Source organism: Myxocyprinus asiaticus, chromosome 5, assembly GCF_019703515.2.
Source record: "Myxocyprinus asiaticus isolate MX2 ecotype Aquarium Trade chromosome 5, UBuf_Myxa_2, whole genome shotgun sequence".
In the NCBI taxonomy this organism is placed as follows: Eukaryota; Metazoa; Chordata; class Actinopteri; order Cypriniformes; family Catostomidae; genus Myxocyprinus; species Myxocyprinus asiaticus.
In genome coordinates this window covers 49813733-49957911 of record NC_059348.1, presented here as the reverse complement: position 1 = coordinate 49957911, position 144179 = coordinate 49813733, and the positions used below count along the sequence as shown (strand labels likewise).

The 144179-nt window shown below is 38.5% G+C and overlaps 3 protein-coding genes across 4 annotated transcripts; all 3 read left to right on the top strand.

Annotated features, from left to right (window-relative positions):
- Positions 1–14745: 14745 nt before the first annotated feature.
- Positions 14746–25645, top strand: LOC127441222 (uncharacterized). Its single transcript, XM_051698398.1, has 4 exons — positions 14746–15110; positions 18894–19666; positions 19967–24355; positions 25346–25645. Exons 1-4 carry the CDS (start codon positions 14746–14748, stop codon positions 25378–25380), a joined length of 5562 nt encoding a protein of 1853 aa, XP_051554358.1. The 3' UTR covers positions 25381–25645.
- A 21430-nt stretch (positions 25646–47075) lies between these two features.
- svilb (supervillin b) lies at positions 47076–128002 on the top strand. Of its 2 annotated transcripts, none has more exons than XM_051699089.1 (40): positions 47076–47621; positions 78079–78142; positions 82549–82628; positions 82735–82792; positions 83072–83235; positions 83618–84329; positions 86543–88732; positions 89453–89623; positions 89779–89816; positions 89927–89991; positions 90106–90242; positions 91439–91534; positions 93615–93876; positions 94111–94197; positions 96834–97476; positions 100582–101176; positions 102499–102634; positions 104413–104460; positions 105143–105223; positions 107048–107195; positions 107702–107797; positions 107937–108017; positions 108223–108403; positions 110691–110863; positions 110954–111109; positions 111532–111668; positions 111791–111938; positions 112036–112181; positions 112430–112605; positions 114370–114517; positions 114599–114896; positions 116286–116440; positions 116520–116622; positions 120180–120387; positions 120667–120800; positions 121890–122045; positions 122139–122282; positions 122429–122553; positions 123388–123543; positions 127116–128000. In XM_051699089.1, exons 4-40 carry the CDS (start codon positions 82785–82787, stop codon positions 127200–127202), a joined length of 8589 nt encoding a protein of 2862 aa, XP_051555049.1. In that variant the 5' UTR covers positions 47076–47621; positions 78079–78142; positions 82549–82628; positions 82735–82784; the 3' UTR covers positions 127203–128000. The 2 variants fall into 2 exon arrangements, with proteins under 2 accessions (XP_051555049.1, XP_051555048.1); XM_051699088.1 differs by lacking the exon at positions 47076–47621 and adding an exon at positions 73190–73262 and having other exon boundaries at positions 127116–128002.
- Positions 128003–130584: 2582 nt separating this feature from the next.
- LOC127441221 (uncharacterized) lies at positions 130585–138146 on the top strand. Its single transcript, XM_051698396.1, has 3 exons — positions 130585–130639; positions 131272–131640; positions 132072–138146. The coding sequence occupies exons 1-3, from the start codon at positions 130585–130587 to the stop codon at positions 132386–132388; spliced, it is 741 nt and encodes a 246-aa protein (XP_051554356.1). The 3' UTR covers positions 132389–138146.
- The last annotated feature ends 6033 nt before the right edge of the window (positions 138147–144179 follow it).

Genomic DNA, 144179 nt, shown 5'->3' with positions numbered 1-144179 from the left:
TGAACGATCCTTGCTCTTGAAGGACTAGGCTATTTTTGGAGGCTCCATATACAGTATACAGTACTATGACACAATTGCCTCACCTGTTTAACATCTCCTGTTTCACATCACCTTGTTATTTCAACTCGTCAAATTGTTATTAGTCTTAAATTCCCCCTGTCTCAACTTTTTTGGAGCGTGTTGCAATCATCTGATTTGACATTACTGTACATTTTCAAGAAAACAATAAAATTCACAAGGTAAAACATATTATGTGTAGTTGTGGTGCTTTCAATATAGCAAAGGGTGAATATAATTTACAAATCATTCCTTTTTGTTGTTATTAGCATTTTTCATACTGTCCCAACTTTTTCGGAATTGGGGTTGTACTTCGATTTGTTATGACAGCCAGCAACTACGCAAGTTGTGCCTGAAATTTATTTTACCTACAGCTAACACAAATGTTTTTTGTTCTCTGTCTGAATTGTTCATTTTGGTAGTTTTTACATTGTTCCTCGAGACCAGAAACAGAAAACAGGCAATTCTAATCATCATGGCACTGCCCAGTGGTTGCTCAGGAGTTTAGCTGGACACGATCGAGACAATAAATTAATTAAAATGAAAATAAGAGAGATATTAAAGGCGATTAGGCCATTGCATCTTTTCAAATTCCTTACTGAATCGATATAGAAATAAACATCATCCAGTGATTGATCAACTGTTGCAAAATATATGACTGAATTCACAGGACACATTATTATTATTATTATTTGCTCTTGTTTTATTCGATTATGTGTCCATAGCAACAATGCAATAACTCATTGCAGTATAATATTATTGCAGCAGAGTAAGTGCCGTTCACTTTAAAACAACAACAGCAAAACAAAAGTTTTGTAGCTTTTACTCCATATCTTTTAGCTTTGAGGCCATCTATATGCTAGTGTACTCCTAAACATGGACAGAATTAACTTCTTTCACTCGTGTGCATGTACATTTTTGTCCAATGAAATGGCACTACATTGGACTTAACATTTCCAGTTTTAATTTGCATTGTTTTAATAAGGAATAGATTCGTTTTGAAATATGAGAGAATTTTCGATCATATGCTGCTGCTTCTATTTTTTCTGATGGTCTCATTAATGCCAAAAGAGTTAAAAGCAAAGGTGTAGGTAGACAAGATTAATTTCAATTATGTATAGATATTTTTTAATTTAAACACTATGGTCAAACATTTTAATTTTTCTTAGTTTCCTCTAGGACTACTATCACATTGAATGCTATGATTTTGGAACAGTGATCCCCATATCAGCACTTTTTCATCATGTGTTGAAGAAATCAGACAGATCTTGGGCCTTTAACATGGTACATGTTGTATTTGCATACACTAACACTAAATATGCTGAAAATAGGGGAAAACACCGATCTGCACTTTTGACATTTAATGTAGGAAACACATTAGTGGTAACACACGGATGTGTGTTTATGTAGACTTAAGTAGTGTAATTTATGTGTGATGACATATAAAGTCAGTCTAGGCTCTTTTGTGGCATATTATTAATGAAAGCTTTAAATTCGTCATTGTATTCGGAGAATTTAAATTCAATGTTCTAAGTTTAAACATGTAAATTGTGTGTGGAAACGTAAGAATGTATTCAAATGACCTTTTTGAAACAGGCTGAGTTGCAACTGAATTGGCTTCGAGAGTAATTATTAAGGCACTGAGAAAGTTCTGTGTTTTCCCCCAAATGTTCTACTGTGTGCAGTCCTGTTTGTGATTTGTAGCTCTCTTGAATGTCTTTAGCAAATATGAAAAGCACAATCCCTGCGTCCATGCAGGTCTTCTCCCATTGCTTTTGCTGCTGTGGATATTTTTACGATCTCTGTTTTTAAGCTTTACTATTTCCTGTATTATAAGTAATAGTAAAACTATATTCAACCTAATGTCGGGTAAATTTGGATACAGTATACAGTTGAATGTTTGATTGAGTTATTTGGTCTTTTTAAAAGACCTAACTTTCCTTGTAATTGTAAACATCGGTATCCATGTCTTTCTCTGATGTTAAGAGTGGAACGTGGCAGTAGTTTATTGACAGAAGTATAGTATATATACTGTATCTCCTGTATAGTATATATTATTTTCTATTCCAGTATATTATATTTACTACTCAGTCAGCTGTTTAGCAAATTGGATAAATTGAAAAATAAGTATCATAAAAGTCCTTTAACTCTTCAGTTCTCATTCTTGATTTCAATCTAATTTGTTTGATTCTGGCTGCATCTGAATTCCTATACTTCTACTACACTAAAAGCATACGTACTTTGCTTGTGAAGGTGTATGTAGTGAGACTGTACAGCAGTATTGTGACAAACTACTACATCATATACTTACGTCTTGGTAGCACAGACCCCTTTATCCAACCTAGTTTCAAAAGGATGAACGGTATTATTTCAAAATTTTTGCAAGCTAAGATTTACGTGCCGCGTTCTACGTTTCACTTCAGTTTACTGGTGAAATAACAACTAGAGGCGCTACAACAACGGTACATTTTATTCACTTTCACATAAATCATGAAAACAATGACTTATTATGACTTTATAAACACGTATTTTTCGCTCTGTTACTCCCACACTGCTATGTTATGATATCAAAACATTTTTACTCTAACGCATTATTTGAAAAACGATACATTTTAACCCTTGTATTATTCCAACGTGATTAGCTTGTGCGGTAGCTCACTTGATCGAGTGTTGGACTTTGAACTCGGAAGACCAAGAGCCCAGCCAAGCACGCAAGCTGACAGAAGCGACACAAAATTATGTGGTGGTTTCATAAAATTTGATTTTCATGTCGCATTTGCTTTCAGGACACTGTCGGTTAGGTTAAGGTGTTGGTTAAGGGTAAGGATGTCTTTTTTGTTCACCTCTCATTTGCTTTTAGGACACTATTGGTTAGATTTAGGTTAACGTTTTAGGTTAGGGAGGCACATTTTACTCATTGAAACCTCCATCTAACATTCACCTTCAAAACCTCGTTTGATTACAACACCATTTCACTCGCTTTTGGCGCCCCTCGCTGGACATTTCACTGGGAAACTGCAGCGAAACTTGTAATGAAGTACGTAATTTAGTTTTGCAAAAATGTTGGCATGGTCGCATAATTTTCATGAGATCAGGCTGCCTTTATCACATAGTATTTGTATTTTGCATGTAAGTGCTAACATCTAGCTAATTCATTACCTTAAAATGCAAAACATTCATACAAAATGTTTAGGGACATTTTAGTAACTAATTTTAATTTTCAAAAACGTGATGTTTAGCAGTTTTGCACCACGTTTTGCACACAACCAAGTTATTGTAATAAAAATTATCAACAACAAATATATTTATTAAATTGATGGGAAATATGAGTTATATAACCCTCTAATGCATGCATACTTCCACTGGAAATGTATTATTTTTCTGATGCACAATGATTTGGAATGCACTAATTCTAATTGTGCATACTATATGAAATCGATTCTGTGCTTATTGGGATGCAATCTCTTATTGTGTCTTATTGTTTATCTCCGTATAATGGGTTGATTGAATCAACAGTATATTCATATTCACAATCACTTTCTGTGTCTTAGTCATAGGAATCACGGGTACTTCACATGCACCAATATGTCCTCTTCTTAACCCAGTGGGATTATGGGTAAATGTTAAGGTATTGACTTTTCTCTGACCCTTCTGACTCTTTGTCCTCTGTCATTTCTCACATTTCCCTCACTGTACAGCTGAATTCAGTACATTTAGCTTCAGTATTTCACCCTATCGGTTTCTTTTACTGGTATTATATTACACTGCACATTTAAAACCGATTAAAGAAGTGTTTACTTTAAGATGTTCTGTTAATGTGTGAAGCCTCCATACATGGAGGTGTCAGCTCTGCAGAATAGTTTAGTTGACTTGCAACGCCCATAGTGCCACTAGAGGGCAGTGATGATTGTGTGGCTGAGTGCAGTGATCCATCATTTCACTATTCTACTTAGTAACAGACCTACAGATCTGGTTTAAGCTCCAAAGCTCTATAGGGTTGTCTTTGAAAGGCTTAAAACCAGGCCCACACTGAATCTGTGCATGAAGAACTACAGCAGAAAGCTCAGTAGAATTGTGCACTGCAAAAAATCATTTTCTTGAATGTGAGGATTATTGTCTTTTTTTTTCCGGTAAAAATAGGTAAACATCCTTTAAACAAGAAAAATTACTTGAGAAGCAGAATGACATATTATATTTAGTCTTGTTTTCAGAGCAATCTAACAAAATTTAGTGAGGTTTATGCTTCACACACACACAACCAATTTGCTGATGGGGTAAGAAAAATACTTTTTTACCTTTGAATCTATTTTTATTTTTTTTTCTACCCCATTGGCAAATATTTTTTGCCTGTTATAAGCATAATCATTAAAGCATACAAATGTTGTTAGATTTCTCTGAAAACTAGACAAAGTGTCTAATGTCATTTTGCTTCTCAAGTAAATTTATCTAGTTTTAAGAACATTTAGATTTGTTTAATGGAAAACAAGACAAACATACTCTAAGAATAATTTCTGTAGCAAACAATTTATTGTTATTTAATAAGTTCATATATAAGCAGTTTCATAATGGTTATTCATCCTTAGAAAACAACTTGTTAACTATTGCTAACTAATATATTTCATTTGATGCAAACATGTTTATGGGAACATTAAGAAGGGATAAATCCATAATAAATAAAGTAATTGTTTATACGTTTACATATGCAATGAACTGGACATATATTAATGCTTAATGTGTTTAAAACACTTGTGTTTAAGGAACACTTATTAATAAAGCAGTTAATGCTATTAATGCAACTGCTAGCTAAGTATTTTCATGACCAAATTATAAGTGAGAACTATATGTGCCTAATTAAACATGTATTATTGATCAGTTACTCTGAAAAGTTGAGATGGTTCTGTCATGGCAATGGCCAACTTTGTAATACTGCATACTGCTTGTATGTGAACTTATTAAACAAAAATAAATTGTGTGCTAGAGTAAAAATATAAAAGTAACATTATTTGTATGTAGCCTATTTATGTATCAATAACGTTGGAAGAATCATTAATATATGATTAATTAACTATAAACTAATGCTTTACAAATACTATACAAAAGTGTTACCTTCCTTTCGTCTCTTTTTATATCTGTGTAACAACCCCTTTGTGTGTTATTGCTTTATTAAAATACTGGCATACATACAATTAAACTAAGGCTATGTAAAGCCTTGTGTGACAATGTAGTAGCCTTCTTTTTTTGGTTCGATGTTATATGTTAAACTATTAATGTTAATAAAGAAATCTGAGATGTCAACAAAAGATTTAGTCAACAATGTACTGACAAATTGAAAAAAAAAAAATCAACAATCATAAACCTTACTATATTTATATGACAGTTTTAATCTCACAAACACATAATTCATGAGGATTACACGAAACAAACACATTCATATACTGAGTATACTGGTAAACTGAGAGGTTGTGTATCTGATTGGGTGATTCAAGGCAAGTTTGCACACGAACAACACAGAGGCTCTCTCCTCTCTCTCTCTCTCTCTCTCTCTCTCTCTCTGTCCACCTCTTACATCTCAATGGAGTGTCACTGTGGATTGAACTCACACCGTGCTGATCTGGTCAAGAGCACCAGGAATTCTGGGTCAGTGTTTCATGGTGATGAGGTACGTGTGTGTGCATGTGTGTATTTGTGTCTATGTAAATGGGCTGGTCCCTGAGAACATGTTTGTGGTGTAATATGCACAAGGGACATTGCGTGTTTGTGTGTGTTTATGCATTTTTACAGGCACAGGCAGAATGTAAGAAACTGACAGCCTCAGTCACCATACACTTACACTTAAATTGCATGGAAAAAAAGATGCAATGAAGTTGAATGATGACTGAAAGTAGCATTCTGCCTAACATCGCCTTTTGTGATGCACCGAAGAAAGAAAGTCAATACGGGTTTGGACCAAAATGGGGGTGAGAAAATGATGACAGGATTTTTACTTTTGGTTGAACTATCCCTTTGCTTTTTCACACCCTGTCCACACGCTTAATTTGATTTGAGTCCAGAGTGTAAAGCTCTAATGGTTCAGATGGGAATAACACTAAAGTAATGCATAGTTTCGAAAAGCACAGAACTTTAGACAAACTAAAAATATTTTTTTTTCTCTCACTTTTTACAGGTGGCAAGTCAAACTGTGCTTTACAGGCATGGTCAAAACATATTTGCACAAATCTATGTCAAATCTTAGGCCCGTATACTCTCATACAAACAGTCCAAACTATAATGTTCTATGCTGTAAATTATTCACACTGTAACCCTGCTGATCCCTAGATCTGTTTCAGGAAAGTAACATTAAGATCACAGTTCTTTACACTGTAATTTAGGGTCCTTTATAGAACCTGGTATACAAGAGATACCTACATTAAGATACAGATTAATTAACCCCTGAGATCTCAGGGCTATATGCTCTTAAAAACAAAGGTTCCCCATTTTTTCTTTGTAGCACTTTAGATTCAGTTTCTGAATGTGTTTGATTCTTAGTTAAACACTTGCAAAATAGTTTTGTTAACATTAGTAAATGCATTAAGTATCATGAACAAACAATGCACTATATATTTTTAACAGCATTTATTAATCCTGGTAAATTGTAATAAAAAAATAGAATTGTTCATTGTTATGTTAACATACAGTATAACTAATTTTAAAACTGTATTAGAATATGTTGAAATTAACATTAACCAAGATTAATAAGTGCTGTCAAAGTACTGTTCTTGTTAAATAATGGAGTTAAATGGATGCCTTTTTGTGAAGTGTTCCATAAAAATGTAAACCTTAAATGCACCATAAGTCGCTTTGGATAAAAGCGGATGCCAAATGCATGTAAATGTTTAGTAAAAGATTCTCATATTATCAAGAACAATTTTGTGCTGCATGAGTGCTGGATTTTGATAGTGGAGTGGTGGTGGCGTAGTGGGCTAAAGCACAGAACTGGTAATCAGAAGGTTGCTGGTTCAATCCCCACAGCCACCACCACTGTGTCCTTGGGCAAGGCACTTTACTCCAGGTTGCTCCAGGGGGGGTTGTCCCTGTAATAAGTGCACTGTAAGTCGCTTTGGATAAAAGCGTCTGCCAAATGCATATATGTAAATGTTCTCTGGAACACCTGTCCCTCCCTCCATGCAGATGTTTCCTCTGGTACTTCTGCAATGATGATGACAAAGCTGCTTGTTTTTAAACACTGTTAAAAGCTGTTAACAGAACATTATTATTCACAATTAATTTTGTGATTCCAGAAGTTTCAAGAACTATATGTTCTTCAACAAAAAAAGAGTTGTTGAATTAACTTGAGAAATATGATGAGTTTAAATATTGATTTTCCGATAAATTGCGATCTTCATTTGAACAATCCCGGTTTCGATTCTTAAAATCCCAAGATCGATCTTATTCTTTACTACTTTATTTCAGTTTTTGGTTTTGTTAATCATTATGTCTGTTGAATAAATAGCAATAGAGCTGCATAGTTTGGGCCCTGTTGTTAATTGTTGTATGTTCATAAACTTAATATTTTCATACTAAGTTAGAAGGTTCCCTGTATAATTTACAGCATTAGCTGAGAGAGAATTTATTTTATATGAGAGCAAAATGGACATTATATTGTCAATACACCCAAATGAATCACAGTCAAACCAAATCGTTGTGAAATCTGAAACAAATCGAGAGCCTCTGAATCGGAATCATACCAGGAAGTCTGTGATAGATACCCGGCACTAATATGATGTCAGTTTACATGTTGTATACCTTGATTTTGCAGCATTTTTAATTTTATTTAATTTTTTAGAATTTTTTGATTTATTCTAGCAAGTTAGATTATATTTTTGCTTATTCACTTATTTTAAATGATTTTAAGTCATCTTGTTGCCCTCTGTGGAGGGCCCCAGCCCCCTGGTTGAGAACCACAGGGCTATATGTTTCTTTGGAGATTAAAAGGTTCTTGATGTCTCATTATAGGTCCTTCAGATCAGTGTATTAGTTTATGCACAAGTGCTAGATTTCTTCAGAACTAGAGAATAAAAAGTTCTCGGTTGTCTGACATAAGAAGATACTTTAATTTTTAATTTTGGATTTGATCGGTTTCTGTGTTCTTCAATGGAACTGGTTCTAGATTATTAATATTTACTTTGTTCAGAACTACAGCACACTGTTAAAGCAGTATGTTCAGCAAATAACTTTTCTCATCAAACCATTCTTCACTGCATAGAGCTCTTGAGTTTTCTATATGGTCCAGTGATTAAAAAAGTTATTTAAATCACATTAGATTCTTCAGATCAGCTTATTAGTTTATTGGTTCTTTAGAGCTCCAGTGCATAGATTTTCTACAGAACAAAATAAAAAGATGATCATTTAAGGTTCTACGTGGAACCTTTTATTTTTAAGAGTGCATCCAGCCCTGCTCACAGAAGAGACAGACCCTGACATCAGAACGCGCTCGCCACCATGGAAAGCGGCTCTGCATTAGTGCTGGCGCACAGAGCTCCACTAAATGTCAAATCAAGCAGCAATTTCACGCATGTCTGACGTCAACACTTCGATTACGAGAGAGCGAAGGGAAATAAACTTCGCGCACACTTTGGAAGAAACCATTTCGCGTTGTTTTTTTCCCCTCTCCCCGTCAGAGGAGAGCCGTTGTCGTTACCGGCCCGCTGCTGCTGTAGGCATGCTCAGCTGAAACGTCTTGCAGTTGCAGCCGCTCGCAGCCTCTGACGCTGGGCGCAGGCGAACTGCGACGGCCGCGCGCCAAACGAGCACCAGGTAAGCCATCTATATGCATTTGTAATGACATCCGAGCGCGTTGCGCATTTTATCCGCCGAATATATACAAATGCAGCCGGCCTGTGGTTGCATGCATGTTTTTTCCTAAGGAGCGGTATATGAATGTATGTGTGTGTGTGTGTGTGTGTGTGTGTGTGTGTGTGTGTGTGAGTGTGTGTGTGTGTGTGTGCATTACCCCCCCTAAGGCAAGCGCTTCTTGATAAACACACACTCAAGCCATAGACGCATCTGCAAAATCGTCTCATAACTGTTGAGAGACGAATAAACATAATTCCTGTTGCGATTGCTGAGCACCGGGTTCAAGATGCGCGTTTAGGCCATTTATGTTTATATGTTGACATGGGAGGAATATGTAAGGAACTGAAATGGGATTACCCAGTTTGCGCGATGTGGTTTCTCTACCTGCGGCGTTGCGTATGCGTGCGCTATTTGGCACGGGCTGGGTGCATCGCTTGCTGACTTTTAAAGATAATTCTGGGGCGACCTATTTGATGTATACTGTGGCACACACACACACACACACACACACACACACACACTGCAGTATGGGCTTTGCCAGCATAGCACGTTTGTGCTGCTGCTGCAGGTCATATTACGCGCTTGTGCGCACCTTCGCCGCGCTGATGTACAGATCTTAGCTGCGCGCGTGTTTGTGGCGCAGTGGAGATCCTCAGCGAAATTAAATGAGTGAGAGGTGGAAATTGCATTTGAGTTCGGCGTCTTGTACTCATATTAAGACCCCGCTCCCTTAGGGAGGGGTGGGGTGTAATGGTGTATGCGTTTGGGTGTTACTCTGCTTTAACCATTCCACCCTCCACCACACCTCGCTCTCCCCCTCTCTCTCTGTACTAAGTTCTTAATTAATTCTGGCACTGAGGCACACGGATGGAAGTTATTTGGTTGTCACCAAAGTGATGGAAGAGTGATTGAACTGATCACCTGCTTGTGTGCTGAGGAAACTGCCTGCTTTGTACACTCCAGCATTGAGCAGGACCTGTTCCTTAGAGGCAGAATTTGACTACTGTATGTATGTGTGTGTTTGTGTCCAGATGAAGACTGTATTGCTTTTATAGCTTGGGAGACTTAATAGAAATCTCGGTAACATGTACCTTTCAGCATTGTCTTTGATGTTTCTCCTATAATAAATCAAGAATAGACACAAATAAGGCAATTGTTTAGTATACAAATAAAGCCTAGCTTAGATAATTTGGCATTTTAATTAATTAGATGAGAAATATTTGAGTTCATAACAAAGTCTTTAATTTTTGGCTGCAGACCTCAGTGTTTGGGCAAACCTGAGCACAGATTGCGTTGTTGAGATCTCTTTTGAAACTCTAGATGCGACATGTGAGATTATTAGTGTTATTTCTTCAAGGAAAAAAAATCTGAGGAGGAGGAGACTTGAGCAAAAGTCTCAAATTGCGCTCTATTTAATCTCATTGCTTAGTAGGAGAAACAACTGCAGTCTTATAGGTGTGGATCCCGTACAGAAATCTGATACATGGCAATATATGCAAAACACATATATGTTCATATATGGTTTTCACCAATATAAAAACTCACACACTTGTACATACATGCAACATATAATTCAAATTACTACAAACCCAGCAATTTTTAAATATGTAACATAATTTTTCCGAAGTAGTGGAATTTGAATATGAACATTTATGCTTGAATATATAAACTATAATTGTATATATGTATACTGTATGTTAATATATGGCCAAATATCAGATTTCTGTGGGAGATTTTGGAAAAAGAGTCCAGGCTTCTGTTGCTATGATGCCAAATAAACCCATCTATTTAGTTAAGTGTTTATGCATACAGTATACTTGTACATTTAATGCAAAGATATCATTCATATATTTAAAATGTATATTATTGTATGTCTAGATTTAATGCAAAGACATTAACAATGAGACAATGAGAACAAGTCGTTTTTGCATCACACACAACTGTAAGATTTAATCATAGTAGCCTCGAAAGACATAACTTAAAAAGTTGTTTTAATGATCAATGTTATATTAAGGTTTAACTAAGAATAATCATCTATTTATATGAATCTATAGTTGACACTTATTAGTAGTGAGCAAATTGATATATTAGGCTGACACAAGAGTTCAGAGTGAGGGGATTATAGCCCTAATTTGATTAATTTTGTCAGATCAGTGTTTTGTGAAGTCCCCCTCTGGGATACAGTCAGTGGTTGTAATTATGAACCTCCATTCCACCGGTGATGCTGTGACACTCTCACATTCAATCAACATGAGGCAGCAACGCCCCTTTTTCTACCCAGCAACACAGATGTGCTATCATTGACAGCAGCTGTCTTGGTCAAATCACACTTTGACTATTGCTGTATTCCCTGAACTTTACCACTGTGTACAGAACACAACTCAGTGGTCTGATGCAGTCACCCAGCGATGGTACCTCCATCCGTTTTCGTATTGTTAAGGATGCAGTTTTGGAGGGAGGTGCCAGGCTTTAACTGTGTCATAGGCAGTTAGAGTGCCGGAGCTGTGTACCAGTCAGCATTTTATAGGTTTATCATTTTATTAAGCCTAATTTTAGTCTGGACTGGAGTTTTGGTAACTGCTGATTGTAGTTTTAGTTGCTGCTGATTCAGAGAAACATGATTGGCTGCTCACAGTGATGATGTCATAGTCATACCCCACCAATCACAGTTATAGCTGGCATGGGAGATGTACCTCACTGTAATTTCGACACCATATTTGACAAATTTATGTTGGTTATTAAAGCATCTGGGGTTTTAATGGTAGCACAATATGATAATCAACACACTAAGAGGTTTTTTGAAGCATCAGCAAACTGTCAAGTAATGCATATTTTATGTGTTGTTTTGTCCTGGAAGTTTTTTAGTATGATTGGACAGTATAAAATATAATTACTGGCTATATCCTGCACCCTACAACACAAGGTGCAAGTACAGACAAACATATGCACATATTTTGAGCAGAGGTCATCCAGAGGTCAGGTGCGTGTGTGCTGTTGACAACTAAATGTGCAGAGATATTAAGCAGGCTCCTGCCTAGTTAGAATAGGATCTAGCCAAAGCCTCAAGCGTAGCTGGCGGTATTGCTTCAGCCCGACTGAATGCCACTCATCAAATCGGGCTGAGCATTACTCATGAAAACAAGACAGTTTTTAGGCAGAAAGAGACACACACACACACACACACACACACACACACACACACACACACACACACACACAAACGTTCACATACAGAGCTCCTACAGAGTATGAGTCAAGGTCATTGCTTCTGTTTTCCTTTCAGCATTGTCAAGTTAAGGTCATGGATGGGATCAAAGGTTATTGCTAGGATAGATTCAGCACCAAGGTGTGGTTCAGGTATTTTAAATCACCATGGAAACACAGACAGTGTTGCTGTCTTAACAAGGTAGATGCATGGAGAGTTTGATTATTTACTGAGCAACTATTCAAACATCACTTAACAATCAGTGTTTTCTGAGCGAGATGGCGCATCTCTTGTGTGTATATGATCTTTAAACTTTACTATTGCTCGTGAAATGTGCATATTAGCAGAGGAACATTTTCCCTTATGCACTATGCACTTGTTTTCCTTTTTGTCAGAGCTGAAATCAAAATCAATGCTATTTATTTATTTACTTAGTTTGCATGGTTTATCAGTGCACGTTATTAAAAAAAAGTTGTCTTCATAAACTTGTGTAGTGAAATGTGTGATTTTATAAGTGTTTATTAAAGGAATATTCCACTTCAATACAATCTAAGCACAATCAACAGGGTTTGAATTTAACTTTTTATCTCACCGGCCACAGTGGCTAGTAGTGTTCCAAGGTCACTAGCCACTCAGCATTTTCACTAGCCCAAATCCCCCGCCCCATAAAAACTGATAACTGGTAACTGGAGACTGTAACTGCATGCATTGGTATGGACATTTTATTCAAACGAGAATTAAATTAGTTCAGCAGGACACAGCCTAATGGTTTAAGTCACCTTTAGAATATCTAAAGGCAAGCATGGCCAGTAAGAACAGGGGTAGGATAAAACAGTAGTTTGTCAATAATTTGTCCATAATTTACGGAAGTTTAAACCCCTTCATTCTGAAATGTTCTTGCCTATATGAAACTTTACCATTGTTCTACCATTGCTTAACAGTTCATTTTGAATGATAAGGCCATTATCACAAGTAAGACCATGGATGGCTCCTCATTACTGTGATTATAGGAATTATTTTCTTAAAAAACAAACAAAAAAAAAACTATAGTATTTGTTATGAAAAAAAGTTAAAGTAACTAAACACCTTTAAATGTTAAACTACAACTTTCACAGCTGTAATAAAAGTAAAGTCTAATAGATTCACTCAGATTTATTATGAAAATATACCAGTTTCAAGTGTTACTAAAGTAAAAAACAAACAAAAACATTTCTTTTTTTTTTTTTTAAACTGATGTATATTTGTCTCCCCTTTAACTTGACAGTGCTGTTTATAATGTAGGGGCTGTCTAACAGTTTAAGAAGTTTGACTTCCTCCATATAGCACTTTATATTTTAATGTTCTCTGTAGAATTTGAATAGGTCACTTAAGTTTAATGGTCTCCGCCGGCCGATCACGCAATCACACAAGTTTCGTTCTGTGTTGTCCTAGAGCTCTGGCGATCTTATCTCTGGAGCATGCTTCATTCGGCCAGCATAGATGCGCATGTAAGTTATGAAAGGTATATTAGTGCTTATAAAGCGCAGAACGCAAGTTGAATACAATTAAATTTGCTTCGGCAGCGGCCCATGTTGCCCGACATCCACAAAATTTTAAGAACGTTTGAGAAGCACGACTAATCTTGCCGCAAAGTCTAAAATCAGTACCTACATTTGTAGTTTGGGGACTCCACCAGCAGATAATGTTAAGAGCAATCAATCACTTTTAAGTGTCAGTAGATCAATATTATTATTATTAATAATAATAATAATACATTTATTTTGTATAGTATCTTTTCCAAGCTCAAGGATGTTGTACAGATATTAAACATAAGACATTAAACAAAAACATTTAACAAAGGCACATTAAAAAGCTGCTAGTCAGTCACATTTATTTATAAAACATATTTAAAATAACTATTGACCAAAGGGCTGTACAATTATGCTAATTAAAAATAAAGAAGTTTAACTGCTTTAATTTATGAGTAGCTTGTAGCTTGAGAAGCTGTAGTTTAAAACTGACGAAATAATTACTCGAACACTTCGCTTTTTCCCAGTGGTCAGACAAAAAAATTGCCCCGCCCCAAACTCCTGCTGTTGGATGAGCCAGTGTTGCTATGTTCGGAATTCTCAAACAAACAGAGCAATAGTTTGATAGCACCACAGAGATGTTGACTTTTCGGGTCAATCAACTATAAGAAAATTTTTTATTTATAGTTGTCTCTGCGTTTAAGATGCAAAAAGTATATTAACAAAAAAAAAAAAAACTTACATTACCTTTAAACTGCAACTTTGAGATTGCACTTGAACAGTTTGTGCATTGGTTGTATAATACGCTGACAGGGTGTGGCCACAGTGCTATAGATCTGCAGAATAAATACTGTATGTAGGTTTAAACATTCATGCCACAACCAAGAAGATGGTTAGGACTCTGCAGAGCAGATGGTTATTTTTTAGAGTGTAATGTTCTCGTTCTCTCTCTCTCTCTCTCTCTCTCTCTCTCTCATTCTCCAGTGATGGCCTTTGCTGAGCAGCTGTGTTCCTGCCTGCTGCACCAGCACTGCCCATAGGCCACACACACACACACACACACACACACACACACACACACTATCACACTTACACACGCCTTTGGGCTCCCTTTCCAACTCTGTCCATAGACACACACACATCATGTACAGTGTGGAGGACCTGCTGATCTCTCATGGATACAAACTGCCCAGAAGTGGCCCTGCCACCTCCTCTTCCTCTGCGCCTTATGACAATCGAAACAACGAATGTCGCCGTGACAACGTAGAGAACCGGCCTCCTGGTGGTGGTGGAGGTGCTCTGAATGGATTTGGGACAATGGAGGGGGGAGCGGACGGAAGAACGGAAGCAGGCACAGGGGTGTACAGACCGGCACCGGTGAAGGCCTACCCCGAAAACAACAACAACATTAACGAGGGCCATGACAGAATTCAGAGGAGGTTGGAGGTTCCTGTTGCGTTCCTTGGTGACCTGCAGCCTCTGGGAGACTCTCTTGCTACAGACAGTGGGTAAGTGTTTGTTTGAAACATTGGCCCCCAAAAATATTTAGACACTTAAGGCAAACTTGTAAATGTATATAACAAAATATCGAAGTGGCATTTATTTTTAAAGAAATAGGTGAGACCGGGCCTCGTTGTCACACTTTTTCAGATGACAATTATACTGTGATTATTTCTCAGGGTTGGTTTATTCACCATTTTTGGCAAGGCATAAAGGTACAGTTCATTAAACACACGTTGACCTTTTGTGATAATAGTGGGGCATGTTGCCACACTAAATAGGGTATGTTTTCACATTGGAACCTGTCGTTAGACCAGTGGTTGTAAGTTTAATGTGAACATTGAGGGGTAACGGGGGAATGTGTCCCCCCAATCACAACCACCAATACCAAATCTACACCTCTCTATAAATCTACACCTCTCTATAAATCTACACCTGTATTAAACAGCCAATTATACCGTAGGGTTTTCAGCTAAATTAAAGAGTAAAATAACTGAGGCACAAAACTATTCATGAAATCTGGGATGGCATGAGGGTGAGTAAATGATTACTAAATAAATGATAAAAATGAAAATTTACGGGGGCCTGGGTAGCTCAGTGGTAAAAATACGCTGGCTACCACCCCTGGAGTTCGCTAGCTCGCTAGTTCAAATCCCAGGGTGTGCTGAGTGGCTCCAGCCAGGTCTCCTAAGCAACCAAATTGGCCCGGTTGCTAGGGAGGGTAGAGTCACATGAGGTAAACTCCTCGTGGTCGCTATAATGTGGGGCGTTCTCGGTGGGGCACGTGTTGAGTTGAGCGTGGTTGCCGCGGTGGATGGCGTGAAGCCTCCACATGCACTATGTCTCCGTGGTAATGTGCTCAACAAGCCACGTGATAAGATGCACGGGTTGACAGTCTCAGATGCGGAGGCAACTGGGATTCATCCTCCACCACCCAGATTGAGGCGAATCACTACGCGACCATGAGGACTTAAAAGCAAGGGAATTGGGCATTCCAAATTGGGAGAAAAAGGGGAAAAATAAAAAATAAATAAATAAAAACAATGAAAATTTACTTTGGGGTGAACTACCCCTTTAATTAATCTTTTTTATGCTTTTGGTGCAATAGCAACGCCACCTTGTCAATAGAAAAGAGGACTATGTCTTCAGTAAAGCATTTTATTTTTGTATGTCTCATTTGTCATTATTAATTTGTATTATGTTTATATTGTCATTATATCTTCTATTACCATCCTGCTTTCTAGATATTGACATTGCCACCAGCCACTGAAAACTCTGATTGCTATCGTTGATGTTTATAATTGTGTATAATCATCCGAAGCGCAACATCACAATTTGCCAAAGTTTTAAGAAAAAGATTTCTTTCAGGCTTTCAGTACAGCTTTTAATTTAGTTAAAAATTACTTAATACAAAAATTGGGGCAAGATATATCAAAGGGCTCATCACCCCTGCACCTTTTGTAAATAGGCAGTTGCTTTTATTTTACATACATCAATGAATCAAGAACTTAATTAATGCTAGTCAGTGGCAGTTTGTTTTAGCCAGATATCATCAATTTAGAGAGTATTTAATTGGACAGAAATTTGAATACGCACCTGAATGCAGAATGAGTTATGAATATTTTAGATCAGTTTTCCTTGAAGAGAGAGTCTGTAAATTTTAAATAAGGTTTTTTTTTTTTGTCAACTTTTAAGTGTAGTACAATAGCTCACTGATTCATGTGATAAGGGACAAAACAGGTTTAAAATATTAGTTTTTATATTTGTAGACAAAGATCACCACTAACAAACCATGTAAGGGAACAGGTTTTTTTTTTTTTTTTAATTTAATGTTTTTTTCTGAAAATTGATATTTATTCACTTCATAATGTACATCTTACTGTAAACTCCATCAGACACACTAAAAGCATGCTATTTGTATTTTATCCATGCAACAAGAGTGTTAAGTCTTCATTTATCTAATAATACTGTTCAGTAAAAGAGTTAAGTGTAAAAATACGTTCTATACTTTTTTTTTTCTCTCTCTCTGTTTTCGCACTATTCTGAAAATTCTGAAGGAGCTGACTAAGTTGAATATTTTTCCATCTTAACCATGTGTTGTAAAAGCCGTTTTGTTTTTTTCCTTGGTTAAAGCTGCCTCTGTAACCTAAACTAAAATGCCAAAACTATTCCACAATTCTTAACAGAAAATATCACAATGGGAGGACGGAGTTGACAAGTTGAAGCTGTGACCACAGAGACTTCAACATTGTTTAAAATATAATAAAATTTAAACTTACCAGATCATGTGTGCTACTGATGCATCCACCATGAGCAGGAAGTGGGAAAGGGGTCCTCAGAGTCATAGCTGACCATGACATTGTCTGATTTATTCAGGATCATAAAAAATCGTTTAGTTGATGTAAAGTTAGGACACAACATTGATAGGCAATTGTTTATGGAAAATATAATTTAAAGTTTTCTTTCTGTATTGTTTGATTTCTTACATATCCCTACCTTTCATTTGATATTTATTTTTATGAATTTGTTGCATTTTTAAACACTTTGTTTAACAGTTTATCATCGTGACCTCTTGCTGAGGACAGTTTACATTAAGTGTAAACTTTACATAAGCATGGAGCAGCATTTAAAAAAATTCTAATCAAATTATTTAAAAATATAAGTTATAAATGCCCTGAGTATACACATTTCCTTTATATTTAACATTTTCAGTATTTTTATTATTATGAATTTCTTGATTTTTAAAAAAAGAGGACTTTTATATATAGGACATGTTTTGTCCCTTGTCTCAAGAATCAGTGAGCTTATAGATGGCTTCAAAGCTAACAGACATGGACAAAAAGCAACAAATATCTCATTTTGATTTAAACAACTTTCTATTAGGAAAACCTGACTGGTTGATCTGGCTCTTAGTTTGTCCAACACACTTATTATGACAGACTTCCTCTTTCTTGCATATTGTAGCCAAATCTATTCCACTGTGTACGTGCTATTCAAAATCCAGACTCTTTGGCAACATCAGTGTAGTGTAGCCTGAAAGGGATTGGCCATGTGAATGTAATCACATCTATAGCTTCCCCGAGGTGTGTTTTGTATGTACACAATGTGGCAGTGAATACACATGTGAGTGTACAGAACACAAACCTTTTCCCATCAACAAACATTATGGTAAAACCATAATTTTGCCAAGTTCTCACAACCTTTGGTCAGCAGAAAAAAACAACAACAACATTTTTATAAAGTCAAGGATATTATTTGCAGTTATGGTTTTAAAATGATGGCTATTTTACTACCCAAAATGCTTGAACTATTTAGCTCGTTGTCAACAATCTACTATATGACAACATTGGCAACCCACATTGTCCCACATGGCCAAATCCATCTCCTAGCCATCACTAGTCAGAAGTATGTGGTATAAGGGGGAGTGACATTCTTATTATTGAACACAGTGAGTAAGAGGAAGATAGGTCATCAGTATGTTTCTCCGTATTCCCAGCAAGTGTCCCAGAATTTAAAGTTCAAATTTGTATATCTGCAAAAAGTACATTTTGTCCTCAAAGCAAATAGACATGGACTGAAAGCTACAAAACTCTAATTAAAAATTTTTAAAGTTACAATTTAAGGTCAGTGTTTTTTGACAGCTGAAACAGTACCACTTTAATTTTTGCAATATCTGCATTTTAGGAAACACTGGGAAAGTACAACTGGAAATTGAGGTCTTGGTAACAAATTACAGTTTTTGAAAATTCAACAAATGGTTTTATTAATGATCTCTATTTATCTGTTGCTAGGTTCTATGATGCTCCCAGCCTGACGTTCTCTGAGCATGCAGATGAGCGAGATCTTTCATTCTGGAGAAGGAGGGGACAGGACTTTAGTGCTTTATTAGACTATGCTGATCCCAGGGAGCTCAGATTGTCTGGAGGATTGTGGCGAGGCCCAGTGCTAGCTGTTGAGGAGCTGAGGGCAGAGAGGCCACTGGCACGGTGGGAGGAAGCACCATGGATACGGGAACCAATAGACTCAGGCCCAGAGACTCTACGTGTGATAGGGGAGAGGAAATGCCAGAGCCTGGGCACAGAGGAGTGGCGCCCTGCAGTGGGCTTGGGCCGGCAGCTGTCAGATGGAGAGGCTGAACATTGGTCTCAGGAGCAGCAACACCGTCTGCGGCCAGCAGAGGGCAACATTTCTGCCACAGTACGCGCCAAGTCCCAGTCACTCCCTCGAGTCCTTTCCCCTGAGGATCCACACTATGGAAAACTGCCTCAAAGTGGTGCCCCAAGTCAGCCACCCTCGCTAAGAAGCAACAGCTCAGCTCCATATGGTCGATACCACAGTGATTGGCCAGCAGGGGAGCGATGGAGTGGTCAGACACATAGTCACGGTCCTGTTGCAATTGTACCAAAGCCAAGGTTCAGCCGCCCCATCAAACCTCCGTCTTATGAGACTCACCAGCAAAACAGGGGGAGCTGGGAAACTCTGTCCTCTGAACCAGTGTCGAAACCCAGAGACCGCTCAGTGTGCTTCTCTCAGAATTTTGAACCAGTCAGAGACAGGTCTGGCTGTTACTCTCAGAGTGCTGAGCCTCTACGAGATCGATCCATTTGTTTTTCGCAGAGTGCAGAACCAATGAGAGACCGCTTGATGAGCCACTCGCAAAGTGCTGAACCACTAAGAGACAGATTTATCAGTCATTCACAAAGTGCAGAATTACTGCGGGACCGTTTTTTCACCCACTCACATAGTGCCGACCTGTTAAGGGACCGATCACTTTGTTACTCTCAGAGCTCAGAACTGCTTCGAGACAGGTCAATTTGTTACTCCCAAAGTGCAGAGCTTCTTAGACCAGAAGCATACAGGGCAGATCTGTTTTACCATGAACTGACTGGCATGGAGCCCCCTGGTTACATCCCACCCCCCTCCTACAGGAGATTCCTGCCACCCAGGAGTGGGCAGAACTACCGTGCAGACTCTGCACTTGTACGATGGAAGCGTGAGCCTGTAAGTGCAGAGATGGGTCAGTGGTTTTCCAGGACTTCAGGATTGTCATGGTCAGAACGGCGTGAGGACAGAAACATGGCCGTAGTTCCGAGAAGGCCTGTGCATCCAGGGCCTATCCTACCAAGCCGTCCAGCACTCCTGCAGTATGTCCCATTTGATGACCCACGTGTCAGGCACGTCTCAGGGGGGCCCTGTGGAAACTCACTCACAGACGCAGACAAGATTCGACACGTAAACAAAGAGCTTCCCTGCGCTGCAACTTTAGGACAATCCACACATGATAGTGCCTTCCTCTCTTCACAGGGACAGAGTCTTAGCACGGACACTAACAAACCTGCTCTCACTGAACAGGAGAACACTAACCACTGGCAGAAGGGGATGAGCAAAGGCAGTGACACTGTAGCACCTGATCAGAGCTGTGCCAAGTACCCCACAGCCTTTCAGACCAGACCCCTACAACCAATCATTAAAACAGACCAGCAGACTAGAGTAGACAGAATCCCTGACCAAGTCAAAGTTGAGAGATTAACAGAGCAGGTGAAAGTGGAGAGAGGTACTGAACAGATAAGAACAGACCAAGTCAAAGTAACAGAACAAGTCAAACCAGATCGAGTTACAGAACCAATCAAATTGGACAAGCCTACTGATCAAGTAAAGCCAGACAGGTTTACAGACAAACAAATAAAGGTGGAAAGATTAACTGATCAGATACAAGTGGACAGAATCCCAGATCAAATCAAGGCTGATAGATATAATGACAAACAAATTAAGCTTGAAATCAAGGCAGAGAAAATAGCTGAAAAGCCCATAAAAGCAGACAGAATTTCAGACAAGCAAAGTAAAGCTGAAAGACTTATAGAAAAGCACTTAAAGATTGATAGAATTCTAGAAAAGCAGCTCAAAGCTGATAAAATGTTAGAAAAACAGAGTAAATCTGAGAAATTTACTGACAAGTTCAGTAAGGCTGACAAGCAGACAAAAGCTGACAGCAGCACAGACCAAATGAAAGCCGAGAAGATCACTGACAAGTCTGGAAAAGCTGACAAATCCATTGATAAAGGTTCCTCAGAGAGTGTTTCAACTGTAAAGACAGAACCAGTGCAGGAACCTGAGAAAAAGAGTGTGAAAAAGAAACTCAGTGAAACTATCTTCTGCCTTGTGTCTGTGCCACTTTCACAGTCCAGTGCAAAATCTAGAGATCAAAATAACAATGAAGAAAAAGAACCAGACTCTCCCCCAATTCCGCCTCCACCACCACCAAGCTCCTCTAGCGAGAACAGCAACACACTTAGCTCTCTGCCAAACCAAAGCCTCAAAAGCACATCCACCACCTCCACTGATTTGGAGCTACAAGCACTCACGCTTGGCAGTGGGTCTAGTAGCATTGCCACAAGGAGAGCTCATCGAAGAAGGAGCTCACGCTCCAGAATCATTAAGCCGAATCCACACGATGAGCTCCGACGATATTCTGGAGCTTGGCCAGGAGACCAGTACCGTGATCAGGAGACCCAAACAAGCCCTGAGCCCACAAAGAGCAATGCAATTCAAGGTCCTGCCAACACAGAAGCACAAGATGCTCCTGCTGCCCCAGAGGTAGCAGCTCCTTCTGAGAGTACAACAGTGGCTCCAGCAGCTGCTCCAGGGGACCTTGGGGCTGCAACAGTTCCATCGGCTCCATCTGCCCCATCAGCTGCATCAGTTCCTCCAACTCCAGCAGCTCCAGCGGCTCCAGGAGCTCCTGACCCCAGCACCCCTTACGGGTATCCCATGAAGGGCCAGAAAAGCCTAAAACTATCCAGCAACAGCGCTTTTTCACGGACAGGTACCTTCTCCAAGAGCACAGGTTCTCACAGGCCTCCGTTACATCCCCCACCACACCCTCCACCCCCACCTCCAACCCAGCCTCCATCTCAACCTCCACCACCCCCACCAACACAGCCCCAACCTCAGTCCCCACCCTCAGATATGACCGAAGAAGCAAACTTAGCCACAGGCCCAAACCCAGAGGCCTTTGGTCAGGTCTTGCTGAAGCCGGTGAGCCGACGACCTTGGGATGCCATTGAAGAACTTGAGACCATCAATAAGGAGGTGCAAGACCAAGCAGGTAAACGTCCTAGTGTGGACCAGTGCATTGAGGATCTTAATGAGGCTTACAAAGATATCATGGAGCTCAGCACTGCCAGCAATAACCTCCCTAACCTTCCCAACCGTTCCTCCATACAAATCCCTGACCGTATCAAATCAAGGCTATCTTCAGATCCACTTGTAATTCCTGCATCCGCTCTTCGGCCCAGCTTGGTGCCTGGAAGTGATCCAGAATACCGGGAGGTGAAGAGTGCCTTTTCCCGACCATCAACTGGGAAGAGTGTGAGCTTCAGCAAACAGCTGAGAGAGGAGATTTGTCCTGCTCCTCCCCCTCCAGAAGCAGGTTTCAGAGACTACAAAACAGTCATGTCCCAGATAACACAACGTAAAGCTTGCAGATCAGTTAAACTGGATGTCCCACCCCCCAAAGAGACCCAAAGAGATGAAAATTTGACTGCACAAACCTCCTCCACCTCTTCAATGTCAGCTGAGGTCCCATGGGCAGACAGACAGCCCATGCAAGATGCCTCCACACTAACCAGCCCCCCAGATTATGAGCACATCTGTCAAACTCTCCAAATGGCCCGTGAATCTGGGGCTGTCAGTCGAGCTTCTATCAAATCCAAACCAGGAAGTGCCATGAGCGTCGAAACACCTCAGCATGTGCCCGTAACTGGTAGACCTCCTATAGATTCAGAGCAGCCATGTTGTTCATCAGCATTAGAGGTGAGACAGGACCCAATCTCCTTATTCAGGGAGGAAAGAAGCTCAGGCTTTAGAAGGGTAACCAGCCACACAAACAGATTTCTTAGTAATAGGGGTGTGCTTTGTAGCCTTGCAACTGGCAAGCCTGGTGGAGACAAAGAAGGTTTAGAGGCTAACCCTGAGGTACCTGCTGACTGGCAGATGCAGCTATCATTAGCTGAGAAGCATATTGCTACTCTGATTACAGGAGAGGGTTCAGCAGACAACCATGAGTCAATAAAAGTTATGGCTGATACAGGTATTCCTGGCAGCGGGTCAGTTGAGAATGAAACAAACAAAATTGTAGGCACTAATGATGATCCGGCCACTGCTGAGCAGAAACACTCAGCAGCAACAGATAAAGAAACAGGGCAAACAGAGGCACCTGAAAGCCAGCAACCTAAAGAGAGAGAGGAAGTAAGAGAAGAAGACACTTCTAAGGAAGAGACACAAACAGAGAAAGAGAAATGTGAGCATGAAGACCTAGTGACTGAAGAAACAGAGCAAGAGAGTAATAAAACCACAGGGACAAAAATAGAACCAAATGTGATTTTGAGGGCAAATAAGGCTGCGATTTGGACTCATTCAGGTTTAGATCCAGAGCTACGACCAGAATTTCCACCAGAGCACCTTCCTCTATCTGTACTACCTTACCCCAATCGTAGATTGTCTCTGGGGTTGGATTGGGAGAAAGGTGGGTGGGAAGGGGAAAGTTTGGGTCATGGTGGATTTTGGTCCAGAGAGAGGCGGTCTCTTGATGCTGAAAGATGGGGTGTTGGTGGGGAGAGGTGGGGTTTAGACAATGATAGACAGGAAGGAGGTGGTGAAAAACGGGGTCTGGGGGGTTGGCGTGGGTGCGGGATAGACAGACAAGGTGCAGATGATTCTGACTGGGAGTTAGATGGTAATAGCCAGGACACTGGTGACAAAGGGGAGGTTTTGGATACAAAACAGAAAACATCCCAACAGGGTCTCAGTGAAGATCATAGCAGTCCAGCCTCTAGCACTGAAAAAGCGAAGCATAAAGAAGATGCTGCAAATGAAGTCATTGGTAAGGAACAGAGTCAAATTCCAGATGATGGTCAGGGTTTAGGGGTTGAGAGACGGAGCCGTGGACTTTCTCAAAGAATAGAGGCACTTTTTACAGCCCCACCTGGGCATGGTTCAGAGGAGAGACTTGCTCGCATGAGGGAGGTGGACACTGTCTCACGAATGAGACGCCTAAGCCTCCGTAGCTCAGACTCATGGGATGGACTGCAGGGGTTTGGGAGGTGGGGAGAGTTTGGGAGGGAGGAAGAATGCCCCCTTCCTGTCCCACAGGAACTTTCAGAGATCACAAAAGAAGCTGATAAACAGTGCGGCGCCCTTCCTGCAATCAACAGTGAACCTAAAGAAACAAAGGATGACCAGGCAACCCAAAAAGGTAAGAAATTTTACAACAACATTTGTGGATAGGGGATTGCATTTGATAACAACATTTGTGCAGTACAGCATTTAAGAAAGTCCCACTTTAGCTTATTCCTTAGCTTTAAAATTAAATGTGCAGTTCAGATTAACATGCAGTTTAGCTTTCATGCTAATATAAATGCTAAATACATGAAGTGCCTTTAAAAAGTATTCAGGCCACAATTTGCTCACTTGCTGAACTGAACTCTAACGGACATTATAGGATTGCATTTGTAATAGGGCTCCCCAAATAGTATCACACAGGCCAAATTCGACCCATAAATCATTTTTATTTTGCTCTCCAACTGAATCTAAGTTTCAGTGCTTTGAAATGTTTAAAATATCACAGAGAACAAAGTGTGGAACATTTTGTTATATTGATAGTTCTTGTAACTATCTATCAATGTCCATTGCAAAGTTTCGAGTGTATTTACCATTGATAGCTTAGATCTTGAAAATGTCAGCACAGTGCAACAAATAATCTGAGTTTCTTTGGAAACTTAAAACTGAAACCTAAACAAAAATTGACCATAGTAATGGATTTGAACCCCTACCCAACAAGAAACAAGTACATAATTTAAAGTCTAAAGAAGTATAATGAAATTTCCTCGGTCACAGAAAACTTAGACTAGACTAGACTAATTTTAAGACCCTAAACTGTAAAAGTGCAATCCACTGGTCCAAAGATTTTTTTTTAAGATGGGTCCAAAGATAATTTTGATATTGGAGTGTTTGCTGATCAAGAGTTTATGCTGTATAGCCACCAGAGGGTGTCCTGCTCCAAAGTTCCGTTCACAAGCCTCAATCAATCATTGCATCTCATTCAAATGTTTATGTATTTTTTCACAAAATTAATATTTTCAGGGTAAAATTACAATTTTACAATGCAGTTTTGTGCTCTTATTTTAATTAATGGACAAACTGTCTGATATTTTATGTCATATTTCTGGTCTGTTTGCATTGTCAGAGTCACAGGAGCCCAGCCAGGTGGAGAGGTCATAGCTGAACCCTAGAGGTTATCCAACTAAGGACCAGCCTCCAGCACTGTGTCCTGGCTGTCAGCTAAATGCCTTCATCCTCATATGCTATTCAAACATCCTCAGACATGACACACATACAAAATACAACAATCAGCCACAACATTAAAACCACCTGCATAATACTGTGTAGGTCCCCCTTGTGCCGCCAATACAGCGCCAACCCACATCGCAATCCTTCCGCAGAACTGCCCCTCACTGGATGTTTTTTGTTTTTGGCATCATTCTGAGTAAATTCTAGAGCCTGTTGTGTGTGAAAGTCCAAGGAGATCAGCAGTTACAGAAATACTCAAACCAGCCCGTCTGGCACCAACAATCATCCATGCGATTACCTAATCAGCCAATCATGTGGCAGCAGTAAAGTGCATAAAATCATGCAGATACGGGTCAGGAGCTTCACTTAATGTTCACATCAGCCATCAGAATGGGGAAAAAAATTTATCTCAGTGATTTGGACCATGGCATGATTGTTGGTGCCAGATGGGCTGGTTTGAGTATTTCTGTAACTGCTGACCTCCTGGGATTTTCACGCACAACAATCTTGGTGCTAAAAACAAAACATTCAATGTGCGGCAGTTCTGTGGATGTAAATGCCTTGTCGAAAAGAGAGGTCAGCAGAGAATGGCCAGACTGGTTCGAACTGACAAAGTCTACGGTAAATCAGATAACGGCGGTGAGAAGAATAGCATCTCAGAATGCTATTCTGAGATGCGGGTTGGCGCTGTTTTGGCAGCACGAGGGGTAGGTAGCAGGTGGTTTTAATGTTGTGGCTGATCGTATATATATATATATATATATATATATATATATATATATATATATATATACCCATACAAAGTTTGACACTAATTCGCTGACATGCTAAAACTGGCAAAACACAGGTACTTTTCATTCTCACACATCTGGGTGCATAAATATACATTCATTAACACACAAAAACATAAATTGACACACAAACACTCAAAGTCATCGCCATGTATGCAGACACTCACATGTATTCAGAACATATTTAAAGGAATAGTTCACCAAAAATATAAATTCTGTTATTGTTTACTCTCCCTAATGTTGCTCCAAACACAATTCTGTGGAATAAAAGAATAAACTTTTTTTTTTTATTATTATTTTGTTATGGGTTTTTGTTATACTTTATAATGAAAGTGAGTGATGACTCTTGGCTGTCAAGCTCAAAGGACCAAAAAACTCCATAAAACTACAAGTGATCATATTTTTGTCCTTTTTGGAGCTTGACAGCCTCGAGTCACCATTCACTTTCAATATATGGCAAAAAGCCATGTGAGGATTTTTCCTTTTGTGTGCATGGGGAAAAAATAAAGTCATATATGTTTGGAGCGACATTAGGGTGAGTAAAAATTCTGAGCAGAATAAAACATTTTGGGTGAACTATTTGTTTAAACACCTCGCCAGTCTAAGACATCTGAAATGGCCTTCTACTCCGACAAGAGCATTGTGTATCAACACCACTCCACGCCCACTCAGTTCCAGCTCTGCTGGCTTTCTAAGTGTTGCTGTTCCACTGCCAGAAGGAGGCAAGTTTCCAACAATGCCCCGTCCCCCTTCATATGTTACAGTGCTCATGATGCCCTGTTTTTTTACCCCATCATTTATCACCCCTTTCCCCACCAATTTCCACAAAAAGTTGGTTTATCGAACATTCTCTTGTGCATTACTCAACAACAATGAAACAGCCTGTTGTTGTGTGACCAAGTGACATTAAAAAACAACTTGTCACTGTCTTTTATAAAAACTATTGACTGTTTGAAAAGTATGACAATGACAGAACAAGCGATGGAGTTTAAAACCAGCTACAATCTCTGATACTGTCCTTGCACACAACCTATCATCTGCACAACCGCTTCCTCGCATCTTTACATGTTCTTTCTTTCCTCAATCTATTTTTTCGAGGTCCTCAGTCTTTCATTAACCCTTCATTAACCATTACACTAACCTCACATACATTGCACTAATTTTTCCATCGTCTAGACAGTGTTATCTCAGCACACCAATGTTTGGGAATACCTAGCAATTTGGCTATTATCCTAATTTATCCACAGGAATTAACAACATCCTGTCTCTCTTTATTCAACATACTGTGCTACACTTCTTAATTACAATGATCATGAGTGATTAACTCTGTCCTTTAAACTGTAACCATAATAAATCCTTATCTATTGATTTTGAAAAACAAACTTCACCATAACAACATAGCCACTTCATTGTCGGTTCTGCACTAACATCTGTTTGTAAAGTAGGGCTCTTGCTAACTAAACCTCAATGCTGTTGTAATGACTTTAAAGACCCCATGAAATCAAAATTGTGGCTTTTAGTTCATGTCTGTTAGCTTTGAGCCCCTCTGTATTAAACTTCTAAAGTCTGATTCATACTGCCCCCTCCCCCCCCCCCCCAAAAAAAAAAAAACGGCAACAAACACCAACATTTCGAACATTCAATATTATGGGTTCAGTACAAGTAAAGATCAGTCGTCAGCATTTGTGGCATAATGTTGATAACAAAAAATTATTTCAACTTGTCCCTCCTTTTCTTTAAAAAAAAGTCTGTTAGTTTGTGGTGGTGGCGTAGTGAGTAAAAGCACATAATAGGTAATCAGAAGGTTGCTGGTTCGATCCCCACAGCCACCACCATTGTGTCCTTGAGCAAGGCACTTAACTCCAGGTTGCTCCAGGGGGATTGTCCCTGTAATAAGTGCACTGTAAGTCGCTTTGGATAAAAGCGTCTGCCAAATGCATAAATGTAAATGTAGTTTCAAAAGTATAGCCACAAGACATAAACAATATGTGTGTTTAAATGATTAGAGTGTGATAAAATGCTTACTAACCTTTTCTGTGTAGTTATGTCCAATTTTACAACTTTGTTGCAATGACGACATAAACTCTAAAACCCAACATTGACTGTAAAAACAACAGTTAAACAACTTTACAGATCAAATAATTCAAAAGTTTAACAGAAAAATTGAATAAAACAGAAATGCTTTAATAAAATTATAAGCTTCACATTTCTATCTTTAAACCCTCCAAAAATTGGCCCCATTCACTTCCAGTGTGATTGAACTTAAATTGACTGAATTTGTGAATTACGCTCATCAAGCCATTTCATGGGGTCTTTAAGCTAACCAAGTGTCCTAACCAGGCATTGGTTAGAACACACTTTAACAACCTTTCCTATGCACAAACAGTATCCAAACCCATCTGATCCACCCCTCTAATATTCATCAAATGTAACCTCTAACATTCATCAGTCAACCAAGAAACCAATCCAAGGAGGCATGCTGACTCACTTTTGTCTTAACTTCTCCCCAGTCCGTCATTATCCCCCTCCCCAAGCCTTTCCTCTGTCAGTATCATGGAACTCTCTTGTTTATTGGAACACGTGGTCCGCTTGTGGAGTGCTTTTAAGGGGTGTTGTCACCCCTCTGTCTAATATGATTCTGACTGAGCAGACATGAATGTTTTGTAAACGCTTTTTAACTTTTGGTATATATATTTTTTTTTTACTTTACCAAATCCAGTGTGGCAGACTTAAACTTACTGTTCAATTATTTGAATTTTTTATTTGTTTCCATGTTTATGTGTCACCTGAGATGTTCTTGTCCAAATCAGGAGTTGGTTGGAGGAGACGCTCAATGGCTCTGAACTGTTTTCATTTTCCAATGAATCGATCAAAGAAATCGTATCATTCTTGCTTTGAGCCCATAGTGCCCTATTACCAGAACTTTTCAGCACACTGTAAACGTATATGTCGCTGAGTGTAGAGAGCTTTGTACAGTATCAACTAAAATCAAATGTATTGCAGGTCAAACAGAGACCTGGGTGGGGTGAGCGTTTCAGTATTTGATGTATCAACTTTAAAAGCACCTTGTTAAAATATTTTTATCGTGATTGGATTCAAAGAGAATTTTTAGCTATCGAGTGGCCTTTTTGAAACACCAGTAATGATAAGCCTAAGGAGTTACTTTGAAACATCACCAAAATGTTTATATCTCAAGTGTCAAAATGTGCATCATGTTTTGAATGTTTGTCTGATATATCAAATACCTTAATGTTGTGTGACCCAGGTTTCACCCACGTGTGATTCTGAATTAGGGGACTTTTTTCAGGCGAAGTAGTCTAATGAAAACAGGGTCCATATGAGAACACAATGACACATGTTAGCTACTGTAATGTTTTGTGTCTACAGTATACCCTAAACCCCCAGGTAACTTTGGGAAGCAATAAATGCTTGTTTCAATGAAAAAGCTAAATGTGTACAGATCATTTTAATGGTTAAATGTAGATGGTTGCGAAGTAGAGGGCAGCTCTAGATATGTAATGATTTGGATTAGTTTAGAGGAAAGATAACCTATGGTAAAGTGTGATATGTATGGAACAATTTTGCTATTTTTAAGAAAAACAAAACTTAACAATTGTCAGAGAGAGATGTCAGACTTTATGACATCATAATGTACGAATGCTTGAGCAAGATTGTCCAACACAAAAGCTCATTGGCTGTAGAAAATCTGGGAACCAGGATGTACTCGTGTTAAAGTGTCATCTGTCCAAATGTCACTCATAGAAAAAGCGTTTAAAGTGAAATGTGTGTGAGTGTGTATGCGCGTGTGTGCGCGTGTGTGTTTGCCTGCTTTTTCCCTGTCATAGTGTCATCCATGTGATAAAAAAAAAGGCATTTCACTGAATACTTATTTTTGTTATCATTGAAATTGTTAACCAGTCTGCATATGTATAAAATAAAAGTATATTTTAAATATTTTAAAAGATATTTTGTATTTAACCATAATCATTAATTTCTTTGCTCTTGGATCAAGTTGGCAGTATTCTTATGTTGCTGTATAAAATGATAAGAAAATTATATCATTTTCTAGTGCTTAAAGAGGGGGGAGGGGTGAAAGTTGGGGCAAATTTAATCGAAAAGCGAGAATATTTGTAGAGACCTGCAGTATGGCCCATTTTGGCTCTTGGACCTTGAAATTTTAGGGGCAATCATTCTGCACATTGGACTTGAATTACAGGATTATGCTTTTTAAGTTTGTAGTAAAGGCTGCAGTAAAGTGAAAATGGCCCACAGTCGATATTTGACGCTTTGTATAGCTGTAATGTTTCATTCAGTTTACATCAATAACCAATCTGACATTTAGTGGATCCATTAACAGCTGCCTAGAAACTTACGGTTCCTTACGACAAAGTGCATACAACAACGAAATTGCAACATTAGAAGAGACTTTGTTATCTTGATTACGTTCAAAGCTAAATGTGGCCTTATTTTATTTGAGCATTTGTACGTCTTCCATTCAGAATCATGTACTGTTATCATCATGAGCTCGTACCAACGTTTTTCTATAAAGAAATGAAAAATAATTCAATAAATAAACAGACTTTAGACGACAAAGCCAAATATTTCTTTCTTCTGTGCAAATATGATAAGCTAAAGTTTGGACTGAAAGGACGATGTGTAGCACACTGACAGGATCTGATCCCTCTTTCACTGAAAAGGCCATTACTGTTATGATTTCAAGCTGTTTTCATGACCTATGTAGCATTTTTGCCATTGTAGCATTCAGTTGAATGTGAACAGAATTTTTCTGTTTTTATTTTCATTTGTAACGTAATGATAGTCGTAATGATAACACTGTCTGTATTTTGAAACATAAGCTGTTTGTTGCATTTTCATGCCAAGAGTGTCATCAGTTACGTTTTTAATGCTTATTTTTTTAATCATCTAACATTTCTGGAAATCATGGTTGGCATTTGCATACATAATTTTTTTGGTTCCATATTTGTAAATGTTTTAGGCATTTGAAATGTAAATATGTGACATAAGGATGAAAAAAAAAACATTTGAATTTAATAAACATTTTTTACAATTTAATGCTGTGCTTATATATCTGCATGATATATTTGAAGTTGCTTAACCCTTTTTGTTGAAGTTCATAGGCCAAATATCAAAAGCAAAAAATTATTAACATATTTATTAATAATTCATATATTTATTTATAAATGTATATATTTTAAGATATAGGCTATAACTAATTTTTACTAACGCATGTAATCTATTATATTTCTGTTTAAACAAAAATATATTCCCTTTTAGCAGTAAATAGTTTCATGGGTTAAAATATTCTGTAGACATAATTCATGATTTAAATATGACATTTTTCATTTTAAAAAGATGAATATTTGTCTTTTCTCTACCCTTAATTTGCTCATTTAGAGAAAGAGCAGAATAATTTTTGAATAGAATGCTGAATTTTTTTTTTACTGTAATGTCTACAAAACAATAACACAAGGTATCTATTAAAATAAACCCGTTTTTGAAGGTGTTATGCAGTTAAACTTGACATAAATCAGACAAATTATTTCTGTGTATTTGCAAAACATGTTGAAATTGATTTTATGGAAGTCATAGATTTAGACGGACACATTTCTGACTTTTATTTACTCTTAGAATATCTGAATATTTCAGAGAATGCATACTTTGTACAAGATTAATACAGTATATTAATGATGCTAATGCTATTTTTGATCCTTATCCAATCTGAGATTAAGTGTCTTGCTCAATGCCAATATGGTGATAGAAATAAATTTACCTAAGTTTGATTTGTTTATTACTCTTCCTGAGCAGGTCACTCCATGATCCACTTAGAAGAATGCTTCAGTTTAAAAAGTCTGTATTCTCCCTGGAAATGAGCAAAAGGCATAGAACTTTGCTACCTCCAGAGTGTGTTAATGGTTTTAAAAGTGCAATCCATACATATAGCCCATAAATATCGAGTGCGTGCATGTGTGTGTGAAAATAATGTGAGAAAGAAATGAATGTCCTCCTAATGTAGAGCATGCTGGGAGGATTTTAGATTTCATTCATAAAATGCTCTACTGGCCTGATGCATAGATGAAATGTTGTGCCAAATTTATGATCCATTGATAATGAGTTTTGCCAACATTTGGATCCAACTGGCAGCTTAGTGTGGCAGTCTGGCTAGAGAAAAGTGTTAAAATCACAAACAGATACACAAACACATACTCTCTCACTTTCTCCAGACTCTGTTCTCTAACAAATGGAACAGGGCTATTTAAATAGACAATCGGCAACTTGAACTCTGTGTCATGGTACCTTCAACCTACACCTCCTAAGGCTTGACACAAGAAAATCTAAATTGAAATAAACATGCAAAACAAGTACAAAGATATTCAAAAACAATACAAGGTAAAACAGATTGGACTCTTTTACCTGCAGTAGTTGTTCACAAGCTAAAAAATTACTGAACTTGAATACATTTGTAGCTAGCTATGCTGCCTAACGATGCATTTGTTACAGGTTTTGTTTCTATAGATTGTTTGTAAAAATCCACTTCATCCACATTCAGTTGGTTCTCTGTGTTCTAATGTCTCCTGTTACTGTTGTACAGTGTGGGAAACAGCTCCAAATGATTTAATGCCTGCGGGAGCTGTTTGAATGTTTCTGAGTGAATCGCAAACCAATTCAGACTGTTTTCCCAAACCGTTTGAGCAATTAATTGAAAAGTTTCGAATCAAAAGAGTGATTCATTCCCAAATTGGACATCGGCAGTTCTGATTCTTAAAGGAATACTTAACTCAAAAATGAAAATTCTCTCATCATTTACTCCCTCTCATACCATCTCAGATGTGTCTGACTTTCTTTTTTCTGCTGAACACAAACAAAGATTTTTAGAAGAATATCTGGTAACACTTTACAATAAGGTTCCATTCGTTAACATTAGTTTATGCATTAGGTATCTTGAACAATTAACAATATGTTTTTGACAGCATTTATATAATATATATATATATATATATATATATATATATATATATATATATATATATATATATATATATATATATGTTGGTAAATAAAAATACCTCCTTTTTCTTTATAAATCTTGACAACAGCAGCCTCCTTGGCAATCATGATTTCAAGCTCGATTACACTTCCTAGCGCCATCTAGTGCTCTGTACATGCGTTAAGCACTACGAAGTGTAATCGAGCTTGAAATCATGAACCTGCCTATAGGCTCCAATAGTGATATGTACAGTGAAAAAGTTTCGGTCAGTGAAAATTTTGGTCTGTTCTCATGCAAAATGAACTGTGTCACTTCAAAAGACATTGATTGTATGAGTTGTATGGAGTACTTTTTTGCCTTTAAGTGCATTTTGGAGCTTCAAAGTTTTGGTCACCATTATCTTGCATTGTATTGACCTACAGAGCTGAGATATTCTTCAAAAAATCTTCATTTGTGTTTTACCGATGAAAGAAAATAGTACACATCTGGGATGGCATGAGGGTGAGTAAATGGTGAGAATTTTTATTTTTGGGTAAACTATTCCTTTAACAGGTAGCCAGTCAGCTACCTGTCTTTTTAAAATAGCAACTTACTTAGTAATATTAAGTCCCTCTTCAGTTCTTCTAAACACTGAGCAGTGCATTCTCGAGTTGATTGACAGGGTATCTCTCTATCTAAAAGCTGATTGGCTCTTTTACCTGTGAGGCAGGACTTCTTTTTCAATATCTGTTAGCCGTTGGGCATTCCAGTTGAAAGACATTGACGAACTGAAGGAACGACACGCAGTTCCTCATCTCCTTCAGCCGGTCAGCAGATCATTCATGAACGAGATGACTGATTCATTTAATTTGTTCGTGAGCGACATGACCGACTAGATCAGTGGAGGTTGTATTCATTCAGTGGGTCAAACCAATGATATGCTGCCTGCTCTTGAATGCTATTGGCTCGCGCTATAGTCAGTCTTTCAAAGCAACACAAGTTGAATTTGCATGTCTCAAATGTACGATGACACTTTAAAAACAGACCACAAATGGTAGGTGTTATTTTCCCTATATTTTGTCAAATGCTGGGCTTAATTTTTACCAAGACAGAGAAAAAGTTCAAGAAAAGCCTAAATATCTTACACTGTTCATCGAAACACTACATTTCCATCTGCAATTAATGTTGTTTTTACTGTAAGTATTCATATTTTTTGTGCATATCTATAAACTTGTCTTAAAGGGATAGTTCACCCAAAAATGAAAATTCAGTCATTGTTTACTCACCCCCATGTTGTCATAACCCCATTTGACTTTCTTTCTTTTACTTAACACAAAGGGAGAAAGTGTATACAATTTTGTGCTCAGTGATGTCATGCAATGGCAGTTTATGGTGACCACCTTTTCAAGCTTCAAAAGAATGCAAAAGTATAAATAAGAAGTCTAATCAATTATTCCATGAGACTCATGATTTTTCTGAAAGCTCATGATAAGGTTTGGTAAGAAACAGAACAAAATATAATTAATTATTTGGTGAAACTGTTGAACAATCGACACCCGTTGCGATCATGAGACTGCACAAGATCAGTAGGGCGTTCAAGCGAAAACTGGTACCGCCACAGCAATACTAAAAACAGAACACAACACAACTGCACACAAACCAGAGAAAATAACTTACTAAACATGTCTGAGTTTGTAGTCAGAGAACAGATGCATTTCTATGCCCAGCCTTATTTGTTTATTTGTAATTGTTCGAAGTGTAATAATAGGGTAAGATATAACCTTTTCTCTTGACCATAGATGGCACTAAATCTCAAAGCAATACCTTTATTGAATGTCTATGCTCTTCTTAATCTTGATATTTTATCAGAATATCAACATTTGTGAGATTTATTCCATCCAAAAAGTTTTGAGGTTAAATTATCTAATTTTTTGTCATTGGAAAATAGTGATCTGTGACACTCTATTATGTTGGATATTAGAAGTTTTTGTCTATTTGTTAATGGGGGATCTGTGGACACAGTAAAGTATTTAGATTTTTGGAGTAAAAAATATTGTTTTTATTTTGAGATGACAAGGTAAAGTTAGACTCTTGGGGTAAGATGTCCCAGGTACGGTATAAAGTGTTACCCATTTTACTGTTAATTAAAAGAACGGTTAATCAAACCTATTACTTTGAATAGAATAGCACGTTTTAGTAGTGAACTGTAAACCATGCCAGCAAGAAACTTACTCTGACATACATTTTGTAAGTTCAAATGAGACTATGATTACAACGGACCATAAATTGTTATTATTATTTATTTATGTAATGGAACATATCATTTTCTTACACCTTTTATATAAGTGTAAATATATGACTTTTTGAGTCTGGGTGTGTTCATGTAGTCTTTCTATCATGCTGTTTTTAGAACCAAGTTATTTTACCACAACTTTTTGCATCATTTATGTCGAAAAATAGATAAAATGCCAATCGCGGGCATTTTAATGGTGTTGTTCTGTCATTGGTTCGTTGCCGGAAATCTCGATCGACGTGTTAATCAGGGCAATATGCCACCAAACATTTGCATCCCGCAGGAGCAGGACTGACCTTCCTTCGGTCTGGCAGAATGGATGAAACATCTGCTGTATGCTCATTATAAGGAAAGCAATCCAAACACACAAGCTAGCAGTTTTCTAACATTCAATGCGCACGTAAAGGTAAGAACACCTGCCGTTAAGACACTGCTATTTCTACTATTCATGTATCGCTACTTTGACTATCAATTGAAACATTGATTTTATTATATCGCATTTTCTTTTTATTATTTAAATATTATATGCTGGCTGTTTGCGTCGGCATCGAATGTAATTCTGAATTTCTTCAAGTTCCTAAATGTAGGCAACCGATAAGGGGCTTCATCGTGTTAAAAGTTTAAAGTGAATAATAATGGAAGACCAAACCCAGGGTCTGAGGATATCTGTGAGATTTTTATAAACTTGAGGAGTGAAAATGATCAGTCAAACCAGCTTAATTAATATGTGCAGGTGCATCTCAATAAATTAGAATGTCGTGGAAAAGTTCATTTATTTCAGTAATTCAACTCAAATTGTGAAACTCGTGTATTAAATAAATTCAATGCACACAGACTGAAGTAGTTTAAGTCTTTGGTTCTTTTAATTGTGATGATTTTGGCTCACATTTAACAAAAACCCACCAATTCACTATCTCAAAAAATTAGAATATGGTGACATGCCAATCAGCTAATCAACTCAAAACACCTGCAAAGGTTTCCTGAGCCTTCAAAATGGTCTCTCAGTTTGGTTCACTAGGCTACACAATCATGGGGAAGACTGCTGATCTGACAGTTGTCCAGAAGACAATCACTGACACCCTTCACAAGGAGGGTAAGCCACAAACATTCATTGCCAAAGAAGCTGGCTGTTCACAGAGTGCTGTATCCAAGCATGTTAACAGAAAGTTGAGTGGAAGGAAAAAGTGTGGAAGAAAAAGATGCACAACCAACCAAGAGAACCGCAGCCTTATGATTGTCAAGCAAAATCGATTTGGGTGAACTTCACAAGGAATGGACTGAGGCTGGGGTCAAGGCATCAAGAGCCACCACACACAGACATGTCAAGGAATTTGGCTACAGTTGTCGTATTCCTCTTGTTAAGCCACTCCTGAACCACAGACAACGTCAGAGGCGTCTTACCTGGGCTAAGGAGAAGATGATCTGGACTGTTGCCCAGTGGTCCAAAGTCTTCTTTTCAGATGAGAGCAAGTTTTGTATTTCATTTGGAAACCAAGGTCCTAGAGTCTGGAGGAAGGGTGGAGAAGCTCATAGCCCAAGTTGCTTGAAGTCCAGTGTTAAGTTTCCACAGTCTGTGATGATTTGGGGTGCAATGTCATCTGCTGGTGTTGGCCCATTGTGTTTTTTGAAAACCAAAGTCACTGCACCCGTTTACCAAGAAATTTTGGAGCACTTTATGCTTCCTTCTGCTGACCAGCTTTTTAAAGATGCTGATTTCATTTTACAGCAGGATTTGGCACCTGCCCACACTGCCAAAAGCACCAAAAGTTGGTTAAATGACCATGGTGTTGGTGTGCTTGACTGGCCAGCAAACTCACCAGACCTGAACCCCATAGAGAATCTATGGGGTATTGTCAAGAGGAAAATGAGAAACAAGAGACCAAAAAATGCAGATGAGCTGAAGGCCACTGTCAAAGAAACCTGGGCTTCCATACCACCACAGCAGTGCCACAAACTGATCACCTCCATGCCACGCCGAATTGAGGCAGTAATTAACGCAAAAGGAGCCCCTACCAAGTATTGAGTACATATACAGTAAATGAACATACTTTCCAGAAGGCCAACAATTCACTAAAAATGTTTTTTTTTATTGGTCTTATGATGTATTCTAATTTTTTGAGATAGTGAATTGGTGGGTTTTTGTTAAATGTGAGCCAAAATCATCACAATTAAAAGAACCAAGGACTTAAACTACTTCAGTCTGTGTGCACTGAATTTATTTAATACACGAGTTTCACAATTTTAACTGAATTACTGAAATAAATGAACTTTTCCACGGCATTCTAATTTATTGAGATGCACCTGTAGGTTTGATTAGGTTATGCTCTTCTACGGTAGAGTAGAAGTCTAAAGCCCCGTTCACACTAACTACGTTTCCATCCAGTTTTTTTTTTTTGCGACAAAGTGTAGCGCATCAAAACGTTTACCAATATAGCTGATGGAAACGCAAATTATCGCTAAAATTTCACAAGTGTCGACATAATAGTTTTCCGTTTAACTCTAGCGCATAAACTGTTCATACTTCAAATGCAGTGTTGCCAACTAGTTTCAATGGAAAATAGTTGAAGCCTGCTCAAAGTCGTTAGATGACGTCATACGCTAATTAGCATATTCGTGACGTCATCGCGTCTCATTTGCATTTTACATAGTTTCCGCCCTTTACATGTGTTTGCTTCTCTGTGCTTACCGTACATACTGTAATACCCTATTAATTCCCTGTATCTATCAATCACTCAGAGAGGAAGTTAGAAGCGACAGAAACTTTCTTATCTTTTCTCTCACACAGCGCTCAGCCATAACAAACCACTGTGCATAATTTACAAAAATGCATTATTTTATTCTACGGAATGTAGATAAGGGTTGTCCAATAAGTCGCTAGATTTGTCGCTAGGCGCTTTTTTTGGATAAAAGTCGCTAAGTTTGCAACACTGTTCAGATGTCACGAAAAACTGGTTTAAACGCAAAAATAGTCACGTGACTTGAATTTACACCAATCGTTAGCCTGTGTTAATCATGTTGACAAGGTATACATCCTTGAAAGCCAGTTTATTGTACGTGAAGCATTACTCGCACTGTTATGGATTGGTCTTAACGGCATATCTGCACAGATCCGATGATGCAAACATATCTGCATCATGACACTTCCAGGAGTGCCAACACAAATATCTTGTATCATGCACCTGTCATCGATAAGTGCATGGAGAACAAATGAATGGCCAGTCTTTGTGATTAATTTAATCGACATCCGTTTATTTATTAAAGTTGCTTCTCCACACCATTCAAAATAATACAGCAGTCATGGAATTAGCCCACAATACAAAAAACATTAAAAATAAATACACAATACTAGGAGAAAAGCTTCAGTGTGTTTTTTTTTTTAAACACTAACATATAGCCCAATTCTATAAAATTATTGTTTAGCTGACTTTTGAAAAAATGCCAGCAAAATTCCCTGTATTAAATTAAATAAATTACCAAATGAAAAAAGCATTACATTAAAAACAATAAATTACCAAACGAAAAATTTTGTTAGGTCTATATAATTGCCTTTTCTTTACACAAACTTAAATTAGCCTTAATTTATAAATTACCCTGTTCTGTAGATGGAAAAAAGTCGGCTGAATGACATTCTCAGAATGTTCTACACATTTTTTTTTCAAGACTAGATAAAACTATTTGTCCAATGCTGAGTTCACTGTCAGAAAACGAGCTTTTGCAAATTTTAAAACGTTTAAATATTTTAAATCTAACCCTCTTTACCACAGATCACATTTGCTGGACTTCTTCAGAAAATATAAATTGCATTATGATGCTAAAATTAATTTTAGATGACAATCAAATTCAGTTGGTCGTTAAAAGTTGCGGGACATAATGCAGTAATGGCAATGTGTTTTTCCATCATAATTATCATGTTTCCAGAATGTAACCTCTCAAAGCCTATAACACAAATTTTTTTTAGGTAAACTGTTGACTCCAGAACTCAAAAAATGGTTGAGACAAAAACCGATCTGTGAAAATATTCACAAATCATCAAGGGGTAGAGCAGTAAGACGCAATCAGATACGACCAAATGTGATTGTGAAAGTTTCCACAAATCAGGCTCTATCTAAAACAAGTACATTTGAATTAACCCAGACTTTGAGTTTGCTGGAAATGTGACAGAAGAGTGAAAAGTTAAGAGCGCTTATTTGTCACCGTCCCGACTCATGGACTTAAAAAAGGTTGACAGGAAAACAAACTGCTGTGAAAAAATTCACAAATCAGACTGGTCAAGATGAGTGGTTTCAGTCTTGTAGGTGTTCAACTTTTGGAGCTATTTGCATTAGAAAACGAAGAGTCGTAAAATTTAAACGACCGATTGCAGAGCAGAGGATGATGTCATCTGAATTTACAAATCATGAAGAATAACATGCAACATTATTTACTTGTCTACGACAGCACATAGCGGGTTTATAGCCAATCAAAGTCTGAATTTCAAACCGCAAACTATCTTTACCGTGGTATTCTGGACGGGAAAGTGTTATAAACTGCGTCAACACTCAATGTATTATATCAACACAAAGATCGATCTTTCAATGTATCATTCAGTCTCACTCAGATTACTAACACGGTTTTCCACATATCATTGTTTTGTTATATACATGTAAGTGGTTACAGAAACATGATATTGAACAGTGTAATCGATGACAACAACTCCTCCGTCTTTCCTGTACTCATCTCCATTATCTCACAGGAGATAGATAACGTGAGCTTCACTGTCCTTTCTCATTGGCTGTCGCTGCACGATATCGCTCTGAATTTGCATCGAGTTTAACTTTTCTCAACTTTGTCTCGTCTCTTGACGCGCCCACATCCTGTCGCCAGGGGTTGCTGTCACTCGTGTTGCCGGAAGTCGCCAGCTCTCATTGAAAACGAATGGTCTCCTGTCGCTTGCAGCGACAAAATCGCTGATAGTGTGAACAGGGCTTAACTATAGGTGAGAGCGGGGCACAAACTAACACTTTTTGGTTTTCTTAAGTTTATGTAAATGTACTTGGTTCAAAGTATTTTCTTTATTCATTTTTTTTTTATTTTTTTTTTTACTCATATCTGGTACAAATATGCGGTCTTGTTTCATGAATACAGCATATACTTTTTTGTCATCTACCTGGAAAGAAGGTGGGGCATTTTGTAACAGGAGTATACCTTTTTCATATGCAAATAATTTTATGGTGTCATGTTGATACAGCACTTTTCATCAGTTTCTTAGTGTCTTCAATAAGAAAGGTACATATTAGGTAAACTGACCTGTGAAAGACAACATCATGTACCTTTTGTTTGTGGTGATTAATTCTATAAACACAGTGTGTTTGGTAACACAGACCATTTAAACAGCAACCGTTTGTACCATAGCGCACAAATCTTTATTTGCTTTAAGTTCCTTAAGATTTTAGACACAAGTGCTATTTAAGTATGCGTTGCTTTTCAGTTCAAACAAAGCAGCACTTACAGTACTACTTGTAAAAGACCTTTAATATATAAAGTAATCTTGTAACATAAGCGCATTAGAAAAACAGACATCTTGTGAGAGTACGGGGTGTACTTGTGAAGGCCAAATTTTTGAAAATCTCCTCACAAATAGTGACACGTGTCAAAAACAGACTTGAGGACATTTATTTAAAATCAAGTTGTCGTCATTCTTTGAAAGGCTTATAAATCAAAGTAGGTATAGCTGCAACCCAGAGATCTCCAACTGGGGGGGTGGAAACCCCAAAAGAGGGCGACACTTCCACAGGCGGTTAGGATGGGGATAGGATTAGGTTAGGGGCTCTGTATATCTTTGCTGATGGTTTGGAGCTCCTGCCCCTTTTTGGAGCTCAACCTGCAGCTATATCCAAATCATATTTTGCTACAAATCTAATAATGTCAACAGGTTTCTGTTAGGTCAAAAGGAACAGTTCACCCAAAAATGGAAATTCTCTCATCATTGACTCGCCCTCATGCAATTCAAAGATTTTTAGAAGACTATTTAAGCTCTTTAGGTCCATTCAATGGAAGTGAATGGTGACCAAAAAGTTGAAGCTCCAAAAAAGCACATAGGCATCATAAAAGTATTCCACAGGGCTCCAGTGGTTTAATCCATGTCTTCTGAAGCCATCCAATCACTTTTAGGTAAGAAAAGTCCAAAATACAACTTCTTTTTTACTATAAATCTTGACATCAGCAGTCTCCTCGGCAATCATGATTTCAAGCTCGATTACACTTCCTAGTGCCGTTTAGCACTCAGCGCATGCGTATAATTGAGCTTGAAATCATGATCATGCCTAGAGACTGCGATGATGAGAATTACAGTGAAAAAAAGTTATTTTGGTCTGTTCTCACCCAAAACTGATTGGATCTCTTCAGATTAATCCACTGGAGTCTCATGGATTACTTTTGTGCTACCTTTATGTGCTTTTTTGGAGCTACAAAATCTTGTTCACCATTCACTTGCATTGTATGGACCTAAAAAGCTGAAATATTCTCCTAAAGTTTTGTTTGTGTTCTGCAGAAAAAAGAAAGTCATACACATCTGGAATGGCATGAGGGTGAGTAAATGAGAGAATTTTCATTTTTGGGTGAACTATCCCTTTAAGTTTAGGGTATAGTAAATATTGCTGTATTATGAAAACTACCATGTCTTTGAGAGGTCCTCATTAATACCATCTAAGGTTTGTGTTTTTGTTTGTATTGTTGCTTCCTCTGTTCATGAAAGCGGCTGAAGTTTAAGATTCACGAATGAGCCCAGTATGTGGCTTGTTTGCAATGGTACTGAAGACTATAGGAACACTAATCAGCTTTCCTCTGCCTGATCCCATGCTGCATGTGTGGGCATGGATAAAACTCATGAAGTCTAACACAAAACCCCATGACTGAGACCTGGTACAGTGAATTGGATAACAGTGTCTCAGTTTACACTCCATGACCGTGGTCCACTTGTTGCAGGGTGGCACATTCTGCATGTAAAGCATTACTGTTTTAACATCTAACAGCAGGGTAGCAGCAGCCTTATGGCCAATTGATGCAATTTCCACCAAGCAAATAATGATATTGTTTTGCAGTGCATTTTTTGACTTTCATATATGGGGAGCTGTTTTAATGGTATTTTTCTCTGTATTCTGTTGCTTTCTATCAATGTACCGTGGACATTTTGAGCAAATGTTTACCTGTAAGATATGAGAATTCATTGTATTATTTTTTTGAAAGTGTGAGTGGTGCAAAAGTTGCCACCATGATCCCAGGGTTGGTTGAAGGTTGCCAGAATGTTGCTACTTGGTTGCAAAAGGTATTTTGTGTAGTTGCAAAGATGTTGATAAATGGTTGCTAGGTTATTAGGGGTGTTTGAGTATTTGTATTTGCCCGTGTCAGAAGAGCCCACCAAAGTCCCACCCAAAATAATATTCTGGTTCATAGATATGGTTCAGGTCCCGCTTTTGTGTAAGTCTAAAGGGTTTTTGCCCATTGAATCATCTGTCTATAAGCAGTATTACTTTATTATAAGGACAACAAACATTAATCAACATTTCTGTAAATGTGCTAGTATTAGCCGTCTGGCTATTTTTCAACTGCAGTCCTTTGGCAAGATATTATGAGAACAACTAAAGTGATCAAATTTACATACAGAGACAAAACGCCTTAAAAGACAGCAACAGCAATGAACAAGAGTTGTAAAGACAGAAACAGAAGCCATGCAAAAAAGCAGAAAAAACATTAGTACAATAATACAGCAACAACAAAACCATTTCTGCACATACAGTCATGCAAACAATATGAACACAATCAAGCATTTTTGTTACAAACTGAAATGCGGTGCAGCAATAAACAATAGTTATAACAACACGGAGTTATAGGACACAATTATAAATGAACATAGCAGATTATTTACAAAATATTAAGTTATTCCATACTTATCCAAGCCAAGGAAGACCAGCCCTCCTGGCAATGGGCAAAGTACATGGGAAAAGTTTGCAGCAGATAACACTGTTAACGATCATATTAAAATGAGCAATGTACTATATCGATTAAAAATGTTCACATGTCTGACTGTTCAAAAGCCAGGCATTGAGACGTCGAGTGAAGGTATGGCAAGAAGTACAGTTTCTTATTTCAGTTGGTAGGATGTTCCACAATTCAGATGCTTTTACAGAAAAGTACGATTGACTGAAGGAACTGAACCTGAGAGGGATTACACAATCACAACTGAGATTTGTCCTCCGCCACCCGGAGTCACTACGCCACCATGAGGACTTAGAGAGCGCATTGGGATTGGGCATTCCAAATTGGGGAGGGAAAAAAAAAAAAAATGCAAATATCTGGGTTCCAGTGAGGCACTTACAATGGAAGTGAATGAGGGCCAATTTTTTTTTAAAGTTAAAATACTCACTTTTTCAAAAGTATAGCCACAAGACAAACTGTGTGTTATCATGATTTTAATGTGATAAAATCACTTACTAACATTTTATGTGTAAAGTTATAGCCAATTTTACTGTCTACTAACTAATGTCAACTAAACCTATAATTCTAAAATGACTGTTAAAATGACAATTTAAATTACAGCTAACACTTCTGCCTTTTAAACCCTCAAAAAAAGGAGAGATGAGTTGAAACAAATTTGTGGTATTGCCACAAATGCTGTCTATTGAACTTGAATTGAATCTGGAATATTACTTTAAGAAATATATATATATATATATATTGACCCCTCTCCAAACATAGTGCTTATGGTTGTGACCATAAAGCTCTATTTTGGTCTCATCACTCCAAATTACAGTGTGCCAGAAGCTGTGAGGCGTGTCAAGGTGTTGTCGGGCATACTGTAACCGGGCTTTTTTGTGGCATTGGTGAAGTAGAGGCTTCTTTCTGGCAACTCGACCATGCAGCTCATTTTTGTTCAAGTATCGTCGTATTGTGCTCCCTGAAACAACCACACCGTCTTTTTCCAGAGCAGCCTGTATTTCTCCTGAGGTTACCTGTGGGTTTTTCTTTGTATCCCGAACAATTCCTCTGGCAGTTGTGGCTAAAATCTTTTTTGGTTTATCTGACCTTGGCTTGGTATCAAGAGATCCCCAAATTTTCCACTTCTTAATAAGTGATTGAACAGTACTGACTGGCATTTTCAAGGCTTTGGATATCTTTTTATATCCTTTTCAATCTTTATAAATTTCCATTACCTTATTACGCAGGTCTTTTGACAGTTCTTTTCTGCTCCCCATGGCTCAGTATCTAGCCTGCTCAGTGCATCCACGTGAGATCTAACAAACTCATTGACTATTTATACACAGGCACTAATTGCAATTTAAAAAGCCACAGGTGTGGGAAATTAACCTTTAATTGGCATTTAAACCTGTGTGTGTCACCTTGTGTGTCTGTAACAAGGCCAAACATTCAAGGGTATGTTAACTTTTGATCAGGGCCATTTGGGTGATTTCTGTTACCATTATGATTTAAAAAAGAGCCAAACAACTATGTGATAATAAATGGCTTCATATGGTCACTATCCTTAAAAGACTTTATTTTTTTTATTTATTTTTTTTTGCATGATCAGTCATATTTTCAAAATCAATGCCAAAATTCCACAATTTCTGCCAGGGTATGCAAACTTTTGAGCACAACTGTGTGTATATATACAGGTGCATCTCAATAAATTAGAATGTCATGGAAAAGTTCATTTATTTCAGTAATTCAACTCAAATTGTGAAACTCGTGTATTAAATAATTCAATGCACACAGACTGAAGTAGTTTAAGTTTTTGGTTCTTTTAATTGTGATGATTTTGCTCACATTTAACAAAAACCCACCAATTCACTATCTCATAAATTTAGAATACATCATAAGACCAATAAAAAAAACATTTTTAGTGAATTGTTGGCCTTCTGGAAAGTATGTTCATTTACTGTATATGTACTCAATACATGGTAGGGGCTCCTTTTGCTTTAATTACTGCCTCAATTTGACGTGGCATGGAGGTGATCAGTTTGTGGCACTGCTGAGGTGGTATGGAAGCCCAGGTTTCTTTGACAGTGGCCTTCAGCTCATCTGCATTTTTTGGTCTCTTGTTTCTCATTTTCCTCTTGACAATACCCCATAGATTCTCTGTGGGGTTCAGGTCTGGTGAGTTTGCTGGCCAGTCAAGCACACCAACACCATGGTCATTTAACCAACTTTTGGTGCTTTTGGCAGTGTGGGCAGGTGCCAAATCCTGCTGGAAAATGAAATCAGCATCTTTAAAAAGCTGGTCAGCAGAAGGAAGCATGAAGTGCTCCAAAATTTCTTGGTAAACGGGTGCAGTGACTTTGGTTTTCAAAAAACACAATGGACCAACACCAGCAGATGACATTGCACCCCAAATCTTCACAGACTGTGGAAACTTAACACTGGACTTCAAGCAACTTGGGCTATGAGCTTCTCCACCCTTCCTCCAGACTCTAGGACCTTGGTTTCCAAATGAAATACAAAACTTGCTCTCATCTGAAAAGAGGACTTTGGACCACTGGGCAACAGTCCAGTTTTTCTTCTCCTTAGCCCAGGTAAGATGCCTCTGATGTTGTCTGTGGTTCAGGAGTGGCTTAACAAGAGGAATATGACAACTGTAGCCAAATTCCTTGACATGTCTGTGTGTGGTGGCAAATTCTTGAATCGATTTTGCTTGACAATCCTCATAAGGTTGCGGTTCTCTCGGTTGGTTGTGCATCTTTTTCTTCCACACTTTTTCCTTCCACTCAACTTTCTGTTAACATGCTTGGATATAGCACTCTGTGAACAGCCAGCTTCTTTGGCAATGAATGTTTGTGGCTTACCCTCCTTGTGAAGGGTGTCAGTGATTGTCTTCTGGACAACTGTCAGATCAGCAGTCTTCCCCATGATTGTGTAGCCTAGTGAACCAAACTGAGAGACCATTCTGAAGGCTCAGGAAACCTTTGCAGGTGTTTTGAGTTGATTAGCTGATTGGCATGTCACCATATTCTAATTTTTTGAGATAGTGAATTGGTGGGTTTTTGTTAAATGTGAGCAAAATCATCACAATTAAAAGAACCAAAGACTTAAACTACTTCAGTCTGTGTGCATTGAATTTATTTAATACACGAGTTTCACAATTTGAGTTGAATTACTGAAATAAATGAACTTTTCCACGACATTCTAATTTATTGAGATGCACCTGTGTATATATATATATATATATATATATATGCATGTATGTTCTCTAGTTTTATTCACAAATGCTTGTGTACACTAATTGTCTCCTGTGCAGTCTTTATTAACTCTGTGTGAATTCTCTTTGTGCTTTCTACTCATTCTATATGTATACAATTTAGAGAGATTGTTAATCCAACAGCTGATTCAGTCTCAGGGTCTCATTACCCCTCTCTCTCTCTCTCTCAGGCTATTTATGGCAGATTCCCCTCTAGCACTCAGTTCTCAGGCCATACATGGAGTCCACTGGGTGATGTTACCTCTGTGTGTGCGAGCCAAGCATGTGCGTTGGTATGACTCGCAGTAGACTGACCTGTCACTCTGGAGTTGTCAACTGAACAGGAAATTCAGAATATTGCCGCCTGTGGATTTTCACTGACAGGCAGAAACTTTCCACATAACCTGCAGGGCTCCTTGGAATATTTTTCAGAATTGGACATCCTTGGAATTTTCTAATTTCTTCACCTGCATCGCATTTTGTGTAATTGGCTGCTGTATCGCGTATATTTTTATTTTATTTTTGTCTTTCCTCCCTTCCAAATTATTCTTTCCCCTCCTCTGCCCCTTTTCCCCTCCTTTTCCCTCCCCCTTTTACCCTCATCCTGCCAATCATCAACAGCATTATTTGTTTATATCGTAGGCATATTTATTCGTCTAAGTCTTCAATTCATATGGATCAGCATCCCTTCATTTATAGGGTGGAGTATGATGGACATCTGTTATCTCTTCACCCCTCACCTTTCACAAGCTGACTTGGACTGTTTTGCACAAAATTCTCTTGGTTCTGCTATTAAATTTGAGTTGCTCTTGAAATAGTTGGGCTTGGAATCTACACTGTAAAGAAACCCGGGAAAGTTCATCTAAACCCTCTCTGAGGCAATACAAAGAAGTTACAGTAAGTACCATTTCCGTCTTACCCCTTTTCTGTTTCTCTGCCCACGTCTGTGTGTGGCGGCAGCGTAAGCTCTTGGGCTGAGCCGGCTTTGTTTAGCCCCATGATATCGTAATCCTCTCCTGTGACACTAACCCACCCTGATCTGCTCCCTGCTGGACAATGAACAGGTTGGATAGTGTGTGACAGTGTTTGCTCTCTGGCTGTGTACCGTGCGTCCTCTTACAACTCAGCTCAGGGACAGTTTGACAATGTTCTATATGACTGTTAAATGTAATGTTGCTAATATTGCGGCATATTCTCTTACAAAGTAACCTTCAAAGTTTGGTATGGTTGGTGTTATTTGGTACAAATGTAGTGTCATGTTAAATTTTGCACTGGAGTTGGTGGCAGAGGAACCATCGGGGATAGTTACTGCAGTATCGAGGAACTTCTGGTAAAGGTAAAGCTATTTATTAGGCATGCAAGCAACACTATTATTAAGGATGCAACCAAAAATTCAAGATTGGGGGTACCAAGTTTAAAAGCTTAAGAATAGAGCATTGATAAACCCTAATCAACAATTTTTTTGTCAAATATTATGGGTTGTCTATTGTTACTGCCCTAACTATTATTAATGCTCATACCAAGGGATTCGAACAAATCCATAACTCGAAGTATTAAACTATTGTGCGTAACTCGTCTTGCGTCATTGTGCTGTGAACATGAATGATACTGTACCTAAAATTATTAAAAAAAACTTTTTTTTGAGAAGTGTGCTATAACCTCTCTAAGCGTTCAGACTTAGCATTTTGGCCTGGCAGGCAATTAAACATGTATTAAATGTGACATTTCTTGGGACCTGAATGTTTTGAAGGTGGGCTTTTTTGGCTTGGGCACTTAAGCAACTACCTAGCAATCCTCCAGTACACCCTAGCAACCACCCAGACCACCGTAGCAACGTCCCGGCAATGTTGAGTTCTGCACGGGCAAGCACCTCTCTCATTTCCTTTAGTGAATGCATTCATTCATCATAACCAAAGGTTGAAGTTGAATAGAAATTTTACTTGACACTGACACCTTGTCTTGATACATTGAGATCTTTGCTGTGTTATTTTGCTCTTAAAATGAATGTTAGGACTTGCTGTGACTTCAAGTCGTCTGATCTCATCAAGAATCTGTTGTTCACGGCAGGGTTGTAACTGGAGTGTGTCTGAGATCCGTGCCAGCGTTTGGCAGTATGTCTAAGCTTGGCAACCCCTTGTGTTATGTTTGCAATGTATGAAGGAGCATGCAACCACATCAAGAAAATCATCTGCTCCTGTGGTTGCTCAAATGATCACTCACAAGCTGTAGTAATTTGAATTTTACTTTGTCCCTGCTGAAATATACAGCTCAGTTGAACTTAAGATGGTTTGCTGGTCTTTCCTGGTGGCAGATTTTAGCTGGTCAGGCTATAAGACCAGCTGTCCTACCAGCTAAGACCAGCATATTTTTTTCTTCTTTTTTTCTGCAGGGACACCAAGTAAAATTCACATTGCTACAGCATGTTAGTTTTGTCTGTGTGTGTTTTTGACAAAAGCATGACAAAAGTATTTTAAATATGTTGCCGTTTGAGGTCAGACATTCAATTCTGACATTTATTTTTCAAAATTGATGTCTATTATAGACCCTAATAGATGTAGATGTGGCAGTGCACAGATTTCCTCTCTCTGAAATGGTTTGGACTCGGATCCACCAATCCACCAATTCTTGATCTGTGATTCATATCACATGCTACTGTCCCTAACGGATGAAGATTGGTCTAGCAGACCTCAGTCCTAAATATGAGATGGGCTAGAACTCCATAACCTCCATGGCTGAAACCTTACCCTGCCCTGAAGATGACCTACCATCCAGAGCCAATGTGCTTGGGCAATGTGCTTGCATGACATTGCAAAACGGCATTATCCATTTAAAGGGGCATTCAGTAGTGCTCTAGCTAGCGTTAGCGTTGCTCTTCTTTGTGTACTTTAAGTACCGATACGACAGTGGTATTAGACGCTGTACTGCCATGTATCGATGTGGATCAGCTCGTCTCGGCTGCCCCTGCCATCTTTGGAATATCATCAGGGTTGGGGTGTAACAGAATACATGTTTAAAATACAAAATAAGTAACTGTATTCCACTACAGTTACAATTTAAATCATTGGACAGCTATTACCTTTTATTAGAGAACTGCTTAGCGTAAAATAAACCTCAATTATCTAGCGATACAGAATGTCATGGTAAAGGAAAGTTTATAATTGTTTTTGATGATCAAATTTAGCATGTCCATGAATATTGTATTGACGAACTTTTGTTTCCAAGCAACCAGAGTCATGGTTTACACGAAATCCACAACAATCGCTGTGCCAAGATACTAAACAAATGAAGACGTATGCTGTTCATAGATGGGCAACCCTTACTATAGCTGTGATAACAAAGAAAATAAAATTACACGTGGCTTTCCGGTTAGGTTTGTAAACACAGCTGAAAACTGTCTATTACTAACATACTTTGACTGCACACATAATTTTAAAAATTTCGAGGGAAACTTGTATGAGTTTCCTGTAAATTCCACTGATGCTAAACAATTAATAATTCCTTACCTGTCCAACAAAAAAGCAAAATTGGCATCACTACTGTCATCAAATCTTTCCACCTGTTGTATGCCATACCGATGTTTACTCTAGTTTTTTGCCTTTGCCGATCTTTCTGTCTTCAGACCTTTTTCGCTTTTTTGGCAGTACAGCTACTGAATCTCCTGTTGTCTCCGCTGCTAAAGCACGATAATAAATATGTTCCATTGTGTTTTTTTAGCTCTTCGCGTCACCAAACAACATTGCACTAAGCATAGACACGCGTATCTACATTGGCGGAAGCCAATGAGCGCAAGGATTCTCTTCTTCGACGTTTAGTGAAAAACGTGTGATTTCAACATGGCGAAACACACAGAAGGGGTTGTCCTACAGACACCGTACACCAACTCCTACCCCTAACACTACTTTATAAAAATTAACCATGGTTTTACTACAGTAACCATAGTATCACCATGGTATTTTTCTAGTAAAATCATAGTAACCACAAAATTAAACATGGTTACTATTAACTACTATTAACAACATGTTACTGTTGTAACACCATGGTTAGTACATCAGAACTATATAGTTTCCACCAAAACACATGGTTACTACAATATTACTACAGTAAAACCATGGTTAATTTTATCCGGATCAAAAACTCCTCAACTCCCCGACCTTCACTTTGACCATCACTGTGAGGATTCTCTTTTATTTATTGATTGATTAAGTAGTATTATCGGAAATATTAAGAGTAGAGACATGGGAAAAAGTATGTCACGGGGTGGGAATCAAACCCAGATCTCCAGCATGATAACACATATGCATACCGTCATCACACCCAGAGCTACTACAGCTGCACATGGAAGCAGTTTGTCATAAAATCCTGTTTCCACCAGACTATTGGAGCGCAAATAGTCACTTCGTTATCTTATCTCTTAATCCACAAAATGTCTAACGCGTTAACCAGTTTAATGTCTCTGCCCCATCGTGAAAAATTCAAATATGCCCGCCTTCATTTGATCAGCAGTTCTGTCAAATAAATCTGTCGTGGCTGTCTTGAGTTTGGTCAGAGCAGTGGTGGGTGGAGTTACTGTAAATAGCCTCTGCCAACAAGATGGGCTATTTGCACATGGTTTGAAGCTAGTTTTTGAAGCTAGGTTTTATTTATTATTTATTTTATTTATTTTTTATTGACAAAAACAATTGTTAAAATCTTGAACCAAGAATTGGACAGAATGCATAATTTTAGTTCACATTTATATAAAGTAGTGATGTCCCAATACATGTACAAGTACGATACTTCATTTTTGGTGCTCGCCCCCCTTGGGGATCCAGGGTAGAATAGGATCGTAAGAGGTGACAAATGGGGTGACTTCTTTGCCATAAGTTGCAACCCGTGACTGTGGAGAAAGAGGTCCTGGCACTTGAGGAATGTGGGTTGCTGCTGCTCCTTCAGGTCCAACACAGTGCTTTGGGTCTGACTTCACATAGACGGGAAGTTGGAAGGACCCGGTCCAATCAAGCGGCTAGTCAAGACTTGCCCTAAAGGGCATTGGCTGAGAGTCAATCGAGGAATATGAACTTTGTTCCTTTTGCTCGAGTATATTACCCCCGTATCCTTGGTGCATATCCGGAGGATACCCGCAGCTCTGTGCATCCCCTTGTTGGACTCTGAGGTGGGTGGGGAGCGGGAGTAATGAAACAAAATAACACAAACATGGCTAACCAAAAAAACCCTAAACGACTAAAGTTGGAACAGAATGTGGATGATGACTCTGATACTTGTTGCATGTTCTCCCAAAAAAGTGCAAATTGGCAGAAATGCATTATTTTAGAATCTGTACTACCTGACATGTCTCTGACTAAGCTGTCCCCTTTTGCAATACAAAAAGTTATCGCGGGTATAGTAGGGACAGTTAAAGATGTGAAAAAACTACGGTCTGGACAAATACTGGTGGAATGTTCCAAAAACATTCACGCAGATAATCTAATGCATGCTAATACGCTGGCCAATGTTCCAATAAAAGCCTTGTATCATCCATTTCTAAACCGCAGTAAAGGAGTTATCCGTACCAGAGAGCTACAAGATCTGGATGAGGCTGACATTGACTCAACAAGGTGTAACAAATCTTAAAAGAATATTGATAAAAAAGAACTAGATGATTAAAACAGGAACTTACATAATGACATTCAACAAACCACAACCACCAGAAAGGATCCAATTAGGATATCTGAGTGTACCTGTCAACATCATTCCAAACCCCCTAAGATGTTTTAATTGTCAAAAATTTGGCCACGGCTCTGCAGGATGTAAAAACAAGTCCGTATGCTGTAACTGTGGAGAGGAAGGGCATGAATCAGGCTGTACAAGACCAGCAAAATGCAGCAACTGCGCAGCTGATCACTCAGCCTCATCAAAATCTGTCAAGTTTGGATCAAAGAGAAGGAAATCCAGAGAGTAAAATGTATGGTGAGAGTGAGCTACGTTGAAGCATGCGGAGTGGTTGAGGAGTCATAAGATATAAGGACATCTTATGCCTCTATGGTAAAACCAATCACGAATACTGCTGAATGCCAGACACACTTGACCCGGGTGAATAATGACAAACCACAATACATAAACAAAAATTCTATCTCAGCTAAAAAGAAGACTCAAAGCACCCAAAGCCAAATTACATTAAGTCAGACCCAAGTCACTGAAGAACAAAGTCTGTCAGCTGAACACAACCAATCTTCAATAGGGAAAAAGACACAAAGTAGTATAAGAACACAATTACCAAAAGTTAATCAAGGAAAAAGATGTCAAAAGACTGAAATTTCAAAGGATATTGAAATGAAAGAGAACTTCTCGTAGCCATAGCTTATCTCCTAAATGCAGAAGTAAAGGGCATGTACCGGTTTGTGCACTTAAGAATGAATAATCACATTATTCAGTGGAACTACTGTTGTTAATCCCATTGACCAATGAAAGATCTTTCACGAGTTAACTTTTGAGTGTATGCATGACCAGACTGTTTACACAAGATGCCGAATTGGTAATTCCAGACTTACTCATGTTTTTATTGAAAGGGGAAGTGCCACTAACATGTGATTTTTGTCAGACACCGCTGTCTATAAAACACATTTTACTGGAATGTCCTAATTTTAGTGCCACTAGACAACGTTTTTACGTTTTTTTTTTTTTTTTGTTTAGTGGATGTTTTCAAAAATGTTTCACCAGGGAAAAGTTACAATTTATCAAATATTGAAATGAAAGATATAATGTTCATTGTGTATATTACTGTATTATATATTGTGTATAGATACTTTTAAAACCACCTTGATCTTGCCATGAAAATAGCCAGTGATGCTGACATGGCAATAAAAATAAATAAATAACTAAATACACTTTTGGTGCTCGCCGATACCGGGTCCGATACCTGTTGTTTTTTTTTTTCTCTAAACTCCATATTAACAGTTTATTTCAGTTTTATCATCAAAATGGTGTTTAAATAAATTCATTGACTTTAATCAAATTAAAATATAAAAATTTTCAACAAAATGTTGTATTATAATTGGGTTTTTTTTGGGGGGGGGGGGGGATTTTTTTTCCCCCTTTTTCTCCCAATTTGGAATGCCCAATTCCCAATGCGCTCTAAGTCCTCGTGGTCGTATAGTGATTCGCCTCAGTCCGGGTGGTGGAGGACGAATCCCAGTTGCCTCCGCGTCTGAGACAGTCAACCCGCGCATCTTATCACGTGGCTTGTTGAGCGCGTTGCCACGGAGACATAGCGCGTGTGGAGGCTTCACGCCATCCACCGCGGCAACCACACTCAATTCACCATGCGCCCCACCGAGAACAAACCACATTATAGCGACCGCTAGGAGGTTACCCCATGTGACTCTACCCTCCCTAGCAACCGGGCCAAATTGGTTGCTTAGGAGACATGGCTGGAGTCACTCAGCACGCCCTGGGATTCGAACTAGCGAACTCCAGGGGTGGTAGCCAGCGTATTTTACCACTGAGCTACCCAGGCCCCCTGTATTATTTTTTTGTTAAATGAAGTGCTTATATACAGAACCTCACAGCACAATCCAAATCAAAAATACGACATTGGAGTTATGTTTGTCAAATAAAGTGCTGCATGACAGAGCATCACAGATGTTAGATACTGCTGAAGTATAATACAATTACTACTGATTTATTACTATTTTTGGTAGTAGTAGTATTACAGTGAATATTACATAACAGTAATGATATATTTCTGTCATACTTTTTTCCTATAAATTTCCTTTCAATTTTGACAGAGCTTTTATTTTGAAGTGTTTGTGTTTTGAACAAGGAGCTCTGACGTTATGAAGACAGCTTGCCAGTCTGGAAAAGCTGGTTGCTATGTGACTCAAAGTGATTATTGAACCACAAAAGTTCAGTTATAAAATATGCATTCCTCTTATACAGCAGAAAACAACTCGTTTCAGAACTCGCTTTTGGTGCCAAAAGCCAAAAAATGGAGCCCATACATGCCCATTCACCCAACAGCACTTACTGCTTTGGCCACTGGGGGCAGTGTTTTGCATTTCGGTAAGTACAGACCGATTTTTAAGATCAGTCTGTTTGATGAAGGGTTTAAATGTAGCTTAGTTGCATAATTGTATGGAATGCAGATCTGCGTTGGACTGCATCTGCACAGTCACCTGGAGTTATGAAGCTTGAAGCGAAAGTCAGATGGCACTAAGCAGCCCATTTACATAGCCCCTTTGTATTCTGTATGTGTGTGTGGGTCCTGGGGCCAGACTGTGATATTGCAGCTGTTGAGTTAGCTACACCTGCCTCCTTTGTCAAAATAAACCATGAGATGTTCTATTCACACTTAACCCCATTGAGTTCCTCTTCCTTTAACCAAACTGTACACATGGCTTCAAACATGTCTTATTTATTCAGGCCGTTCATCTATTCAAAACTGCATAGTCCATTTCATTTTTAAATATGTAGGACCATTAGTTCTACCATCGTTTAATATTAAGAGCTCTATATTCTAGGGCTGCCCCCGACCAAAAATTTTCCTAGTCGACTAGTAGTTGTTAAAGCCTTTAGTCGACTAGTTGTCGCATGCTTATGATATTAATTTATTACTTATATATTGGGGGGCATCAGATAATGGTTTGAGTTCAAGGGTTGAGAAAGAATGTTATAAGTAACATTAACACTGTTCTACATTACAGAGAAATACTAAACCATAATAATGAGCCTTTAAAATATACATTTTACAGGCGCACACACGAAGCAAGCTGCAGCGACACAGGCAAAAGCAGTAATGATTCTGAATGTCGGAAAAACCAGCAACGCAGATAATTCACAAAAGAACATACGTTTATATTTCTATTCTTCTAATTCAATGCATACAGCCCATTTACACAATCAACTTCTTATGAATGTGCTGTCTTTGTTTATATTACTGGTGCTTGATAAGGAATGGACTATATAGGATGCAGACGGTGCAATAACTGGAGTAAAACCTCAAAATTCAATTGCACTTGACGCAGCTCATTCGCGCTTTGCGCACGCAATTTTGCCAAATCCAATTACGCCTAGACTTGGTGCATGCTTGCACGAAAATACCAAATGGGCATGGCCCATTGACTTTACACTTTGGACTTATGGCATAGTGCTGCGTTTAGCACTGCCGCTCTTAAAATAGGGCCCTCAGTATTAATCTCTGTATGGTAAACCAACCTCTAGTAACTGAGGTCGTACAGAACGATACAGAAACACACCTGACTCTTACTTGATGAGATTTATCTGCAAGGTATTTTCATCTGGCTGTTCTCACAGTGTAGTCTGCAGTTTAGCAGTAATTTAAACAAACAGTCTGCCAGTGAACTCTTGTGTCCTAATAAAGGCAGAAGATGGAGAGCAGGGCAACTAGGGAATGTTTTCTGAATGAACCTCTCCTCAATACTTTGCTGGGACTGCAGGTTAAATGTAAGAAATGTATTGGGGAGATATTCCAAGAGTGATTTGAAAATTCCTTCTGTCAACCCAACATCACATATTTCCATAAAGTGATGTCTTTGTCTGAAACAAATTCACCCAAAAATTATGATCATTAATAATTGAATTGATGCTTGGACACGGATCAGAAGCTATTTATTTTATTTATTTTTTTACCACTAGCCTGATATTGTGACTGCTGTGGTTTCCTTAAAATTAAACTTAAAATTGAATGAAACGTGCAAAAGAGCTGTAGTCACAATCTGTGTTAGTCACTTTTGGTCAGTGTCATAGTGTTTGTTTTGGGTTGCCATGGGAATGGATGAGTTATGTCTGAGAAGTTACAGTGAACACAATCAAAGCAAGATGATTGAAGACTTTACACTTAGAGAGATATTATGGAACTAGAATATGTAGACCTAGGCATGTGATATGGACCAGTGCAGTTCCCAGAAGAAAAAAATAATCCTCATTTTATTTTTAATTGTTTCTTTTAAGAATAAACTTTTAGTAGGCTACTGAACAGATAATTTGGTCATTTAGATTTTTGATATTGAAATCTGACTTTTTTTTTTTGGGGGGGGGGGGATTTTCCCCCTTTTTCTCCCAATTTGGAATGCCCAATTCCCAATGCGCTCTAAGTCCTCGTGGTGGCGTAGTGATTCGCCTCAGTCCGGGTGGCGGAGGACGAATCCCAGTTGCCTCCGCGTCTAAGACAGTCAACCCGCGCATCTTATCACGTGGCTTGTTGAGCGCGTTGCCACGGAGACATAGCGCGTGTGGAGGCTTCACGCCATCCACCGCGGCAACCACACTCAATTCACCATGCGCCCCACCGAGAACAAACCACATTATAGCGACCACGAGGAGGTTACCCCATGTGACTCTACCCTCCCTAGCAACCAGGCCAATTTGGTTGCTTAGGAGACCTGGCTGGAGTCACTCAGCACGCCCTGGGATTCGAACTAGCGAACTCCAGGGGTGGTAGCCAGCATATTTTACCACTGAGCTACCCAGGCCCCCGAAATCTGACTTTTGATTGCAGCCTTTGGTGTCTTTGCAAATCTGAACACACATATTTTCTGAAGGTGGTCGCACACCGGGCGAGAAGTGCCACGCAGTGTCACGGCTAGGACACGGCACAGGTGTCAAACACGTGGCACGTCGATGTGGTTCAGGTGGCAGACAGTACACACTAGAATGCTAGAGTAAATAGTCTGTCATTTGATAATGATTTGGGTCGAATTTAATGGAAAACATATGAGTTTCGCACCATGGCGTGGCAGGAATTTGAGCAGCCTCCGGAGTTGTAGCTGGGCTACCTGCATTGAAAGCAGTTGTTTTGAATTTTAGAACACGTCATGTCATCTGACAGATGCGTCCGGTGTGCGACACCCTTGAAACTCTACATTAGATATGTGAACTCACTGGGGTTTTATTTGCAATAGAAACATAAGACATGAGCGTAAGCCTACCTTTCATTTGAAAAGTGTATTTTTCATGCCCATGGTTTGTGTTTGCTTATGGATCCAAGTGGTCTTCCGTAGCCAAGCATATAACAATTTGCATTACACACCTGATTTCTTTTTTGGGACATGACACTACCTTTTAGGACAGTATTTTAGCATCAGTGCCATTACACCAGGTATGACATGGTTGGTGTCTCTATACTCCAATTCACACTTGCTGTTGTTGCATACTTGCACAGCACACAGCTTTATTGCAGTGATCTGAAGGCTTAATGCTAATAAATGTCAACCAAACAGAAGTGTGTGTATGTATGTGTGTGTGTGTGTATATGTACATGTTGTTTAGTAATCTCTAGCTTAGATCGGCGCATTTAGCCTGAACTTTGTTGTTTTAGTGTGATGCCTGTTCTAATGGAGAAACTTCCCACAATGCTTTGATATGGCCCACTGCTCCGCTTTGTCTCATGTAAACAAGATTGTAGCTTGGCAACAGCACTGAGAGTTCCTCAGTCGTCCTAATGTATGAAACCAATCACTAATTTGAATCCTGCATTCATTGTGATGTCATAGACAATACTGTACAGATGCTGGCCATCATTAAGAGTATAATAAATATATATATTTTAGCGAATGTTAACATGTGTTTTACATACATCATTTCTGTAATAATTGGGTGTTTCTTCACCTTCGAGAAATTTTAGCATCATGCATTTCTAGGAAAGTCTTAAATAATTTCACACAATAATTTTTTTTGTCTACTACATCAACAGTGTGCATATGTGCATCGCATGAGATTTATTTAATATGTTCTGAAAAACTCCCACAACAGAATCCAGAATTCTGTGGTGGAAATGACGCTGATGGAAATTAGATTTTTTACTTAATTAAATAGCAACCTCGTTTGTCTTGCTAAGGCAACATTTAGCTAACATGTATCCTAAATACAGTTGGATAATATTTATACATTTTGTACTCTGCTCATAAGTGAAATGTAACTTTTTCTTTTAAACATCATTTGTCTCCTATTTTATCTTACGCATGCTCTTCACTGACGCTTTTGTCGATCACTAACTTAAAAAAAAGAAAAAAAAATATATATATATAGATAGATATTTATTATGGACAAAAGTGTTTGGTGTGGTGGAATGATGCCACAACTGTGGTACAGTCGTACTTTTTGAAAAGTTGATAGAAATCATTTTCATGCTGTAAATATTCAAATGGTTTGTTTTTCACTCTTTGTTTAGATTATTGTAGTTTTAAACATTAGTAATTTATTTTTTTATGATGGATTTTCATTGAAATCTGTTTTAATAAAAATCTATCCCTGGGAAATGAAAGTGCCTACAGTTGAACAAATATAATTAGCTAGGTTTTATTCTTTGAATCTATTACTTTGTTTTATTGTCTTGGCTTTGACAACTGTATTGTTTACAGTCAGAATTTGTGAATTGAGGAGTTAATTATTAGATCCAGTCTTCTTGTCATTTAGGCATACTGTAGTATTCAACATGATCACACAGGAAGTCGGCATGTTGTTTCCAAGAGTTCCAGTAACCTGCGATATGATGCATTATGCAGATTCACTGACAAGCGGCATCTCCCATCAGACATTTTTGCATCTGCTCAGATGTGTTGACCTTCCCTTGTTGCGCGACCTGAAGTGTGTTGTATCAGTAGTGTGGGAGATCTGGGTTCAGATTCTGCGTTCAAACCATGAAGTAATAATCATGTTTTAAAAATATGATTGCACACTATCAGCCACAGGTGTTGTACGATGAGTTCGGCTGAAATTATTATTTAACCGGATAAGCATGCACTCCCATTAAATATGTATTTTTGAAAAGATTTATATGTAATCAGAGACAATATTATTTTAGAAAGTACCATTTTAATTAAAAATATTTTAAACGGGAAGTAATCAGTGACTGTAAGCAGCAGATGTATCTAACATAATTCCGTATTTTCAATAAGCAGAATTATTAGGTAATATTTCCATTTGGTGTCACCATTGCCCTGTTCTGGGCTGATTTTTAGTCCCAGTGCATCTCTGGATCTTTTTCCACTTAAGAACAGTACTTCTAGCTAAATTTTCAAGGAAAGGAACTGTTTTGCATATGTCTTTAAATGACTAACTTTTAAAAAGAAAAACTTTAAATCTTTTCTTGATTCAGGCTTAGTTTGAAGAATCGTGAACCGAATTGTGAGATGTGAATCAGTACACCCCTAGTATGTGTATCAAATCAAAAATCAAATCACTTTGTCACACAGCCATATACACAAGTGCAATGGTGTGTGAAATTCTTGGGTGCAGTTCCGATCAACACAGCAGTCGTGACAGTGATGAGACATATACCAATTACAATAACATCAAATTAACACAGCACAATTTAAACGTCTGATATACACATAATTACACTCAACAATATACAAATAATAACATACACTGTACAGTATACAATACGCACTATATAGATGCACATTTCAATAAAAATTACAAAAATATATATATTAAAAAAAAGTGTGTGTGTGTGTGTGTGTGTGTATATATATATATATATATATATAGAATGTACAGTATTGTACTCTATTGACATTCAGGCTGTCGGTTGATAGTCAGTTGTTAAGAGAGAATATAATAATATAATTTATGACAGTCCGGTGTGAGATATAAGAGTATGGGTAATAAAGTGCAGTGCTGATGTATTTTGATCGTGGGAAATCAAGAGTTCAGAAGTCTGATTGCTTGGGGGAAGAAGCTATCATGGAGTCGGCTGGTGCGGGTCCTGATGCTGCGATACCACCTACCTGATGGTAGCAGTGAGAACAGCCCATGGCTCGGGTGGCTGGAGTCTCTGATGATCCTCCGAGCTTTTTTCACACACCGCCTTGTATATATTTCCTGGAGGGAGGGAAGCTCACCTCCGATGATGTGTCTGGCAGTTCGCACCACCCTTTGCAGTGCTTTGCGGTTGTGGGCGGTGCTATTGCCGTACCAGGCGGAGATGCAGCCAGTCAGGATGCTCTCCACAGTGCAGGTGTAGAACCGTGTGAGGATGTGGCGGTTCATTCCAAACTTCCTCAGCCGTCTCAGGAAGAAGAGGCGCTGGTAGAAGAGGTATGTTTATGTGACCTAATATAACCTGACTGAGACGCAGTCTTAGAATAGACTGGAGGCATAACTCCTTTCCTTACTAGAAGCTTCAAGTATAGATATTTTTGTTTGTGCCTTTTTGTGGTGGCTCTGGTTATGTGGTTTATTTTTCTCAAGTTTACATTCGAAAGAACAATGCATTCAGGGCATGTAAAATATACACATCCCCTGGTTACATGGGGAAACTGTATGTTGTTAGTCTCTATATGGCACAGTGATGTTCATCAAGTGGTCCTTGATGGACATCCTTGTAGGTTCTCAAATAACATTCATATAAATGAACCATACAAATTTTAGGGATAAAGGGAAATGGTTAGGCTCAAGGCTTGAATTATACATTTGAACAACCTTAAGTTTGCCTCTGCCTCTGATTTTAAATGTGTTAATAGATATGGAAAAGTTTGGGTACATGTCCTAGTGTAACAACATGAACTCATGCAGATTTGTTTATTTGTATCCTAGAATGAGAGAAAGCAGATGATGGAAATGTAGTGGTGTGACTTCCAGGTGTGAAATAAATATGATAGATGAGTGAAAAAGGGAGTGAGGAGTGTGGTAATATAGAGAGCACATGCAGAGCAGAACCAGATAAACAGAATATAGCCACACCCCTTTGCCGTTCTCTCAGCCAATCAGCATACACATTGCCTTATTAAGGGCAGCAGTGGTTGAGTGGGCCAGTAAGATGAGGATGCACATTTGCACGTGCCTGTGGCGCTATTACAACCCTCTACTATGGCTTGGGTTTTCTTAAACATGCTTATTTTTCAGAAACGGTTCTCCTCAGGCCTCTAAAATTCTTTGATTTTGCTTAAAGTTTGAATTCTTTCAATGGTTTTACTTTGTTTTACTTCATTAATTATATTTGTATTGGTAGTACCTCTTTTCCCAACAGATATTTTTCTGAATTACATGCCATCTGTGTGCATGACATTCTCATATGAAAGGGATAATATACATTTTAACTGGTCATTATTGCAAAATAAATCCTGACAGCACAATCAAGATCTTGTATCACCCTGGATCTTGTTTATTGTACTGTAATTCGAGGCGGAATGTACTGCACATATCCCACTTGTTACACAACTTACCAAATAAATGAAGTGTGCATCAAATATTGATTTGAAATTATTTTCTTTTGTGAAAACAGAGACTATAAAGTGATACAAGGGACATGAATCTATTGGCAAATCAGAAGTAATTCCATAAAGCATTGTAATAAGTGCTTTTTTCTTGCATCTTTTTCTGGTAACCAACTTGTATTCATTATTTTATCATTTGTTTTATTATTTTTCTTCCCTGAAAAAGACAGCTGTTGCACAAACCAGTGGTTTTGTTCATTCATATGTCCACTTTGAATTGTGTCACCACATGGCTGCAGTTCTGATTTTCATTGCATCTATTTACAGACTAACAGCTTTCAACTAACAACTTTATTAACAGACTGACAAGACATTTTGAATAATATTTTATTGAGGTGTCTGTAACAATTCTCTCATTTTGTATCTGTCACAGGGCCCTTGGCTGTCAATGCGCCCTCTAGTGCACACCTTATGACATGCACAACTTGTTGTGATACTTTCACATCAAGACTTACGGTGAATGTCAGGGTAAGGCTTTAAGGCTAGTGTTAGGGGCTTTTCCCATTCTTATCAACCTATCATTTCCCTCTAATTTTAGGGTTGTGGTTGGGGTTAGGGATAGGATCGCAGACAGCAGTTAAAAAACAATGCTAAATGCAAGTAATAAAATGCAGCAAACTGTCCATCGTGTTACTGTATTGTTTAGTCATTCTTAGCCCAATTAAATTGTTAGGGATATGAATAGGGTCGTGGAGAGCAGGGAAAAAAACAATGCTGACTGCAAATAATATAATGCAACGACCAGTATCATGATGCATACTTGGTGTAGCAAAATATATATGCTTATCAACTTTTTTTAAAAGGACAGAGAAAAACGCTTTCCATCATTTGTTGTTTACATCAAAGGCTGTGAATCCAATCAAATTTAAAGTCTTGGTACCTGGACAAGTTGGGTGACATGCCTTCATCCCTGAAATCTATGAACAGTCTTTGCAAGGTAAAAGAAAATATGACCAAGACAATATTAAACAGGGTTCAGGTACATACCACTCCAGTTGTTCAGTGCCTTTACAAAATGTTCCCATTTTTTCTAATTTCCTATTAACATTTCAAAATTCCTATTCTTTCTATGTCATGTTAATAATTTTGCTTATTGTTGGGCCTGGTAATATATAGTCACCAACCACTTTATAAGGTGCACCTGTACACCTTATTCATGAAATGATCTAATCAGCCAATTGTGTGGCAGCATTGCAATGCATAAAATCATGCAGATATGGGTCAGGAGCTTCAGATAATGTTCACCTCAACCATCAGAATGGGGAAAATTGTGATCTCAGTGATTTCAACCGTGGCATGATTTTTGGTGCTAGATGGGCTGGTTTGAGTATCACTGTAACTGCTGATCTCCTGGGATTTTCACGCACAACAGTCTCCAGAGTTTACTCAGAATGATGCCAAAAACTAAAAACATCATCCAGTGAGCGGCAGTTCTGCAGACGGAAATGCCTTGTTGATGAGAGAGTTAAGCGGAGAATGGCCAGATTGGTTCGAGCTGACAGAAAGGCTACATTGACTCAGATAACCACTCTGTACAATTGTAGTGAGCAGAATAGCATCCCAGAATGCACAACACATCAAACCTTGAGGCGGATGGGCTGCAAAAGTAGACCACATTGGGTTCCACTTCTGTCAGCCAAGAACAGAAAACTGAGGCTGCAGTGGGCCCTACCATTTGTGTACCTCAGAAGAAATCGAGATTAATCAGACCAGGCTATATTTTTCCAGTCTTTAACTGTCCAGTTTTGGTGAGCCTGTGCCCACTGCAGCCTCAGATTTCTGTTCATTGCTGACAGAAATGGAACCCAACATGTTCTTCTGCTGTTGCAACCCATCCGTCCCAAGGTTTGACATGTTGTGCATTCTGAGATGCTTTTCTGCTCCGTACAATTGTAGTGAGGATTATCTGAGTTTCCATAGCTTTTCTGTCAGGTTGAACCAGTCTGGCCATTCTCCGGTGGCCTCTCTCGTCAACAAGGCGTTTCCATCCGCAGAACTGCCGCTCAGTGGATGTTTTTTTGTTTTTAGCACCATTCAGAGTTAACTTTAGAGACTGTTGTATGTGAAAATCCCAGGAGATCAGCATTTACAGAAATACTAAAATCATGCCACGGTCAATCACTGAGATCAAATTTTTTCCCCATTCTGATGGTTGATGTGAACATTAACTGAGGCTCCTTACCTGTATCTGCTTGATTTTATGCACTGCTGCAACACGATTGGCTGATTAGATAATCACATGAATAAGTAGGTGTACAGATGATCCTAATAAAGTGGTCAGTGAGTTTCCACTTAATTTTAAGGAGAATTTTGTTCACTTTTGTATGCTAAACAGTTTAAATACTGTACTATGTTGGCTCGCCACTTGATGTCATGTGTAAAATCTGGATTCTGAAGCAAAACAAGCTGAGATCTACAGATCTTGCAACATGATCAAATGGGAAATCAACAGTATCCTAGGATCAACCACATTGTGCCGACTCTCTGAGAAGCACAATCTCAAATCTGACATTTTTGCATCGGCTCCAGCATGTTTACTTTCCCTTGTGGTGCGACCGGAAGCGCGTTGCGTCAGCAGCGTAGGAGACCCGGGTTGGGATCTTGCGTTGAAACCAGGAAGTAATCACCTTTGCATTAGGGATGGGAATTTTGGCCATTTTGTCTACTCGAGTACTCTGACTAATTACTCGATTACTCGTCGAGAATTCGAGAGGCAATGACATGTACATAACTGTATATATAATAACATGTCTGACAAACATATTTGGTTGCTGCATTGCGTCTTGTTGTTCCAGTGTGTCCTCTATTCATTGTTATAGGCTGTTATAAAATAATCTGTCTCAAAATTTACAAAAGATCAATATAATGCATCATATTTTGTCATTATGTGAAGATTCGCTGCCCAACTCAATGAAAGAGTGCACAACGCGCGTCAGTCTGTTCTTCCTTCAGGTTACCATAGTAATCTTAGTAAGCGCACTAGTTTTTTTTTTTTTTTAGTGACTGTCTGAACTGTCTATTTTCAAATGGTTGGCTTAACAGGAGACGCCATAACCATTGCGTTTTTAATATACGTGTTGTTGAAGTTCAGTTTTGAAGATGCTGCATTCTGTTCCATTTAGCTGTGCTCTGTCTAGCTGTTTGAAACACTCCTGCTGTATATGCATCGAGTCCACTGCCACATGCCTGGTGTGACTGTATGTGTGTGTCCCCAAGTGTTCACAAATAGAACATTGATAAGAACCAATGTTAGCTTTTTAATCCTTTTAAATGAACAATCATCAAAGATAACCATCAATTATCAAATTCAATAAAATCTTAACTATTATCAAAAGATAGTTATTTATTATTAAAATCAATAGAACATAGATTAGAATGAACACTAGCTTATTGATCCTTCAAATCAAGAATCATCAAAGATAATTATCAATTATCAAAATCAATAGATTATTACGTTTTAAGGATTAATATCACCGGGGCACCACCCTGGAATCGGGGACTAAAAACCAGACAGTATAGCAGTCTTACTATAGGATTGTTCTCTCGATGTCCGGACAACATCGACATTCAAAAGAAAACAAAAGGCTTGAATCAGAGCACTGACATCCCCTGCCAGCCATTGACACAGGTGCATTCAAAGCAATACCAAAACACTTCTCTTTAAAGTATAACAAAGTTTATTGATGCAGTAATATCAATTAATAATCAATACAATGCAGTCAATAAACTTCTGACTTCCAACTACAAACTAAACAATGATATGATTAGATATGGTAACAGATAAGCCTATAATACATGAGAGGAGTGTGTGTGTGTGTGTGTGTGAGAATAGGTGTATGTGTAAGGAGTTGCGCGCACAAAATGGCGGATGTGACTCTCGTGGAGAGTATGTCACGTGAGGTTTCTGGCCAGAGAATATGGCCGTGAATGTGGGCGGAGAGAGACTGGTTAATGGCGTCTGCCCGTTTAGCATGTGTCTCCGCTTGTACGATAATTTAGGGACAAAGCTGAGCTTTATTGCCAAGTTACCTATTCGCCAAATGTGTGTGAGGGTCACGTGTGTGTGCGGTTAGTACGAGAGAGAGAACAGAGTGACTGCACCAAAGCCGGTTTCTGCGATCATGGGAGAGAAGCAACTGTTAGTTTATCACTCAGAGAAGCGGTGAATGGCGTAATCCGTCCACTACGGTCTTTGGTTCTTTAATGGATAAACTCAGTGTGCCGGTCTCACCCGCGATGGCGGATATGCACAAACAATCCAATGTGGTTGAACAACAACACAGCAAATCTCATTCATGGTAACAGTACGTTACAGCGGTCTCGGTGGTCCGTAAACTGTACAAGCAATAACCTTTATACACAAGAATAACACACTATAATAATCTATCTCTGCCCAGACGTAAACCTCTTACTTGAATCACGTGAGGACGAGGGTAGAATGTGTGTTCATCCGTCGTTTGACTCTGACTCGGTTGATGACGGGAGGCCGTTTCCTCGCTCTGTCGGTGGGCGGTACGGCAGCTGATTCTCTGTGGGTCGGAGGAGAAAACAGCGAAGTCGACTCGGTTGAAGAAAGAGAAATCTTCACTTCTACAGGCAAAAGAATTGAAGACGCGGATTGTTCGGCGGTCTCCTTCAGATCCGTTAGCATGCTCGGTGGAACACGGAGAAATCTTAACTCATCCAGCGAGATGGAGATCGTATGGCTAAAGTTTCAGATACGTACGTTACCTCCTTGGGCAACGAGACTACACCTGGGAGCAGCAGAGTTGCATCTAGACACGGCACATACTGTCGCTGGGAGCAACGCCCAGAAAGATCTCCGAGGTTTTTATCCTCCTGATGACAACATAGTTGAGGGACGCGTTCTGTCATGCGCCTCATTCAATAGGAGTTGAGAGTTCGATCCTTCAGAATTTCACACACAGGTGTAAAGTAAGCAATGCTTCATGGGATCTGTAGTCTGTTTTGGACTGATTTTGGCATGGTTGTTATCAGGCTGTATGTAGGCCTCAGTCAGGCTTTATGACTTTTATGTAGGCCTGCCTTTGTCTCATATCTGAGTACATGAGGCCCAACATTGTATATATGTTTGGTTGCTATGAGACGTCTCTGACAATCAATGTACTCAAAATCACAGCGTGATCAATCTCAAAATTAAAAATAAGCTCCCTCTGACACGTTTGTGTTTAGTTGTCAGGTAATTGAATTTTGAATTAAGTGAAAAGTCACATCATGCTTGATCACCATCGATCATCGTTTTCATGATCTATCATTGCTGCCACGTTTGAGTACTCGTGCCCATCCCTAGTTTGCATAAAAAATGACTATTGCGATTCAGAGGTTGCATTCCAGGAGTTTGGGTTGGGGGGAACATTTTATGAAATAAGTATTCCTATTCTCTGTATTACATCCTGTACTGCTGCTGAAAACAACTCGCTTCACAACTCTTTTGGTGGCCCTCTGTGGACATTACACCCAGAATATGAAGCTCACACGTGCCCATACACCCAACAACGCTTACCATTTGGCCACTGGGGGCAGAGTTTCAAATTTCAGTATGCACTAACCGATTTAGGCTAAAAAAAAAAAAAGTCAACCTAATGTTTCCAATGTAATACAGCAATCCCTGGTGTGCATACTTACCGACTAAAAGATGTTAAAGGCAAGTCAGTCCTAATTAAAGACTTTCATCTTTGCATCACCAAGTATTTGTGACTCCTGGATTGTTGATGTGTGTGTGTGTGTGTGTGTGTGGTTGTGTTCGTGTCATGAGTCCAGGAATCCACTGTGCTCCTGCAATCCACTTTTATCATCCAGGCTAATTTCTGCCTGTAATCAGATTACTGCCTGTGAGCTGCCTTAGCGCCCCTCTCTCTCTCTGTCTCTGTCTGTCTCTCTCTCTCTCTCTCTGTCTCTGTGTCTCTCTCTCTCTCTCCCACCCTCCCTTCTCCTGGTGTGTTTGCTTTAGTTCACCAGTTTTGCCTCTGTGCGTTTACATCACATTGAGTTATTTCGTGGCGGTCCCTCTCTCTCTCTCTCTCTCTCTCTCTTGCTCTTTCTCTTCCTGTCCTGATCACAGGCTCAGACAATCTGTCTTTTTCTTTCCTCTGTTTCCTCCATTTCCTTTTTATTCCAACATGTTTCGTAACCAATGGATAACTAACTATCTCAACCATGTCACGCAGTGTAGTCAAGGTAAGCGTGGAACTCTCTGTGCTGGGTTACTGTTACCGGACAGCTAAATTGATTGATTGAGGGGCAAATTGTTGATTGTATTGATGGGTAAAAATGGTCTCCGGGGAGAATGAGTGATTGATTAGGTAGTTACCGTAACGATACAGACTGGACAGTTATTTGATTTAAGGCTGGATGGCTTTTATTTTTTTTATTTGGTAACTATTTATTTTTTAAATGGTTGCACTGTTGTTAAGTGTGTTAACATGCCTGATTTTATCTTTAAAGATTACTTTTGTAATATAGAAGGGATCTTCTGATTAATTGATCAGATTAAGACTGAATCCTCATGATGCGCTAAAGGTAGTTTAGTAGTGATGGACAGATGCAGTACATGTAATCAGCAGATTTTTGGCCATTTTGAGATGAACAATTAATTGTCCAAAAACCATGTCCACATAGGAAATAAACAGAAGTGTGAAATTTAGAGAGTGTATTTTCCTTTTTCTAATAAATGTGAGTAAACCGTAAATATTGTGTAAAATGCGTCTCATATGCTAGGGCTGGGTGATATGACATTAAATACTGTGTAGCGGTAGAAATGTTAATTGGTAGAGATTTTGGTATTCCATATGGAGATAAACCATTTACTTTATGACATATTTTTGTAGGTAATGGATTGCTTTATATTATTTACACTTGAAACATGAAGTAATATGAAAATACAGAAAGGGACATGTTCCTATCAAGTCCAAATGAAGTAGAAAGTAGTTTACTTGTTTATGGCTGCCAAACAATGTCACAACTTTCTGCGTTAATATAGAATGAGTGGTCTCTAAATTATTTTGTAAAATCCTAATACAGTAATCCAAGCAACTGGAAAAAATCATGGAAAATTCATGAAAATTCATTGGTCAAAATGTGTGTGAACCCTGTTGGTTTGCATCCATAAAGTTCGATGTAAAAAAAGAATATTATATATGAGACAAATATGAGATATGTATCAGCATATTCTCCAATGTTGGAAGTTTCTTCGAAACTGTAGCTTCCCATTCAAGCTGTTTAAAAAAGAAAATATTGTTAAATATTTAACAATTAGATTAGATTATTTAATTAGGGTGACATTAAACAAATGTATACTAAAATATTAGGTAATAAACCTAGAAAACAACTGATTTTATATTTTGAACAGTCGAAATGTAGTCAAAAACAGCAGCAATTAGCTAAATGTTTCTCTTCAAAGAAGGCAAGCTGTGCAGGGCTCAATTGAATCAGTGAATATTGACACATGTAGTGTTTTGCGACGCTGCACTGCTACTCATTGGAAAATGTAGTTTGTTGCTGGAAGCAAAACAAGCTGAGATCTACAGATCTTGCAACATGATCAAATGGGAAATCAACAGTATCCTAGGATCAACCACATTGTGCCGACTCTCTGAGAAGCACAATCTCAAATCTGACATTTTTGCATCGGCTCCAGCATGTTTACTTTCCCTTGTGGTGCGACCGGAAGCGCGTTGCGTCAGCAGCGTAGGAGACCCGGGTTGGGATCTTGCGTTGAAACCAGGAAGTAATCACCTTTGCATTAGGGATGGGAATTTTGGCCATTTTGTCTACTCGAGTACTCTGACTAATTACTCGATTACTCGTCGAGAATTCGAGAGGCAATGACATGTACATAACTGTATATATAATAACATGTCTGACAAACATATTTGGTTGCTGCATTGCGTCTTGTTGTTCCAGTGTGTCCTCTATTCATTGTTATAGGCTGTTATAAAATAATCTGTCTCAAAATTTACAAAAGATCAATATAATGCATCATATTTTGTCATTATGTGAAGATTCGCTGCCCAACTCAATGAAAGAGTGCACAACGCGCGTCAGTCTGTTCTTCCTTCAGGTTACCATAGTAATCTTAGTAAGCGCACTAGTTTTTTTTTTTTTTTAGTGACTGTCTGAACTGTCTATTTTCAAATGGTTGGCTTAACAGGAGACGCCATAACCATTGCGTTTTTAATATACGTGTTGTTGAAGTTCAGTTTTGAAGATGCTGCATTCTGTTCCATTTAGCTGTGCTCTGTCTAGCTGTTTGAAACACTCCTGCTGTATATGCATCGAGTCCACTGCCACATGCCTGGTGTGACTGTATGTGTGTGTCCCCAAGTGTTCACAAATAGAACATTGATAAGAACCAATGTTAGCTTTTTAATCCTTTTAAATGAACAATCATCAAAGATAACCATCAATTATCAAATTCAATAAAATCTTAACTATTATCAAAAGATAGTTATTTATTATTAAAATCAATAGAACATAGATTAGAATGAACACTAGCTTATTGATCCTTCAAATCAAGAATCATCAAAGATAATTATCAATTATCAAAATCAATAGATTATTACGTTTTAAGGATTAATATCACCGGGGCACCACCCTGGAATCGGGGACTAAAAACCAGACAGTATAGCAGTCTTACTATAGGATTGTTCTCTCGATGTCCGGACAACATCGACATTCAAAAGAAAACAAAAGGCTTGAATCAGAGCACTGACATCCCCTGCCAGCCATTGACACAGGTGCATTCAAAGCAATACCAAAACACTTCTCTTTAAAGTATAACAAAGTTTATTGATGCAGTAATATCAATTAATAATCAATACAATGCAGTCAATAAACTTCTGACTTCCAACTACAAACTAAACAATGATATGATTAGATATGGTAACAGATAAGCCTATAATACATGAGAGGAGTGTGTGTGTGTGTGTGTGTGAGAATAGGTGTATGTGTAAGGAGTTGCGCGCACAAAATGGCGGATGTGACTCTCGTGGAGAGTATGTCACGTGAGGTTTCTGGCCAGAGAATATGGCCGTGAATGTGGGCGGAGAGAGACTGGTTAATGGCGTCTGCCCGTTTAGCATGTGTCTCCGCTTGTACGATAATTTAGGGACAAAGCTGAGCTTTATTGCCAAGTTACCTATTCGCCAAATGTGTGTGAGGGTCACGTGTGTGTGCGGTTAGTACGAGAGAGAGAACAGAGTGACTGCACCAAAGCCGGTTTCTGCGATCATGGGAGAGAAGCAACTGTTAGTTTATCACTCAGAGAAGCGGTGAATGGCGTAATCCGTCCACTACGGTCTTTGGTTCTTTAATGGATAAACTCAGTGTGCCGGTCTCACCCGCGATGGCGGATATGCACAAACAATCCAATGTGGTTGAACAACAACACAGCAAATCTCATTCATGGTAACAGTACGTTACAGCGGTCTCGGTGGTCCGTAAACTGTACAAGCAATAACCTTTATACACAAGAATAACACACTATAATAATCTATCTCTGCCCAGACGTAAACCTCTTACTTGAATCACGTGAGGACGAGGGTAGAATGTGTGTTCATCCGTCGTTTGACTCTGACTCGGTTGATGACGGGAGGCCGTTTCCTCGCTCTGTCGGTGGGCGGTACGGCAGCTGATTCTCTGTGGGTCGGAGGAGAAAACAGCGAAGTCGACTCGGTTGAAGAAAGAGAAATCTTCACTTCTACAGGCAAAAGAATTGAAGACGCGGATTGTTCGGCGGTCTCCTTCAGATCCGTTAGCATGCTCGGTGGAACACGGAGAAATCTTAACTCATCCAGCGAGATGGAGATCGTATGGCTAAAGTTTCAGATACGTACGTTACCTCCTTGGGCAACGAGACTACACCTGGGAGCAGCAGAGTTGCATCTAGACACGGCACATACTGTCGCTGGGAGCAACGCCCAGAAAGATCTCCGAGGTTTTTATCCTCCTGATGACAACATAGTTGAGGGACGCGTTCTGTCATGCGCCTCATTCAATAGGAGTTGAGAGTTCGATCCTTCAGAATTTCACACACAGGTGTAAAGTAAGCAATGCTTCATGGGATCTGTAGTCTGTTTTGGACTGATTTTGGCATGGTTGTTATCAGGCTGTATGTAGGCCTCAGTCAGGCTTTATGACTTTTATGTAGGCCTGCCTTTGTCTCATATCTGAGTACATGAGGCCCAACATTGTATATATGTTTGGTTGCTATGAGACGTCTCTGACAATCAATGTACTCAAAATCACAGCGTGATCAATCTCAAAATTAAAAATAAGCTCCCTCTGACACGTTTGTGTTTAGTTGTCAGGTAATTGAATTTTGAATTAAGTGAAAAGTCACATCATGCTTGATCACCATCGATCATCGTTTTCATGATCTATCATTGCTGCCACGTTTGAGTACTCGTGCCCATCCCTAGTTTGCATAAAAAATGACTATTGCGATTCAGAGGTTGCATTCCAGGAGTTTGGGTTGGGGGGAACATTTTATGAAATAAGTATTCCTATTCTCTGTATTACATCCTGTACTGCTGCTGAAAACAACTCGCTTCACAACTCTTTTGGTGGCCCTCTGTGGACATTACACCCAGAATATGAAGCTCACACGTGCCCATACACCCAACAACGCTTACCATTTGGCCACTGGGGGCAGAGTTTCAAATTTCAGTATGCACTAACCGATTTAGGCTAAAAAAAAAAAAAGTCAACCTAATGTTTCCAATGTAATACAGCAATCCCTGGTGTGCATACTTACCGACTAAAAGATGTTAAAGGCAAGTCAGTCCTAATTAAAGACTTTCATCTTTGCATCACCAAGTATTTGTGACTCCTGGATTGTTGATGTGTGTGTGTGTGTGTGTGTGTGGTTGTGTTCGTGTCATGAGTCCAGGAATCCACTGTGCTCCTGCAATCCACTTTTATCATCCAGGCTAATTTCTGCCTGTAATCAGATTACTGCCTGTGAGCTGCCTTAGCGCCCCTCTCTCTCTCTGTCTCTGTCTGTCTCTCTCTCTCTCTCTCTGTCTCTGTGTCTCTCTCTCTCTCTCCCACCCTCCCTTCTCCTGGTGTGTTTGCTTTAGTTCACCAGTTTTGCCTCTGTGCGTTTACATCACATTGAGTTATTTCGTGGCGGTCCCTCTCTCTCTCTCTCTCTCTCTCTCTTGCTCTTTCTCTTCCTGTCCTGATCACAGGCTCAGACAATCTGTCTTTTTCTTTCCTCTGTTTCCTCCATTTCCTTTTTATTCCAACATGTTTCGTAACCAATGGATAACTAACTATCTCAACCATGTCACGCAGTGTAGTCAAGGTAAGCGTGGAACTCTCTGTGCTGGGTTACTGTTACCGGACAGCTAAATTGATTGATTGAGGGGCAAATTGTTGATTGTATTGATGGGTAAAAATGGTCTCCGGGGAGAATGAGTGATTGATTAGGTAGTTACCGTAACGATACAGACTGGACAGTTATTTGATTTAAGGCTGGATGGCTTTTATTTTTTTTATTTGGTAACTATTTATTTTTTAAATGGTTGCACTGTTGTTAAGTGTGTTAACATGCCTGATTTTATCTTTAAAGATTACTTTTGTAATATAGAAGGGATCTTCTGATTAATTGATCAGATTAAGACTGAATCCTCATGATGCGCTAAAGGTAGTTTAGTAGTGATGGACAGATGCAGTACATGTAATCAGCAGATTTTTGGCCATTTTGAGATGAACAATTAATTGTCCAAAAACCATGTCCACATAGGAAATAAACAGAAGTGTGAAATTTAGAGAGTGTATTTTCCTTTTTCTAATAAATGTGAGTAAACCGTAAATATTGTGTAAAATGCGTCTCATATGCTAGGGCTGGGTGATATGACATTAAATACTGTGTAGCGGTAGAAATGTTAATTGGTAGAGATTTTGGTATTCCATATGGAGATAAACCATTTACTTTATGACATATTTTTGTAGGTAATGGATTGCTTTATATTATTTACACTTGAAACATGAAGTAATATGAAAATACAGAAAGGGACATGTTCCTATCAAGTCCAAATGAAGTAGAAAGTAGTTTACTTGTTTATGGCTGCCAAACAATGTCACAACTTTCTGCGTTAATATAGAATGAGTGGTCTCTAAATTATTTTGTAAAATCCTAATACAGTAATCCAAGCAACTGGAAAAAATCATGGAAAATTCATGAAAATTCATTGGTCAAAATGTGTGTGAACCCTGTTGGTTTGCATCCATAAAGTTCGATGTAAAAAAAGAATATTATATATGAGACAAATATGAGATATGTATCAGCATATTCTCCAATGTTGGAAGTTTCTTCGAAACTGTAGCTTCCCATTCAAGCTGTTTAAAAAAGAAAATATTGTTAAATATTTAACAATTAGATTAGATTATTTAATTAGGGTGACATTAAACAAATGTATACTAAAATATTAGGTAATAAACCTAGAAAACAACTGATTTTATATTTTGAACAGTCGAAATGTAGTCAAAAACAGCAGCAATTAGCTAAATGTTTCTCTTCAAAGAAGGCAAGCTGTGCAGGGCTCAATTGAATCAGTGAATATTGACACATGTAGTGTTTTGCGACGCTGCACTGCTACTCATTGGAAAATGTAGTTTGTTGCTGGAAAAGCTACACTATTGTGAACTTTGTCACGCTACTGAAAAATGTAATTAAGTTTGTAACGTTGCTACTTTAGGTACAGTAGTTTCTCCCCAAATTTGCTACCCTCTAGATATCAGTACCGAAATCAGCCATTGAAGAAAAAACATTCTTCTTCCAGGTCTTGTTAAAGTCGAACAGGAAAAAGCAATTTGCGTCTCTGTCTGTCTAAGGTATTTTGAGAGTGTGCTTAATGTTTTGACCTAGCTAAGCCTGATCGCTTGTTTTCAGTTGCCACATTTTGACATTGCTTACTGGCTCAATGTTGCATCTCGATCGTAAATGCGGCTGTCATACTGTATATACCTAAACATATACTTTACTCATCTCCCTCTGTTGCTCATGAAAGAACCCCAGCTCTGCATGTCAAAGCTGTGTTAATATGCTGATGGCAGCAAGTGATAATTACTGTTGTGCTGTCTACACATTAGATTATCTGATCCTTCACACAAAATTTGTTCATGTAGTTAAGTGGTTTACTGGAAGTCTGGCTTTCTCCGCTGTAAACTACATGCATTTAAGAGGGAGGGTGCATCTTTGAGTAGGATCTATTTTTTGCCTTGATCTTCCATCTTGTATTTTTGGAAAACCCTGGCTCTTTTCGTCCTCCTCGCCGCTAATTTGTCACTGTCAGCATCTTGGAGTGATTCTCTGGCAACCCTGTATCGGAAACTCATCCGCCAGACTTCATTTAAGCTAATTAGGATGTCTTCACACCCACCTTTACTTTGTTGTTCTAAGTTTGAGTGATCCCTCCCCGCTCCAGGTTAACCATTTGGGGGGCTAATGTTATCAGACAACCCCATGATGAAGGATGTAAAACAGTAGCTCGAGCTGTATGTGGCAGGGTAAAAACAATTTACGATGGGTTTCAAATAATCAAAACACAGTCAAGTTGGAATGTTCTAGAATTTTTGGCTGAAATAACTAAAACCCTAATCTACACCAGACGAATCTGTTGACGCAATGTTACGTGAAGAGATGCAGTGGCTTGAGGCTGTCTACACAAATCGTTTGCATTGTGAACATTCTAAATTACACGCAGACAGCACGGACCAATCAGCTGTGAGCTGGAGTAGACTTCATCAGTGGTTAAATTGGTAAATAATGTGCATCATACTTTATATTCAATGGAACTCCACTGGTGTTAACATTTACTTATTATAGAATTATTATTGTAATGCTATTGTTGCTAAAACTGTGTACTTGTGATTAGAAATTTTTTTTTTTTTAAATTAGTAGACTAGAGACCAGGAACATCACGAGCTGGCTTTAATGCACAGTCAGAAGTTATTTAAATAGGTAACAAATACAAATTCATGGCAAAAAGACTTGCATGTATGATATTAAGTAAAATAATTATATTTCAGATGGACAGGATAATAAAACAGCTGGAAAAGGTCTGCAGCGCATCAGTAACAGAACGTGGCATCCGTTTACAGATGCTTCCAGTGTAGACAGCGTAAACACTGAAAAATATACTTTTGACTTGACCTGACGCTCACGTCCATTGTAGACAGGGTGTAAGGCCACGTCCACACCAGCAGGTTTCTGTTTTAACTTTAAGCTATTTTTACACATCTTGTGTGCACTGAAAATGAACTTTTTTTGAAAGCTTTTTCCATTACTTTGGAAAACAATGATGTTAGGAAACTGGAAACGGTTTATATACAGAAAAGGATTAGTGTACTTGTATGTTTATGTTTCAAAACATGTGCTATTTTTATGCCTCTCATCCACACTAGAATGTTTTCTTCCACCAAAAATGGAGACTTTCAAAAAAACACTATTACCACATTCTTTGGGAAACAATGGCATCAAGGCACTGAAACCAAAAACACTATTAGGTACACCTGTACACCTACTTATTCATGTGAATATCTAATCAGCCAATTGTGTGGCAGCAGTGTAATGCATAAAATTATACAGATACGGGTCAGGAGCTTCAGTTAATGTTCACATCAACCATCAGAATGGGGATAAAAATGTATCTGTGATTTTGACCGTGGCATGATTGTTGGTGCCAGATGGGCTGGTTTGAGTATTTCTGTAACTGCTGATCTCCTGGGATTTTCACGCACAACAGTCTCTAGAGTTTACTCAGAATGGTGCCAAAAACAAAAAACATCATTGAGCAGCAGTTCTGCAGACGGAAATGCCTTGTTGATGAGAGAGGTCAACAGAGAATGCCTAGACTGGTTCAAGCTGACAGAAAGCCTACGGTAACTCAGATAACTGCTCTGTACAATTGTAGTGAGCAGAATAGCATCTCCAGAATGCACAACATGTCAAACCTTTGGGTGGATGGGCTACAACAGCAGAAGACCACGTTGGGTTCCACTTCTGTCAGCCAAGAACAGAAAACTGAGGCTGTAGTTTCACAGGCTCACCAAAACTGAGCAGAACATTATCTGAAGTTCCTGACCCATATCTGCATGATTTTATGCATTGCACTGCTGCCACACGATTGGCTGATTAGATAATCATATGAATGAATCTCGATTTCTGCTGAGGTACACAGATGGTAGGCCCACTGCAACCTCAGCTTTCTGTTCTTGGCTGACAGAAGTGGAAGCTGACGTGGTCTTCTGCTGCTGTAGCCCATCTGCCTCGAGGCTCGATGTGTTGTGCATTCTGGGATGCTATTCTGCTCACTACAATTGTACAGGGGTTATCTGAGTTACCATAGCCTTTCTGTTAGCTCGAACCAGTCCGACCATTCTCTGTTGACCTCTCTCATCAACAAGGCCTTTCCATCTGCAGAACTGCTGCGCTCTGGATATTTTTTGTTTTTGGCACCTTTCTGAGAAAACTGTAGAGACTGTTGTGCGTGAAAATCCCTGGAGATTAACAGTTACAGAAATATTCAAACCAGCCTGTCTTGCACCATAAATCATGCCATGGTCGAAATCAATGAGATCAAATTTTTTTTCCCAATTCTGATGGTTGAGGTGAACATTACTGAAGCTTCTGACCCATATTTGCATGATTTTATGCATTATACTGCTGCCACACGATTGGCTGAATAGATAATCGCATGAATAAGTAGGTTTACAGGTTCCTAAAAATGCTCAAGTGTAGTTTTCAAGTGAAAACGGATTAGTGTGGATGTGGCCTAAGATTCTGGAGAAATGTGCCATTTAATTTTGCATCTGTGTAATATAAATTTTTATATTTCCTTAAAAAAAAAAAATATTGGGTTGCTTAAATGTCAGTTTATTGAATTCATTTCTCAGTGTGAATAAATCTGGTGTGCTCCATATTTTATTTAGGTCTGAAGAGTCCTTCAGAAAGAATTAAGCAGCGCCCCTTTGTGTAACACCCAGTAATGTCTTGTGAAAATGCTCACCCTTTCAAACCCAGTTAATATTTATCCAAAACATAATATCAGACATTTATGTATGAGTTTTACCAGCAAGTGCACACTGTTAAGTGACTGTCTTGTTTCTTTTTGCAGGATTTGTCGGTGAAGCTTCTGTTAAGATCTGCAGCCCTGTACTGCTTAAGAAAAGAGCAGTAAGGTCAGAATTCATGCATCTCACCAATTTAATGGACATTTTCGCATCTGTATGGTGACCAAGATTTTGCCAATTATAAATGTCAATCAGATTTTAAGGTTATGTTTAGGGTTAAAAGAGTATTCTGGGTTCATTACAAGTTAAGTTCAATCGACAGCATTTGTGGCATAATACTGATTACCACCTAAATGAATTTGGACTTTTCCCTCCTTTTCTTTAAAACAAGCAAAAATCAAGGTGACAGTGTGGCACTTACAATGGAAGTGACCTCGATTTTAGCTTTTTTTTTTTTTTTTTTTATATAAAGAAAAGGAGAGAGTTGAAAATCATTTTTGTGGTAATCAACATTATGCCACAAACGCTGTCGATTGAGCTTAACTACTCAACTTGTACTGAACCCTGGAATATTCCTTTAATGTTAGTGTTAGGGACTTGTATACACATTACTTACCAACTTATCTTTTCCCACTAATTTTAGTGGTAGGTAAAGGAACTAATGTTATTCCAGTAATAATAATAGATGTCTAGGAACACGTCTGTCTTTGCAAAATCACAGTGATCTTAAATCGGATTTCCTTCATGCTCTTTAACATTTAACTCTGAATGGATTAATCCAAAATCTGTTCAGAGATGTCTGCAGGAACTCTGTGACTCTTACCAATCAGGTTATACACAAGACATTATTCAGATCTTTGTGTTCTTGCTAGACCACTCTACCTCCATATTTACAGATGTCTAGATTTATATCATACTTTTACATATTTACTTACTACAAATTTAAGGGATTATGCTGCTGATGTTTTATGGACAGCTTGTCTTATAACTTGCTAAGACTGTAGTTACAGAAATGAAAGTAACTTGGAAATGAAAACGTTACACTGTGAGTTAGCTTCGTTTTGTTTTCCTTGAGTTAAGTGGATATTTTTGGTCTTTTATCAAATTGTGATTGAAGAATCAGTATATTGTCCTGACCAGTCAAAAGGAATACTTTGTCTTTCACAATAGCTGAACACACTACACTGTTATCATCTCTGAACCAGAGTGTGTGTGGGTGTATGTGTGTGTGTGATCTTTTGTTGATTCAAATGGTTAAACTGTTAAAGGAGGTGAATGCTTTTGAAATGGAGCCATGATCTAAAAATGCCTTAAATGTGCCCAGAAGCATCCAGTAATCACTAATCAAAGTGACTAATCCTGTAACACAATTTTGAACATCCATGATGTTTTCCCATATCTAAGAAATATTTAAGATTCTACACTATTTCTAGAGCACTAACAAATGTTAACTTGAGTACAAAAGTTCAGATTTCCTTGATTTCGATTGAAGCCCACAAGATTCTTTTTGGAACATTCTCAAATTATGCAAATGTTTTGCTTAAACTAAAATGGTAATGCTAACAATATAATTGATAATGAACATTTTGTATAAAAATGAGCAAATAACAGAACAATGGAAATAAGCATTGAATTAGAAAAATAGCATTTTCTTTTTTTTAGCTGATTTTGGACCCCACTGTATAAAAATGTAATTGTTCAATTGTTCAATTTAATCTTCATTATGGGGCATTGTTTCTGAACTATTTACATTCACCCCTAAAGGTTAATGCAAATTAAAAGTAATCCTTTTGATGCTCTGATTCTCCTTCTGCCACCCTACTTGCATGAGAACATTGTGCATAGTTCATGTGTAGCGATGGCTCTGCTGTAAACAGAGTAATTGGAGTGTGCTGTTTGGTCTGGCAAGGCTGGTACCATGGTGAAGGGGAACTTTAGATGTATAAATACCTTAGCAGCTAATCTATTCCTGTGGTCAGATTCAAGAGAACGTTCAAGATCCTCTATACTAATTCAGCTTAAAATGTCACATGAGAACAAGTTGGTAGGGATGGCCACATGCTCACAGCCTACCAGTGATTAAATCTGGAGTATTTGGAGGCACTCGAGCAAAATCCTTTTTCTTTTTTTTTGTTTTATGGTGTGTAGATATTAGATGTTGGAAAAGTCCACAAAATGCAAACATAATGGGTCTGGTTGGGGCCGTGACCTAGTAGTTAGTGCGCTTGCTGAGATTTCGCCAAGTCGGACATGTTCCTGGATCAACATCCTTTTTCATCATGGAATAACTTTCCAATCAACCATTTAGAGTTAAGGGTTCGGGTTTAGTTTAGGGTTGGGGTGAGTTGCCTGAAAAGCATTTTATAATTTCCCTCTTATTCTTATTTTTGATTCATTTTAGAGTTTTGGGTGTGTGTGTGTGTGGGAGTGTTTAACGTTATGGTTATGGATAGCAGTAGGATTGTAGTTGCGTTTTGATTGTAATACTAGCTTGCTACTACTGAATACTGTGCAGTATACACTGTATACTGCCTATTATTTTTTTTTTATTATCCATTTTAAATCCATTTTAATTTTGGATTTAAAAATTTGGGATAGAGGCATGTTTACCACTGTTACATCACCTTTTCTTTTAATTACAATTTGATCGTTTGGGAACTGAGGAGACTAATTGTTGCAGTGTTGCAAGTGGAATTTTTGCCCATTCTTGCTTGATACACCATACATTTTCAATAGGAGACAGAACTGGACTGCAGGCAGGTCAGTCAAGCACACGCACTCTGTGTCTACGAAGCCACGCTGTTGTAGCATGTGCAGAATGAGGCCTGGCATTGTCTTGCTGAAATAACCATGGACTTCCCGGGAAAAGACGTCATCTTGATGGCAACATGTCTCTCCAAAATCCCAATATACGCCTCCGCGTCTACAGTACCTTCACACATATGCAAGTCACCCATGCTGTGGGCACTGATGCACCCCTATACCATGACAGATATTGGCTTTTTCACCTTTCACTGATAAAAATCTGGATGGTCCCTTTCGTCTTTGGTATGGAAAACTCAACATCCGTTTTTCCTTAAAACAAGCTGAAACGTGGACTCATCTGATCATAGCACACATTTCCACTGTCTTTCAGACCATCTGAGATGAGCTCGGGCCCTGAGAACTTGGTGGCGTTTCTGCGTAGAATTGATATGGCTTTCTCCTTGCATAATAGTTTCAAGTTGCATTTCTTGATGCAGCGGCAGACTGTGTTAAGTGACAACGGTTTTCCGAAGTACTCCCAAGGCCATGCGGCTATATTTAACACCGTAGAATGACGGTTTCTCATGCAATGCCATCTGAGGGCTCGAAGGTCACGCACATTCAACAGTGGTTTCCAGCCTTGCCCTACACGAACTGAGATTTCTCCGGATTCCCTAAATCTTTTCACAATATTATGTACGGTAGATGGTGAAACACCTAAATTCTTTGCAATCATGCATTGAGAAATAATTTAACTGTTTGACAATTCTCTCTCAAAGTTTGGCACAAAGTGGTGAGCCACGACCCATCTTTGGTTGCAAAGACTAAGCCTTTGGTGGATGCTCCTTTTTATACCCAATCATGATACCCTCACTTGTTACCATTTCACCTGCTTATTGTGGAATGTTTCAAAACTTGTCACTCTTATTTTGCCCCGTCCCAACTTTTTTTGAGCGTGCTGCAAGCATCAAATTCAAAATGTGTTTATATTTACAAAATACAATTAAGTTGGTCAGTGAAAACATTGAAATCTTTTCTTTGTATGTTTGTAAGAGAATTAACAAATCACAGATTCTTGTTTTTATTGCATTTTACAAAATGTCCCAACTTTTCTGGAAATGGGGTTTGTATATAAATAGAGTCTGTATTCGCTGCACCTGCATGCTTCAAAGTACAGACGCCGCATTGTACTGCAAGCATGCTGCACGCCTGATATAGTGTTTCCAGCGGTTTCAGAGCAGTTCACAATCATTGAACTACTGTTGATGAATTACTGCTCATATTTGTTGTATGAAAATGTTTGCTTTACAGTGTTTATATAGTAATATAGATGATTGTAAGAATGCATATTTGATTTTCCTTATCTGTTTGTGTGAGCAGCTGGGAGAACAGACATTTCAAAATAAGAGTCCCTGATGTAGTTTGAGCTTGTTTATACTGTAGTTAAAAGTCCAGCAATATGCAACAAATATTAATTTTTTTTCTAGTTACTATTGTAATTCATTGGGATTTTCTCTTGTTGCCTCTGTGTCTGTGCTCATCACTGTAAGGAATGACAGGAATGTAGGAACACATCCTCCTTGGCAAAAATGTGGTCTCCATTTCCCGGTCCAGTTCCCCTGTCTTTTTTCTTATATTCTCTCCACTATATTCTCTTGTCTTCTCTCCACTATTGTTTGAATAAAAGTGCCAAAAAGACCAACAATTAAAATTTTAACGTGAAACTGTCATACAGTTCTCATGGAAAGATGATTAGCATATTCGGCAAAGCTCTATTGAAACATTATAATTGTTTTCCATATCATGAACTCTTTGTCTCTGGCTTACAGCTTTGGTGCTGATGACCGGACTTCACTGGTCAGGAGTACTACAGATATTGATGCAAATATCTTTGCTGTGCTACCCAAAGGTGAGAAATTATATTAATGCACATCTCTTATAAACGTACATTTTTTGAAAGTTCCCCACAGTTCCAAAAGGTATTGCTTTTCACTGAAATACTTCTGCCTTTTTAGTTTCAGAACTAAGGAAGCAATTTGAAATCACAACCGTAAGTGATCCAATAATGAACAGGTACGTTTTATCCTCCAATGGTAGTCTATGTTTTGCAAAATGATGGACTGCTTTTTAAACATCATATTGTCAGTTGTGGAGAATGTTAATTTTAAAAGTAAATTCTTGCGCTTCACCGAATAAAATTATTATGGGCTTGCAGGTGTTTTCAGTTACTATTTTAAAATATCTCAGTTATGGTTTAAATTCAACTGTTGCTTGCTACATTTTATCCTTACTTGCAGAAAGTAATCTGATTATGTTCTGTATATAATGATAAAATGGGTTTTTGTCATGCAGGAAAAAGAGGATAGCACAAAGACTGGAGGGGATTGAGACCGATGTTCCAGCAGCTCTTTCTACAAATGTGCACCACACAGCCGGTCTCGTGACCAATCGGCTGCTGGAGGAGGACACTCCACGCTACACACGAGCCTCAGATCCTAGTGATCCAGGCATTGTGGGTAAGAAAAAGGGCCATGCTAATCCAATCATATATTGTTATTAATTGAATTCTATATGGCATAGATGTATCAGGGGAGCTGCTGAATTCTTCCCGAAGGACTCTATAGACCCAAATAAAATATGGAGCACACCATATTTAATACGAATTCAATAAACTGACATTTAAGCAACCCAGTAATTTTTTTATTAAGGAAATATACAAATGTATATTACACAGATGCTAAATTAAATGGCACATTTTTCCAGAAAAAAAAGTTGCCTACAGTTCAATTAATCAAGGAGCTTACTTATAGATGTTGTTGTACTGGTAATTATTCACTTGACCTTTAATAATATTTGGCTAAATTCACTCCTATTTCCTCTATTTGTGTCACACTTCAGTGCGGCGCTACAGTCATGATGAGAGAGAAGCTCCAGAGCTGCAATCCAGAACTCTGACTCGCCCGTATCCGCAGCTGGCCATCCATCCTGACCCAGTCGTCCCTACCCCAGCAGGGTCTGATGCTGCTAACCTGAGCTCCAAGGCCGAGCGGATCGCGCGTTACAAAGCCGAACGCCGACGCCAGTTATCAGAACGCTACGGAATCCTCCTCGACCAAGAAGTGGATGTGGATTACGCCCCACGCTACACTCGTGCACGAAGAGAGTCTGACCTGTCGGACAAAGGGGCTCCTCCTGACAGGGAACGTGGAGAGAGCAGGACAAGGGGCGGGACTTTGCAAGAGCAAGATGAGGGGCGGGGCCGAAGCAGCAGCAGGTCTAAAGGAATCGGGCGGGTTTCCATTCCTGCTGACCCCGCCCCCGATCCTGCCTCTCCTCCATCAGGCTTTGATGCCAAACAAGAGAGAGAGAGGGCTTTGAACTTCGAAAATTATAGGCAAGCACCTGACCGAAGTACCAAGCCACGCCCACAGGAAGCTCCGGTTCCCATGGTGACAACACCTACCCAACCAATGAGGGGTGTAGCTGTTGTCACAGTGCCAAGTTCTCCAAGGACAGCTCGCCGAGCATCGTTACCATCGACTCGTTATGGCATCTCTCCTGGTGACCTGTTCATCGAGCAGCAAGCACAAACCATCCTCAACAGACAGGGGTAAGAATTGTGCAGAGTTCTACATATTCCAACTGCTCATAATTGAGCTGCTCTTAACACCAGTGTTTTCTGTTACTTGGCCAGTCTACTTTTCATGTGTGAGAGGGCCCTGATTTAATTTTTTATTATGAAGTGATATAATTATATTAAAGGCTTTAGCTTTGTTCCAAAATCTAGTGAGCTTCATCACTGTTTACAGTGAGGCAGCTACTTTCTAAGGCAGCATCTTAACTGAAATGGAACCTCATTAATGACCACTTTGGAACTTTCTTTATAGGTAGCAACTCCATATGCCACACTAAAAGTGCTCCTCATCTGAAGTGCTCAGGAGACTCGACTTAAAATTGATTCCAATATAACTTATTAAAATGTTGCATAAAAATACATAGAACACATACATATTAAGTTACATAGTTTGATGGAAATATGCTATAAAGCAAGTGATTACAACAGGGTTAACAATTGCCATCATCTGTCTATACCAGTAAACTGGTGGACCTTCAAACAATGCTTCAGTTTTTTGTCTTAGTTAGATAATGCTGAAGCTCTTAAGTATACTCCAGGTTAAAATGCTGTATAGAGCAGATTTTGTGTTTAGTCAGGTTCACATTCATGCCAGAGAGCCAGAGCACTGGGGTGAAATATGTAGAACTGATTCCCGAGCATCAGCAAGAATTTCACACTGGCCATTTGGTGAAGCCCTGCTGAAAGATGCTACATTGCCCCCTAGCTTTAATGGTCTTCACAGTAAAAGGAAAGAAACATCAATATTTACAGTCTTATGTGTGTGATTAGTTGATTTTGTAGCATTCTTATTTATGTCAGCATTCAATGAAAACAGCTTTAAGGTTTATTGACTACAGGTTTGTGAATGTCATTGTGACGATTAACTTAAAGATATGGCTTTTTGTTTCATGTGCTTTCACGTGACCCATCACACGAAATCATGCAGTATGCCTGCAAAGACCCCTGCAACATAGTACAGGAACACATGTGCAGTCAGAAAATGTTATATAACTCTATTTAACTCTGATACTAAAGATCCAATCTGATGAGATCATCACTTTTTAAAATGACACTTCTTAGATGGTAATGATGCCATAAACTAATTGTGGAGTGGAACCTCATACGAAACTAAAAACTTGAGTGAAAGTGTCAAAAAACCCAACCAATCCTCTCAAAGGTCTCTGGAATCTCTTTCAGAATTGGTGAAACCATGATTGTGTTGTGTTAAAGTAGTAGCAAATATCATGGTTATCTTGCTGTGGTAACCTGGGGTCTGAGCCTCTGTGTTCTTTAGCTTGGCAGCTCTCTCTCAGAGTGAGTGGTCCCTCAGGTGTGACATGGACAGTGAAACACACTCACAAATCAACTGGCCATCCAGGTATCAGAGTGGGAGTTTAACCCTTTAAATTCCTTCTGTAGAACAGCTAACTCCATTTTCCAACATTCATACTTACAAATGTAGAACAATTTCATTTTACATCATTAGTTTTTAACCTTTTTATGTTTTCAATCACCATACACAACACTATGGCAAACAATTCCCTCCTTAATCCTCCCCATCCACTGTAGTTTTGGTACCTATTGACCTTTGCCCCTACCAAATATATGACCAGCTCCTAACAATCGTCTTCAATTTTACCCCTAATAAAATAATAGGTGGACCTCATTTCTGTCTCACTGTTTGCTGAAAACTTACCAGAGAATGGTAATATATAACCATTTATATTGATCCTTGTGTTATTTCTAAAACATTATTTAAAATTCTATTTAGAAATCACAAACGACTGTAAAAGTCATGAAAATGTGTTGGTATAAAGGTGTGGGAACCCTGTGAAATGGTGGAGAGTAATTGGATTTCTTTTGACAGTAACTGGATCTTGCATTACAATTGTTAAAGTTTTGCTATTCAATTATGTGGCTTCATCAATGTGATGCACTTATCCAAGTGGCTTTATCAGTCTTTCCATGAATGGCCAAACGTCTTCAATGAATAAAAATAAATTTGAATTACTTTTGGGGACATTCTACATGTACTATTGTAAGATGAAGAGGTGGACCTTATCCTTGAACTGTGTGGTACAGTGAAGCAAAATTATTGATCTAGAGAGTTCTTGAGAATTTTGATTACAATTGATTTCTTTCAGAATGAATGTAGGTAATTTTGAACTGGATGAATGTTAATTCTTTTCTTTCCTCCCTTCATGAAGAATACGAGTAAGAGAAAGACAGGCAAGGGAGGACAGCTCGGGAAGGGGTTCAGACTCTGGGTCAGATACACCCTTAATCAGACGGCACCCAAAAGTTACCCCACCATATTTGGCTCCACGACCTCAATCTGCAAACCAGCCTCAAACACGGAGCACAGAACACCTGATACAACAGAGCCAAGGTGCAGAGACCCGTCAACAAAGAGCGCACAGTGTGGAACGACCACTATTCCAGCGCACTCACAGTATAGATTCGCCTGCTTGCCAGTATGTACTCCAAAGTGAAACAGCAAACCATCAACGTGCCCAAAGTGCAGAGCCCCCAAGCTTCGAACAAAGCCCTGGTGTACACCCTAGCACCATGGGTCATCAGCCAAGGTTTGGGCGAATCCAGCAGTCCTTACCAAGGCAATGTAATCAAGATGCTCAACAACCATCACAAACACATAGACCTTCTCAGCAACCACACCCAGCATACAAAGACCTCCAGTGGCCACTGCCTGATTGCAGAGATGCCCCACCAGCTGGGCAAAAATATCATGCCATCCTTCAACAAATGCCCTTGGAACGGGACACTCGCCAACAAGCTCAAGTGCACACATATTCTCAGAAGCCTCTACATGAGCGCACCTTGCATGCACATCCATCACGTGGACAAACACAACACTATGGTCCGGTGTGTGGTCACAGCGAACCTTTGGAATTTGGTCCAGTCCAGACACTACCTCCAGCCCATGGACATATTGCCCACTCAGGTCCTTCTCACGGGTCTAGCTATCTACCTCCTCCTGGACCTCAGCTTGGCATGCCTGAGATGCTGGATCCAAAAGGAAACTTGGGATCAACATGTGTTGCCAGAGAAGATGCAGAGACTAGATGGAGGGAAAGCTCTGATCACATTCAGCCCATACAGAGAGAGGGTCAATCGGTATCTACGGCAGATCCTGCATCAGAAAGGTTACTTAGAAGCAGAAAGGCTGTTCTACCCTCAGAAATCCGCCGTAGGGAGAAGAGTTTGGACGATCCCATGCGTGGACATAAAGATGAAGGTTTGAAAAGTCGGGGAATTGGAAGGATTCGCCAGTTGGATGAGGTGGAGGGGAGAGGTAGACGCAAGTTGTTCCAGATGGAAGAAAGACATGGTAATGATGGAAGAGGACCCACTCAAATGGAGGAGGGAAAAAAGGCAAGTGAAAAGGTTGGTCTACAAAAAGACAGACAAGGGCATGATGATTGGAGAACCAGTCAATCTGAGGAAAGAGTGGCAGAAGACCTCACAAAAAGCATTTGGACATGTGAAGGTGTAGGACGTGGTGTAAGAAAGATTGGTCAAACAGAAGAAAAAAAGCAGATAGGTGGTAATAAAAAGGAGGAATGGCAAGGTAATTGGAGCACTAACCAGTTAGAGGGGGTAAAAAGAGAAGGTGACAGAATGATTGAGGAATTCAGAGAAGGAGAATGGCAAGTTGATAGCAGAACTACACAGTCAGTTAAACCTCAAGTGCAAGGTGATAAGAAAATCAGCCAGGAGGTAGGGGAGAAAGAAGACCAAATATTTCTGCAAAGAGAAGTGGTAGAAGGACGTGGAAGACGACGTCAGATAAATCCGTCAGAGGATGGAGAAAAGCATGTCAGACCAAGAAGGATAAGCCAGTCAGAAGATGATTTTGAGGGACGTAGGGTACCTAAAATTGGCCAGTGTGAGGGATGGGAAGTGCAAGGAGTGCATCAACTTGGCCAATCAGCTGACCAGTTTGAGGGATGTGAGAAAGGACACCACCAATTGAATCCAAACCTACCTGAAGAAATGGACACCATTCCCCCAAAGGTGGAACTAACCAATGAACAGCATTCTTCACACCATAGGATTGGTGAAGTAGGAGGGTATTTGCAGAGAGGCTCCTCCCTCCCACAAGCTCAACATAGAGTGAGCATTGATGCAGGTGATCTCAAACCAAAGGTTCGAATTCGCTCGATGTCAGATATTGGAGTGAATCGGCGTTCTGCTGCATTGCGAAATCTGGAGCGTGCTGCCAGTCGAGAGGCTGCCATGGTGATGGGGGTGGGGCTTCATATCAAGGACGCAGTTGGTGTAGCCAATGGTGAATTGGGCACCTTGGACACAAGAGTTTCTGTGGCAAAGCTGAGACATTCCTACCTGGAGAATGCTTCAGGACACAAGCCAGAGCTGTACGTGGACTGGCATGTCATTATGCAAGCTTTTGATTTCAGATGTTGATTAAAACCACTAACTTTAAAGCAACAACCTTTTACATTTGGAGGTAGTGTTCTGCTTTTATTTTAATAAAATGCAATGAATTTATTGTGTGCTGCTGTAAACTTATAGGTGAAATCAATCATTTCTGAAGCTTTGCCACTCAGCATCCAAGCAGCTGAGTCTAAGTGGAGGAAAATTGTAGTTCATCTACTAATTGCTTTTCACTTAGATTACTTGATCCAAAGTCTTTGTTGGCTTTTCCTTTAACCACATGGCATAAGGGTGAGATTTTTACTTTGTGAATAAAAACAAGGTAGAGAAAAGGGCACAATGTTTTGATAACTGTAATGGTAACTAACTATGCACGACTAGTGTCTGGGTGACAAATTGTTTGATCTTAATCTTGCCTTAATGGTCTGTTGTGAATTAATTTGACTCTGTCTTCACCAAATGCATGATTATAATTGCTAAATAAAATCTTGGTTGTGTGATTGTTGATTTGTGCATCGTCGAGTACTCTGAAATGTGGTGTTACATTAATTCCCTTGTGGCAAACAACACAATGGGACGTTTTTGAGGAACCTAGAGTGACTATCTAGACTAATTTTTCGGCAGATTTTCTTTCGAATGGAGTTGTCTAAACTTCAAACAAGTTCGCTAAAACAAGTCAATTATTTTTCTTGCTAACAAAGGGAGTCTAAAGAAGACCTGGATACCATTGAGACTGATCCAGTGGGAAGCAGTGACTGTGAGAGAGGGACACGTCGACACAGGCGTTACATTTCCCCTGGTGATGACAGGAAGTCCTCCGAGAGGTTTAGAACCCAGCCGATCACATCTGCTGAAAGATTGGAGTCTGATAGGTATAGAGTAACAGGAAGTTATGTTTCACTTAAAGAACCTATATATTGCCTAGAAATGTTTATAAATAATCATTTTTAAATCCCATTTTCTTACACTAGTAAATGTAATATTTAATTAAACTTAATTTTTTATTTTTTTTTATTTTTTACTTTAGATCCCACCGTAGTCCAGAGCTTGCAGAACATGTAGAATGTGAGTCTGAATTAATATACTGTTGACATAACTAATTATAGCACTCTTGCTCCAATACTTTACAACAGAACAACAAAAAAAAAATGGTTTTACCCTTTTTCTTTCTGTAGTGGATGAAGAAAAAATGGATGAACGAGCCAAGTTAAGCGTGGCAGCCAAGAGGTCTCTTTTCAGGGTATCAAAGGCTTTTCACATCACTAGGCATTGTCTAAGTAACAGTGCCTTTGTATGCATAGCCAATATTTCTTTGTGATCTTCTGCTTTGGTCTCATTTGTTCTTGTCTTGTAGGAGATGGAAAGGACTTCAGAGGGAGGTGTACCCAAACCTCGGTCACGTAATGCTGCAGTTGAGCGAAGACTTAGACGAGCACAAGATCGATCCCGAACACAGCCAGTCACACCAGAGGAAGTGGTTATTGCTACTACGTATGTCACATCCTTCTTGAATAATTTAGTGTTTATATCATTAAAATCACTGATTAAGTGATGTGAACACTTTCTCCCGTTAAGTTTTTTTTTAATCTCTTATAACTTTTTCATAGATATATCATTCACAGTAGATTTTGATGTAATTGCAGTTTCAAGTTTTGGAGTTGCTGTGTTTCTTTACGTTGTGTTTTCATCTGAAAACTCCTTAGGTACATATTCAAAAACAATCGCCTCTAAGATAGCGAATACAGATCTGACTGCTACAGGTCATTATTGGGGGTATTTACACTTGTTTACTTCATGCATTTTTACTAATTGGATTGCTATCTGATTAAATAATCACATTCCATGTACACTTCACTCCAAACGGATATAAATCCGATCTTCAATTCCCACGCTATTTGCAATAAAACAGAGTTAACTTCTGTGATTATGCTAATACCGGGCAGTAAATTTGAAAGATGTGATTTATTATTTGATTCTTGTGTGTGCGTGCTGTGTGTTTTTCCATTTGGGGCTTGTTGTAGGTAAGATATGTCCAAGCTGCGATCATTGTCAGTTTTTAGTTTGTTTCTTTAGTGATCTGCATCAGATAAATTAAGAAAAATGTTCTGCCTTTCCTACAGTGTGCATCTGTTTCTTAATTTGGTATTATTTATTACATGACGCTGGTCTATGCAAAAACTCTGTTGCAGCTGTTATGTTTCCCATTTTTGCACCTCCGGAGGTGGTTTGAGTGATTTGCATTTATACCTTTCTCGAATCCGTCTTGGAGGGCATTTACACACGAATCGGATAGCTATCTGATCAGAAAAAAATGCATGAAGTGACAGTGTAAAAAAAAACAACAAAAAAAAAACATTGTGTCTGAAGAGGCACTAAACCAATAACTGTATAGGCCTAGAATAAAGTAATATTAAATAAATGAAATGTCAGATTAAAAAATAGAAATGGTAAAAAAAAAAAAAAAAGATGGTAACATTTTTGCCCTCGCATTGTAAATATCTTGAACATTTTGGCACTTTTCGTCGCATTTTTTCCCCCCAAGCCCTGGTTAATTTCAGACCTGCTCCTATGTTAATGCTCTGAAATATTTTCACTTTGACTCCACTGATGTTTTAGTGATTTCTGTTCACTCCTCTTTCACTGATTCTTTTTCACTCTTACTCCTTTTGTTTTCTCCTCCTTAAAAGTTCCCCTGCTCCCCCTTCCCAAGTCATCACTGTTAAAACAACTGCCCCCAGAATCCCCAGCCCTGCCATAGTCAGCACGTCCATGACTAGTTTCAGGTATCATGTGAATGCCTCATTTTATTTAGCATGTGTGGACATGAGAATTTATGGCTTGTTGTCCCATTAGAGATTGCATTTTTTTTCATCATAGTGGTTGCAAGTTTTTTTGGGAATGATTCCCTGTGCCCTCTGCTGGTGGACAATCAGTTTACACCCTGTTGTAAATTGTAGCTGGAGTTTGAAAACAGAACATATAACATGCAATATGCAACAACTGCCTGGTATCATATGTATGATTTTATGGATATGTGTACATATGTGGGGTTATACGGTTCTGTTATTTTGAAATGTGAAGAAGTGTGTGGAAGAGTATATTAATGTGTGTGTGTGTGTGTGCATGTGCAGATGTTTTGGGTGTCTACATCAGCGCGTGATCACCCAGACTAGCTGTAAATAGTCACATGCTAAGCAGCAAAACACATTCTCCGTTCTACTTGAGCATGCAAATGTCAAACGGCAACAATTTTACGAGACTGACAGAGAGAGTGTAAGAATAACTTGTACTGAAGCAAAAAAGGCAAAGAGAGAGAATATAAATCAAAGAGTGAATGAATAATGGAGGAATACACACATGAGCAAGGTTTTCAAAGTGGCTTAAATGATACACCATTTTTTCTTTTTTTTTTCTTTTTTTTTTAACTGGGAGAATGTAGACTTAACTAGGGTGAAACTTACATGATCTGATTAAAACAACAGATTCCATCTACTTATAACAAAGTTATGTTCACCCATCTCATGGCTGAAAATGCTCAGTGCTTTTCCTTACATGGTATAAGATACAGTAAGTTTTGTTTGCAGTCAGACTTTGTCTCAGCTAAAAGGAAAAGTTCACCCAAAAATTATAATTCTTTCATCATTTACTCACCCGTATGTCGTCTCAAATTCGTATGACTTCTGTGCAACGCAAACTAAGATATTTTAATGGAGATATAATGTATGTCCACACAATGCAAGTGAATCAACACCAAATTTTTAAGCTCCAAAAAAGACATAAAGGCAGCATAAAAGCAATCCATACGACTCTAGTGGTTTAATCCATGTCTTCTGAAGCGAACCAATTGGTTTTGGGTGAGAACAGACCAAATTATTATTCCTTTTTCACTGCAGGTCTTGCCATTGCAGTTTCTAGGCACAATCAAAATTTTAAGCTCGATTACACTTCTTAGCGCTTGATGCATGTGCAGAGCAGTAGATGGTGCAAGGAAGTGTAATCGAGCTTGAAATCATGATCGCCAAGGAGACTGCTGATGTCAAGATTAATAAGAAAAAAGGAGTTTTATTTTGGTCTGTTCTCACCCAAAATCAATTTGATCCCTTCTGTCATACGAGTTTGAGATGGCATAAGGGTGAGTGAATGATGATAGAATTATAATTTTTGGGTGAACTACTCCTTTAAAATCTACTCCACATCGTAGCTTATTTTGGCCAAGGACTGCCCATTTAGACAGGAAGTGCTTGTCTGACTGACATTTTAAAATGACCAACCACTTAGTTTTTTTTACACAACATTTTAGGGCAGGTAAATCTGAGACCACAATAGTAGACCAGCATGAAGCAAAGGAATAATGATGGAACAGTTTTTGGGAATGAAGACAGCGTCACATGAGTTATTGTAAAATTTGTGTAGACTTTGTGGTCAGAATTTTAGTCCGTCCAAAAGTAAAAAGTGCAGATTATTTGACACCTTTTTACATGATGCTAACTGCCTCAAAACCTTGAAATATCAAGGATTTGCTGCCATGAACCTCACAAACTTTGCCACCTTCAGCAGCTAATTCTTTCTTGGAAGTGCTCATCCTCACAGCCTGATACCTTGTCAACATTGTAAACATGACTTTGTTTTCCAATATACTGATAAAACCATGTGCACCCTGACTCTCTGAAATTGTGTAAAACCAGCCAATTATATTGGTGCTGCTGTATTTTGGAAAGCACTTACCATTTTTATGCATTATGCATCAGCCTGTGAACGGTTCAAGGATGTGCCATCCAAGGGTGAGAATGATTCCAGTCTGGTCTTCAAAACGCTATGTAAAATTTTTTTGGGGGAATAAACTTCCTATAATTCTCCTCCCAGTTTGCAGGCATCCTCAGTACATGACTCAGCCCACCATGAGCAGGAGAAAGAGGCTCCTCCAAAGGAGACGGTTCCAGGAGAAGGGGCGGGGCCTGAGGAACCTGACCTATCAACGCTAAGCCTGGCTGAGAAGATGGCACTGTTTAATTGCTTGTCGCAGCCCACTGGCCAATCAGCAAATGGACCACATTCTGACACTCGCCAACGTAGGGCCAACGCTCGTTTTCAGACCCAACCTATCACCCAGGGCGAGGTTGAGCAGGTGAGGTCTCCCTCATTTTTGGGTTTCTACTTGTAAGACTGCAACTTTTTTTTGTACACTTTAAAGGTTAAAACCCGTGCCATTTCGCACGGACTTGGCTAAAAGATATAATTAAGAAAAAAAAAATGTCTGTCAGAAGTTTTGGATTGGTCTTGCATTCTAAATCATTCAGTTGAAGTGATCCACATATCCCTATACTCTCTTGAAAGTGAAGAGACATTGTGCTATTCACAGGAACTTACAAAAGATGTAGATGCGTCCAGTCACACAGATCAACCCCTTGTGACTAATGATTCTGTTGGTCCCTCTCAGAATGAGCACGTAAGACTTTCTGGACTGAGGCTTTTGATTGTCTTATTAGGAAGAGCCTTGCTTTGACAGTAGCTACTGATTAGTTAATTGCAAAGGCTTCAGCAATAGTGCATACCTTGATATTTGATACTTGATATTTGCAGCTTCTCGGTTGCATTAAAACTGCTTTGATTTTAATTTAAGAGATTAGCCTGTTTAATCTCTTGTCCTTTTAAATTAATTTCACTGTGCTGGTGTTAAATTATTAAAGGGGTCATATAAGAGAATACTTTTTTCTTTATTTTTTAAGTAAGAATTCATTGTCCTTTTAAAAACCTACTTTTTCAGAACTCGAATTTCCTCCATAGTTCAAAATCTATTTACTGAAACCAAGTTGAAAAAAACGGATAGTTTCGAATGTCCGCATATTTATGATGTCAATTAGGTGATTGGATCCACCCACATTTACACATCAACAACATCTATTCATTGTTCAGACACTTGGCCCACCCACTTACAGTTAGGTAATGAGTAGGGTGACCATACGTCCTCTTTTTCCCGGACATGTCCTCTTTTTCGGCCCTTAAAGCGTCCGGCCGGGATTTCTAAATTTGCGAAAATGTCCGGGATTCGGCTTTAGTTGCATTATGATGTGCATCTGGTCTAATACTTCATTGTGTGTGCGTGCATATTTGCTTTGCTTTAATCCCTCTTTGTAAGTCCCGCCTTCTTGCACACCAATTGGTCGATTTATAAGAGGCTTGCAGCAACTATTGGCCAAATTCCTGCCTGTCAATCTCTCCGTGAACGCACGAAGCTCTGTTGTGTTCGGCATCAAACAGTTGCTTGACAGTAGCAGCAAATGACAACTGAGTGGAAACAATGCCCAAATGAAAGTGCAGATTTACAGAAGATTTGCACAAAAATTCAGATGCTTTCGTCCAGGTCGAGATCCGTGGGAAGCAGAATGTATGACATGTAAAGCTGGCACTTATGTGTCAGTTGCTAATAAAAGTGCAAGTGATTTTAGAAGCACACATTAGCACTGCGAAGCAAAAGGTGAAAGTTCATCAGGTAAATTAATGGACTACTTTTTGTGACCAGGTACAATTATCACATTGCTTCATTTTCCATGGCCATTCAAAATAATAGTAATAGTAAATGAAGGTACACTCATGGCATCAAATATTTGATTTTAGTACATGGACATTCAAAAGAATGTTGGAAATGTGTATTTATATATATTTATGATATGCTAATAGTGTCTTTTTCACTGTATTAAAGTTTGCATTCATAGTAACACTCTTTTGAACCCTATTATTGCCTATACAAATGCAACCATGTCTTTAAAGGCACAGCAGCAAAAACTGCCTGTTTAAAGGGACAGTTCACCCAAAAATGAGAATTCTCTCATTTACTCATGCCATCCCAGATGTGAATGACTTTCTTTCTTCTGCAGAGCACAAACAAAGAATTTTAGAAGAATATTTCTGCTCTTTAGGTCCATACAATGCAAGTGAATGGTGACCAGAAGCTCCAAAAAGCACAAAAAGGCAGCATAAAAGTAATCCATACAACTCAATTGGTTTAATCCATATCTTCAGAAGCAATATGATAGATGTGGGTGAGAAACAGATCAGTATTTAAGTCCTTTTTTTTACTTTAAATTCTTCTCCCTGCCCAGTAGGTAGCGATATGCACGTAGAATGCGAAATGCCAAAAGCAAAAGAAGAATGTGAAAGTGGAGATTTATAGTAAAAAAGGACTTAAATATTGATCTGTTTCTCACCCACACCTGTCATATGGCTTCTGAAGACATGGATTTAACCCATGGAGTCTTATGGATCACTTTTATGTGCTATTTGGATCTTTGAAGTTCTGGCCAATGTTCACTTGCTTTGAATGGACCTACAGAACTGAGATCAAAAAAATCTTTGCTTGTGTTCTGAAGAAAGAAAGTCATACAGCTGTCAAAAAGGTCTTCATTCAGAGAATGCAACTTCCACAACGGGCAGTTAGGCAAAGAAATGTGTGATGCAGCAGTTTCCTTCAGGATCAAAGCTTTTTCGGGCAACATTAAGTGGTGTAGTTCCAAAAATTTACTGTGATAAAGACTAAACTTTTGTTTCATTAGGAAATTAGCAGAACTAAATTAACCGGTTATAACCAGCATTTAAAAATAACGTTGTCACTCTGGAACTATTGAAAATCACTTTGTTCCCATTTTCAGTTACATTCTGCAAAAAATTTGGTTGAACCATTTTTAGTCCCTGCTATCAATAAAAGTGGACCTCATGGAAAAAAATAAATAATAAAAAAATATGATATGACCCCTTTAATGTCTTGGTTTATTTAAGAGATAAATCTGTTTAATCTCTTATCCTTTTAAATGCATTTCATTACGCTTGTGTTAAATTTCTGAATGGCAAATTTATATTTTCTTTCATATAAAACGTCTGGTGTTTTGCATGACTGTGTGTCTGAGGGGGTTACTGATGAGGTTTAGTATGCCAAGCACATACAATTTATGCAAGCTCATTCCCTATGCTTAGTTCTGTATACTGTATGACCTTTGACCTCTTTGGCGCCTGTAAATGTGAGCACAGACTAAAAAGACATCGAGAAATAATAAATGGTCTTTCTTTATTTCTCTCTTTCTTTCTCAGCTGCAGAATGGAAGTGTAAAGTTGGAGCCTCTCCCTGCATCACTGGTCCGTTCCATTGCCGTGGTCACCGCCCAGGCCTCTGTTGCCGCGGTGACAAGCGCTTCATCAATGACCGCAGATGTTCGCATGGGGATGTCCACAGCACCCTCTTACACTCCGCCATCCATTCAGAGCTCACCCAATCAGACGGGCATCGCTCAGATTCCCGCTTATGAGAGAGGGGTTCGATACTTCAGTCTTACAGAGAGTGGGGAAAACCCCACCCCTAATATTCAGTCCCCGCTCCCCACAGAACAGATCAGCCAATCACCTTACAGGAAGGGTGGGGCTGCACAGGTTTCAGCCAGTGGGCAGAGACAAGAGGAGTATGGGCGGAGGGGAAGACTCGGTTGTATTGGGAGAGAGGAGAGAGAGACAGAGCTCCCTCACGCTCCTAATGCGACCTCCCCACAACACACACATGCGCTCAGACACACACCCCCTCATGGCAGGGGAGAAGCAGAGCTGAGTAGCCCACTAGAGAGGGAGAGAGATAGACAACGAGAGAACGAAAAAGAGAGTACGCCCGTCTCACAAGTGGGCTGTTTGTCACCAGACGCACATCAGACAACAAGAGGAAGCAATACGAGACCCAACGTCTCAGGTAAGGGATAAATGAAGATTATTAAGAAAAAGAAAAAAGTCCTTGAAGCTCACAGGACGGGGTTAAAATGGGGTGTAGGGTGAAAACCTCTCAGCTGTGTCTATTGTCTCTGCTATATTACACACAATCACAGGCACGTACGCACACTCGCACTGCGCCCCATGTTACATTTGGCTGCATGTCCGTGCGGTACGTCGGCCTCTGATTGGGTTAACCAGGTCAGATTGAGTTGCAGCCTACATGCTGCTCAAGTCGAATGTGATTAGCATAATTTATCATACATCAGGCGCGCAGCTCTCTTTGTCTGAGCCGCGTAAAACTAATGATGCCGAAATGAATCGCGCAGAAGGCAAAGTGAAGAGGCACTCTATTCCATGGCTTTTGTTTGTAACCGCCAAAGCTGTAACTATACATCCTTATGGAAACGAGAGGCATGTGTGTATGAGCGAAAGACAGAGATAGGAATTGCGGTAAGGATTTTGTAGTATAGAGGGAAATGAATGAATAAGAGACATGGTAGTTGGAGGTGTATGCAACACTTACACACTCTCACTGACTCAGACATGTTGTCATTTTATAGGAAAGACACTATAGGGGAATTGTTATTAGGTTAATTTACACCTTTGCCACATGTTAAAGGACAGCCATTACGGCAGAATGCGACATTGCTTTCTCAGGATATAAAGGATGTTTTAATCCATTCCACATGGCTGGTATCTCTGTGAAAGGACAGTTTATTAGATTGGGGTCTCGAAATGTGTGTCAAGTATTGATTGAACCCTTTGATAAATGTGTCTGCTTCAATTGTGTATGTCTGTATGCTGATGTGTGTTGCAGTTTCTGGGTTTCGATGTATTACGTTTTAGCTATTTCTTTTACATTGAAACTGATGGTTGTGTGAATATTTGTATTAATTGTACATAACCGGCTGATAATATAATTGGATTGCACCTGATTTAATTAATGCTGATAATGGGGTGAATCTCATGAAAACTGTCAAGACATGCCCATGTAATATTTCACCCCAAAATCAAAAGATGTTTTTTTTTTTTTTTTTTTTAAAACCCATAAAACAACTGAAGCATTTTTCTTTTAAGGACAGTTATGATTTTTGCCACTGTGACATTAATATGACTAAGCACCCACCCCCACCCCCCCCCCCAAAAAAAATTGTAATGCATACTGTAATGCGTACATCGTTTTTTTGTATTTCTTATTTTCTTGATGATTCACATTAGATTTTCACTACTGCAATACAGTATTTTTTTTAACATCGTGTTTATATCATGTAATATACAGTTAATGTTTATATCAGCATAAAGGTGTTGACAGTACAGCATTGTTACAGAACAAAGGCAATACAACAAATACTAACATTTTAATATTTGCTTTTTCACATTACAGAAGGAGCGTTATGATAATGTTACAATGGAAAACATTTTTATGGTCCTAAAAATAAGCTTATTTTCCTTATTCTTAAAGGAAAAGTTCACCAAAACATTATAATTTTCTCATAATTTTCATACAGTCATGCCATCTCAAACTCGTATGACTTTCTTTATTCTGCGGAATACAAATGAAGATACAGTATTTTAAAAGGATGTAAGATACAGTTTTGTCCATACAACGTAATTCAAAGAGGTCCAGAATGTTCAAGCTCCAAACTTTCAAGCTGGGAATTCAATTGCTTTGGGTGAGTGAAACACCAAAATTGAAGTCCTTATTCACTATAAATCATGTCTCCTTGGTGCAATTATAAGAGAAGCTTGTTTACGCTACAACGCGCTTGACTCATTCACAGAACTCTGTAAACGCGACAATGTTTCAAGATTTATAGAGTAAGGACTTAAATTTTGGTCTCTTTCTCACCCAAAGCGATCGTGTCGCTTCAGAAGACATGGATTAAACCATTCGAGCTGTATGAATTCCTTTTATGCTGCTTTTATGTCCTTTTTGGAGCTTAAAGATTTTGGACCCCATTGACTTACATTTGTATAAACAAAAACACATTATACATCCTTCAGAATATATTTAGCCGCTTTTCCACCATTGGGCCGAACAATTCTCGTTGCAAAACCGTGCCAGTCCGGGCCAGTTGGCGTGTTAACGGTTTATTTTTCCACTGTGGCGCGGTGAAATTAGGAGAATGTATGTAACAGCTCTATCTGTTGGTGACTGCGTGAGAGGTAAACATTGGAGCAAGTGTGCTACGGAGGATGATTGCATGTTCAAGTTTTTAGGACAGCTTTTTTCCCTGGTTTGATTCTGCTAATACACAGGAAAGACACGACCCATGTCGCAATTAGGAAAGTAAAGAGATAAAGATGAGAGGTTTACCATCATTTGCTAAGGGCTTCTGTATACCACCGGACACGAACACACAAAGCTAAAAGTTCCCAAACTAGCTAAAAAGGATATTAATAAAATATTATATTAGTATTACATGAAAATAGTATATGAGAAAATATTGATTTATTTTAAGTTTCAGTGAGCTAGTAATCTACTTCCCTGATGATGAAGGGGTGTAGAAAATTAAATCTAGTTAAACCATCATAAAATCATGAAGATACAGTAAACATACACTATTTTTTATTAACTTCACCCAAATATTAGCAAATTTAGTATGCTGAAAGCGCTTTAAGTTACCTTGGCATTGGAAAATTCGTGAGTCACCACTAAAGCCATTCCACCAGCAAGGTCAAGTACAGTTAGCTAACGGTGCCAATAATTCCGGTCCGAGAATGGTTTATAATTGTGCCATGCCTGACAGTGCTCAAGAGGAAGTGCTAATGTAAACATTATATCCGTACCATGCTTGGAGCCGTTCAGCCCGATGGTGGAAAAGTAGCTTTTGTTTGTGTTTAGCAGAATAAAGAAAATCATACAAGTTTGAGACAGCATAAGGTTGAGTAAATTATAATGAATAATACATTTTTGGGGATGAACTATCGCTTTAATATAATGCATTTTCTTTTTGGGGCTAAATATGACCTGGACATGTATTTGATGGGTGAGATTCACACTGTGTGTGTGTGTGTGTGTGTGTGTGTGTGTGTGTGTGTGTGTGTGTGTGTACTTACACTGGATTTTTTTGTGTTTCCTCAGATGTCCCTGATCCCAGTGTTCTTGCGAGGGCGGTGATCACTCCTGCGGTGTCCTCACAAAGTTCTACACACTCTTCACACACACTCCCTTACCTCCAGCAAACGCAGTCGCACACACCTCCACAACCTCAATCGAAACCAAATCAACACCATCAAATCTACAACCAGACTTCCACGACAACACACACACGACCTCAGACAGTACCGTACAGTCAGGCCACACCACCACAGACCCAGGCAAAACCACAAACACACATCGTATCCAACCCTCAGCCTCAACCCTACATAGACTCTCAGGCTCCTCCACTTCCAGCTCAGGTGTACACTGAACCCCAGCAGCAGGCACAACCCCAAGTACCTCCACAGACGCAGCCGAAACCACAGTCCTTCTTTCCGCCCCAGTCACATGCTTGCATTCCCCCGCAACCCAAGATACCCCCACAAACCCAGCCAAAACCTCAGTGCTTCATACCACCCCAAACCCAAGAGGAGATCTTGGGAAAATACAGCCCGTCTGGACCCGTTATCTCCAAAGACCAAAAACCAGATATCCACGAAGACCCCGAGACCATGTCGTCCATGTCCATCAAAGAGAGGTGTGTGCTTACTGCTTTTATCTTGTCTTTTGTACTTCGGCTATGGACATACAGATGTTAATACAACTTGTAATAGAATTAAAAAATGAAGACAGTCAATGCAATAGAAAGTGGTCATCTAATTTGGGCTTATCGATAAATACCAATCAAATGCTAAAAACAATTATTTGCATAAGAGCCCCATTAGCAGACAACAACAGTAGGCTTCTGAAGTAAAAATCATATCCAAAATCTCCATAGAGAAAATGATTTTAGTGACAATGTACCTTTCAAGGTGACCCACCGTGAACTCTGAGGTTAAGCAATTGTGTATGCTTCTGTAGAAGTATGTGTGATTTCATCTTTATTTAAAAGAAAGAAAAAAATCTTGTTGCAGCACTCCCAATGAAGTACTACACTACCCACAATTCTAAAGCGAGCTCCACCAATCAGAAGTTGCTTTTACCAAAGAAATTATAGTAGAGCTATTCAGTTTGTAGTCCTGAAATCTGGAATATAATAAGCATTTTCAAGCCACAGATAACCTCTGGAATATTGAATAGGTTTTTAGAATAGTGATGTCAATGATGAAGTCATTTGTCAAGAACATAAACTCTTTATGTGCTTTACAAATGTAGTGTACTTAACTGGTTAAGTTCATACTGTATGTGGCAACTTGTTAGCAACTTTCACATTCAAGTAATGTGAACAACAGACCTTATTTTACTCATATATCATAAGCTGCTGTTCTGAAAACCCATGGGATATTGCAGAGGGAACATTAGGTTTAGTGCATGAAAACCGATATCTATGGCATGTTAAAAGCACATTCTTTTCATATTAGCATATTGCGCTGTAAGAAACAATGACAAATGTGTTTGAGCTGGCTGACGGCTTGAGATGTTGCAGGCTGACTGGAGCTGTTCTCCTTCAGTCTTATCTGATAAATGAATGTGGGTCATCGCTGCTCTCTGCGAGCGCTGAAAACACGGGCAGCACTATTTTAAAACTCCCAGCCTTCCTCTGCAGGGCAAGATGAAATGAGGAGAGAGAGAAAACAAAGCGTGATGATGGAATATAAGATTGCTGAAAGCTGTATGGTGAAGAAAAAGAGTGATCATGCCAGTCTTGCCCTTCATTTTGTATGTTGTAGTATTTATGGTAGAAATGGCATAAAGAGCGGCATGTTTATCTTCAGAAAGCAGAGCACATTTTATTTAATTTTCAGTTGTTTTTTTATTTTATATTTTGGTTCAGTCATTGATCAACTTTAGATTTTTGCATTACCGATGTTGGTTTTCTGGTCATGACAGAGTGAGGTGTTTGTAACATTTCTTTCTCAGGTTGGCTATGTTGAAGAAGAGTGGAGAGGAAGATTGGAAAAACAGGATAAACAAGAAACAGGAAGTTATACAGGATGTGGTGTCAGCAAGCGAGAAGAGTAGTCAAATATTGGAGGAGCAAGGCTTTAAGAAAAAGGTAAGAGTCTGCCGTCTTGCAACATCAAATCTGGAAATTGTCAAGACCGTATAGAGAGCAACAGTCTGGTCCTGGAAATTAAAATCCTGTTCATTATTTTCCATACGGGAATTGATTATTAGCGAGAACTTATTGTTAGTTCCTGGTAAAGTACTGCACTACCCATGATCCTGATGGGGAAAATCCGCCAGAGAACCGCAGCAAACAAACCGCAACAAAAGAGCTCTGCAGAGACTGCCCACTTCCATGACACACTGTGAATGAAACAATCGAGACTTCTTACACTCTCCAACTACTTGTGTATATATCTGAGTATTTTGCAATATACTTTATATTGATTCTATACTTAGTCAACAACTTTAAATCAATAGTTTTACATTTTTCCATCGTTTTAGTTAGACTACGTCATTCGCAATGCTTCATGGAATTGTAGTTCGTTCCCTCATTAAAGACGAAAGAAGTACAGTCTTTTACCTTTTGTCTTTTTGTCCAGTTTTCAAATACTTGTCCTAAAATCAAAGTTTGTAATGTAGTGATTTACCTCGGAGCTGGTTGGTTTGGTTCGTGAGTGACTTGGAACTCTTTTATGAAGTACTTTATGAAATCCCTATGGAAAATAATTAATGTGAAAAATACTTCAGAAAAAGTGGGAGGGCACTATTGCGCTCTTTACAATGGTCTAAGCTGGGGCATAGCAGTCATTATAAATGAGGCACATTTGTCCCCACCACATTTTACTTTAGTTCCCTCTAATTTTTGGTACATAACCAATGCTTTTCAAAGATCCATGCCTTAATGTGAATTGTAACAGATACGTTTACTGTTTTAGTCAAAGCTGTGAATTGAATGCCTAGACCTTTTACAGTGTGATGAGTGTCAAACAGTGTTGTTGTTTTTTTTATTTTCTATATTTTTTATTTTTTTCTCAAGTCATCTCACAGCGTGTTGTGTTAAAATGTGCAACGTGAAGAAGTTACACTGTCTTCATCCTCTCAGACCCGGAGCAATTTTCAGTGTACATTGGGGGCATATTGTAACCCCTGTGGGTTCTTGCGTTGTGACAATAATCCTGAAGTCTCCCTCTCTTTTTCTGTGGAACGAATACATTTCACCAAGGTTAAAGAAATATTCCAGGTTATTGGAATGATATTGATCACCACAGACTTGTGCCTTCCTGTTCATTTATGCAGTACATATTGAGGGACAAGTTGAAATTATTGTCTGTTACTCAAAAGCATTCCACAGAAGTGGTCCATAGAAATTAAATTATTATAATGATGATGATGATGATCCTATGAGTGGTTTCAGTTTGTCTTAAAGGGATAGTTCACCGAAAAATGAAAATTCTCTCAATTTACTCACCCTTGTGCCATCCCAGATGTGTATGGCTTTCTTTCTTCTGCTGAACACAAATGACGATTTTTAGAAGAATATCTCAGCTCTGTAGGTCCATACAATGAAAGTGAATGGTGACCAGAACTTTGAATCTGCAAATCTCACAAAGTCAGCGTAAAAGCGTTGGAAATTCCAAATTCTGGTCACCATTCCACCTGCATTGTACTGTATGGATCTTCAAAGCAGAGATATTCTTCTAAAAATCTTAATTTGTGTTCTGCAGAAGAATGTCATGAATGTAAGTGATAAGAGAATTGTACTTTTGGATGAACTATCCCTTTTAAGATTAAATCTTGCACACCAAAACACCACTTTCATGTAGCTGTTTCTACGTAGCTGTAGCTCGCTCTCTTACACACAAATGCATCTACTGTGTGTTTTAGGAAGAGCAGACCATTATCAGTGAGTTCGCATCATCTGAGCAGCTATGGGTAAGGTCTAACTTCAGTGGCTATATTCCGCTTTTTACTAAGCCCTGATAGTCAGTCGGCTTAATGTTTTTGTCTTTAGCTGCAAACAGATTGGCTGAGCTGCTAGCGTAAACTGCAATTTTATTGGCTGTTTCTTAAACTACTGGATTTATGACTTGGGTGCTACTGCTTTCCCTATCTTTTTTCTCTACTCAGAATGAAAGCTTATGTTAAAAATGTACTTTTTCTTATATTAAGAGGGATTTACACAATTTTTAGACCTTTCAGTTGGTTGTGGTAAATTAATATTTGTCTCTCTTTGCACCTTGGTTGCTGAGAAATATTTATGAAAAGGTGATGCAATAAATACACTTGGCCTATGATTTTGAAACTGTCTTATTATGGAAATTGTTGCTGTTTTTTGATTTCCTTGCACCTAAAGTAAAATGTGTGACCTGATAAACAGATTTTAAGATCTGCATGGTTTTGCTGGTTCTCCAAGCTGAAATGCTGGATGGACTCTGCTGCTTTGTGCCCTTCCCAAGCTTTCTTGTCCATGCATTTTCCTTCATCTCACACATAATTTTCCTATCTGTTTGCTCTTCCATTATGTCTGTCCTTATCGATGCCCTGTAATCTTTGTCTTTTACTCTTTCATTCACCCCTGTTTTCTGTCCACTTCCTGCATCCTACATCTCTGCAGGAGCCTGTCTTTTCCTCTACCTACTCTCCTCCACCTCTCCCATCTACCCCAAAATGCCAATATGTAGAACATCAAAGCCAGGTAAGAGAGAGTGTGTGCATTTTGGTACCATTTCTGTCAACATAATTGTCTGGAAGGTCTGAATGTTGTCAATAATGAACATCTAATGTATCTATTCATCAATAGGTCCTTCCACCATTTCACCAGATGATCTGTGTGTTTTTGAACAGGTCTCTTTGTGAAGTTTCTGTTTGAGAGAGCCTGAGATCCTGTTTTTCAAAATTCAGATAATTTAAACTGTTACTCTCATCCTAAACAGTCTTACACAAAGTAAATAGTGAAAGTGAAAGGTTGTTTAATTTAGTTTATAAAGAAATGTAATTATTCTCTTTGTCCAAAATAAAATAATTGGCATGATTAATCTTTTTTTTTTTTTTTTTTTTATGTAAATGATTGGTGAATATACCTTTTGGTCTCTTATGGAATCAGGCAGCACAGCTAAAATGAACACAGATTTGTCAGGGAATGCTTATTCATTAAACAACTGTGGGCGGCATAAATGCGTAAATCACATTTATATGGAAATACGTGGTGCTTTTTAGTAAAGATTACTGCCTGTTTTTTTAGCTTTGGCTTTTAAAGTTCAATGAATGTGTTCGACAGACAGATTTCAATGTTCATGTAAAGCAGTGGCGGCCCATGCATTTTAAGTCTAGGACTTCAGTGCGATTCATGCCATTAAGAAAACACTGTTTCACAATGAATAAGACATCCTATGCCTATGGACATCATACATTACATCGCAGCCTAGTAATAATACCAATTGACATTTTAAAAACACATCCATGCACGAAAGCCAAAACCAAGGAGGTCTAATACCAGGGAAAAGCTATCTAATAATATTTGTGATTTTTAAATGTTGCTTGCAATACATTTTGTTTCATAAGGGTCCACGGTTACTTTTCAAAACTTGAAATGACACTGAATGCTCCAGCCAGCCTAATTTACACTTAGAAAACTCCTGATGTTGCTATAACAATGCAAAAAGCACTTACCAATATACTTGAAGTGAAAATCAGCCCTCCTTTTCTGTTTCTAAGAATCTGTTCCTGTTTTTATAAGGATCTCTTTCTCAATGGTGATAGCGGCAGTGATGACAGCAGTCTCGTTAGCTATAGATCTCGCACTCTTCGCTTTCAAATTAGTACATCAATTAAAGCGTGATTGCGTCACTCAAGGCCAGCTTGAAGGCCTCAACTGGGACACATCCTAAAGACCACACCTACCAAGAACAAATAAATCAATCTGACTGGCTGATGAATCTGACAATCGGACTATAGATGCCTGTTCACTGCACTGTTGAGGGATTCTGTAGAAATTCTGAAGGCCTAACGGGGTGGAGCTCAGACTCATGCGCTTCTTCGGCTAAAGGGCTCGGCTTCAGGCATGCGATTTGTGAAACGCTTCACTTGTAAGCTTCAAGGAATAAATTCTGATGGGATGAACTTTTGTTTTTTTGCTTTTCGTTTGTAGATGAATTAGGAGTGGAAAGCGATTGAAAATACATAGGTCAATTAGAATGAAAGGATGAAAAAATATTTATTTATTAGGCATGTTAGGCAGGCAGAGAAGGCTTTGCTGGCCTTGAGAATTTGACACTGATGTCAAATGGATATGCATGTACTGTATTTAGTTGTATTCAAATGTTGTTGTTTTTTTAAGGATACAGTATCAACCTGGTTGTACAATTCTGTGACGACTTAATGAATTGGTCCATTCTGTTAGTTGTAATCATTGGTCCTTGTAGTAAATTCAAGGTTTAGTTTTATGTACAGGATTAAGACTTAAATGGGTTTTATTTTTAACGTTTTATACCCATTTTTATTTTATTTTTGGTCCAATCAGAAACTTGGAGAAGAGGAGGAGGGGCAGATGTCCATTGAAGAGAGGAAGCAGATGATCTCGACTCGAGAGCAGGCGTGGCAAAGCACAGGAAAGGGTGTGGCCAATGACTCTACCCAGTATACAGTGGCTGCCAGGATGGTGAAAAAAGGTTCATTTAATCGACTCATTAATTTTCATTCATGTTTTGACTAATATTACATAAGACTGCAATACATAGGCCATGAGACTTTTATGTTGATTTGTTTGCTGCTTTCGAATCTGTCCTCTCCTCGCTCCAAATATTTGTATCTTGGATTACTGGACCCAGACTTGCTTTTTGTTTGAACATGCGCATATATAACTGAAAATTCTATTACAGTGGATATTCTGAATAAGGTGTTACGTGACATAGATTTTGAATTAATATAGGCATATTCCAGCTTTCTTATTTGGATTTCTAGAAAGCAGAATTTTGGTTTTGTGTTAATTCAGTCAGGTCAACACCTTTATGTGACGCATTCTTAATTGGAATATGACAAAATTCCAATTACATGGGAATATTCTTGTGCATGTACTGTAAATAATTAATATTAATGTTTTATATATTTTATGTCCTTTCATTCCATTTCTTCCTTTCTGTCGGCCTATCTCCCTGTCTGTTTTTCTGTGTATCAGGTCTGGCTGCTTCCTCTGCAGTCATCAGCCCAATTCTTTCACCAGTCTCTGCCAAACTCAAGAGCAGTGTGCCAGCTATCTCCAAACCACATGAAGGTAAGGAAGACACACACACATGCTGCAAAAAAAGACCTGTTCGCCAGTGTGCAAATACATTTTCCTCCTTGGAAATTCACAAAGTTTTGTAAGTGTGATTTGAAGCATAATAACTGGGGCAAAACCTGATGTGCTACAGAAATTGAGGCCAGAGCAGAAATGGAGTCTGATAAGAAGCTGGAAAAGCTAGAGACGTTTTTGGGCCGTCTGAACAGTAAAGGTGAGATTGATATAAGGTCTGCTCAGTTTATCTGTGGACTTTTTATGGGAGGATGTTATGTATCCAATATAGAGGTGAGAGTGGAGTAAATAGCATCATTTGGTGTTAAAACCTTTGAAAAGGAGCTTTGTTTTGAGTGCTTTTTATTTGGCGTCACAACATCTGTTAATGCTGTCACATTTTCATTGTTCTTTCTATCTCTCAGTATCAAGTTTGCAGGAGACGACTTTGACGGTGACTGAGAAGGCCGTAAAGGAAGTGATGCGACTGGATGATGAGATCTTCTCAAAGTTTTACCGTCACATGACTGATAGTCCACGCAGCATGAGCAGCAGAATGCATCTGGATGAAGACTTTGATGCCATCTTTGGAAAACAAACGCCTAAGTAAGATTAAAAAATATATCTAGAAAAAGCCTATGGGATCAAAATCCTGTCAAAAGTACTGCAGTCACGTTTTACAAAAAATAAGTGCAGATAAAAATAATAAGCGCAAAAATAAATAAAAAGTGTAAATCAAAATAATTAGCGCAGATCAAAAAATAACAAGCATGAATCAAAAATATATAAACGCATTTAAAATATGCTGCAAAAAAAAAAAAAAAAATTCAAGCAGAATTGCAAACAAAATCATGTTTCCTTGGATATATTACTGTTTTTTGTGCTCTCTGACAATTTTGCTCATATTTTGTAAGCTTACGCTGTATTTTTCTTTGCTTTTGTTTCCAAGTTCTGCACTTGGTTTTCCAAACCTTGTGAGTAGAGTTTCATGTAAATCAGGGGGTGTTTTGTGTCCCTATTGGTCCACTAGTTCTTGATTGACAGCTCCTCCTCTAGCCAATCATTCGAAGAGGGGAGGTGACGTCACTCCAATGCACTCCGACGGTTGCTGCTCATATTATTTGCGGTTGATAGATACGCTGCTTGTGTCTGTTTTGAGTATTTTCTGCCAGCTCTAGGAAACAATGTGTTGTCCGAGTAGGCCATTGTCATCGTCCGTTAACACATGTATCGAGTCAGATGAATTTATTTAGCAAAGTCTTTAGTTTAGGCATTATTTAAGACTTCCTTGTATGTAGGTTATTGGCGGCATATCTAAAAAAAAGAAAAAAAAAAAAAACATTGGTGTGGATGTTTGCATGTTTTTACTAGCTGTACCAATGTAGTTGCGAGTTCAGAACCCAACTTGATCTGCTTTTCCATTAAATAAAATCCAGATCCCGACACCAAGGCCTATTACAATACTGATGAATATAGAAATGCTTACGTATAATTGGATTTTTTTTAAATTATTATTATATGAAAAATCTAAAAGGTCTGCATTATTGCTGACACCTAAATGCACACTTTGGAGTTGATTTGTATGCCTGTAAGTCATTTGCTTCAAATGTTACTGAAGTTGTATACTCTATGCTATGGAAATGTTTGTAAATGTTTTGGATATGTATGCTCCAATGTTGCCTGTATCTTTAGAGACGGTCCCTAAATTTGTGACTATTTGTGAATAAAGAATGTCCAATGTCAAGCCAACTTCATTGCATTATTTATTGACGTGGGGACGCTTGGTCACTTGTTTCTAATTTCGCTGCAGTATCGTGGAAAAAGAAACTACAGGTAGTCATGCCAACGTAGGATTAGTACATAACGGCCCATTCAACAACATGGAATAGCGGATCAAGTTGGGTTCCGAACTCGCGACTACACTGGTACAGCTAGTAAAAACATGCGTCAAACTTCCACACCAACCCAGCCTTGTTTTTGTTTTTTGTGTTTTTTTTTTTTTAAGATATGCAGCCAATAACCTACAAACAAGGAAGTCTTAAATAATGTCTAAACTAAAACTCTGCTAACTAAATTCAGCTGACTCGATACATGTGTTAACGGACTATGATAACGGCCTACTCGGACAACACATTGTTTCCTAGAACTGGCAGAAATACTCAAAAAAAAAAAAAAAAACACAAGCAGCGTATCTATCAACCACAAATAATATAATATTGAGCAGCAGCTGTCGGAGTTGCATTGGAGTGACGTCACCTCCCCTCTTTGAATGATTAGCTAGAGGAGGAGCTGTCGATCAAGAACTAGTGGACCAATAGGGATGCAAAATGCCCCCTGATTTACATGAATCTCTACTCACAAGTTTTGGAAAACCAAGCGCAGAACTTGGAAATAAAAGCAAAGAAAAATACAGCGTAAGCATACAATAAAATGAAAATATGAGCAAAATTGTACGAGAGCACAACAAAAAGTAATATAACCAAGGAAAACATGATTTTGTTTGCAATTTTGATGACTTTGCTTGAATTTTTCTGTTCTTTTTTATTAATTTTTTTTGCAGCATATTTTAAATGATTATATATTTTTGATTCATGCTTGTTATTTTTTGATCTGCACTTATTTTTATCTGCGGTTTTTATTTATTTTTGCGCGTATTTTTTTTTCATTTTTTATTCACGCTTATTATTTTGATTCACACTTATTTTTGGATCCGTGACCGCAATACTTTTGACGGGATTTTGATCCCATAAATATATATATATATATATATATATATATATATATATATATATATATATATACTGTGTGTGTGTGTGTGTATGTGTGTATATATATATATATATATATATATATATATACTGTATATTGACTTTGACTTATCTTTTAATCCAAGGCTGACATCAGCAATGGTGCAGCACAAGCGTGCCGTTCGTCCCTCTCGTAACGTTCAGGCCTCAAAGAACCCCTTAAAGATTCTCGCAGCAAGAGAAGACATCCGACACGAGTACACGGAACAGAGACTGAACATCGGTCTGCTAGAGAGCAAAAGAATCAAACAGGAGAAGAGTGAGTAGATGAGCAATGGATGGAGGGTGTGGATGCTGTAGCTTGGCACGTGCTAGTACAAATGTAACATGGTTTTTATGTCTGTCACAGTGAGTAAGAGCTCGAATTTGTCTGACGCAGCTCTGGCTGGTTTAGCCAGTAAAGAGAACTACAGCAGCGTGAGTCTGCGCAGTGTCAGTATCTCAGAGCAGATGACCAATAACAGCGCAGCTCCCTACAAGAAACTCATGCTCATGCAGGTCAAAGGTCAGTCGATCCCACTCTAGTCATTTGTCCAGTTTCCTTGCCCCACAAAGCTGTATATTAAATGTAACTTTATGTTCTGATTGGCTGCAGTTGTGTCACTTTACACAGCATTTGAATTTTAGTAAGGACACAAAGAAACGACTCTACTTTGACTGGCTGGGACACAGTATGATACAGGAGACAAGAAATATTAAATGTATTGTGGAATTTAAGTGTATTCATTGTGCCTTATTCATGAAACCTGAGCAGAATCAATTCCTTTGTAGTTCATAAATCCATTATTATATTCATTTACATCAGACTGGTTTGATGATTTACACAGACATTTGTTCTGCTTATGTTTCATCAGTAAAGCCAAGTGTGCTCTTTTGAGTGTGTGCATTTAGTGTGGATTGAACTATGAGTGCATACACGTTCCCTAGGCCGACGGCACGTCCAGACCAGATTAGTGGAGCCCAGAGTGTCCTCTCTAAACAGTGGAGACTGCTTTCTACTGGTGACGCCTGAACATTGTTTCGTTTGGATTGGGGAATATTCAAATGTCATAGAAAGAGCCAAGGTGCTGCCTGTCTGTATTCACTGTTGTACATGATCTCAATAAAGCATTTTACTTAGACATGTCGCACATGTTGGACAAGACAACTATCAACGTACTAATGTATTTGTTTGATTTTTGTCTAGGCATCAGAGCTGGCCACTTTCATCCAGTTAAACCATGACCTTGGTTGTCGAGCAGCACAAGTGGAGACCATTGAAGAACACGTGAACTCTCAGAGCGCAGCAGCTGCAGAGTTCTGGAAGATTTTGGGAGGACAAGCCAGCTATCAATGTATGTCACCTGAAACACACAGCAATGTGGCATATGTTGGATTCAGGAATCCATGTATAGTATAAGAACTGTTCTTTTGTGTGCATAATGGTCACAGCGGCTGGGTCTCCGGAAGAAGATGAGATTTTTGAAAGTGCAATCGTGGAGACGAACTGCATCTTCCGTCTGGTGGATGATAAACTGCTTCCTGACGATGATTTCTGGGGAAAAGTGCCTCGAAGTTCCTTAATGGGCTCCAAAGAGGTTAGACAACATTATTGAAGTTTTAGATATTGCATTAAAAATATTTTTATGAATCATTATGGGGTAAATACATTTTAATGGTTTATATACCCTGTTTCTTGTATAAGTTAATATAAACAATTTTATTATGATTTGATTATTTTTCTTGCCACATTCAAGATAAATCTGCATTATAGCTGCATTTTTAAATATGTAACATTGTATATTTTCCATTTTTGTTTTTCCTGGGCCTCTCTCTCTCTCTGTAGGTGATAGTGTTTGATTTCGGTAGTGAAGTGTATGTCTGGCATGGTAAAGAGGTCACGCTGGCACAGAGGAAGGTAGCGTTTCAGCTCGCCAAACACCTTTGGAATGGAACCTTTGATTATACCAACTGTGACATTAATCCTCTGGACCCTGGAGGTCACAACACACTCATACCAAGGTGGACACAAAAACAAATTTCCATTAACTTGAATAATGCTAAATTTTTATACATTTAAGGGATACTTCTCCCAAAAAATTTTAACATTAATCACTTACCCTCATGTGGTTCCAAATTAAAGCTTGTGCCGGGATCAGATTTTCATTTTGTGATAATACATTATGCTTTTATCCGGTATTATCACAGTATTGTAATACATTACAAAACAGGTTGAAAAATATACAAACTTCATTGTTCTTAATGACAAGTAAAAAAATAAAAAATTCAACCACTTTTTTTTTTTTTTAATTAAAAGATCACAAAGTAACTTCGAAAATATCTTTGATCATTTAAGAAACTAAATGAACAGTTAAGTAAATATAAAAAAACGCTAAACTCAAAATATTTAACTTTAAATATTTGAAAATAAATATAAAATTTCCATCTTCAGACTTTGCCATGCTTCTCTTTTTTTTTTTCACAATATCCATAAGTATTATTAAATATTTATTAAGGTATAGTTCAAGTTTCAATCCTATTATACTTTTTACTGGCCGTGAAACTGTATTTCGCAATGTTTATATATACAGGATTCATACAAGGTGCTTGAAGTACTTGAATTTGGCTTTTTCAAATTTAAGTCCTGGAAAACCATTGAAAATAGCCATTTTTACCAAGAGGTGCTTAAAAAGTTCTTGAATTGTAGAAAATCATAAAATAGGTTGCTTAAATCATTTAATAAATGAAATTTATTTATTTATTTTCGGAAAAACATGACGACAGACCACTAGACCACTGCTGAATCAGGCAGCGAATAGACGGCAATATCAAGTGGCACCTGTTACTTTTGGCAGCGCTGTTCAGAATGGGCCAATCACAATCAATTGTTGCTGGAGGATTTAAAAAATTATTTTATAGATACTGCTGTGGCGGATTTAACAAGTATGAATTCTTGCAACCATCGGTTTTAATTACAATTTACTCTCCAGAGTGAAAACATTATATGAGATGTAAAACTTTCTGAGACTTGAATGCAGATCAATGGAGGATTCAGTTTTGTGATCCGTCTAGCGCCTCCTTGTGTAAATACAGCTTTGTTTCTCACAAAATAAATTAATTAATAAGAGTAAATTATAGAGACTGTTGTGTGTGAAAATCCCAGGAGATCAGCAGTTACAGAAATACTCAAACCAGCCCATCTGGCACCAACAATCATCCATGCGATTATCTAATCAGTCAATCATGTGGCAGCAGTGCAGTGCATAAAAACATGCAGATACGGGTCAGGAGCTTCAGTTAATGTACACATCAACCATCAGAATGAGGAAAAAATGTGATCTCAGTGATTTGGACCGTGGCATGATTGTTGGTGCCAGATGGGCTGGATTGATGTTTTTTGTTTTTCGCACCATTCTCTTTACACTCTAGAGACTGTTGTGCGTGAAAAATCCCAGGAGATCAGCAGTTACAGAAATACTCAAACCAGTCCATCTGGCACGAACAATCATGCCACTGAGATCACATTTTTCCCCCATTCGTATGGTTGAACATTAACTGAAGTTCCTGACCCATATCTGCATGATTTTATACATTACACTGCTGCCACATGATTGGCTGATTAGATAAGTGCATGAATAAGATGATGTACAGGTGTTTCTAATAAAGTGGCTGGTGAGTGTATATTTTTGGGTGAACTATCCCTTTAAGTGTATTAGCTTTTTATTATTGTGCTTGAATATGTATATGTATTAATATGTATGGTGGTGTCTGTGATCTTTTTTATAGGAAAGGTCAGGGACGTCCAGACTGGGCTATATTTGGCAGACTTACTGAACATAATGAAACGAGTCTTTTTAAAGAGAAGTTTCTGGACTGGAAAGATGCATCTGTGTTGTCACCTAAAAATGCCGTTGAGCAGCCCTTCCAGCAAAAGGTGGCCAGATGCTTGCTTGCTTTCTTTCTTTCTTTCTTGTCATCACTTCTCTTTATCTCTCTTCTCTTGATAATGTTTCAGGAGTCTCTGAGCACAGACTCTCGCTCTGAGTGTCGGGCATACAATGCCTCGCTGATGCTGCCGGTCGTGCCGTCGCCCATCAGTACAGTTCTGGATGGTCAGGATGTGGGTCGAGGGCACGGTCCAGTGGAGAACGGCTCTGAGGACTGCCTGCGCTCACTGGAGATCAGCACGGTGGGTGTTGATGTCTGGCACATATTGGAGTTCGACTACAGCCGTCTGCCCAAGCAGAGCATCGGCCAGTTCCACGAGGGAGATGCTTATGTGGTGAAATGGAAGTACATGGTGAGCGCCGCAGGTCAGTAACCGCACCAGGAGAAGCGTTTCTGTGCTTGCATAGAACTACATCTGTGTGTGCATGTCATGTGTAATAAATGTGTAGTTTGATAGATGGAATTCTAATAGGTAAAACTTTAGCCTGTTTTTTCTGAAATTATGTTACCAATGATTTTAATTTGCTTTTATTTGGCCATTAAGTTTCATAAAGGGTGCATCAGTAGACTAAGTTCACGATCCTTCAGGGATGCGCAATTAATCAAAATAATATCAAAATGGCGAGTTGATCATATGTGATTAATAATCCACAAAAGGGTAAAATAAACATGGTCTGTGTGCGTTAAAGAATATACAGATGACGTGCTGTTCTGTGTGCAGACTGTGCACTCGCTGGGCAGCGTGCTCAGAGCAGTTCACGTGCATTGTGAAATCATTGCAGGTTATTATCAAGAATATGATTTTTGCCCTAATATCAAAGGTCTTACTAGAAAAAAAGAAATTATGATCCTACGTGAATTTACTTGATAACAAAATATGATCGTGCCTGGTAACATGCATGTAAAATGGCTAGAAATAGCATTTTAGCTTAGCGTAAAGCTGACAATTTACACAAGGTTTATTTCTATTTCTTCTGCTCCAAACTTACTTCAAACTTACTTCTCTGTCTGCTCATATGAATGTAACACATCATAAGAAAGTGTTTCACTGCTGTTCAAATGCTCTTTGGATCACATCATTTATATGTATAACTGTTTTCCATCTGAAAGGACTAAATATTAAATGAAACAAATGACAGTAAAATGCAAAGTAATCTAATAAAATCACTCTATGCAGAGCCTCTTCCTCTGAACTTTGACCTTGGAAGTTCTTTTCCACAACATTTTGTATTTTTCAAAATACAACATTTAAACATTGATAACACCAATAACATGAAATTAAGGGACAAAATATTTTTAAATTTAAATTATTAATAACTTATTTTGTTTTGCTTTATTGCACACTTGTTAGGCCTTGCACTCATTCCTGAAAAATTCCTGTACATTTCAAAGAGGTGGTGTACCAGATGAAGAGAACAAGCATTTTTTTCAGGCAGCTGATGCATTCAAATATATTTTCAAAAAAAAAAAAAAAAATGTGTGAAACGATATAGTCAAACAAACCATTTTATATTGTTTAAGAAATAAGCCTTTTCCATGACTGAATATTCAAGGCACATGTCACCATATTTTGATAATGAACCTTTGTCTTATTGTCATGTCTGTGTAACCATCAAACTAAAACTTTTACAACTTTTTAGGTGCAAAAAATGCTGCAAAAATATAGAAATGACCACTTTAAACTTTGTATGCAGCTATAAGACTGTCAGTGGTCTCTTCCAAGTGTTTGTCATTGGATGTGTGTCTGTGTGTAGTGGGAAGCAGGCAGAAGCCGGATCAGGTGCGTAGTGCAGGTCCCGGCAGGGAGAAGTGCTGCTATTTCTTCTGGCAGGGCAGAAACTCCACTGTCAGTGAGAAAGGAACATCAGCGCTGATGACGGTCGAGTTGGATGAGGAGAGAGGAGCTCAGGTAGGACAAGAAATGCTGGTTACACACGGTTCACTGCTTTCTCTTTCACTCACTCCATCTTTCTGTATCATATATTTAGATGCAGGTGCAGCAGGGAAAGGAGCCGCCTTGTTTCCTGCAGTGTTTCAATGGGGGGATGATAGTGCATTCTGGGAAGAGAGAGGAAGAGGAGAACATTCAGAGTGAGTCTCTCTCCTTTAACACTCAAAAATTTGCAACACTCCTATTTATGTTTATGTCTGTTCTTTGAGAATGTTCAAAATGGCAAACTGCCTACTATATTTGAAAGAGAGTAGTATGCATACTGTGCACACTGTGGAAGTTTTCTGTATGCATCTACAGCTGTATCTGTAATACCTAAATTATATACTACATTCTATCTGAATGACATATAGTACCACATACAGTGATGAATGAACCAAAAGCAATATCAACCATGATTTTTTTAATCATCTCTTCCTTGACTCATAGGCCACGTCCACACTAATACGTTTTCGTTTGAAAACGCATCTTTTTCTCTACATTTTGTCCTTCAGTCCACACTGAGATGGCATTTTTGTCAGCGAAAACTGAGCTTATTGAAAACGCTCTACCAAGTGGATACATTTGAAAACGCCATGTTCAAGTTGCAGCGGAAAACGGATATATCTGAAAACGATGATGTATTTTTTATCATGTGATGCAGTCATGTGATCCATTCAACCAAAACAATCAAGATGGCGGCCCGTGTTATAGCACCACTGTTGTGCCTGATATTCAATCTGATAGCGTTATCAAAGCTAAATGTTATTTTGTACAACATTCACATTGCATTCCTTCAAAGGCAATGGGAAGTTTACTCTGAATTGGTGCCCGGCGACTGAACTTGAGGACAATTGCATTTCAGACTGTACATGTAACAGCGATTTTTTTTCACATGCATGTTAAGGGAATTTAAGCGTTTTCATACGTTTCCGTGTGGATGAGCAATTTTTGGAAAACGCTTGAAAATGGCAGTGGACGGAGAGTGTTTCAAAAATGAAAATGCCATTTTCAAATGTATCCAGATTATTGTAAACGTAGCTATAATGTGATTAGACTGCCAGAAGTTAGGACATTTGTCCAGAGCCCCTTAGTGGATGCTCAATTTTTTGGGAGTTACCTTGCAATAGCTTAATGCATCCCTTATGAAAATTTTCCATGGTTTTACTACAGTAACTATCGTTGAACTATCGTATTTGTAGTAAAACCATAGTAACCACAAAATGGATTACTACAGTAACCATATTTTAACCATGATATTTGTTATGAAGTCATAATAATAATACAGGAAATCCAAAACTAAGGTAATAAAAATCATTTTGCAGAAAAAACAATGAAAAATAACTAAAGTTTTACTGTAGTAACAGTTTAATTTGTGGTTCAAGTACCAAGGTTTTTATCATGGTTTCCACCAAAATACATGCCCAAAAGAAAATTAATCATTCATTATAGTAAAACATCTCAAGTTACCCATTTAACCTTGGTTCCCTAAGATGAAGGGAATGAGACATTGTGCCAGTAAGCTGGCGCATTGGGGATTTCCTTCTCTGAGTTACAGTAGTTGAAGCCCTTGTACAATAATGCCAATTCTCTGATTGGCAATGATGTTTGAGCCCCACCACTTTAGGCGCGCAGTTGGCCTATATAAGTGGGTGCGAAATCACCATTCCCTTAGAATTTTCTGACTGAGGGACAGATAGCGCATCGCTCGCACCTTCAAGCTCTGAGTCAGTAGTATGGCCAGCTTGCGCAATGTCTCATTCCCTTCATCTCAGGGAACCAAGGTTACAAGGGCGTGAAGGGCATGGATAAAACCGTAGGCATGTAGCCTTTTCTGGGTTTGAGGGTGGCCTTTGAGAGACCCGGCCAGAATTCCAGACATGAGCTGTCGACCAACAGCACTTGCATTTCACCCACCCATTTAACTGAGTCTAGAGCTAGCAGGAGTGTGGTCTTTAAAGAGAGCGCACATAACTCAGCAGATTCCAAAGGCTCGTGAGTGCCTTCAGTACCAGGTTCACGTCCCATGTTGGGACTGTAGTAGGGCAAGGGGAGTTTAAGCACCTCACTCCCTTAAGGAACTTTATGATTAGATCATGCTTGCCTATAGATGAGCCAGCCTCTAGGGCATGGTATGCCGAGATAGTCGCTACATAGACCTGAAGCGTTGACGATGTAAGACCTCCGTCCAGACACCCTTGGAGGAATATGAGGATCTCAGCTATGGAGCAATTCACTGGGCTTTGCCACGTGAAGAGCACCAGTCCGCAAACGCATGCAATTTTATTGCATAGAGGCATCCCGTGGATGGTGCTCTAGCCTGCAGGATGGTGTTCATAACCGACTGAGCTAATTTCAGCATGTTTGACGAGCTCCATTCAGGGGCCAAAACTGCAAGTTCCAAAGCTCCGGCTGGGGATGCCAGATCGCACCCCGTGCTTGAGCGAGGGGGTCCCTCCTCAGCGGTATTTTCCATGGAGGGCCATCCAGTATCTCCATCATCTCCGGAAACCAGGACTGATTGAGCCACTTCGTCGCAACCATTAAAATCGCTTCCCTGTCCTCTTAGACTTTGCTGATGACAGAATGGAGGAGATGTACGGGGGTGCCTGTCCAGGTGCCGAAAGCCGGATGTCCGTCGCACAGTGCGCCCCAGCCTGTGCTGGATGCATCTGTGGTCACCACCTTTCGCCTGAAAAACTGCCCCAGCATGACACTCTGCTGGTAAAAGGCTGGAGCCATCCATGGTTCTACAGCAGCCATACAGCGGCAAATAATGCCAATGCACATGGGCATGCCGTGGTACACGATGTTTGAGCCAGCACTGGAGAGGTCTCATATGTAAAAGACCTAACGGTGTGATGGCGGATGCTGCTGCCATAAAACCCAGTGCTTTTTTAAATAACTTCAGTGGAAATGTTTTCCCCAGTTTGAACTGAGACACTTAAGAATGGTCTGGACACGCTCACTGACATTGAGGCCTAGGCTGTTCAAATGCCAAAGTAGTAAGTCCCTGTGCTCGCACAGCAGAGCATCTAATTGGGCTAGTAATAGCCAATCGTCGAGGCAGTTAAAAATGCGCATGCCGCTCAGTTACAGTGGAGCGAGGGCCACATCAGTACACTTTGTGAACATGCAGGGAGCCAGGGACAAACCGAAGGAAAGGACTTTGATCTGATAAGCGGTTTCCTCAAATGCGAATCTCAAAACAGCCTGTGGTGAGGCGCAATTTGTACATGAAAGTACGCGTCCTTCAGATCTGTTGATGCAAACCAGTCCTGAGGGCAGAAGGAAACCCGAAATAATCGCAAGGGAACGCAAAACTATTGCGAGGGAATGCAAAATTTATTGAGAGAACGCAAACTATTGCAAGGGAACGCAAAATGATTTCAGAAAATAAATTTCCTCTCTGTCCTCTAAGGGGCTCCGTATATTTATTTACACAAAATTGGATGGAATAAAACTCACCATATTAATACACTGTGTACTGTTTTATATGCTTAAAAAATAGGCGGCATACAGTATGTACTGTGCCGGAAGCAAAACACAAGTATTCCTTTCCAAAAGCCCTTGTGCCTGTTTCACCTCTTTTGCTTGTCATTTATACATTTTTATATTAGATTTTTTGAAAATATCAGTTTTGTCTTTTTTTGTGTGTTATTTTTCTCAGTTTGTACTCTATTAGAGTGTATTTGACCTCCTCCTCTCTTTGTATCAGATGAATGGCGTCTATACTGTGTGCGTGGTGAGGTGTCAGTAGAGGGCCACCTGCTGGAAGTGGCATGTCACTGCAGCAGTCTGCGATCACGCACATCAATGGTCTTGCTGAACATCAACAAAGCTCTGATTTACCTGTGGCATGGCTGCAAGGCACAAACACACACGCGGCACGTAGCTAGAACCGCTGTGGACAAGATCAAAGAGCAGTGAGAGTCTCTACACTTTTAATGTGAAATATATACAAAAACATGCACAATAGTAAATGAATAAATCATATAAATACATAAATGGAATGCACAAGTGTACCAATTCAGTGTTTGTACTTTGGTTTAATATAAGTTATGCACTGAACTGGAATATAATGCATATTATATATTAGCAAACTGAATACAAGTATACATGACTGAACATTTGCACACATTTGGTAAAAGTTGATAAACAGAATAAGTTTGAACTTTATTCACTTTGTTCCCTTTGTTTTCGAGGCGACCACTGGAGGCGGGACTTCACAGCAGCTGTAATGTGACCATTCATGAATGTGAGGAAGGTTGTGAACCAGTGGAATTCTGGGAAGCATTAGGCAGGAAGGACCGCAAAGCATATGACTGTATGCTTCAAGGTAAAACGCATGACGTCGTAACTGTAATGTATAAGTTTGATTAAAGGACTATTTATTTCTCTGCTTTAAAGATGTGTATGACTTTCTTTTGCAGAACACAAATTAAGATTTTTAGAAGAACATCTCATCTCCGTTGGTCTGTACAATGCAAGTGAATGGGTGGCAAAATTTTAAGCTCCAAAAACCACATAAAGGCAGCATAAAAGTAATCCAAGACTCAAATGGTTAAATCCATTTCTTCTGAAGTGCTGTGATAGGCGTGGGTGAGAAACAGATAAATATTTAAGTCCATTTTTATCATAAATTCTCCTCCCAGCCCAGTAGGTGGCGATATGTACGAAGAATGCGAATCGCCAGGGGGCCTGGATAGCTCAGTGGTAAAAGACGCTGGCTACCACCCCTGGAGTTCGCTAGCAAATTGGCCCGGTTGCTAGGGAGTGTAGCGTCACATGGGGTAACCTCCTCGTGGTCGCTATAATGTGGTTCGTTCTCGGTGGGGCGCGTGGTTAGTTGAGCGCAGATGCCGTGGTGGATGGCGTGAAGCCTCCACACGCTCATGTCTCCGTGGCAACGCGCTCAACGAGCCACGTGATAAGATGCGCGAGTTGATGGTCTCAGATGCGGAGGCAACTGGGATTCATCCTCCGCCACCCGGATTGAGGCGAATCACTACGCGACCATGAGGACTTAAAAGCGCACTGGGAATTGGGCATTCCAAATTGGGTGAAAAAAAAAAAAATGCGATTCACCAAAAAAAAATAAGAATATGAAAGTGGAGAGTGATAGTAAAAAAGGACTATCCTGTGGAAAAAATCCACATCTATCATAACACTTCAGAAGATATGGGTTTAACCACTGGAGTCATATGGATTACTTTTGGAGCTTCAAAATGTTGGCACCCATTCACTTGCATTGTATGAGCCTACAAAGCTGAAATATTCTTCTAAAAATCTTTGTTCAGCAGAAGAAAGAAAGTCATACACATCTGGTATGGCATGAGGGTGAATAAATGAGTGAATTGTAATTTTTGGGTGAACTATACCTTTAAATCTCCCTTTCCATATTTGTTTTTCTCTCTCCTTTTTCTAGACCCTGGCAAGTTCAACTTCACCCCACGCCTGTTTCAACTGAGTAGTTCTTCAGGTGAATTTGTAGCGCAGGAGTTTTACAACCCCTCCAGAGCTCTAAACCTGGTTTGTTCCCTGCCATTTCTACAAGAAGACCTGTACGCTGCCGCTCAACCAGGTAAACAGAATGACACTTATTCTCTCAGAAAACATGAAACAATGAACTATAATGATGCATGCTTGTCACTTCTCTCTCTCTTTCCCTTTCTAGCTCTGTTCCTGGTGGATAACTATCATGAAGTTTACCTGTGGCAAGGCTGGTGGCCACAGGATACAGAGAGTACCGGTTCTGCCCGCATCCGCTGGGACTCCGACAGAAAGTGTGCCATGGAAACCGTGCTGCAGTACTGCAGAGGTGGTTGACAGCTTTATTAGCCAATAATTGTTTGAGTGAGGTTTTCCAGCATAGTAGAAAGTACACACCAGACATTATTCAACAGAAAATTACAGAACTCTATCAGACCTCTTAGAGACTGATAATGGATGCTTCTCTTCATCTAGCAGAAAAGAACGAGAAGAAGCCTCAGAAGTCATATCTGATCCATGCTGGACTGGAGCCTCTGACCTTTACAAACATGTTCCCCAGCTGGGAGCACAGAGAGGATATCGCTGAAATCACAGAGAGGGTGAGACTTCTCTCTCATACTTCATAGAGACAAATAGTCTGTAAGATGTCTTCATAGACAGCATTTTAGTCATCATAGGCACGCTATGGATGTGAAGGCTGTTCCATACAGTAGACAGCAAAAGTATGCATTGCATGTATCTTTATTGGGTCAGGAGATTCGGGAATGCATTGTGACCAAAAGTGACATTTTTCATCCAAGATAGTTGGGTTAGTGTAAATGTCCATTTTAAATTTTACTATATTTTATTGGTTTTATTTTCTATCAGTACTCAATAGGTTATATAATTAAAAAACAATTTGACCAAATATTTTGTGTGTGCTATGTATTTTTGTAATTGTCAAATTTGTTAGTTGCCTACGTATACAGTCAGTGTGTGCTAAAAAAAACAAAAGTGTTAAAAATGCTAAAGCATTGTGTTTCTACACAGGTTTGTCTTAAAGGAATATTCTGGGTTCAATACAATTTAAGCTTAATCGACAGCATTTATAGCATAATATTGATTACCACATAAATTAATTTTGACTCATCCCTCCTTTTTTTTTTTTTCTTTTTTTTTAAAGCGGCAGCAAAAATAGAGGTGACAGTGAGGCACTTACAATGGAAGTGAATGGGGACTAATTTCTGAACGTTAAAATACGCACTTTTTCAAAAGTATAGCCACAAGGCAATATGTGCGTGTAAATATGATGATTATTTTTTTTTTGTTTTAAGAAATTAATTTTTGTGGTAATCAACATTATGCCACAAATGCTGTCGATTGAGCTTAACTGGAATTGAACCTGGAATATTACTGACATTAACATATTCAGTTTGTGTTTGTGTTGTGTGCAGGAGGCAGAGGTGTGTAATCAGATAATTCTAGTGGAGGATGTTTTGGCTCGACTCAGTCAGAGCATTTATCCTCTCGCAACACTGCAAACTCGCCCCCTTCCCCATGGGGTCGACCCCCTGCGACTCGAGGTGTACCTGTCAGAGGAAGACTTTGAGGTAAGCCACACACTCCCGGTAGAGCACAAGCAATGACAAAGTCATGGGTTTGATTCCCAAGGAATGCATGGACTGATAAAAATGTGCCTTGAATGCACTCTTAAGTTGCTTTGGATAAAAGTGTCTTCCAAATGCCTAAATGTATATGTAGATCTTTTCATATTAAATGACTGCTTCTGAGAATTTGATGTTTTGCCATTCTGACTCTAGGCTGGGCTTTAGGGAATTCCGTGTAGGTAAGTGTTTTTGTTCTGACATCGACCGATGTCACAGGGATAGATTGTTTCTATGGTGACTACTTGAGCACCATTCACTGACTGCCTCACTTGTTTTATGCTTCGTTTCCTTCTTTTGTCTTCCTTACTTTGGACAACTTCTCTTGTCCAATCTTTCTTCAGCTGAAACCTGGGGAGCTCTTTGACACCTAAACTAATACACACATGCATGCACACATAAACAGAATATGAAAATATATCACATAGATTTCAAATGCTGTTTTTTTTTTTCCAGCAGTACTTTTCACATTTCTGAGAACTTGTCGCAATGTGTCCTAACTAGGTGTGATACATTAAAGCAAAGTAATAATTGTATGTTCCTTGGACATTTCTTACGTGTTCAGATACACATTCACATTGACCGTGATCTACAGTGATAAAGCAATCCAAGGTTATTCATTTTCAATGAGAGTTGGCAAATTAAGGGGCGACATGAGCAACAGCAAGAGGTGAACAGTTCCGTCACTACTAGGGACAAATAGTACAGATATTAAAAGGGATGAACAGGTCCAATACTATTAGAGATGAGCAGTACAGATACAACTAGGGACGAAAAGAACAGATAAAACAAGAGATGAACAGTACAGATACTATGAGAAATGAACAGTACAGGAACCACTAGAGACGAACAGTACAGAAATGACAAGAGCAGTACCGTTACTACTGGAGACTTACAGTACAGATACCATTAGGGGTGAACAGTAGTGGTGCACCGATCAGAAAATTTGAGGCCGATACGATCTCCGATATATTTATTTATTATTATAATTTTAACACTAAGATCGGCCGATACCGATATAATTTTTTTTTTAATTAACTTAATGTTAGTTACAACATATACAAATTACATTTTTAAAATCAAAAGTTGTATTAGATAATATTAGTTAATGCACTATGAACTAACATGAACTAACAATGAACAATTGTAATTTTATCAACTAACATTACAATGAAGGCTGTAAAAAATGTTCATTTTTTGTTCATGATACCTAATGCATTAACTAATGTTAACGAATGGAATCGTTTTATAAAGTTACCAAAATTACATTACAATTACATTAATTGTGAATTGCTAACATTTATTTGTTTTGAAACAGTTATGAATAGTTCTGTTGTCAATATCAAAAGGTCATTGTGTCATACTGGTAAGCAGTAAAAACTATGAGAGCATCACACACAGCAGAGATACATTCAAAAATATATCCATTACAAGCTCCTCCAGTGTTTGTTGCATCTGTACAAACTGCTCCAGTGAGAAATCATTAATATCTATGTTTTGTTTACACAAATCACTATTTATTAAGCAAATGCATGAAGACGTGGTGCCGTTATGGTTATAATGTAATTGCTGTGATTAGTGGTAATGTGACCAACATTAATCTGATTTAAATTGGGATCCTCAAAGAATATGAGTGACTGATGAGATATTGAGAGCACCTGGACAGAGTGCATGTTTATTGGCACCGCGAGTGAGCATATTGAAGGGAGTGAAGCTGAAAGCGCTCATGATCTGATTGTCACGACTCACGTTACATCACGTATACTCATATTTGTATATGCATGTTTATTTGTTGTTTAATTAGTTTTTATACCCGTTTGCAGTCTCTTTATCATCTCCGTGCTCACAGTGCAGCGAGTCAGAATTGCTACTGTAATGACTCTGAAAATGGGCAACTTAATATTCATACACGTGTCATTCTTACACATTTTTAAAAACAAACCTGCATATTCATCTGAATAACAGCATGTCTGGAAGTTTAAATTTGTGAATACTTAGAATTGCCAACATTTCACTCTCCAGAGGCCACACTGTCATGCATCAAGGGCTGAGAAAGCTCTCATTCATTAGAGTGGCAGTGTATGTGTGATTCCATGCGTGCTGCAAAAAAGATCGGCCCTGATTCTAGGCACGATCGGCCGATTGCCGATCACAGACTTAAGACGAAGCTCGGCTGATTTAGATCAGTGGCCGATCAATCGGTGCACCCCTAGTGAACAGTACAGATGCTTCTTGGGACGAAGAGTACAGCTACTTCTAGAGACGAACAGTACAGATATTACAAAGGATGAACAGTACAGATAATGGGGATGAACAGTACAGATACTATTAGTGATGTACAATACTGATACTACTAGTACGACCAGTACATATACTACTAGGGACAAAAAGTAAAGCTGCCACTAATACAGTACAGATATTGCAAGGGACCAATAGTACAGATACTACTAGGGATGAACAGTACAGCTGCTCCTACTACGGACAAACAGTACAGATACTACTAGGGACAAACAGTAGAGCTGCTGCTACTACTACAGACGAACAGTACAGATACTATCAAGGGACAACAGTACCGATACTATTAGAGACAGGCAGTATAGATATTATAAGGGACAAATGGTACAGATGCAACTAGGGACGAACAGTACAGCAACTACAGTACTAGGGGTGAACAGTACAGCTGCTCTTACTACAGACAAACAGTACAGATACTACTAGGGACGAACAGTACAGATATTACAAGGGACAAACCGTACAGCTACTACTAGGGATGAACAGTACAGCTGCTATTACTACAGACAAACAGTACAGATATTACTTGGGATGACAGTACAAATACTAATAGAGACGAACAGTACAGGTACTATTAGGGACATACAGTAGAGCTGCTAGTAGGGACAAACAGTACAGCTGCTACTACAACAAATGAACAGCAAAGATACTACTAGGAACGATGGTACAAATTCTAATAGAGATGAGCGGGACAAACATTAAAGCTACTTACAGGGATGAACAGAACAGCCACTACTAGGGAAGAACAGTGTACTATGAAGGTCAAATAGTACAGCTGCTTATATTAGGAAAGAACAGTACAGATACTACTAAAGATTAACAGTACAGATTCTGTTAGAGACTAACAGTATACTACTAGGGATGAACAGTACAGGACACTGAGGTGACCTTCAGCATATGTACATCAATGTTTGTATGATTGTACATTTTTGGAGCCCTGCCCACAATGAAATCTAATTGGTTCAAAATCTTGCTTTACGTAGGGATATATTAAACATCAAATATGTTCTGACTGGCTGTGAATTTGTCACTTCACACTTTGTTTCATTTTCAAAACGACTTGACTTTAGATGCTTCTAATCACACCTAATTAGGCCACAGTGTTACTGCAACCCTTTTCCCTCGCCCCTTTTTTGAAGCTGAATGTGTTCCATATATATGAATATTAGTACATATTTGTACATTTGTGTCTCCCTTCTCTCAGTTAGATTTTTCTGTGTTCTCAGAGTGTGTTAGACATCAAGAGAGAAGAGTTTGACGCTTTGCCTGGATGGAAGCAAGTGAACCTGAAAAAAGCCAAAGGACTCTTTTAGAAACCTGACAAAAAGCTGTCATGATGACAATTATCCATTTCCACCATGGCCACCAGTTCTGCGGTCACCTCAGCAGTCTGACCTCTTTTGGTTAAGGGAGGTAGTTGTGCACTTGAGAACAGGGTAAACGGTCAGGTCAAAGGTCACTTTAGGATCTACAGATGCACCTGCTGTGGTGTCCACTTTTGATGTATTTATTAAGTCCGTGGAGGTGATGTGTGTCTATGTGGGTTTGTCTCCTCATCACGTTTATGCGCATGTCAGGATTTATAACGTGCAATCTGTGAGGATTACGTGCTTGTTACATCTGAAACAGCACCTGTAATTACTGATTATCTTGTTCACCTCCCCATTCAGGATGCCCTTCGTTGAGTGCCTCTGTCTGGGGGTGCATTGCTCTAATCTGCGCTAAGGTTTTGTTGTAATGTGTGTCTATGTTTGAGAAGTCTGCTGCATTATTTAAAATGTATAAATTCGTAGGAAACAAACAATTACAAATCATGTGTGATGTCATATGTCTTAGAATATTCTTGTTATGATTCAAGAGGAGTTTACATGCTACGTCTGTGTTTTTTCTGTGTTCTTTCTGCGTATGGCTGATGGTTGTGGAGGTGATGAGGTGTGGAGGTGATGTACAGTATAGTGCCTTGCTTTTGTGTACAGTTTCTATACCAAACACACACTAGTCTGCATTTCAAAGACTTTCTTTGTGATAAAAGAAATAGTAAATAAAGAAAGCATATCAAAATAATTTCTGTCCAAGTATGTCTTATTAAACATTATTAAAAGTATCTGAGCAATAACTTTGGGAACTTTTAATGTATAAAGTGTAAAGAGACTGTTTAGGTGTTTGTACAAATTTGTCTTCCTTCATTGGCTTGACTGTAAGTGTGTGCTGCTGTGTTTAAATGCAAGTGAGTTTCAGATGCAGTGGAGGCTCCTGTCCCGACTGATGTCTGGTTCATTAATGACTCCTATACTGTAAACGTCATCTGTAGAGGTCATGTTTGTGCACTTTGATATTGGTCTGCACAAGTAAAAGTCTTCACTGCTAAGTGAAGACTGTGCGTTCTAAAGAACGATGGCAGGAAACCAATAAGGTCCCCACAGTTCATTGCTTCACATAGGCTATTGACACATGCTGTAAGCGTTCATTGCCTATGCTGATACCACCCTTTATAGCTGTGCTGCTGTGTACTTTATCAAATTGAATAATAATGGGTCTTATTGGTCCAGTTGCTAATTGTTCTCTCCTTAAAACTGTTTTCACTGTATCTTTGTTTTATTCTATTTTCAAGAGGTCTCTTCATTCTTGAAATGGTCTGAAAGATTTGTTTACTACCAAGTCTAGGGACAAAGGTAGAGAGCATGGGTGAAATGCATTAAAGGGATAGTTCACCCAAAAATCTTTGTCATAAACATCTGGGATGGCATGAGGGTGAACAAATGATGAGAGCATTTTCATTTTTGGGTGAACTATCTCTTTAAGCATAATATACAGTGCTGTGAAAAAGTATTTGCCCCATCCTGATTTCTTCTGTTTTTGGGTATATCTCCATATACTAAATTGTTTCAAAAATTAAAACAAAATCTAACATAAAACAAAGGCAATCTGAGTAAACGCAAAATACAGTTTTTAAATGATAATGTTATTTGATGCAAAAAAAGTTATCCAATACCAACTGGGCTTGTGTGAAAAAGTATTTTCCCCTTAGTTACTAAATCCCCATATCTATGAAACTGCATTCATAATGGGGTTCAGCTGGACTAGACACACCCAGGCCTGATTACTGAAACTACACCTAAATACAACTTTTTCAGCAGCAAGTTGGCTAAAAGGTCTCACCCAGTAGCACAATATGCCAAGGGTGCAAGAAATTCCAGAAATGATGAGGAAAAAGGTGACTGATGTATTTCAGTCTGGGAAGGGTTACAAAGCTATTTCAAAGGCTCTGGAAAGAACCCTAACCCTGCAAAGAACCACAGTGAGAGCCATTATCTCCAAATGGAGAAAACTTGGCACAGTAGTGAACCTTCCCAGAAGTGGCCAAACTTCCAAAATTCCTCCAAGAGCACAGTGACGACTCATCCAGGAAGTCACAAAAAAGCCAAGGGCAACATCCAAGGAACTGCAGGCATCTCTCGCATCAATAAATGTCACTGTTCATGACTCCACTATCAGAAAAATACTGGCCAAAAAAATAGCATCCATGGAAGAGTGGTGAGGCGAAAACCAATATTAACCCAGAAGAACATTAAGGCTCATCTGAATTTTGCCAAAACACACTTTGATGATCCTCAAACCTTTTGGGAGAATGTTCTGTGGATTGATGAGTCGAAATTGGAACTGTTTGGAAGACAGGGGTCCCGTTTCATCTACCATAAATCAAACACAGAATTCTACAAAAAGAATTATGCAGCAGACAATGATCCAAAGCATAGGAGTAAGTCCACCTCTGAATGGCTCAAAAGAAGCAAAATTATAATTTTGGAGTGGCCTAGTCAAAGTCCTGACTTGAACATGATTGAGATGCTGTGGCAGGACCTTAAATGGGCAGTTCATGTTTGAAAACCCTCCAATGTGGCTGAACTAAAGCAGTTCTGCAAAGAAGAGTGGGCCAAAATTCCACCACAGCATTGTGAAAGATTGATCTCCAGTTATCGGAAGCGTTTGGCTGAAGATGTTGTTGCTAAAAGTGGCACAACCAGCTATTAAGTTTAATGGGGCAGTTTGTTTTTCACATGAGTGATATAGGTGTTGGATAACTTTTTTGCTTCAATAAAAAATAAATATATTTTAAAACTGTATTTTGTGTTTACTCAGGTTCCCTTTGTTTTATGTTATATCGTATTTGAAGATCTAAAACAATTTAGTATGAAAAATACTTTTTTACAGCACTGTATATACTGTAGGTAACTATGATTGTGCTCTTGTTCTTTCAGTACAAGTGAAGAGTTTTTAACCTGATAAAATCATTCAGAGATGCCTAGGCATATTTAATTGAATTGTCCATTCTAAACAACATGTCCAATATTATTTCATTTGACAAAACTAGAGGAACTGAAAACAAAAACTAGATGAATAGACATGAAGACAACTGTAAGATATATATATATATATTTAGAAGGGGCCCCCCGCCCCCTTCTGGCATCAGTTTATCAAACCAAAAAGCTCTTAAGATATCAATGCAATATGTTCTTCGAAGCTGCTTTGAAACAAAATGTAGCCTATTGTCAAAACCACTACAGTATATAAAAAGATGGATTTGTTGGTGGGTGGATTTGAAAGCATTCCGGAGAGAACTGAAATAAGCTCAGCTTCCGTTTCCCATCTCAAGTCACGACAGAGACAAAGACTGTTCCTCTCATTCTGTTTGTTATAATGGCATTCACTGACCATGTCATAATCTTCATTACTCTTGTGGTCTTCTATAGTGGTAACATGTCCTGTTGACTTAGAATTGACTGTATGTTTGCTGCAAAATCGCAGATTAGTAATTTGAATGTCAGTAGGCCTATATAGTAATAGATTCATCAAGATTTTAGCATGATAATTAAAAACAATATACTGTATGTGCAAATATATGAATTTTCCATTTTTATAAATGTACAATAAATTTCTGTCCAATGAACATTCTCAATTTTTAGTTGAGAAGAACTGAAGAAACTCGGATTATAAAACATGTAATCTTAAATGTTTTATGTGTTTAGATTTTTGGATCCTCAAAATACTTTTCCATAGCCGTAGATTCAAAGCAGTCTTGTGTGGCAGCATTATTGTTTAGGTCTGAGTGAAATTTCTGTTGCAATTGCTTGAAATTTAGATGTTTCACAACTTTATTTTCATGTAAGATTGAATTTATCTAGCAAAGACAGACGTCCAAGTAACAAAAGTAAACTAAATTGCAAAGAAGATTTTAAACTGGTTAAACTTTATCTTTTAAATGGATAGCTCACCTAAAAATTGATATTCTGTCATCATTTACCAACCCTTGATGTTGTTCCAAAACTGTATGACTTTCTTCTGTGGAACACAAAAGGAGATGTTTGGCAGAATGACTCTCACCATTCACTCTCATTGTATGGAATAAATCATGCTGTAACTCGTGTACATTTTTCTCCTCCTCAGTGTCCAGTGAGGAGTACTCTGTGTTTGTGCTGACAGGAGGTTCTGTTACACTGGATATACCAACTGATGAACTGCCACAGTTTAATACACTGGTCTGGATGAAGGGTAAAGCAGAAAATATAGTGCGTTTTACAAGGGAGCCTAGAGTTATAAAACCTTACAGTCCATATATGGACGGAATGGAGTTCAATACTGAAACGTTCTCTCCAACACTGAAGAACATGCAGAAGACAGACAGTGGAATCTACAGAGTACGAACAACTAGAGAAAATGAGACCGATGATATTGTATATGGAGTATCTGTTATAAGTGAGTTTATTAAGGGAGTTATTTTGTAGGAGTCTATTGTCATTCATGTTCTTATGTTCATATTGATAAATTTAAAGTTTCTATAGTGTAGTTTCCTTTTTTGATCTAATATACGCACTGATATTGAGAGGTCTAAGAGTTAGGCTTGTTGATATTTCCTAGTAATATATTTTTCTAGTAACAGAAGCATATAGGCCCTTCACTTTATTTTAATCAAACTATTATGCTTGGAATTGCTCCTTGTGAGTGAAATCTCTAAAATATATTTTTTTAATCCTCATCCAGTAATCATGAATGACTTGTAAAATCATGGAAATTCTTAATTAAAATTTTGTGGAGACCCTGTTTAGGTGTTTTTTTGAAAATTTGCTGTTGATTTTTATATAATGTTGCATTATTGATCTTCGTTATATTTTGTTTTTTTTTTTCAGATGCAGTGGAGTCTCCTGTCCTGACTGTTGTCTCTAACTGGTCCAGCATTGACTTTTGTACTGTAATCGTCACCTGTAGAGGTCAAGACCTCACACTCAGCTCTACCTATCAAATTGACAGCTGCTCTCGTGTGGAAATGGCATCCTCCCGCATCATCACGCTCATCCTGCATTTTACTGAGTACTCCATAATCTGTAACCATAGCAACCCAGTCAGCTGGAAGAGTGAAACAAAGATACTGAACAACTCTGTTCCCTTCATAAAAGTAAATGCATGTCCTATTCTAACAAATGCACACACATATTTTGGGGATTGAAATTTTGTAAACAGTTTGTGTCAACTATTAGTCAAATGAAGACATTTTATGCTAATTTAAACTGAACTTGTGCTTCAGTGATTGTGTTAAAATAAATCTTTCCAGACTTTTGCAGAATAAGGTATTTGAAACTGTTTTGCAGGTGTAGCCATGTCTACCCCTGCTGGTGTGTCTCTGTGTCTGCTGAAGACAGTGCTGTTCTCTGTACCCCTGATGCTCATGATGTCTGCAGTCATAATTGTTCACATCAGAGAGAAACTGAGATGTTGTTAAACTTTCTATTTCTCTCTCTCTCTGTGTTGGAGTGGATGCTGGGAGTGAGTGTATGGAGCGTTGTGATTGTGAGCGTGAGTTGTGACTCTTGTGCTTTAGGCGAGTTTTCCACTCTTACTTTATATCTTGGTTCCTATTTGGTTTATTTTTGGTTTTGTTAAGTTTAGGATTATTAGTTGCTTTTTAGTAGAATTAGCAGGTTGGGGAGCTTTTAGGGGGGTTTGTGGATTGGGCCGTTCTGTTTCCTGTGTTTGTGAAGCATGACATCCTCAAGTGCACGGGGTTTGGGTTCACTCACGCGACGTCATGGAGTGAAGGTGGCATCTTTGGTAAGTGTGGAGGATTGTTGTTTGGCTTTGGGTGAAGTTGTGGGGCACGAGAATGTCCTATCTGCTTCTAGAATGAATAGTGCAACAGTAATCTTTCTTATTTCAGTAGATAAGGCAAATGAGGTAGTTCAAATGGGAATTGTAATTGATGGTGCCGTCACTCCTGTTCTTCCACTCTAATTACCGTCAAAAAAAGTTACTCTTTCAAATGTTCCCCCGTTTATGAGTGACGAGATTCTATCGCAAGCATTGTCTCTATGGATCATGTGATATGAATCATAAAAATTCCAATTGGGTGTGACTGTGACTCTCAATTATTGAAACACATTGTGTCCTTTAGAAGGACAGAGTATATGATTGTGAAAGATGACGTGGATTTAGTCCTGGTGCTTGATTTTCACGTGGAGGATTTTGATTATGTGGTTTTTATAACCACTGACAAAATCAAGTGCTTCGGCTGTGGTAAAGTGGGGCACCTGGTCCGTGCTTGTCCCAATAAAAAAAGAGAAAATTGATCGCTTATCTAATGCAAATGGGGACAATACAATCAACTCTGTTGAGCCGCCCACTGATGAACCTGATGCAAACTCGGCTGGGTAGAGTCAGCGGCAGTGCAGGTGACTGATAATGTGGGATTTCATTCTGCCAAAATCACGGATAATGGTAATTGTAAGCAATTAAATATATGAATCATGCAAAAGATCTTGAAAATGATGGAGACAAAGGTGATTCAAGTGGTAAAATGGCTATGCAGTTGGAAATGTTCGGGAAGTTGACGGTAATGAAACTGAGTTGGAACAAACAGTGTTTAAGGTGCCATTGAAAAGAAAGAGGTCAGATAGAGTTTCACTAAGAGTTTTAGTCCAATTTCTTATCAAGTTGAAGAAATTGTGAAAGGAAGACTCTTAAATGTAAGAGCAATTTTCAAAAATCATTTGTGTATATGCACGAATTTCAGCTGTGGAGAGAATGTTGTTTCTAGATACACTTGATTCTAATTACAAAGTTGCAGTACTAGGAATATTTATTTGTAGGCAGAGATTTTAATTGTACAGAAAATTGGAATGATAGAAATCATATTGAGCTCCATATGCCTTCACGTGAGTGTCTAATTAAGATTATTAATATGCAAGAATTAAGTGATATTTGGATAAATTATTATGATAGACAGTATACATGGACTCACGCTCGTGATAATGTTTTATATATTGATAGATTGGACAGGTTTGATGGTTTTAAACATCAGCTGGGTATTTTTAAAAGTTGTTACATCTCGCCCCAAAGTGTATGCTGGCATTTTAATAAGTATTGAACAGATGGATGCACCATCTAAATATTTCTTTAGCCTTGAGAAGAAAAATGGACAAAAATGTTTTATTTACTGTATGCTTTGCGTTCTGAGGCTGGAATAATTTTTAGTCATGCAGATATGTGAGGAAGAGCTTGTGGTTTTTGAGAATTTATACAAGAGTGAGTTGGGAGCGGGATGGGGATCTAAGAGTGCCTTTTTTGACAGGTTGACTCACGTGTCAGAGGGAGCAAATGCGGAGCTTTCAGGTGCTTTAAGCCTGGGGGAGTTGCATAAGGCCCTTCAAGGCATGGGGTCTGGGAAAGTGCCAGGGATCGATGGCATACCTGTTGAATTTTATAAATCCTTTTGGACAGAGGCAGGGGAGGATCTATTACTTAATGACAGTTTAGGCAAAGGCAGGTTGCCTTTAAGTAGCCGTAGAGCTGGCATTACTCTCCTACCTAAAAAAGAAGACCTTACTGAAATTGAGAACTGGCGTCCTGTCTCGCTCCTCTGTTCTGATTATAAATTGCTTTCTAAGGCTCTAGCTAATCCACAATGTTCTCAGCGAGTCCACTGTTTGCAACGTGGGTGGAATTTCTGGTTGGCTAGAGGAAGTGCTTGCTTGCGTGTCATGCAGTTCGAGTCATGCTTTTTAAATGTTGTAAGATGTCTTTAAAATTCCCCGGACAATGTGTGCAGTTAATGGTTATCCTAATAATCAAGCGAAACTAAAGTTTTATCTAAAAGACCAATGTTTGATCAGAAATCACTCGCAAAGCCCTCCAGTCCCAGATGCTGCTTCTTCCATCGGCTGCCTACAGAAGGATTCACTTAGGAACATCTGTTTGAAAAAGCTTGGAATAATTGGCTTGTGTGCTCTTTTCACTTTATTGGCAAGAAGTCAACAGTGGGGATTACTTATATTATCCACCGTTACGATCCGTCTACGTCCAGAAATGGAGCGCAATTAATTACATAAACAATAGCATAAACTAACAGGAGTGTGTACATGTGTTGAAAGTTCATTAGACATATTGTGAGTTTGTTAATTTCTATTCAGCTTTGGTCTTTGAGAATGCTTCACATGTTTTGGCATTATTACTGATTATAAAAAGGAACTGTGTTTTACCTGAACTGTCTGTGAGGAGTGATGATGTTTTCAACTGTTTTCATGCTGTGATCCTAAATGGATAAATTCTACAGTGAAAGACCATAATTATTAGAAGAGACATGTACAGTAGTGAGATGTTTTATCCCGTTTGAAATTAATTGTATTATGATTTTACTCTTTCCTGCATTTTTCCTGCCTGCAGTTCACTTTCTTTTAAGTGTCTTTGCAGAATGTGCATGTCTTCCCGTAAGAGGAAAAGGTGATTTGGAAAACAGTGTGGACAATAATTCAGTATCAATTAAATTGATTTGTTCAGTGCTTTTAATAACACATACTGTTTTATAGGTGCTTTACAGAGAACACTGAACTTTTGTGTACAATGTTTATAATGTATGTCTAAATAAATGTTTATTTGTATTGCATGTATTTCTTTTTGTTCGGTACAGTTTATTGTGTGGCTGCTAAGACATCGTGATTTCCTACACAAGATCAATAAATTCAATTTTTCAACAGGATCAGTTGTTCAGTCAACACTAAAACATTTCATGTGGGTTATAGCATTTAGATACGGAGATTATGTAAATTGCCAAGATTGTTAGATTGTGCTTACTACACGTTAATCTCCCGCAAAATAATTGTATTTTATCTGAAAAACAGCAGCATGACAGTATCATCGCCTCAGTCCTGCAATACACGAGCACCCTGCTGTCTGGACCTCTCCTGTATTTGCAGTAAGTACATAACAAACTCTTCAGGTTCTGACTAGACTCAATTTAAAATAACCATAATTATCTACAGCTCTCAAAACATGTCCAACTTTACAGCTGTGAAGGCGCTAATAGGCTACATAGTTTTTCAGGTTAGTCTGCTCAGGTTCTTCCATCGATGAATAAAGTCTCAACAAAATAACTAAAATGCTTCTATTTGCGATATTTGGCCATCATCCTTATGCTGATGATGTGGTGGTTTTCATGAAAATTTCAGAAGATTTTACAGTTTTATCATCAGCAAAGTTAAACTGGAACAAGAGTGAAGCTTTTTAACTTGGACATTGGTTAAAAGGGAAACCAAACCTTCCTGGTGGTTTAGCCTTGGGAAAATGAGGTTTTAAGTATTCAGGAGTGTTTTTAGGAGATGAAATGGCCATACAGAAAGATTGGGAAGGGGTCATTGAAAAAGTGAAAGGCAGTCTTGAAAAATGGAGGTGGTTAACACCAAAAATGTCATACAGAGGAAGAATGTTAATTGTTAACAATTTAGTAGCTTCATGCCTCTGGCCTGTCTAGATCCTCTTCCACAACTTTTAGCAAAAATTCAAGCAAGTCTGGTAGATTTTTTTGGGGATAAATTGCATTAGGTTCCGCAAAGTGTACTGTATTTACCCAAAGAAGAGGGTGGGCATGGTTTTATACATTTACAAAGTAGGACAGCAACTTTTCACTTGCTGTTTCTACAAAGACTTCTTTTTAGATCAACAATGAATGGTTGACGGGGTGTTACATGCTCAATATTGCACAAAACTGAAGGACTGGGGTTAGACAAATCCCTGTTTTTAATGGGCCCTCTTAAATGAACACAAATGGAGTGCCAGTGTTTTATTTGCAAACTCTTTAAAGTTTGGATTCTTTTTTGCTCACAAAGAGATGAGAACACTTTTTCTCTTTACTGGCTTTTAGAGGAGCCTTTCATTAATGGTGCACGTAACAAACAGCAGTTCTTCTTTTTATGGACTTAATGGACTATTGTTGAATTAGAAAATAATCACTTTGAGAAGTCTGATTAACACAGCTGGAATGGACTTTGAAAAAATAGAGGAAGTAGCTTTATGCCTAAAAGTCAAATCTTTGCGGTCAATTGCACAGATGCAATCAAACTGGAAATCTTTACTCAGAAATGAGAAAAAAAAGTTACTAATGGACATGGAGGAGTAAATACTCCTAATATGGAAGACTTTTTTCCAAGAGTGATTGTGTTGACTAAATTATATGGTTGTAACATTGTGTTTGGATTTATGTACAGCCACTGGTAAAACATTTTATAAAACGTGTTAAATAAAAAAAATAAAAAAAAGGTTCTGAATAATAAAGTTGACACACCTTGGCGCAATGTACTTGAATTAGAAGAGAATGTAAAACCTTAATGGAGATCCCTGTATAAGCCACCGTTATCAAAAAGGTTGGGTGATATACTGTGGAGAATTCTTCACTGTGCTATTGCTGTTAATGCCTTCGTTTCAACTCTAAATCCTGAGGTTAGCGCTGATTGTCCTTTTTGTTTAAAGAGAGAAACTGCTTTTCATGCTTTTATGGAATGTGATAGACTGCAGCATTTATTTATGGTTTTACAAAAGTTGTTTAATTATTTTAATAATTTTTTTTTTCTATGGGAATTTTTATATTTGGTTTTAGATATGTCAAGAGGAAGAGTTTTGTTTGTCAATTGCTACATTTTATTTTAGGTCAGGCAAAACTATCCATTTATACGAGTAGGAAAAATAAGATTGAACAATTGTCGGGTCAAGATGTAATGTTATTTATGAATCTGGTAAAATGTTAATTGATTTCTGATTTTATGTCTATGAAGGATCTTTTGAGATTAAATGGTGTGGCAATGGGGCATTGTTTTTTTACACTTTTGCTGTAATTATAATTTTTGTGTGATTTATTTATTATTATTACCTTAAGTGTGTGGTATAAAAGGTAACTGTGATTGTTGGAAAAAAAAGTGTTTGTTTAATTGTCGTGAGTAATAAAAGGCTTTTTCAAATTCAATTCTCTCTCTCTCTCTCTCTCTCTCTCTCTCTACACACACACACACACACACATTTTTTTTTGGTGTTGAGGACATAACACTGACTTCTGTTGTTTTTAGACTGAGCTAATTATATTTTAAACCTAACAATACCCTTAAAACTATGCCTAACAAAAATCGTTTTACATTTTTTAAAGTTTTAGTAAGTCCTTATTTAGTATGTGCAGTAAGCTGCTTTCATCATTTGGACCGCTGGCTGGTCAATATAATGTAGGTTGGTAATTTTGTCCAACACACAAACATAGCTATCTTCTGTAAATGAGGACATAGCATAAACTTCTATTGTTTTTCTGTAAAGCTAAACCAGACCGAACAGTTGTTCAAAAGAAGACCTGCATGTCAAAATTATACTCATGAAAATCATACCGAGTTATTTTAGTGAAGCCGAGTCACTTTGATGGGTTGTTTTCTGTTGTCATATGAATTTGCAGTGAGTAATGCTGTGGCCAAAAGAAGCACAGCTTTTGTTAACAGTTTCTTTGGTATTTACCGCAATGTCTGCTAACCACAGCAGTAGACTTTCTAATAGTACTGTGAAACTTCTAAATACTGTTTCAGTTTCTTGCTTTTCAGGCAAAATAAATAAATTTGTATTCTTTAAAGGCACTTTTTTTTAAAGGGGTGAAGGTGTGACTGAATGTAAAGTAAGTTAGTCCCTGCTGGTAGATGCCGGAACTAACCATTTTGTGGGCAAAAAAAAAACTGTGTTTCCATTGACAGCCATTCAAAAGTAGCCGTCTATTCTGAAAATAGCTGTCATTAGCGTTCCCATTCATCTCAAAGGAAGTTACTTGGCTGGACCGGAAGTACGCAAACAGCAAGTTGCCATCTTAGCCCATTGGGAAACTCAGTTCCTGAGACAGGTGCTACAGAATGTCCCAGATCACTCAATTGTTCACTTATTTACCATATGGTGAATGCGAGTGAGTGCACTATGTGTGGAAGGACGTTGGTTGTACACTCACACCACAGTGCATTATAGGCATAAACAAGTGAAGAATGTAGGGAGTGATGTTGTACACTGAGAATTCAGCAGCTAGGGTATTTTCAGGTTCATGTTTATAGAGAGTCTCTACTCAAAAGGACACTGAGTAAAAACAGGACATCTGAAAGAAGTGGCCGCTGCCCACAAATGAGTAAAGAGAACCTGACTCACTTTCAAATAAAGATTTTCTCATCACACCAATTTAAACTTTCACTTTTTTTTCTTTTTTTTTCCAGTCACGATGCTGTTTTAGTCAACCAACAGAAACCATATCAGGGAACTGAGCAGCCAGACTATTTTGCAAGAGAGACCAACTTAAAGAGACAATGTATGATGGTAATTCATAGAGAATGTTTATATTTCTAACAATGAAGAGAGCAAACCTTAAAACAGGCATGTGACATGGTAATGATTCAAGAATCTAGGCTTGATGTTGCATTGAAACAATAACAAAACAATTAAGCTTCTGCCCAGCAGAGGGCCCATTCTGTGTATCTAGACACAAATGTACATTAGATTCAGAATCATAAAATACAATTTAATACATGAAAAACATTGTAATGTGTGGGTTTTTATACCTAGGATATACAGAAAATATGTAATTCAAGCTTTATGCAGTCAGAGTTCCATAATAGCCTCTTCAAACCAATGAGCAGGCAGCACAGTCAGCCTTCCACAAACAGCTGGACCGGGCAGAGCAGAATGCAAGGTTCAAGAGTCGTTTTCAAAGTTTCAAACTACGTTTAACTCGACACAGCATGCTAAAAGCACAGCTTGCATAACTAGAGATGCCGAAATCTAATGAAATGCTACAAAAGCGTCATGTCCGTATCAAGGTCTTTTGGGCCCCCTTACTGTATGTTGTATACTGTTCTGGGCCCCTACCTGGAAAATTGGTAATATATGTACTGTTTTTAAAGAAAACATGAGTGAGCAGGCAAGACACATTTCTTTTATTTCTTATGGGATTCATATTCAACAGTAACCCAGTCCGCGGTGAACTGGCACCGGTCCAGAAACTTTCTCATAACAGTACATTGAAGCCAGCATCTCACTAACCGATTACAAACTACTTGATTTTGGCCAAGAATGGTACACCTACCAAATGTTTTCACTGAGGTATTGATCTCTTCAGTCGGAGTTCTGTCACAAATAATCGGACGGACATTCCCACCTCCTCTATCTCTCTGTTTGATTGTGTACTCTGTTTCAAACAAATAAGGCTGGGCATAGAAATGAATCTATTCTCAAACTACAAACTCATCAGACATTTAGTTAGTGCGGTTCTCTTGTTTGTGTGCAGCTGTGTTGTGTTGTGTTGTTAGTATTACTGTGGCGGACCTGTTTAGAAGCTTTTGCTTGACAACCACCCCACTACCCCTAAAAACGTGCTCTTTTATTTGCTCTTTTTACCAGAACTAACTTTTATGAGATGGTTTTTTTTTCTTTGCAATGACTTTTAATTTACTGCTCCTAAGGTCATTTTTACCAAGCATGATTCCCAATTTTATAAGCCATGTCCAATTATTTGTCTTAGCTTTGGTTTGATTCATACTTTCTCTGTCATGAGAAACCAACATCACTGCAATGTGTAGCTTTAAGTAACAAGCGTGGGGTTTGCTTTTTTTTTTCTTTTTTTTTTTTTTACCTATTAATAAAATGCTAAGAAGCCTTTAACATAAAGAAATACACCTGTTGTTTGCTCCTCAAAAGCAAATATCTGGCATGCAAATGCATAATGGCACAAATGACAGAACATGCTCTTATTTTATTGCCCACTATCTGATAAAGTGATTTAAAGGGATAGTTCACACAAAAATGAAAAATCTCTCATTATTTACTCACCCTCTTGATATTCCAGGTGTGTATGACTTTCTTTCTTCTCCAGAACACATTTTAAGAAAAACAGAAAAATATCTTAGCTCAGTAGGTCCTTAAAATGCAAGTGAATGGAGATTTCTCTTTTGAAGCTCCAAAAATCACCGACAGTCAGCATAAACGTCATCGTACTCCAGTGGTTCACAATCACTTTTGGTGCGAAAAAATATCAGTATTTTAAGGAATAGGAAAAAAGGAAAATCCCAGATGTGTATGAATGTTTTTCTTCAGCAAAACACAAATTAAGATTTTTAGAAAAATGTTGAAGCTCTGTGGGTCCTTATAATATAAGTAAATGGGTGCCATCAGGCTGCTGGCTCTTTGACGGTCCAAAAGGCATGTTTAGGCATAAAAAATAATAAAATTATCCACACGACTCCAGTCGATCAATAAATGTCTTCTGAAGCAAATCAATAGGTTGGTGTAAGAAACAAATCGATAATTAAAATGTTTTTTACTTTAAATCGTTGCTTCCGGTTAGTGCTGAGATGCTGTTTGAAATTACCTAACTCTCATGTGACGTTCATTCCTCTGTTGTATACAAAGGGCGTGCTTCCGACTTCTCGCATTAACATGCCATAGCATTTATGTCACTGATGCGTCGACTGCTGGCAGGAAGCGATTTTTCAACATTTATAAAGTTTTAATTATCTATTTGTTTCTTACACCAATCTAGCGATTTGCTTCAGAAGACATTAATTTATCAACTGGTGTCACTTTTATGGATTACTTTTATGCTGCCTAAACATGCCTTTTGGACCGTCAAAGAGCCAGCAGCCTGATGGCACCCATTTACTTACATTATAAGGACCTACAGAGCTTCAACATTTTTCTAAAAATCTTAATTTGTGTTTTGCTGAAGAAAAACATTCATACACATATGGGATGGTATCAGGGTAAGTGAATAATGAGAGAATTTTCATTTTGGGTGAACTTACTCCTTTAAGTACTTTTTAACTATAATGGTGTGGGTAAGCTGCACGAGAGGGTGGAGTCCAAGCGGTCTCTCGTGTGACATATTCACGTAGCCATGATACCGAAATAATCTCACATTCTCCTCTCGGTTGAGACATCCAGGATGAGCACACAAATGCACCATTGTGAGTAAAGAAACAGATCAATACAGATCTAAACCAAAACCAACCAAGCTACTGTACAGCGTTCCTCCTCACTTGTAAACAGCGCTGCTCTTCCGGCTGTGACGCACATGTGTCAGTTCACGCGTGTTTCAAATGCTAATGCGAATATGTTACACATGTGTACTCCTCTTGACCGGAAGCATGATTTAAAGTTTTAAAAAGTATTAAATGTTTTCTTTTCACACCAAAAGAGATCGTGTCGCTTTGGAAGACATTAATTTAACAGCTGGTGTCGTATGGATGAAGTTTATACTGACTGTCTGTCACTATTTTTGGAGTGAAATCTCCATTCACTTGTATTTTAAGGACCTACCTAAGTTATTTTTCTATTTTTTTTTTTTTTTTTTTTTTTTTAATGTGTTCTGGTGAAGAGAGAAAGTCATATACACCTGGGATATCATGAGGGTTAGTAAATAATGAGAGGATTTTCATTTTTGGGTGAACTATCCCTTTAAATTATTATCTATAATTGATAATAATCAACTCACTTTTGGAAATCTGATACATTTCCATTGCCTGTCATCTTAAACACATTAGAAGAAATCTTAAGCTGATTTCAGGTAAGAAAAACCTTTGCGGTGGATTTATAGATCAAAATAAAAGTCCATGGAACACAAAAGGAGATGTTGGGCAGAATGTTAGCCTCAGTCACAATTCACTTTCATTGTATGGGGATAAGATGCAACAAAACATGCAAACATTGTGCCTAACATCTTCTTTTGTGAGTAAATGATGACAGAATTTCCCACTTTAGGTGAACTATCCCTATAAGTTTGACTGATCTAAAGATCAAAAGTATACAAGCCATTTTCAAAATATTATTTATTTAATTTCCTTTCTGTTCTTTACAGCTAAAAATATCAGGCAGGCTTTTAACTGGGATAGCCTGTATATAGGTGATACCATGCAACATCATTTTATAGCACGCACTCTATCAACATGCCATTTGTTGACATGTCCTTAATTTTATTTTATTTTTTTTATTTTTTTTTTGTGGTCATCATGTCACACCGTACTCTAAATTGCCACAAAAATATAGGCTATACATATATGAAAGTCTGTCAATTTTCTCCACTGTATAATTTGAAATGAGGAAACAAATTGTTTGTTTGCAAGATGTCTGTGAAGGACATTGCATCCTTTTCAAAACAACATGGGATGTTGTCTTGTGTCAACCAATCCCTGCGATTTTAAGTAAAATAGTAATAATCATCACACATCCATGATCAGTTGAGTTCTTGCTCGATGATGTGAGCTTTGACACACTGCAGAAATGGAAATGATAACTGTGCTGCTGATTTTTCTCTCAGGTAACATAGATCTGTTTTATCTCTATGTTTCCATGTGGAGAACTACAGGTGTCTACTTCAGTTATTACCAGTAGACTAACGGACTTATGGTAAGGCTGCAACAACTAAACGAAAACTTGATATTAATCAATAATGAAAATAGTAGACATTGAAATTCATTATTGATTAGTCTGATCTGTGTGCTGTGTGCACAGAGAAACTCCGTCAGTGATGCTAAAGACTAACAGTGATGGCAGAGGCCATTTTTTACTGCGGAAAAGCAAACAGCAAACCACTAAAATATTCATTTTGAAAAATATTTGCGGTTAGACATTTAGTTTAGGTAAAAAAAAATTATCACATTTAAAAGCAACTCGTTAGTAGGCTTAGAGGGAATATGTGTGTTCCTGAATTTTAGCTCTAAGTTGTTTTTGTTTACAGTCCTTTATTCTTTATTGATTTATACTCTCCTGCGTTTCAAACTGTGGACACACAGTTTTTTTATTTTTTATGTAACGTTTATATTTTAACATAATCGATAGCATTGCCTACATTTGTGCATTTTAATTAGTTTTTTATGGCCTTCAATTTGTAAATTGTTTGGAGGAGAGCACTGGGATGTGAAATAACATGTTTTTCAATAAAATACACAAAACAAAATTTGCCCCTTTAATGTATTATT

Coding starts and splice junctions, on each gene's coding strand:
- LOC127441221 (XM_051698396.1), top strand. CDS start 130,585: ATGGCATTCACTGACCATGTCATAATCTTCATTACTCTTGTGGTCTTC. Junction 130,640..131,271: donor TCTTGTGGTCTTCTATAGTG/GTAACATGTCCT, acceptor GACTCTCACCAT/TCACTCTCATTGTATGGAAT. Junction 131,641..132,071: donor ATATGGAGTATCTGTTATAA/GTGAGTTTATTA, acceptor TTTTTTTTTCAG/ATGCAGTGGAGTCTCCTGTC.
- svilb (XM_051699088.1), top strand. CDS start 73,205: ATGTTTCGTAACCAATGGATAACTAACTATCTCAACCATGTCACGCAG. Junction 97,477..100,581: donor TACGAGACCCAACGTCTCAG/GTAAGGGATAAA, acceptor GTGTTTCCTCAG/ATGTCCCTGATCCCAGTGTT. Junction 120,388..120,666: donor GTGGACAAGATCAAAGAGCA/GTGAGAGTCTCT, acceptor TTTGTTTTCGAG/GCGACCACTGGAGGCGGGAC.
- LOC127441222 (XM_051698398.1), top strand. CDS start 14,746: ATGTACAGTGTGGAGGACCTGCTGATCTCTCATGGATACAAACTGCCC. Junction 15,111..18,893: donor TCTCTTGCTACAGACAGTGG/GTAAGTGTTTGT, acceptor ATCTGTTGCTAG/GTTCTATGATGCTCCCAGCC. Junction 19,667..19,966: donor AGTCAGAGACAGGTCTGGCT/GTTACTCTCAGA, acceptor CATACAGGGCAG/ATCTGTTTTACCATGAACTG.